We start from the raw sequence: 144,179 nt of genomic DNA, 5'->3' as shown, positions 1-144,179 counted from the left end.
GAAGCCTCTAAATGCCCCTGCATGTTAGCCTACATGTCCATGCACACAGGTATCTAGAGGCAGAAAAAAAACCCTGCCAGTGAGTCCAGGAGGAGTAGAGTTTTGAAGGAAAAAAAATTAGTTTAGTGCTTAAGTGTTTATTCATTGCAGTAGACAGCAAACATTATTACTCTGGCCAGTAAAATGAATTAATTCCCAAGCACTTGACTTGCCCAAACGCCTTACACACTTTTACAGTTGTCTGCAAAATATATTCTAACACACGGGGTTAATTCACTAAAGCTGGAGAGTGCAAAATCAGGCTCACTTCTGCACAGAAATCAGTCGGCTTCTAACCTCAGCTGGTTAAATTAAGCTTTGGCAATAAAATCTGGAAGCTGATTGGTTTCTATGCAGAAGTGAGCCTGATTTTGCACTCTCCAGCTGTAGTGAATGAAGCCAGATGAAGAAGTTCCTCCAGTTCTTCCTGCCATTCTCTGTCATTTCTATCACACAGCAGAGTTTTGCACCTGAAACATGCGCCTTTGTTTTTGAGTGTGCATGTGCCTTATCACCCTGGCGCACATTTGTCGTCTCTACGCCCTAAGCACGTGTCGACTGGCCATCCGCTGCGTATGTCCTCTCCAGCTCTCATGCGGTCACTTTTGTTGAGCACTTTAGGCATGTACTGCGTGACGTCACTCCGTCAGTGCCGGAAGTGCCCCCAGCGAGTTTGGCCGCAGAGAAATCTGCTATAAGAAATCTGATGCTGGTAACCAGGACCCAAATGTGGTCGCCACCCCCCCCCCCCCCCCCCAAGCAAGGCGTTAAGGAAAATGTTGCTCTTTCATCCAAAGGTTAGCAGAGGGAGCACACAGAGGGAAGACTACGGCAGCCGCTTTCAGAATCATCACAGAAAACTCTGCAACACAAACTGCCAGACCAGTCACATGGAAACTCATTACGGTTTCCGAATTTACATTTTTTTTGGGCCTAACGTTACTAAAAGAAATGAATTTTGGTTGTATTCGTCCGCAGACCCGATTCATCATATGCCCATGTTCTCTGTTGCCATCGCCAGGCATAGATATGAGAGTATAATGTGTTTTATGCATTTCAACGACAATACACTCTGTCATCCTCGGGGTGACCCTGAATTTGACCGGCTCCACAAAATTCAGCTCCTCGCAAATCACCTTAACCAAAAATTTGCAGATGTCTATACTCTCCAGCAAAACATCTGCGTTGATGAGTCCCTGATTAATTTTTCTGGCCACCTTGCATTCAAACAATTTCTCAAACAATATCGTGCCAGATATGGGGTCAAGATGTAGAAGACCTGTGAGAGGACAACAGGCTATACTTATAAGTTTCGGATTTACGAGGGAAAAGATAGTCATGTGGAGCCCCCCCCCGGATGCCCAGACTACATGGGGAGCAGTGACAAGATAGTTTGGGACTTGGTGTAATCCTTTTTCCATATGGGGTACCACTTATACGTGGACAATTTTTATTCAAGCGTGCCACTATTCAGACATTTGTACAATCTTGGAACTGGCGCATGCGGCAAAGTGTGACCTAATGTGTGCCCACCATTAGAATTGGTTGGATGCAGGGCGGTATATTCTAATGGTGGGCATACCACACACTTTTTCTGGCAGAGATTTCTTCTCTTTTTTCATTTAGTCCACAGGCTGCATACAAAAAAAACAAAACACATATACCCAACAAGGATCAGCGACGTACTGGTACATCACTGGACTTTGAATGGTTATACCAGGATGATGCCTACAGCTGCAGGCATCATCCTGGTATTGTTGCCACAAGTTTTTGGAAAATGAAGAAAAAAAACAAAAACATTTTTTCTATTCTTTTATTATTTCAAAACCTTGTTAGAAAAAATGAGATCTGCAAAATGCTCACCATGCCTCTTTTTAAATTCCTTAGGGTGTCTACTTTCCAGAAAGGGGTCATTTGGGGGGGGGGGTGCAATCCTGGCATTTCAGGGCCTCCGAAACTGTGATAGGTACTGAGGAAGTGAAATGAGGAAGTTACGCACCTTCAGGCTTCCAAAGTGGTCATTGGATTTCAGGCTCCTGTATGTGGCAAGGCTCCCAAAAAGTCTCACATGTGGTATCCCCATACTCGGTAGAAGTGGCAGAATGTATTTTGGGGTGTAATTCCACATATACCCTTGCTTGTGCAAGAAATAAATCATTTAAATGGCAACTTTGTGAAAAAAAAAAATGTTTTTGTCATTTTCCAGAAACTTGTGGAAAAAAATAAATCTTACATGGATTCAATATGCCTCTCAGCTGATAGCTTAGGGTGTCTACTTTCCAAAAAGGGGTCATTTGAGGGTGTTTGTACTATCCTGGTATTTTAGCACCTCAAGAAATGTGATGAGCAGTCAGAAAGTAAAAGCTGTGTAAATTCCATTATCTATACCATAGTTTGTAGACGCTATAACTTTCACACAAAGCAATAAATATACACTTACTGGGATTTTTTTAACCAAACATGTAGCAGAATACATTTTGGGCCTAAATTTATGACAACATTTTTGTTTTTTCGGATATTTTTTATGACCGAAATGAGAAAATACAGTTTTTTAAAAAACGTTTTTTCCTTCAAAATTTTTTGTTTATAGCGCCAAAACTAAAAAGTGCACAGGTGATCAAATACCACCAAAAGAAAGCTCTATTTGTGTGAAAAAGAGGACAAAAATTTAATTTATGTACCGTATTGCATGACCGCGCAATTGTCCGTTAAACTAGCGCAGCGCTGTATAGCAAAAAAGGCGTAAAATGTAGTATCTATACCATAGTTTGTAGATGCTATAACTTTCACACAAAGCAATCAATTTACACTTATTGGGATTTTTTTTTCCAAAAACATGTGGCAGAATACATTTTGGCCTAAATTTATAACTAACTTTGAGTTTACTATATATTTTTTATAGCTGAAAGTAAAAAATATCGTATTTCTTCAAAATTTTCGGTCTTTTTTTGTTTATAGCGTGAAAAATAAAAAACACACAGGTGATCAAATACCACCAAAAAAAAACTCTATTTGTGTGAAAAAAGGACGTAAATTTCATTTTCATTGCATGACCGCACAATTATCAGTTGAATTAGAGCAGCGCCGAGTAGCAAAAAGAGGCCTGGTCAGGAAGGGGGGTAAATCCTCAGGAGGGCAAGTGGTTAAAAAAGAAATAATCAATGCACATCTACTACCTAATTACCATGTAATATATTTTTCATTAAATTGTCTCTCTGTCTCCTTGTAACATCCTTTGTGTTCTCTTGAACCTCTCCTTTTCCCTCGCACGTCCATCTGTTTGAAAAATGTTAGTTGTGGTCATATACACTGCTCTGTGTACACTACACATTCCACGCTGTTAGAGGGTGACTACGTTCATCCTCCTTGGTCCCACTGTAACAGGAAGTTGGATCTGAGAAAGGAAGTTAAAAGAAAGGAAGTTAAAAATTTGGAGAAGGTTGAGAGCAATTAAACGTACTTTTTGAGTACATACTTGAACAGAATATGAATATACGAATATACTATGTGTGTGTGTGTGTATGTGTATGTATGTATATATATATATACACATACAGTTATGGCCAAAAATATTGGCACCCCTGCATTTCTGTCAGATAATGCACCACTTCGTCCAGAAAATTGCTGCAATTACAAATCTTTAGGCATTCTCATGTTTATTTCTTTGTTTGTATTGGTATGACTCAAAAAAGTGTAGAACCAAAAAGCCAAATCTGACACATTTCACCCAAAGTTCCAAAAATGTACTGGACAAAATTATTGGCACCCTCAATTTAATAGTCAGTAGCACACCCCTTGGAAAAGATAACTGAAATCAATTGCTTCCTGTTAACATCAATGAGTTTCTTCCACCTCTCTACTGGAATTGTGGAGCACTCTTCTTTCACCAACTGCTCCAGGTCTCTCAGATTGGAAGGGTTCCTTTTCCCAACTGCTGTTTAGAGATCTCTCCGCAGGTGCTCTATGGTATTGAGATCTGGACTCATTGCTGGCCAGTTCAGTACTCTCCAGCGCTTTGTCTTAAATAATTTCTGGGTGATTTTTGACATGTGCTTTGGGTCATTGTTCTTTCGTAAGACCCATGACCTCTGATGGAGAGCCAACTTTCTGACACTGGGCCCTACATTGCACCCAAGAATTCTTTGGTTGTCTTCAGATTTCATAATGTCATGCACACAGTCAAGACATCCAGTGCCTGATGCAGCAAAGCAACCCCAAAACATCAGTGAACCTCCACCTTGATTGACTGTAGGGACTGTATTCTTTTCTTTAAAGGCTTTTTCTGAAAACAGAATGATGGGCTTTACCAAAAAGCTGTAATTTTGTTTTGTCTGTCTACAGTACGTTCTCCCAAAGGATTTTGGCTTCCTCAGGTAAGTTACGACAAACTTCAATCTGACTTTATGTTTCTGTGTCAGCAGTGGGGTCCTCCTGGGTCTCCTACCATAGGGCCCCTTTTCATTCAGATGGTGACGTATAGTGCGAGCTGACACAGTTGTAATCTGTGCCTGAAGGTCAGCTTGAATTTGTCTGGAAGTTGATCGAGGTTCTTTATCCACCATTTGAACAGTCCTTCGATGCGATCTTTGATCAGTTTTTCTCTTTTGTCTACATCCATCGAGATTAACTACAGTGCCATGGACTGTAAACTTCTTGACAATGTTGCACATAGTGGACACAGGAACATTAACCTCCCTAGCGGTCTGATTATGTCCATATTTCTGTGCTCAATGCGGTACATTTTTTTGCATGGAAATATGTATTTTTTTTATTGTAGGCCTGTAATTTTTAGGAATAACTCACTGAAATCTGCCCAAACAAGAGTCTAGTAAACATCCCGGGTATGATAAAATTTGAAACACGAAATCATAAATTATAATTTAATAAATAATCATAAAAAATAATATAATAATAAATTGAATTCAATAATATAACTAAACCAAAAACACAAATTTTAAATAGAGCGCCAAGTTCGCACATCACTGAGCAAAGTCGCAAAATCGTTTTCAGTGTCTGATGACGAATTTCCCCACGAATCATCACTCAATTCTGCAAGTGGTTCTAATTTACTATCACTGTTCTCTAGCTGGTCTAAAACTGATTTTGACCTAAAGGGACGCTTTTTGGACGCTGTGGACGTTTCTCAGTTTCCAGGCAATAAGAACAGTAAAAATGCAGGCAGGGCACAGGACAAAGCACTCGGGACAAAATGTATGTGAAATGGTTTGATACAGTAATGTTTTACTATGTGATTTTAGTGTATTTAGTGAATGTCACTTTTTGTCATTTTCAAATTTCCCGCCAGTTCCGTCCCCCGTACGTCCCGAAGCTTGCAGGGGACGGAACCCAGATGACAGATGCCGGCATCCGCCGGATTACATTGCCAGGGACACTGCAGGAGGGACCGCAGGATAAGGTAAGTGAAGAACAGATGCCAGAGCAGCACCACATGGTAAGCCCGAGTGTAGCTCGGGATTACCGCTTTTGGTACTGAAACTTTACCCCGAGCTACACTCGGGAATACTGTCAGGGAGGTTAAGATATTTGGAGATGGACTTGTAACCTTGAGATTGTCCATGCCTTTCCACAATTTTTGTAATCAAATCCTCAGACAATCCTTTGATGCTCTTTCTCTTCTCCATGCTCCATATGGCACACAGAGACACACAACAGAAAGGTAGAGTCAATTTTTCACCATTATCACTGGTTTCCGGATTGATTTCTATATTGTCAGCACCTGTTAATTGATACAGGTGAGTGTAATAACAAATTACAGGAGCTTCACAAACTTGGAATGCAATTATTTTTTACAATTTTGAGAAGGTGCCAATTTTGTCCAGTCCATTTTTGGAGTTTTGCTTGGAATGTGTCAGATTTGTCTTTTTGTTTCTCCACTTTTTTTGTGTCATACCAATAAAAACAATAGAAATAAACATGAGAATGCCTAAAAATTTGTAATTGCAACAATTTTCTGGATGAAGTGGTGCATTATCTGACAGAAATGCAGGGGTGGCAATATTTTTGCCATGACTGTCAGAGTTATAGATGGTTATTAAAAAAAAAAAAAAAAAAAAAAAAAACAGGATTGCTAACCTTTCCCCACACTGTCCAAAATGTATCCTGGTAACCCAGGGCTTTTGTCATTTGATTAGATGTTGAGGTATAAATAAGGGGCTGGTCAGAAGTGTAGCTCTGGTACATTGCCTTGCTGTGTATTGAATATTGTTGATTATTTTATGAGCTCTGTTATTATTTGAAATGGGGATCAGATTTTGAGTAGATATGCATGCAATGTACAGGCATCATGGGGTGCCCTGTGGTCACTGCAAAATAAATGGCAATACATTAAAGTATAAGTGCACTTTAAAACAAAATGCACTTACCTTTTTTGCCCCCTTCCCCTAACCTAACACTTCACCCTCCACAGATGCATACTTATGCAAGCCATAGACGGGGAGAAAACCGGCCGGTTTTTAAACAAAAAAACAAAAAATCGGTCGTTCAATAGGCCGACGTTACCACCAACAGTAAAAAAAAAAATCGGCCGATTTTCTTCCCGTCTACGGCCGGCATTTAATTACTTCTGTCCCTGCAGAGAGCCCCGCTATTATATTTGACATTAAAAAGTATTGCGGTTGCAACATTGTATCTATTTGTATCCATTTCAGATACAGATGTTTTTTCGGACACAAATAGATACATTGTTGCAACCGCAATACTTTTAATGTCAAATATAAAAGCGGACTGGAATTCTTCATCTTCGTCTTCTTCGTAAAAAGATTGGCCGATTTGCCCATCATTGCCGTGAGAATCGGCCGATTTTTTTTCCAACTTTACTGATTAAAAAAAATCTGACAAAATCCAGAAAAACGGCCTACAAATTAACCCATTAACGGTGCGAAAATCGGCCAATTTTTTTTCGGACGATTTTCGACCCAGCCATGGCCTGCATAACCTTGATCCGGTGGCTACTGCCTCTATGGTTTGTTTACATCCAGTGCCACAAGTCTCACTCTCACAGCTGTGCCTGCATATTATAGCACCATAGACTTCTATGTAACTGTGCCCCTAGGCAGGAGACAGTCAGAGATGTCCCATAGAAGTCTGTGGGGCTGTAATGCGCAGGCACGGCTGTGAGATTGAAATTTGTGGTGTAGGTGTCAAACGTAACCAAGGCCACAGCCTGTGGAGGGGCAGGGTGGGTTAGGTTAGGTCAGTGGAGGGGGGCAAGAAAGAATAAGTACACCTAAAGCTGACCTCCAGGCAAACAGCTAAATGCAATACATTGATTAAATACAGCTGTACTCAAACGTTTGCATACCCTGGCAGGAATCATGAAATGTTGGCATTGATATTGAATATATGACTGATCATGCCAAAAAAACTGTCTTTTATTTAAAGGATAACTCCACTTTTGTGGGAAAAAATATAGCAAGTAAAAAAAATAGCATGTACAATTGCAACACAAGTTATATTGTAATTGAATGTTATTAAACATGACCTTTCCTTTTCAGTCTGCAGTGCTGTCATTTTCTGTAAAATTCAATGCAATATTTCTACCTGGAGGTGTTCTGTACACAGATGATGTACGGAATGCCCCCTGACAATGTAATTCCCTGCTTGTGATTGGCTCACTAATTTTCCTAGTAGTCTGTGCTAAGATACAACATCATCTGCAACAAAAATATCATTTTTGGTGAGATACTCCCAAGGGAAAATCACATCTAAAGGGCAGACCCGGCCACATTCCTCCTTAGAACCCTACAGGTGCAGCAGCCGATATAAAATTATAAAACCACTCCCATACAGATTCACTCTGAACATGGACACAAACAGCTCTTTCCTCAGAATAACAAAAGGTAGGAATCTGCAACAACATTTGTTAGAATCCCTACACTGTGCATAAATCACCCAGAGAGGAATAAAAGAGGAGTTACTCTTTAAGGATAGTGATCATATGCAGCCATTTATTATCACATACTTGTTTGGCTCTTTTTTAAATCATACTGATAACAGAAATCACCCAAATGGCCCAGATCCAAAGTTTCCATACCCTGGAATGTATGGCCTTGGTACAGACACACAATGTGATGCACACGGGTTAAAATGGCAATTAAAGGTTAAGGTGGTAGTAAACAACAGGGAAAAAAAAAAGTCCCCTGAAGGTAATGTCATAATGTGGTAGTATGCATAGTTTACTAGCACATTATGGTGTCCCTTTATGACACAGAGAATAGCTGCGATTCAACGGATCTCAGCTATTCTCTGGTCATTCACAGTTTATGACACTCAGGAGATCATGTCAGCCCTTCGCTGGAGATCTGTGTTCTCCCTCCAGATTCTCCAGCCCAGAGCTGGAGAATCGGAGGGACCGCAAACTAAGTAGAGATAATTTACCTCTGCTTAGTAAACTGATCTTTTACTGTAATCTCGCGAGATTATAGTAAAATCATCCTTTTTCCAGCGTTTGGAGACCGTTCTCCCTTCGTTCGGAGAACTGCTTCATAAACTGCATTCACAGGAGAACTGTGTTCTCCGAGAATGCTGGAGAACTGAGCAGCGATCATTTATCGCTGGTTCATAAACGGACACCTATGTGCAACTTACCTTAAAACAAAGCTCTCCAGCGACGTGCTGTCACCGCTTCAGAAGCTTCCATCTTCACCCAGTCTTCCTTCTGGTCTCACAAGCCAGGCCGAGATGACATCAGTCCCGTGCAGGCGCTTGGGAGTCCTGGGCAATGGTACAGTACTCTAAAGAAACAGCACAGGTATGCCAATCCTTCAGAGCGCATGCGCAGGCTCTAGAGAGAATATCTCCTAAATTGTGCACGTTTAGGAGAAATTCACAGACTTTGGCATGTGGCGCTCCGGCCAGCCGCCCTCGAAGCACTCGTCTAAGGCCATGTCATTGGTGTGGGTGGGGGGGGGGCAGGATCCTCTGCTCCATAAGCTCTCCAGAGAGGGTAGCTGTGGGGTGGGGAGCAGGCCTGCGGTGTCCCCCAGGAGGCTGGCTTTCATGAGGCTGTGTGGGGAGTTCTTAGTCCGGGAGAGGTGTGCCCCCGGGGAGCTATGCCCGGACTCTGTGTGCGGAGAGGGTTGGGGGGGGGACTCTAGAGTCCTGGGACGCTGGGCTGCACTTTGTTGAGCAGGGCAGAGAAGCTGGCCCAGCAGTGTGGGCTGGTGGGGGCTCAGGCGCCAGGACACGGGTTATGGTCAGACACGGGGGTTGCAAATACACAGAGAACAGCTGCATAGACTTTGAAAAATTGCTGTGTGAGTACTTTGTGACAAAAAATTGCAGCACCCACCATTTTATTCACAAGGGTGTCTGCTTTAAAAAAATATATATGTTTGGGAGTTCAAAGTAATTTCCTAGCAAAAAATACTGATTTTTTTTCATGTGAACAAAAAGTGTCAAAAAAGGCTTGGTCTTCAGGTGGTTAGAAGAGTAAGTGACGTGTGGGATAAACTTCTAATGCTTGGCATAAAATGCCCCCACCCCCCAAAATGACCCCTTTTTGGAAAGTAGACACCCCAAACGATTTGCTGAGAGGCAGTGAGCTGGGTGGTATTAGCTAGTTACTTCCTGGTTTCCAGGCCTAGGCAAATGATGTCATACATCCCAGAAGTCTTCAGGAGGGTATTCCTTATGAGGATGATGATGCATCCGTAGGATCAGCCTTGAGTGGATTCTTATGAGGAATGAGATGTAAAGCTATATACAAGTATTTTTAGGTAAGAGCATTCAGTTCAGCCACATTGAAGTGGACACTGGGTGATTTTTATAAATTTTGCACACAAATACACATCAAGAGTTGATTTTTGCTTAAAAGTTTATTCTTGAGGATAATGCACTATATGTAGTTTTTGTTCTTTTGAGGTACACGTGGATACTAAAGAGTTAATTTTGGAGATGGCTCAAGTGAAAATATGATATTTTGAAGATTCGCAGACGCTGAGGTTTTTTTTGCTATGTAAACCCTGTATAATAATAATAATACTGTGAAGGCAGTTTTACCCAACTGACAACCGAAAGATTTTACTCCCTTCATGAGCAGGGCAATTTTTTGCTATTCCGCGCTGTGCTACTTTAACTGCCTATTGCGCTGTCACGCAACACTGTACGCAAATTCGTTGTTTAGCTTTTTTCACACAGAGCTTTCTTTTGGTGGTATTCAAGTAACACTGGGTTTAATTTTTTTTTCACGATATTAAAAAATACCGATTTGCGGTGATCAGCGACTTATAGAGGAAGTGTAATAGTGTGGCAGACAATTTGGTGCTAACAGACACTGACTGGGAAGGTCACCAATTGACTAACTGAAACTGACATCGCTAGTGACACTAATACAGTGATAACACTGTACAGTGTACTAATGACACTGGTTGGGAAGGGGTTCACATCAACTGTGTGCTTAATAAGTGTAATGTGTGCTGCTTTTACTCACAGATCTGGCTGTTTTTCTCCCTTCTTTCCATGAAGAGATTGGCAGCTCAGCTGATCTGTATACAGGTAGTTATGTGTGTTTGTAAACACAGAGCTCTGTGCTGTAATTGGACACAGCCAATCAGCAGATTTCGGCCATAGCCATTGGCTGTAACATGTTGACAAACTTATGCCGTGTCCAATCACAGCACGGGTGAGCAGTGTTTGCGTGCCTGTGCACCCCAAACCCGGAAGCAATCCGGCAACATACATGTACGTTGCTGTGTCGGCACCTGCCACCCGCTTGCAGTATATTTATGGAGAGCAGGTCAGCTAGAGGTTAAATATACAAGTAAAATATGGAAAGGACTGCCTCGAAATGAAAGGGTTAAAGGGACTCTTGCTGGTAAAATGATGGACAGCTCCAGAGACAATAACACTGGAAATGAATGAGGGGCGGGCCGCCTACATGCTTCTCCTTCCTCGTAGCCAATCGCCTCTCTTGTAAGTGATACAAGTGTTCCAATGTTTCCCTCCACTGTCTCCGCTCAAAGCGCCAGTAGCGAAACCGCTATCGTGCATGCGCCCAACTATCGTCCGGGAAGCGTACTACGCATGCGTGGAAGAAATCACGCGATAGGACGCACGACGAAAAAAAACTTGCCTCTTGCATAAGGCGCATGCGTGTTTCCACTCTTCCGTCCTCGCTTAGGTTTCTGCGCCTGCGTGTCTACCCTGTTTCCGGTAGACAGCGCAGGTGAGGTCAGCGCCGGAAGCCTCTCTGGGGTTTTTTTTTTTTGTCACCACCGGGCGCCATGGAGGCCGAGAACAAGCGCAAGTGCCGCATTTGTAATGTGTGCTGTTCCTCCATAGTGCAGCTGTGCGAGCACGTCACCGGGAACAAGCATAAGATGAAGCTGGGGCTCGCTGCCCCCCATCAGGTGAAAAGACTGGGCACCATGCAGTTATTCCTGGACATGCACATGAAGGGGGAGCCTATCCTGGGCCTGGAGTACGTTGTGGAGACACTGGTGGACTCAGCCTATGCCTATAACTGCCAGCTGTGCGAAGTGCAGGGCGACTGGCGCAAGGTGGTGGGCCACATTGTGGACACGGATCACATGACCCGCTACATTGACAAGTACTACCCTGAGCTATCCCTGGGAGAGAAGACGTACTCCAGGAAGGGTGAGCACCTCCGAGCCCTGAGGGATATTGCCAAGAAGGTCCTGAAGCTGAGCGGGCGGAAATCCATCCAAGCCCACAAGTCTGACCTCGCTGATCTCGGCGCCTCCGACAACATCGAGGGTGGTGAGAAAAGCGATGATTCGCCGTCCAAGAGTGGCGATGAAAAGAAAGACAGCGTGGGTTCCCTGAAGGAAGAGGAGGAGGAGTCTGGAGCAGCCGAGGCACGTAAGAAACTCGCCCGCAAAAGAGCCCCACTGAGGAAGAAAGTGGACAGCGCAACTGCGGCGAAGGTGGCTCGACTGTCCGTTGCTGCCAGGAGGAACGGCGCTTTAGCTGCTAAGCGTGCTCTAATGAGAGAACGAGAGCGCCCAGAGTCGAGGGAGTTTGAGCGAGAGCCGGACTGGTCGGTTTCCATACAGGAACTGGAATTCAGAAGGAATCAGGACCTTTTGAACTATCTGAGGAATTACAAGATCGAGAGCGATGGGGACGCCCACTACATCCAGCAGATCATCCGCAACTGCACGGAAGCATTGTGGAGGTTTCGTGAACAGCAAGCGAGGGAAGAGGGTATGCCGAACGCTCCACCGCCGCCTCCACCCCCGCCCAGGAGTCATCCTGCACCACCTCCATATGGTTATCCAAGCTGGAATCGTCAAGAAGGCCCTTGTTTTCCTGTGAATAGAATGGATCCATATGCTTCAGGCTCCCAAGCACCTATGCCCAGACAGCCCTCATATCCAATCCGCAGCCCTTTCCCTCCGAGCGCAAGCGCAGCCACAGAGATCTTCTTCAACAGTATTAAAAACATGGAGGAGGGTGAGGTGGTCAATGTTTTCCATAAGATCGCAGCCACGAACCCAGCATTTCGAGGAATCAATATCCCAAGCGTGATTCAGTACCTGAAGGACACAGGCAGGCTAAAGCCTTAAGACCATCAGTTTGTACATGTGCAGCCAAAACTATTTTGTTTAATTTTGGATGGCAATGGGAGGGATTAGATGCCCTGTTAGGTTTTTAATGCAATCTGCGGCTCCATTGCTGTGATATTCCTTCACTTTCTGCCCTAGAGACAGGAGCTGAGGACACATTTTGCAATTGCAACACATAATAAACAGCTGATGGGTTTTAGCCTACCCCTTACGCCTGTTACTCCCCTTACTGTTTTTCACCAGAAATGGAGTGAGGAAAATGTTTGTCGCAAAATACAGTAATAAAAACTTTCCCTCCTAACAGCAAAAAAATTATTTTTGTTTGTGTTGCTGTTAAGAGCACCCCCTCACTTCATGTTTGGATGAACTGCTCTCTGGGACAGAATCATAGGCTTTGATGGAGTCCCGGGTAACAGTCAGACCAGATAGGGGTTTTAATTTCTCCCCAGTCCATCCCCCCCAAAATTTTGGCTGGACATGCACTTTCTTGACCTGGCTTCTGGGAGGGGTTTTGGACAGGAGAAACTTGATTTTATGATTTAGGAAGGTTTTTCTTTCCTTTTTTTTTTATTTTTCCACTATTAGCAACAAGCTCCTTTTTTGGACATTTCATTGTAGAATAAGTGCAGAGTGTGACTGTTGAAAAGAAGCACTGTCCTAGAGACATGCTGGAATTAATAAAAGCGGGTACAACATGGAATTTAAAGAGTATCTGGGACAAAAATGTTTAAAACAAAAATGAAAAAAGTGCTGCAGGTATAAAGGGTGTTGGGGAGATGCCTAGGGGGTCCTGCGCAGACCTGTTGCACCAGTAGTCTGTGTATTCTGGCGAATGGCAGGCTGCTCTAACTGATAAAGTGCTGCCATTTCTTCCTAGTGAATTTTGCCTGTCCTTTTGTCTCCTGCACAGATATGGCCAAATACTGGTCCGTTTTCAGAAGCAAAGATCTGTCGGTTCCCTGTAGTGTCAGACCTTGCCACTTGTTCTTCCCAGAAATGTGCAGGAGCCAAGAAAGGGCAGGCAAACGTTTTCTTGCCAGAGCAGCCTCCAGGTGCCTATACTTAATGCCCAAAGCAGTGTATGTTCTTGTTTTTGTTCTTGGGGCTTTCACTTTAGGTTGGCCACATGTTAATTTTTGACATTCTCAGCCTTTGGGTTGATGGATACATGTGAACAGTTGCAGCTGACATGCAACCACGCTGTCCACCAAATGGTGAATGACAACAGATTAATCACGCTGCAGTTCTGTACAGTGTATATATGTTTAAAACTTGTTTGGATTTCAAACTCTTCCCTTTTGTGATACAATTAAAACTATATAGCTTAAGATCTATAGTTCTGTCATTGTTCTCTAACATGTCTTGCAGTGAAAACTCCACTTTTTTATGGTTTGACTTCACTTGCTCCCTAAAGTATATGTATAGCCCAAACTGCTTTTAGACAGAATAGAGAAGTGTTAAAACGCCTGTCAATTTTTGCTGTCTTTGTCCAATTGAGGAGATTTCACTTTATTTCCTGTTCTACAAATGTAACAAGAATAAGGGGAAATATCTACAACTTAAATGATACCCGAATAGGTTTTTCCTCACTTCCTGTTTTGGTGAAAACTAGTGGTTGACCGAAATGAAAATTCTGGTGCCGGAACAGATATCAAAAATTCAGAAGGCATGTGGCTGAAAACTGAACCAAAATGTCTGTGTGTATGGGGGTGGCGCTACTTTTTTTTTGTATATATTTTTTTTTTCTACTTTTATGTATGCTTTTTTTTTTTTTTTTTTTTTTACATTTTAACTTATGATTTTATTGCTATCACATAGGGACCAATAGTCCCCTATGTGATAGCATATGAGTGACAGGTCCTCTTTGTAGAGGACGTGTGTGCAAAGAGGGGGCAGGAGGGAAGCAGTGAATACAGAGAGGCTCCCTCACAGGCTATCAATATGTCATTGCTGGTTTTTAAATGCAATTGCCTGTTTTTTTTTTTTCACTATAGTTCACCCAAAGCTGTAACTAAAGGAAACTTTGTTTCTTTTATATGGGGGAAAAAAACTAAAAGGAAACTTTGGTTCTTTTGACTCTGGGAAAGAAACTAAAAGGAAACTTTTTGTTTCTTTTAGCTGGGGGGGGGGGGAAGTGACAGCTAATTCTGTGAGCTATAGTGAAGAAAAAAAAAAAAAGACGGTAACTACATTTAAAAACCGGCACTGACATATAGTGACAGCTAGTCACTGTATACACTGCTCCTCTCCTGCCTTTCTCCGCCGCCCCCCCCCCACATCTGCAGTACACACGGTCTCCTGTATCGGCTAAATTTTTCCTATCAGCAAAATGCCGATAGGGCTATTTTCGGCCGATATGTTTTGGTGCCCGAAATTTTGGTGCATCCTTAGTGAAAACTGTAATAGTGTTGGGTTTCCCCATCGTGTGTGTGTGTGTGTGTGTGTGTGTGTGGGGGGGGGGGGGGGGGGGGGGGAGGGGGTTGTTTGTTTTGGGTCTTTTTTTTTTTTTTTTTTTTTTTTTCTTCTTCCTAGTAACTCACCAGGACTTGATGAGGGTACCTCGACACAGCAATAGAAATGTGACCGAAAATGTAACCCTTCCCTACTCTGTCCAAAACAAAGCAATGGCTATACTTTAAGTTTCATTGTTGTTTATTTTTCTCTTTGTTACAATGCAATAAAACATGGCACAGTCATTTTTCTACAATCCTGTTGATTGGTATATTTCTTGGTTAGTATGAGGATGTAAGCTATATCTTTGATCGTTTAAAAGGGTTTATTAGTCCAAAAACTGATGTTTCTATTGTGCGTAGGCTTGGACTAATTGCTTATTGCCTTAGCAGGCATACTATATCCCTGGTGCGCAGTGAGTGTAGTTACATGCAGTCTGCCACAGTCCAGAGAGGTTTTTTCAAGTTACTTCTACAACCTACACTCTGCTGTGCAGCTGGTTGTTGGGCAAATCCCCAAAGACCACTTGTGCGGTGAACCACTCATTCAAGATGAACAATTAAAGCCCAGCTCCATGTTTAAAATCCCTTTAAATAGTTTGGGTCAATCTGGGCAAACCAAATTTACTAACAGCTGCACTTGCTGGGCACAGCGTATTATCTGTATGTGGACTCAGCTCCCATATAATATACAGCACTATGTTCTCGCAGTGGGATGAGATCGTCCTGTCCCACTCTCAGAACAAGATAGTTGGGCTGAGTGTTGCCATTTTCAGGAAGCTTTATATTCTCTAAACTAATACAAAGCTTCCTCAGGTGCAGGTGGGGGGATTACATCTCAAATTCTGTTTCAGCCAGTCAGAGGAAGCTTTGTATTCATTCATTAAAAAGCTCCATGTGATTGGCTAAACAGCACTTTTTTTTCCCAGGAGAGTGGGATAAGAAGTCCCAGTCCCACTGCTGGAACACAGTGCTGTATGGCTTAAACCAGTGTTTCTTAATCTTTTCTCAGTCAAGGCACCCTTTAAAAAGTATGGACTGTCCTGAGGCATCCTTTAAAATTATGAACAGTCTTGAGGCACCCCATTCTGAGATACGGTGCCTCAAGACTGTCCATAATTTTAAAAGGGCACCCCATTCTAAAATGTGAAAAAGTATTCTAATTGTTTTTATAACACAGCAACATCCACACATGTAGGACACCAAACATTAGAGGTGATTTATTAACTAAAATGCAGGCTTGTCCACCCGCTGGCTTGTATACACGTTTTGGGCAATTTTTAGACATTTTACCAAGGCACCCCTGGAGAAACCTCAAGGCACCCAGGGTGCCTGGGCACCCTGGCTGAGAAAGGCAGGCTTAAACAAACTATTGAAAGGGACATTAAACGGAGGGTAAGGCGTTCATGGAAGCAAAAAAAATACCCTTGCAGTGGTCCCCCCACCCCACACTGCAAGGGTTAAATGCTCATTTTTGCCTAGGTACTAAGAAAAATGACATATACTTGCCTTTATCTCTAGCTCCCACAGGCTCCTTCTACCATGTGACTTGTCCCCTAAAGTCTCTTTTTCTTTGGCGCTCAATCCAGTAGTTGCAGCTGGGACATCATCCCGTACAATGCAGGACTGGTAGTCTTGTATTGGAAGCAAGGACACCGAGAACCCGCCCACAACCTAGAGCCTAGGAGAGAAGAGGAGAGCACTGACTGCTGGGGTAGCAGGTGGTAAGGTGGTACTTTAGGTAAAAACAAGCATTTAACCCGTTCAGTTTTGAGGAAAATATTTGATTTTCCTCAAACATTCTCTGTATTTTTGGCTATTGAGGAAGCACTAGAGAGAAAGCTGGAGACCCAGTAAAAGGTGGATTCTTTCTTTTCAGCTATTTTCTCTGTAAATTGTTCAACATAACGGCCTGTTTTGTATACCATGTGAAACTGTAGTTAAAAAAAAATTGTAATTCAAAATCTCCAAAGTATTTACTGTTTCATTCAAACTCTAAATTAAAGTGTATATAAACCCAGTCACTAACATCTCATTTAAGTTTTAATACGTAAAAAAAAAATCCAAATTAAGTTTCAGTATTTTTAAATGCAGTTTTTAATAAAATAATTGCATGTGATCCTGCCATGAAGGTCCTTGTGTAGGCACTTCCTGTCAGAAGGTGACAATTCTCTGTCTCTTAATTGTGCTCTTGTGCCTTAACCCTGTCACAGGCTGCTAATGGAGACTGCAAGTGCTGGTGGTTGATGCTGCACAGGCATGTTCCGCTGTTGGTTTCCTTCAGAAAACCTGACCTGACATATTACTTGCAGTTTATGGGATGCATGTAGACAGGCCATGGCTGCAAAAGGCATACATAGTATGGCCCTGAGCACACACATAATTGTTATAATAGATCTAGGAAAGGAAAAGGAAAAATTCTTATCTGTCCAAGGTTAAAAAAACCAAAACAAAACACCTCCTTGCCTTTTTTTTTTTTTTTAATATAAGTATTACAGCTAATTTGACAGAGGAAGATCCGTAACTGTAATCGTAAAAATATTTAGAGAGCAGGTTAATGTTTATTTTAAAAGACAGTCAGTACAATAAAACCTGTATTGCACAATTTTAGCAGGGAAAGAGCACGAGACAAAAGTACCTACAGAGTGGGCTTGAATTGCTGGATCCTAAGGCTATACTGAGCCCATTTTACAATTGTGTAACCAAGTACCATGATGTGTGTGGTTTTTTTTTTGTGGTTTTTTTTTTTTTTTTATTTTGTTTTTATAATAATAATGTACCCTCTCTCTGCTATTTTTGCTATTACAGTGGCTGTAAAGAGGCTGCAAAAGTTCATAAGCGCTGAGATTCAGCAAAAATTGATAAAAGGGAAAAATGCTGTATTAAATATGAACACAGTGAAAACTGCAACAAGGGGTGCAGGTAACTGACACTCAATTATATTGGATGTGAAGTTCCTTCAGACGGTGTAGCTCTACAGTGGGGCAAAGTTTTTATAAATGAGCACTGGATTAGGGAAGTTTTGAAGGATTGCATGTTCAAACAAAGTGAACATAAACTTTTTTGCTCTTTTCCCCATTCCAGCCTCCCCCGTCGTAGACTGTGGCCTCTGGCGATTTTTTTTCATTTATTTATTTACATGTGCGTTAAAGCCCTGTGAACTTCCATGGGGCTGTGTCCCAAAGCCAGAGATGAAGGTAGACCACATCATAGAAGTCTGTGAGACTATAATGTGCAGGCAAGACAGTGAGATCTGTGGTACTAAATTTGAACAGACAGCAGAACTGCGGCCATCAGATTAAGGTAAGTATGAATTTGTGGAAGGTAAGAGTGGCTTAGTTCGGGAATGGGGCAAAAACGATAAGTTCTCTTTGTCTTAAAGTGCACTTATCTTTTAACTCTTCAATTACAGTTTTTTTTTTTTTTGTCTAAAATCTGCATGTCAGTGACCAGGTCACTTTAAAGACAGGAGCTGTACACTGTAAAGGCCAGTGTCAGTGGGTAAATGCCTTATGCTTTTGACATCTGTTTGAAACACTTCTGAAATCATTCAGCATTTTTGTACAGGTGGGTTTACCATGCAGTTGAGCTGACTCCAGGAAAAGTAAAATCTTCCTTTTTGCAGTGGGCCTGCTCCAGCACCACAAGGGTTTAATTGTAGGGGGGGCCTTTAAAAGCACTTTTACTTACCCAACCCTTGGCTTCCCTAATCCCCGCAGCTTCTTTATCTCTATACTCAGACGCAGGTCCTTTGACATTATCAAGTCTATTGCAGAGCCCATAGCCCTGCACTGGACGTGAGGATGCTGTGGGACAGTCCAATGCCAGCAGTGTAGGGACTAAAGGAGAGTAGCAGTGGCCAAGGTAGTGAAGAATCCGGTAAGTAAAACTGCTTTTTGTGTCTCTTCTGGACCTAAATGAGCATTCAACGGCAGCCCGCTGCAAAGGAGTATTTTTCATATCCCTGGAAGTGGGCTTAAAAGAATAAAGTAAAAACTTTTTGAATTGTGCAGAGGATGGTTAAAACTTTGTGTGTTTTTTTTTTTTTTTTTTTTTTTTTCTTCTCCCCATCTGCGTCTCACAGGTAGTGGGAGGATATATTTGCAGTGTGAGAGAAAACCCCTCTTAAGGCTTTATCACAACATATGCATTGGGTTTCAGTATGCAGCCTTGCCCAACACATTTCCATGGCATTGACAAACCAATTTGCCTTCTGTCCTATTAGTTCGGTTCACACCAATGAGCTGCCGTAGTGTGTGCTGAAAAAGGATGTGCTTGTTTTTTGCGCAACAGGTTATGATGCAGTGCACTGCATCCCTACCTGTTGAGATGAATGAAATGTTTGTGACGTTTTAATAAAGTTGGATAAAAAAAATTAAATAGTGCAAAGCATCATTTACAACCCATCAGTACTGCTCCCTCCCACAGCATGTAAACGAACCCATAGTTATCAAGGGAATAGTGCCCCCCATTGGAGGTTTTCCCTTCTACTCCTGTTTTTCTTTTGGCTTACCCTCTCGTTTGGTTCCTGACAGCGGGTTAGAACACTTCACCGCTTCACCTTTATTCACTATGTGATGCCTGTTTATGTGTCCTTGCTTCATAAGCCAGTTATAGACTTGGGCGGGTGGCCACTTTTATTTGCATGTTGGAGTTTTGGTACGTGGGTGCACTAGGACCCTGGTTGCCATTGTGCTACATGCTGGGGTCCAGTGCACTCCTTTGCCTTTAAGAGGGGTGGGCTTCCTCAGGTTCAGCTGCCCTTGATCTATCCATTAAATGCATGTGCCTCTACTATGGGGACTCACAAATTGTAGAGTTAGGACCACAGATTATCAGGGTGACGTGTCGTGGCTCTGTGGCTTACGTATGTATTTGCAAATGTGTGCTAACTAAACCCCTGTTATAAACGCATACTGTTAGACAGGTTAATTCGGTTGTTAGCAAGTTGTCCAAGAACATTGTTCTCTCCCCTTTATTCACTATGTGATGCCTGTTTATGTGTCCTTGCTTCATAAGCCAGTTATAGACTTGGGCGGGTGGCCACTTTTATTTGCATTTAGAACACTTCACCACTCTATCAAAAAAAAAAAAAAAAAAAGTTTTGCTTTTAGTTATACTTTAAAGTAGAATTTCAGCCTAAACGGGCAGCACAGAGGCTAAATGGTTAGCACATCTGCCTGGCAGCACTAAGGTCGTTCAAATCCAACCATGGCACTACCTGTACAAAGTTTGCATGTTCTCCCTGTGCCTGCATGGGTTTCCTTTGGGTACTACGGTTTCCTTCCACACTTCAAAGACATGCTGGTAGGTTAATTGGCTTCTGTCTAAATGGGCCCTAGTATGTGTATTAATGTGAGTTAGGGACCTTAGATTGTACTCTCCTTGAGGGTTAGGGACTGATGTGAATGTACAAATATATAGCGCTGCTGATCCTAATGTCCCCTCCCCCCTCCTGACACCTATGCAGACTAACCTGTGTACAAAACAGGTGCATATACAACCCCTGGCAAAAAGTAAGGAATCACTACTCTTGGAAAATGTTCCTTTAATTGTGCATAAAATCACAGACATGCCTCAAAACTATTTTCATTTAACATTTCAACCTTCTGGCTTTAAGAAACACTTAAAAAAAGAAAACTGTAGTCAGTTGCAATTGTTTTTGCAGATCAAGCAGAGGAAACAAATATAGAATCACTCAATTCTGGGGAAAATATCATGAAAAAACCCCAAAACACTACAGTAGACCACTAGTACTTTGTCGGACCACTTCTGGCTTTTTATAATGGCTTGAATCCTCTGAGGCATGGATTTAACTGTGGACAAACCGTATTCTTCATCTATCCGGCTCCAACTTTCTCTTATTGCAGTTGCCAGATCAGCTTTGAAGATTGGGGCCTTGTCATGGACCATTTCCTTTAATTTCTACTACCACTATAGATTTTCAATTGGATTGAGGTCTGGACTATTTGCAGGCTGCCATTGAGGTATGTCTTATCTTGAAAGAAAGCTTTCATGCAGTATCATCTTGAAAAATGATATCGTCACCAAACATCCTTTCAATTGATGGAACAAGAAAAGTGTCCAAAATCTCAATATAAACTTGTGCATTTATTGAAGATTTAATGACTCGTCTCCAACATACCTTTACCTGACATGTAACCCCATATCATCAATGATTGTGGAAATTTACACGTTTTCTTCAGGCAGTCGTCTTTATACATTTCATTGAAACAGCACCAAACAAAAGTTCCAGCACCATCACCGTGCCCAATGCCGATTCGTGATTCGTCACTGAATATAACTTTTATCCAGTCATCCACAGTCCATGATTGCTTTTCTTTAGCCCACTGCAACCTTGATTTTTTTTTTTTTCTGCTTGGGTGTCAGATGGTTATCGTTCGGTCACAGACATTGGATTTCTGCTCATTTGTTCCTCATTTGTTCTGTTAATTTTCTGTTTTCAAGGCATATTGCTTTAGGTTTTCTATCTTGATGCTTTGATGTCTTCCTTGGTCTATCAGTGTGCTTCCCTTTACAACCTTCCCATTTGATTTGTACTTGGTTCAGATTTTAGACACAACTGACTGGGAACAACCAACATCTTTTGCAACATTCCGTGATGATTTACCTTCTGGAAGAAGTTTTATAATCCTCTCCTTTGATTCATGTCAATCAGATTGGTTCAACAGCTCACCAAGGTGTGCAAGCACTCTTTTTTTTTTTTTCTTCTTTTTTTAACTGCAGATATAATCTGATGCAGAAGTTTGTTTCTAGAACTGCAAAGTACATGATGATTCCATAATATTTTCCTCAATTGAGCAATTACATATTTTTTTCCTCTGTTTGATTTGCAAAAACAGTTGCAATTGACTACAGTTTTCTTTTTACATTTTTTGGTGTTTCTTAAAGCCAGAAGGTTGGAATGTTAAATAAAAATGGATTTGATTTTGTTTTTTTTTTTCTACGAAATTAAACAATTTAATGAACATTTTCCAAGAGTTGTGATTTCCATACTTTTTGCCAGGGATTGTAGTTACCTATTTTCAGCCTGCTCTGGTCTCATTACATGATCTAGTAGTTCCCTTGTGTCAGCCATCTGCAGGGAAGAGGATGGAGCACTTACAATGGCTGCGACATGGGTGGCGTCACTGCTGTAGGCTTTCCCATCTGTTCTTGAGCGCTTTCTCCGTTCCCCTGCAGCTGACACAGGGGATCATGTGAATGGACCAGAGTAAGCTGAAAAGTATATGAATCTGGTTTTTTTAACCACTTCCCTGCCGCCCTATAGCAGATATACTGTTTATATATACGCCATTTTGCATTTCTGGGTAGGGGACACACGTGCCCTACCTGCGCTGATATTTGCGGCTGTCAATTGCTGTGTCCCGGACGGTGATCACCGAGGATCTCTGACGGGGAGGAGGGATGCTTTATTTACTAACAGTCGTCCTCCCTGCCAGATCAGGCACACAGCTCTGGATGGCTGTGCACTGCACTGCCATCCAGAGCAGTGTGCTTACAGTGAAGCACCAACACAGCGTTCCCCCCCCCCCCCCCCCAATAAAACACACCCAGCACATAGGTAACCCTTTGAACTCCCCTCATGTTAACCTCTTCCTGACCAGTGCCAGTAGTACAATGTTAGTGTTTTATTTAGCACTGATCACTGTATTGGTGTCACTGTGGATGTCAGTGACACCAAGTCCGTTCCCCCCCCCCAGTGTCAAAATGCCCGCTGCAGTCCCACTATAAGTCTCTGGTCGCCGCCATTATTAGTAAAAAAAAAAATAAAAAATTCCAGTATCTATACCATCATTTGTAGACACTATAACTTTCACGGAAACCAATTAATTTACACATATTGAAATTTTTTTTTATTAGCAAAGACGTAGCAGAATACATTTTGACCTAAATGTATGACAAAATTAGATTTTTTTTTAAATCTTTTTACTGGACATGTTTAATAGCAAAAAGTAAAAAAATATTGTTTTTTTTCTCAAAATTGTTGGTCTTTTTTTTTTGTTTAGTAGCGCAAAAAATAAAAACCGCACAGACAATCAAATACCATTGAAAGAAATTTCAATTCGTGGGAAAAAAGGATGTAAATTTCATTTGGGTGCAGTGTTGCATGACCGCGCAATTGTCAGTTAAAGTAATGCAGCGCCGTAACGCAAAAAATGGCCTGTTCAGGAAGGGGGGTAAATCCTCAGGAGGGCAAGTGGTTAAACACAGGTTAGTCAGTACAGGTGTTGGAGGAGAGAACATTTTTAAGACTAGTTAGGTTTAGGCTGGAATTTTTCTGAAATACTTGAACACAAACTTGGTTGTATTTTGTTTTTTTCTTATAGTAGACTGGAATCTGGTGCATTGCCATGGGCTTAAAGTGATTGTAAACCCTTACCTTCTAAGACAGCCCATTCAGTTTAAAATAAAAATTAAAGGTACAACATATATATATATAAAAAAAAAAACCTCCCCCCCCCCCCCCCCCCCTTTTTTTTATAAGTGATAACATGTCCTTTGTTCTCAGCTGCATAAGAGCTGGGGGAGGAGAAACAACAGAACACCGAGCTTCCCAATGAAAGGCTGTGCAGGGGCTGGGGGATGTCAGGACAAGTCTGAGCACTGGAGGAGAGCAGGCTGAGTTCCCAGCACAACTACAGAACTGACCACAGTGTGCTATTCTGCTCAGTGTTGTCAGTTTTCAATAGGAATGCAGAGGGACTGGCAGGAGCACCAGGGATTTCACACAAAGGAAACAATACAAAGAGAACAGGATACCTTTTCATACAAGTACATGGTACAGTAGGCACATATCAGGAATGTAAAATGTTGGGTTTACATAACTATCCAATCAATTTTTACCAAATCAGGCAGTCCCTAGTGTTACACAGCCATTCACTGGGAAGACCAGTCTGATGCTGTTTCTCTTACCTAGGCTCCTTATACAGCTGAGAGGGAATGTGATCACTTGTAAAAAGGGGAATTTTTAATGTCTGTGTGGTTTTTTTTTTTTGGTTTTTTTTTTTTTATATATATTATGTATACACAAATGTTTGCCTTTCATTTCTATTTTTAACCAAATGGGTTGTTTTACAAGGTGGGGGCTTACATGTACTTTAGGCAGGTCCTCATTAAATAAGTTTGGTAACTCAGAAGGAGATTGTGCAATATTGTAATGTGTATGGTGACTGGTAAGTTAAAGCCATGACTGAATGCAGTTCATTTAATTTGTATTCAATAAGATGTTCCCTCATTCTATGTAATAGATTTAAAGAAAATTGTATAATCTGTCAGATTGTACAGTGTGTGGTCAGCTTTAGGCATGCTGAGCTTTGCCTGTGGACAGAAAAGCAACATGTTCACTCACTGTATAGCAGCACTTGACAAATTTGCTTTGAATCTAGGAGTCCGTTAAAAAAGGTGGGATACATTTTTTTTCTTTTTTTTTTTTTATATGTAGCGTAGTATGGGTTGTCAGCACCTGGGGAAAGGCAACTTATGGGCGACAAGCTTTATGCAATGTGATTTGCCGCATGATAATCATGGCAAAATCGCACTAGGTTTTAGGTGCCATTGAAAATAATGGCACCTGAACCTGTGTTTTGCGATCATAGCAATCCCAAAACGCCCAGATCTGAACGGAGCCACCCTGGTTCACACACGCGATTCTGAATGCGTTTTCCAACTCACATAGTCGCATGACAGAGTAGATATGTCTGCATGTTGAGGTGGTTCACACAGATGTGATCCACACACATTGTGTTTTGAGTGCCATTGGTGTGGATTAAAACATATCCAATTCGCATATATGTGAAACGGCTCTTACAAAAAGGGTCCTGTGCGAGTTTGCAGTGGTGGATTCCAGACTTTTAGGTCATAGAGTAGAGTGGCATGTGGAGATAAGTGTTCACATAGGATTGCTATTGACAGGAGTTTTTGCATTGAAGTCAATGGGAGGTTATTTTGCATTGAAGTCAATGGGAGGCAGTGTGTGAACTCAGATGCAAAGATGCAATTTCTAGTGGCTATGGAATCTTGGCACCTGGGATTTGTAGAGCCCTGCTATATAGTTTTGGATGCAGTAAAGAATCACCCTGAAGCTTTTTTTTTTTTTTTTTGTATGTGTCCTATTGAGATTTACTTTCACTTCAAGGACTTGGTGGCACAGCAGGAAGTGAGATAAAATCTTGCCAAAGTTGAGGAAATCCCCTCTTAGTTGTAAGCAGAAACTATGTTCCCTTTGGAAGAGTCGCCTCCTGTTTCAGTGACTGTATTTTGGAATTCTCATCACTTTCTTTTGGGAAGAAAAAATGGCCGGACATAGGATCTTTCTATTACCAGTAAAAATCTTTTCATGAAAAGACTCCGAAATGCCAGGCCCCATCTGACTGAATGTAAATACAGTTGGTTGTTTAGGTGGACTGTTACATTACAGTTTTGGTACATCTTAGAGATTGTCATTTTATTTTTATGTTCAAAACGTTAATTTGTGTGCAATGTTAGTGATCTGCAAGGTGTCAGCAAGTTATAGCGACTCTTGTCCACCATCCTTGTATACTATGATAAGTCTTGGGCTCGGTATGCTGCAGCACCTCTGTAGGACACCAGTATGGCACAGGTTCTACTATAGACTCAAAACCAGTGTTGCTGCCTCAGGCTTGTTTCACAATGGCGGGACTCCAAAGTCATGTGATTTTGCGTGCGACTTTGGAGTACAACTTTACACTGTATGGATCTAAGTTGCACCAAAGTAGTGCAGGCACCTTTTACAAAGTTGCACCGATTTGAACAGGTGCCATTAAAAGGAATGGGCTGTGACTTGTCATGCGACTCTGATGGTCAAGTTTGCATGACATGTCGCGCAAGTGTGAATGGATCCTAAAACTAGCCTTACAGTGGGTATAGAAAAGAAACACCCCCTTTTTAAAATCACATTTTATTGCTTTGCAGCCTGAAATGAAGACACGCACTCTTCTATGCAGAACTGCTCAAGTTCAGTTAAATTTGATGGTGATTGTTTATGGACTGCAGTCTTCACGTCATTCCACAGATTTTCAATGGGGTTTAAGTCTGGGCTCTGACTAGGCCATGCAAGGACATTAAAACAAAATTTAAGCAGCGCTCTTCAATTTAATATCTCTAGATATTATAGGTGAGTGAACACAAGCAATAAAGTAATGTGAAAAATTCATATAACAAAATCAATACAAGATTGATGAACCAACCCGTGAATAAAATAAATTAAAAAAAATGTGAACCAGTGTCCAACAAAAAAAAATATAATTAATCGTAAAAGCATGTGCCAAACATTATAAAAAAGTGTCCAAAAATATATAATAAGTTTGTGAACCAGTATATATCTTCTTTAACTTCTCATATAGGTGTCCGTTTATGACACAGAGAATAGCTGTGATTCAGAGGATCGCAGCTATTCTCTGGTCATTCAGTTTATAACACTCAGGAGATCAGCGGAGAACTGTTCAGCCCTTCACTGGAGATCTGTGTTCTCCCTCCAGATTCTCCAGCCCAGAGCTGGAGAATCGGAGGAACCGCAAACTAAGCAGCGATAATTTACCTCTGTTTAGTAAATTGATAATCTCTTTTACTGTAATCTTGTGAGATTATAGTAAAATCAGCTGTTTTCCAGTGTTTGTAGACCGTTTTCCAGCATTTGTAGATCATTCTCCCTTCGTTCGGAGAACTGATCTACACCGCTTCATAAAAGGCATTCACAGGAGAAGTGTGTTCTCTGAGAATTCCGGAGAACTGAGCAGCGATCTATTACCGCTGGTTCATAAATGGACACCAATATGTGAAAAAAAACGTGAAAAATTACCACCAAATGAATTGGATTCACTCACCAGAGCTCCATGCTGGTAAGATAACCAGCTATACTCGCTTGTTCTCTGGGAGCAATGATCTGCAGTAACACACACCAGCTGATGAGAAATCCGTGAAATAGTAATTGGCTCCTCAAAGATACTTCCAAGCAGCACTTGCTCCTCAAATACTCAGAAACTCCTTCAAATAGCACTTATTCTTCATATAACCAGAATGGGACATGGAGAAATAAAAAAGGAATTGACATGGTGTAAAATCATCCAGGCTTTAATGAATGCAAAAATGTGTTTAAAACCATTCACATAGATCAGTGTCAGAGCCGACACTAGCATACAGGCATTTACAATCACTATGACAGGTATTACTCTGGTCTAAGCAGACAATGGCAGCTCACCCATACGTGGTGACGTCATTTATATGAATTTTTCACATTACTTTATTGTTTGTGTTCACTCACCTATAATATCTAGAGATACATTAAACTGAAGAGTGCTGCTTCAATTGTGTTTCATATTTATCACCCTGTCCACAGGGGCCAGTTAGCAGCTCTTCCTAATAGATCTGATATATGCACAATTAATGTTATGTGATATTGATTCCATAGGCGCTTTCCCCAATTTTCAATCATTACATGTAAGGACATTCACCTTTTTCTCCTTCAACCACTATGTGGTCATTTTTGCTGTGGGCTTTGGGTCATTGTCATGCTGGAAGGTAAACCTTCTTCCCATTAACAACTTTCTAGCAGAGGGAAGCAGGTTTTCCTCAAGAATTTGATAGTATTTTGCCCCATCCATTTTTCTTTCAATCCTGACAAGTGCTCCAGTCTCTGCTGCAGAGAAACCCCCCCATAACAGGATATTCCCACCTCCATGCTTTACTGTAATAATGGTGTTATATGGATGGTGAGCTGGATTGGATTTCTGCCAGACATTTCATTTGGTGTTGAGGCCAAATAATTCAATTTTGACCATAACACTTTTTTTTTTCCATGTGACCTCAGAATCTTCAAGGTGGGCCTAGACGCCGAGTGGCCGCACATTTGTGTGCAATTAAAAAAAACATATGTGCTGAGAGCGCACGCCCTGCGTGCTTCCAGCACACATGTCCGGTACTCATGGAAAGGTCCTGATCTCCTCTTTCGATCGGGACCTTTCCCGATCATGTGACCGCTGTGACGGTGAATCACGACAGTCACATGCCCCTAAAACCCCGCCCCGCCTCCTGGCTTCTGAAACCCTTAAAGGGCCGGGAGGCGTCGGCGCCAAGGGGTTAAAGTGTTACTAAACCCAGGACCCTGCATTCACTATATCTGGTCTCCCACAGTACACAGAACATGGAAGTGCAATTGTTTTAGTAAATATAAACTGCTAAATACCTTTTCTCATCAGCAGTTAGGCTTCATGTACACTGCAGCTGAAACTCACATTTAGGAGCTTTTCTGCGGTTTTTTTCAGCCGCCCCTGAACTCTCCCTAATGTGTTCCTATGTGTCCATGCACACTGTCGTTTACAGGCATTTGAGTTTACAGTCGTTTTTTTTGAATGCACCAAACATGTGTTCAGGAGTAGATTTCATCAGCGTTTCAAACACCAAACGCTTGTAAATGTGGCTAACCGTGTTTATAAGCATTTGAAAATTTTATTAACTCTTCCATTTCCGGATGCTGTCCAGAGCCTTTTTTCATCATGAAAATGCATGCGGAGCATTTTCCCGGTACTCAAATGGACCTGGTACACCATACTTTGAGGTTTCGCATGAAAGAAAATATATTAGACACTGCTGCAATAATTTCTGCACAGAAATGAGCTGGAACACATCCAAACACCACAAAAAAAAAGACAGGTAATCTCAACAAATACTGCTCTCTCTGCTTCTGCTCTCTCTCTCTTTCTCTCAAAATATCTGAAATAGTAAATTTTACTGTTTTTCAATGCATTCTGGGCATTTTGGAAGGCCTCCTGAGGTTATCTTTAAAAAAAAATCGCTTCTAAACGCAAATGCTCAAACGTAGTATGCAAACGTGGCTAAACAGAAGTTTTTTAACCTAGTTTTCCAGCAGTCAGTTTCCATTGTTCAGAATTGTCCCGTGTACATGGAGCCTTAGAGCAGTCTTGTGACTTCTATCAGTATTCCACCAGAGCACTGGTTAAATCTTGTAGGAGGAGTTTTCTTTCTGCTCTAGGAGGATGCAAAACCTCTGACACTCTGGACAGTGCTGATTGGCCCTGTGCTGATCACATGCACTCTCCCAAGAAAAAAAAAAACCTCTAGCAATACACTCTAAACTGAGCATGTGGAAATGGCTACAGTTCAGTCTGTCTTATCAGGAGATAAGACGTGGACATTTGAACAAGAGGAGGAGCAGAGAAGTCAGGATCAAACGGCCTTTTCACACAATGCAGAGGATTAACCCCTTAGGTTCCACAGTAAGTATAACAAGCATGCTTTACTGTACATACAGACTGATTTTACTGTTGTTGGTTTAGTAACACTTTAATAATATACTTCACTGTGCTTTTAGGCATTGATAAAGCCTTTGAATTGAGTTGTGCCCGTTTGCAACTTTATCCCAGAGCTCTTTTGACAGTGTCTTGCCACCTGTAGTTGATTGTTTGCTTCAGTTGCATGACCAGGGCCTGAAATGCTCCAGGAATGCTCTTTTCATGCTGAGCTAATCAAAAAGACCCCAGCTGATTACAGTTGACAGTCAAATTACTTTTTGTGTCATTGAGAAGGTGATTAGCTACACATGATTTAGTTTACAAATCATTTTCAGGCTCCTTTTTTCAACTCGGTGATTCTGTTTTGTGAATTTGTTTTACATTTTTTTTCCAACATGTTTGTGTCATCTCTACACTGAGTAAATACAGCTGCATAAAACAAAAACTGTGTCTGTCTTCATTTCAGGCTGCAAAGCAACAAAATATGATTATTTTAAAGAGGGTGATTCTTTTCTATACCCACGGTATTTCTTTTTGTAAACCAATCAGCACTCAGTTTATTTGATATAGCTACAGTCTGATTAGTTTGATACCGACCAGAACATCTAGGTGTGCAGCACTGATTCATATTCAGCTGTCTCTGGATCACGCTCACTTAGAGACAGTGGAGTTATTTACTTTATGTAGAACAACAGGGGGCAGCATTTGAGCATTTTCACAGGCATCAGGATACAGTGTCAGCCACCACACTTTTGAAATTTTCCAAATTTGTTTTTTTTGCATACGGTGTGCTTGAAATGTAAAAAAAACAAAAACAAAAAAAACATTCAGTTTAAGATTTGAAGTTTGCTTTAATCACAATCATGTGACAAAATATCAGAGTTGCTAGATAAGAAGTCTAACACGTTAAACCAGATCTGTATCCTGTTACTTGGAATACAATGAGAGGAAAAGCCCGTATAAACAGTGAGGCTCTAGTCTTAATATGATCAAGTCTTTTTTAAGTGTTTTAGCTATGAGTGTGACAAGAAAATGAGCAGTCTGAGAAACACTCATAATGCTGTTTGCCCCTGGTAGCCTGATCATGGTATCTAAGCTACCTTGTCTTTAGAACACAGGAGGGAGCATAAAGTATGAACCTATATATTCTAAGGCTGGCCATACACCATCCAATTTTCTGTCCAATTTCCTTTAGATTTACCTTCAACTATGTAGTACAAGGGCCTGCCTAATTGAATACGATTGAAAGTGTTGTTTAGGTTTGACCTCATATTATATGGTTTTTGGTAAATCAAAAGCGAAATTCAGAAGAAAATTGTATAATGTATGGCCATCCAAAGGCAGCCTTTTTAAACTTGACAGGTGTACTAATCCCTTCACAATTCACCTAAGGCTTCATTCACATGGACATACTTAGGTGCACACCCTTGCCAAAACCATGTTTTCCCACATGGGGATGCATAGGTTTTCCATACATGAGCACAGCCACTGATCTGAATTTGACATCTGTGGAGGCACGGACCCCTGAGTATAGACTGCGTCCTGGGACCCGCACTCACAAACACAACTGTCAATTTGGGAGGAGCAGCTGTGTCCGTGCAGCTGCTGCATCCCAATTGAAATGACAAGTTAGAGTAAAAGCAACTAATTTCTTTAACAAAAATATATAGCACACTTACAGTTAAAATCTGGTAGATCAGTTTGGGAAGCAGAGGGCACCAGAACAGACACATAACCCGGCTACGATGAAGTAGCAGCAGCTTCCGATCTCATAGCTGGCATGCAGGGATCTTGCTCTGACAGCTGTAAAAAATGGACAGCGTCCATAGCCCCTAGCTGTTGCCTCGTGGTAACCTCTACCTAGACCGAATATGGGGCAGTAACGTTTCAAAGGACAACCCCTTTTTCAGGTTTAAAGTTACCATGAGGCAACAGCTACTGGCTGGGGTCGCTATCCATTGGTGCTTTTTTTGACAGCTGTCATAGCAAGGTCCCTGTATCCCAGCTATGAGATCAGGGGCTTCCACTACTTCAGCGTTATGTGTCTGTCAGCCTCTCACACTGATCTATCAGAATTTAACAGTAAGTGTGTGATATATTTTTGTTAACCAGTTCTCTACTGGACATTTCTCTCCTACATTTAAAAATCTGTATTTTTTTGCTAGAAAATTACTGAGAACCCCCAAATACATAAAAAAAAAAAATATATTATTTTATAGCAGAGGTCATAGAGAATAAAATGGTGGGTTCTTTTTTAATGTCACATGGTATTTGCGCAGCACTTTTTAAATGTAAGTTAAAAAAAAAAAACACTTTAATGAATTTAATTTCATAAAAACACTATCTAATACTTAATTTTTTGTTAAAATATAAAAGATGATGTTATGCCGAGTTAATAGATACCTAACATGTCACTCTTTAAAATTGTGTACATCCGTGGAACAGCAGCAAACTACAATACCTAAAAATATCCATAGGCAATGCTTTAAAAAGCCTTTTAAATTACCAGTTACACAGGAGGTCTGGAGTTAAAATTATTGCTCTCGCTCTGATGTTCGCGACAATACCTCACAAGGTATGTGATGCGATCACCATTTACATATGCGTGCAGAACTTGGGTATGCGTTTACACATAAGCAGCTTTTTGACTTGAGGGCCGCAATGGGTTCATATATTGGACCCGGGGGCCGGACCAAGAGTAGATGAATGATGTGTATGTGTCATCCATAGTAAGTATAGTAATATTCCCCCATAGTAAGCATAGTAATTAATCCCCCATATAGTAATTCATCCCCCATATAGTAATTCATCCCCCCTATAGTAATTCATCCCCCATATAGTAATTCGTCCCCCATAGTAATTCATCCCCCATAGTAATTCCTCCCCCATAGTAATTCATCCCCCATATAGTAATTCATTCCCAATATTAATTCATCCCCCATATAGTATTTCATCCCCCATAGTACTATTCCCCCCCAAGTAGTAAGCCAAGTCCCCCCTGTGTTAATTTACTTATTTTTGCTCCGCGCGTTCCTCTCGCCGTGTTCCCGCGCCGTTCCGGTCTTCAGGGCCGACTGTGAGAGGAGCCTAGCTCCCCTCTAGTTCATCACGCTGCCCCGCCTACACACATCCTGACAGCCAATGTATCACGCTCCGCGGGCCGGATTAAAAGGTCCGCCGGGCCGTAGTTTGCCCATTGCTGGGTTAGGGGGTGCTTTAAATTTTTTTTTTATTTGAAACTTTTTTTTTTTACGCTGTCTGTCTTTATTGCTGTCACAAAGAATGAACAGCATCCCTTGTGAAAATATGTGCTGTGACAGGTCCTCTTTATGAAGAGATCTGGGGTCTTTTTGGCCCAGCCAAAGTCCAGACCTAAATCCAATTGGGAATCTGTAGCAAGACTTGAAAATTAATGTTCACAGACGCTCTCCATCCAATATGACAGAGCATGAGCTGTTATGCAAAGAAGAATGGGCAAACATTTCACTTTCTAGATGTACAAAGCTGGTAGAGACATCCCCAAAAAGACTTGCAGCTGTAATTGCAGAGAAAGGAGGATCTACAAAGTATTGACTCCGGGGGGCTGAATACAAATGCACGCCTCACTTTCAGATATTTGTAAACAATTTTGAAAACCATTTATCATTTTCCTTCCACTTCACAATTATGTGCCATTTTGTGTTGGTCTATCACATAAAATCCCAATAAAATACATTTATGTTTTTGGTTGTAACAAGACAAATTGTGGAAAATTTCAAGGGGTCTGAATACTTTCAAGGCACTGTAGATGCCTAAATGCATTGAGTTGCTGCCATGTGATTGGCTGATTAGCAGTTTGTGTTACCAAGCAATTGAACAGGTGTACCTAATAAAGTGGCCAGTGAATGTATATGGGTGTCATTTCACCTCCTTTACTAATGCACTGTGCAGCGCCCATACCAGTGCAGCAGCAAGAACTGCTTTCATCACCACCAGTGGAAAAGAGGAAGGACCTGTGATGTTATCAGACCAGCCAGAACCTGGCTAAGAACGTCAAAAACCATTGTGTGTGTGTATATATATATATATATATATATATATATATATATATACAAACACACACACACATATATACACACACCATAGGTAAAATAAGTATTGAACATGTCACCAATTTTCTCAGTAAATATATTTCTAAAGGTGCTATTGACATGAATATTTTCACTACGTGGCAGTAAAAACTCATGCAATCCATACATACAAAGAAACCAAAACAAATAAGTTCACTCATTAAGTTATGTGTAATAAAATGGAATGAGACAGGGAAAAAGTAATGAACACATGATGAAAAGGGAGGGACAAAAAGGCACCAGCTGAAATCTATCAGTAATTAGAAATCAATCCTGCCCCTTGTCAATGCAAATTAATATCAACTGGTTCAGTCTCAACTGATGGCCTATAAAAAGGTGTCTGTCTCATTACCAAGGTGTCATCTCATGATGGGTAAAAACAAAGAGCTCTCTCAAGACCTTCACAAACGTATTGCTGCAAAACATACTGATGGCATTGTTTGCAGAATGATTTCTAAACTTCTGAATGTTCCAGTGAGCACTGTTGGGGCCATAATGTGGAAGTGGAAAGAACACCATTTCACCATAAACCGGCCATGACCAGGTGCTCCTTGCAAGATTTCTGACAGACGAGCGAAAATAATTATCAGAAGAGTTTTCCACAAGCCAAGGACCACTTGTAGAGAGCTTCAGAAGGACCTGAAATTAGCAGGTACAATTGTTTCAAAGAAAACAAAAAGTAATGCACTCAATCTCCATGGCCTGTATGCACGCTTACCGCACAACACTCCATTGCTGAAGAAAAAATATGTTGAAGCTCGTTTAAAAGTTTGCTGCACAACAATTAGACAAGCCTGTGAAATACTGGGATATAGTCTGGTCAGATGAGACCAAAGCTGAACTCTTTGGATGTCATAATACATACCATGTTTGGAGGTCAAATGGCACTGCACATCACCCCAAAAACATCAAACAGTGATGTTTGGAGGTGGGAACATCATGATGTAGGACTGTTTGTCACCATGCGGTACTGGCAAACTTCATATCATTGAAGGAAGGATGAATGGAAAAATGTACCAAGCTATTCTTGATAAAAATATGCTGCCATCTACCAGGATGAAGAAGATAAAACAAGGGTGGACATTTCAGCAAGACAATGATCCCAAACACAAAGCCAAGGGAACTCTCAATTGGTTTCAAAAAAGGAAAATAAAGCTGCTAGAATGGCCCAGCCAATCACCTGACTTGAATCCAATAGAAAATCTATGGAAAGAACTAAAGATCAGAGTTCATAGAAGAGGCCCATGGAATCTTCAAGATTTGAAGACTGTGTGGAAGAATGGACCGAAATCACACCTGAGCAATGCATGCCACTAGTTTCTCCATACAGGAGGCATCTTGAAGCTGTCATTACAAACAAAGGATTTTGTACGAAGTATTAAATAAATTTCAGTTATCGTGTTTAATACTTTTTCCCTCTGTCATTCCATTTTATTACACATAACTTAATTTCTCAATGTATTTGTTTTGGTTTCTTTGTATGTCTGGATTGCATGTGTTGTTATTGACGTGGTAAAATTTTCATGCCAATAGCAGCTTTAAAAAAAAAATATTTATAGAGAAAAGTTATGACGTGTTCAATACTCATTCTACCCGCTCTGTGTGTATATGTATAAATATATATATAAAAACTTATTGCCTGAGCATGCAGAATGCACACACCTGTCATTTACTTATACCAAGGGAACAATCACAACCTGGCAGAATCCAGTGCAGCCTACCAATGTTCCTCCATAGATTAATCAGCCATTGGGTTTCTGCAGAGTCCACATATATATACAAACAGACCCAATCAGCCAGAATGCCACAACAGTCATCTCATATTTATGGGCTTAATCTCACAATGGTCAGAAGGTCCACTGGGTTTCATTGCTCATCGCAGGCACAATAAAATTAAAAACAAAAATCCTTTGTTTCTGGTAGGTTCACATCAGTGGGGAAGGGGATGTAACATGCTGCATTTAAATGCAGTGGGCTGCAATGCGCTACAACTAGGGATGAGCTTTGATTTGGTCCAAACCCAAAAGTCAGGTGTGGCTTGGGAATTCCCTGTTCTGCAGCTGCTCATATAGAAAGGGGTCGGGACTCTCATGACATCATTGACCTAATATGGCCATCAGGGATGAGCTGAGGCACGTTTGCACACGGGTTTGAATTCATCTGAGCTATCCCTCTGGGAAGTTGTCAAAGCTGACAGCCAGTTACGGGCAGAGGATGCAAGGGGTGCGTTTACATATGGCTGCAGGGCAAAAAAATGCCTCCACCACCTACAGCCATGGCCTACAGTTTTGAGAATGACACAAATATTAATTTTCACAAAGTCTGCTGCTTCAGTGTTTTTAGATCTTTTTGTCAGATGTTACTATGGTATACTGAAGTATAAGTATTTCCTAAGTGTCAAAGGATGTTAATGACAATTACATTAAGTTTATGCAAAGAGTCAATACAGGTGTACCTTGGTTTATGAATTTAATGCTTTCTCCGGGAAGTTTCGCATTGCGAAAAATTCGTAAACTGAAACGCGGTTTCCCATAGGAATGCATTGAAAACCAATTATTCCGTTTCGGAGGTCAGAAAAAAGTAAAAAAAAAGTCGCTGTCACTATAGGTCAGTGTTTCTCAACCTTTTTTTCAATCAAGGCACCCTTTAAGATTATGGACAGTCCTAAGGCACCCTTTAAAATTATAGACAGTCTTGAGGCACCCCATTTTAGAATGGGGTGCCTCAAGACTGTCCATAATTTTAAAGAGTGCCTCGGGACTATCCATAATTTTAAAAGGGCACCCCATTCTAAAATGTGACACCCAACGTTAGGCGATTTATTCTTCCAGAGCAAACACACTTTTGCACACTGGTACAGACTAGTATTCCAATGTTTCTCTTCCCCCTCTGTTTTTCACCATCACTGAGCTAATGTGACCCCAGCACTGATGGAGATGGGCAGGGGAGGGTCAAACTAGGATGCTGTGCAGGCAGCTGACATCCTCCTTATCAAATGATGATGTCATTGGTCGTCAGGACACCGGTGGCTAGAAGGTCGTAAATGGTGAGCAATGAAAACTTGCGACATTGTGTAACTAAAGAAGGAGCCTATTGAGCATGCTCCGAAATACATTACCGCCCCCTTCACCTGCTACATCTGACTCTGCTCTCAACGCTTCATTTTTGATGCACAGGCACATCCTGGTCTCTACTTCCTGATCCTATAGGCATAGTTTGCTGCTGGACGGCTGGATGTCCCACCTGGATCCAATTACTACACAATGAGCCTTTTTAACCGTTTATCTTGTAAGTGCAAATTTTCCATTGTTTACTGAATAAATTGTCAATACTGCACTTAGAGGCACCTTCCTCTCTTTTACTATCAGTGTCCAGCAGAGCACATGTTAAGGCTTGTAGGAGGAGATTCCATTCTCCCCTGATTGTCCTATGAGGCTACATGACCCCTGATCCTCTCTCTGGACAGCGCTGATTGGCCCTGTGCTGATCACATGCACTCTCCCACAGAAAAAAAAACCTCTAGCAATACACACCAAACTGAGCATGTACAGCTTGCCCCCAAGGCTCTGTTCTATCAGCAGATGGATTGGGGACAGTAGAAGGAGAGAATCAGAGAAGACAGGATCAAACATCCTTTTTACACAATGCAGAGGATTAACCCCTTAGGTTCCACAGTGAGTATAACAAGCATGCTTTACTGCATATACAGACTGATTTTCCTGTTGTCAGTTTAGTAACACTTTAAGGAAAAAAATACATTTGGCTCCTGCTGTGAACCAAAAAAAAGCCTACACATCAATGCAACATTAAAAAATTGCACAACAATGGAACGTGATGTTTAAAAAAAAAGCCTGCTTTGCTCTTTAGCAGACATGCGGGGATGCCTGTCACACTGATCTATTTTTCTTCCTCTTATGCGTTAAAACAAGGAGGAAGAAAAATGTGTGACCATGTAATCCCATGGAACTCTTCACACTGATCAGTTGCGGGTCTGCTGCATTTAGTAAAATCCTGCTTGCTGCATTTTGCTGCAGGTTTAGTGTGGTAAAAGAGAAAAGAAAAACGCACCAAAAATGCAATGAAAACACGGCAAAAAACGCATCAAGTCACAGGTCCTGTGAAAAATGCACCACAAATGTGGTAAAAAGTGGCAAAGCCGCATATGTGTTTTTAAGTTTTTGCTACGGATCAATGTGAAAGTAGTCTACTTCTTAATGGCTCCCACATGCATTGGAAAACTCAGCATGCTTTCGCGTGTGTGAAACCGTATGGTGTTGTAGCACCAGGCAGTTCCATGTGGCTGTGTTTTAAAAAAAATGGTTGGGAACATCTGTCCCCAAGTTTCTCGCAGGTACAGCAGCCCGTTCAAATGAATGGGCTGCTGTGCCCATGCAAATGCCCATGCACGACCTGCGCAAGTGTGAACCTAGACCAGTGATGGCGAACGTTTTAGAGACCGAGTGCCCAAACTGCAATCCAAAACCCACTTATTTATCGCAAAGTGCCAACACTGCAATTAAACCTGAATACTGAGGTATTAGTTTAGAAAAAACAACCCATACAATAACATCTTTTGTCTTAAAAGAAAAACACAATAACAGAGCTTCCACTGACCACCAGCACAAGGCGGCAAAGTTCCACTGACCACCAGCACAAGGCGGCAAAGTTCCACTGACCACCAGAACAAGGCGGCAAAGTTCCACTGACCACCAGCACAAGGCGGCAAAGTTCCACTGACCACCAGCACAAGGCGGCAAAGTTCCACTGACCACCAGCACAAGGGGGCAAAGTTCCACTGACCACCAGCACAAGGGGGCAAAGTTCCACTGACCACCAGAACAAGGAGGCAAAGTTCCACTGACCACCAGAACAAGGCGGCAAAGTTCCACTGACCACCAGAACAAGGCGCCAAAGTTCCACTGACCACCAGAATAAGGCGGAAAAGTTCCACTGACCACCAGCACAAGGGGGCAAAGTTCCACTGACCACCAGCACAAGGGGGCAAAGTTCCACTGACCACCAGAACAAGGCGGCAAAGTTCCACTGACCACCAGCACAAGGGGGCAAAGTTCCACTGACCACCAGCACAAGGGGGCAAAGTTTCACTGATCACCAGCACAAGGGGGCAAAGTTACACTGACCACCACCACAAGGGGGTAAAGTTCCACTGACCACCAGCACAAGTTAATATAAAAACGAATGTGTTAAAACTCACAGCCAATCCAATATATATATTCTTAGCAGCGCACTGACAGCCCATGCGAAAGCATGAAGGAGTCATGGCTCGTGATGTCAACGCCTGGCACTGGTATTCCTTTCTGAGCATAGCCCCTATGTGCGCTGATATCTGCTGCTCGGCTGCTGGGCAATGCTGCAGCGTCTTAGCTCACGTGCTGACAGAGAAGGCTCGGCGTGCCATAGATTTGCCACCACTGACCTAGACTAAGGGCCAGTTCAAACCAGTCAGCTGTCTGCAGAATAATTGTTAATGAAACCCCAAACACATCTAGCAAATGTGCAGCCATCAAATGTAAAAAGTCACACCTGCCATGCTATTTGCTTGTTCTTGTGCCTTTGGCAGCCCATTGAAATGAAAGGTCCATTATGCTGCGCATATTCTGATGTGAATTCCCACATGGAAGAAAAATATATTTGAAATATTTTTAAAAAATATTCTTCCCAAATATATTGACATATATTTGAAATACTACAATTTTGGCCATATTCAATATATTTCAATAAATATATATATATATATATTGCATGCTGAAATGCGTTTTTATTACAAACTATATGAAAAATATTTTTAAAGATACATTTCAAATATACTGTATGTCTTTAAAAATACAAATCTACATTTTTGGAATGCATTTACAAATATATGTAAAAATATATGTTAAAATTACTTTTTTATATGTTAAAAAAAAATCTGAAGAATATATTTAAAAAATATATATTTTTAAAAATATTTTCCATATATTTTGTAATATACAAAAAACATATTTCATCATGTAGTATATATATATATATATATATATTGAAATATATTGAATATGGCCAAAATTGTAGTATTTCAAATATATGTCAATATATTTGGGAAGAATATTTTTAAAATATATTTCAAATATATTTTTCTTCCATATGGGTTGCCCCTTAAAGCGGAGTTCCACCCAAAAGGAGAAGTTTTGCTTTAAAGATTGGTCCCCCGCTCCCTATTAAGGATTGGCACCTTTGAGGAGGGGGGGAAATGGGTACCGGAATTTGACAGGCACCCGCTCCCACTTCCGCTGCCATCGCCCAGGCGATCAGAAACGAAAGTTGTCCTCCTACCTTCCTCCCCGAAGTCTTGTGGGACATGAGACAGGTCCCAGAACATGACGGAGCCATTCAGGAAGCGCAGCACTTCTCGCGCATGCGCAGTGGGCACCCGGCTATGAAGCCACAAGCTGTCACAGCCGGGTGCCCACACTGAGGATGCTGGTGCCTGGAATACAGGATGGCCGGTGAAACGGGCTGCGGCATGGGCAACACGGGATCTGGCTGTTTTTTAAAAGTCAGCAGCTACAGTTTGTAGCTGCTTTTATATTTTTACTTTTATTTTATATTTTTTATTTTATTTTAGAGTGAGAGGAACTCCACTTTAAGGTTCAGGGTGACGTCAGAGGTCCAGGTCTGTACACCTGTCCCAGATCAGAGCCACAGAAGGCAATGAAGCCATTGGAGCAGCATGACAGCCAGGCAACTGGCACTTTCAGAGAGACAGGTGAGCACTGGCAGCCTTCCTGCTCTCCTGTCTTTATGAAGTGTGTACAATGGGGTCACCCGGGGTGGAGCAATGTCTTGCACTAACCAGGCTGCCGGACAGTACTGGCCATAGGGAATGGACAGCGCGCATGCGCAGCACACCCAGCCGGAGGAGTTTGTGGCCCCGCCCCCAGCCCAGGACTCCGGGAGAAGCAGCTGGCTGCAGGCAAGTTACTTTCTTTTCTACTAATAATAAATGGGGGGAAATATATGTACAGATCTCGGCATGGGCCCCCCGACACCCCATCACAGGGGCCCCGACACCCCGGAGTCTGCTGTGGTGCTCAGCATGTGATCTGCCAAGTTTTGTAACTGTGTGATGTGTTCCCCGATCTGTTTCCTGCATTGCACAGCGTACTGCTCAGTGTCATCATAACTGTGCATCGGTGCTGGGCAATGACAGGGGGGCATACAGGGAGCCTCTGCTCTGCCGTGGGGGGCCATTTATAATGGGGTACAGAGCTGCATATGGCAGCCAGATCTGGTGTGATGGGGGTTCACCTGTAACCCCCCCCGGGATGAATTCTCCCCTCCCCCACCCCTTACAGATATATTCATTATTCCTCATATGGTGGAGGTCAGCCTGTCTCTGCGGTTTTACCCCGGAGGAACCCTTGAAATATTTTGACTGGTCATCATTATTACTGGTCTTGGTGAACTCTACTAGCAAGGATTTCATTTTCCCTACAGTATACAGTAGATTAGTGTGATCCCCGACTTGTAGAATGTTTTATATATAGGAACAATATGGCACACCCAGGGCAGATCATTATTTACACCCTTCTGCTCTGTATGACCATATATTTAGTGAGAATCTTAAAATTCAAACCAGGACTCTTGTATGTCGGGTGTATATTACAGCTTATGGCTGAACATGCCTATATTTGTGGCACCCACAAGCCACGGCGGCTTTGTAAATTTGCCCGTGGACATTATTATTATTATACAGGATTTATATAGTGCCAACAGTTTGCTCAGCACTTTACAATATAACTAGAGACAATACAGCAACAATACAGTTCAATACAAGAGGGACAGGAGGGCCCTGCTCCTTGGAGCTTACAATCTAGAACATATATTACAGAATACACTGTATATGGATATACTAGCACAGCAACACCAGTACTTGCATTCACATGTGTATGGTTGTGAACGCACATTTTTGAGTTTGGAAAAATACATCCATACACATGCAAAAGTACAGCATAGTTATTTGTAGTACATGTCTATCGACAACATTATGCAGCAGCTGTAGGTTCCTGGGTGCCACAAATGCAGGCACATTTTATTCTGGGTGGCCTCTGTGCCCTAACCTTGGTGGTCACTGTAGAAGGGCCCCCTATAATTGGTGATCAGTGTAGAAGTGTCCCCTAACGTTAGTGTAGAAGTGTCCTCTAGGATTGGCAGTCAATGTAGAAGGGCTTCCTAGGATTGGTGGTCAGTGTAGAAGTGTCCTCTAGGATTGGCAGTCAATGTAGGAGGGCCTCCTAGGACTGGTGGTCAGTGTAGAAGTGTCCCCTAACGTTAGTGGTTAGTGTAGAAGTGTCCTCTAGGATTGGCAGTCAATGTAGAAGGGCTTCCTAGGATTGGTGGTCAGTGTAGAAGTGTACCCTAATGTTAGTGTAGAAGTGTCTTCTAGGATTTCATCCGTCCAAAGAATGCTTTTCCAGAACTGATCTGGCTTTTTTAGATGTTTTTTTGCAAAGTCTAATCTGGCTTTTATTCTTCAGGCTTATGAATGGTTTGCACCAGGGTGGATAAAAATCAATGATTTTTTTTTAAAAATCAAAAAAATTGGATTTTTTTTTATTTAAATCGGATTTGTTTAAATAAAATGCTTTTTGAGGAAAATATATTACCATCCAAAGGTTATTCCATCATGAAATAAAGATTAGTTTAATTATGTAGAATAAGGCTGTATATGTTTAATTTTTTTGGTAAATAAATTCCATGAATCCATTCACAATGTCATGCTCTTCCAGAGGTTTTTGTAAGATTATTGGGCAGTTTCTCTGCCTACAAGATATTATCACAGATGCTTGGTTTACTTTGCAGTTATAAAAACTGAATTTGACTCAGCGGAGATCACATGCCTCTTCTTCACAGCAAAAATGTTATAACATGAACAGAGTTAAGAAAAAGACCTTAATCCTAACTTCTACAAACCTATGAATACAGAATCAACCCCTTCAGTGCTAAGTTTCAAGAAGTTCAGTGAATAGAATAGAAACAATATTTTTCTGATTGTTTGGAGTGGAATAGATCTGCACAAGAAGAAAGTGAAACTAAGTGTGAGGAGGAAGGGGCTGACAGTCTAAGTTTCTTAAAATATATATATTTTGTTTAGCCAAACTAGTTAACAAACATGGATGTTTGTTTAAGCAAATAACATATGCTGGAATGTTATTGTTTCAGTTGAATAAATCTATTTAAATTGTTATTAAGGTAATGATTATTTTTCTCCTTCCTAAGTACAACAGAAAAGTTGTCCAAATATGAATGATTAACCTATTAAACTGGGGATAAAAAAACTAATATGAAAAGTTGTTATTCTAAAAATCTTTATCTACTTGCATATTAAAGTTATACCAGCAAGAATTAGTCTATGTAGAAAACTATGATTTAAATCAAGCCTTACTGACTAGTGATTTAAATCGTGATTTAAATCATGATTTAATTCAGTTTGATTTAAATCTAATCCACCCTGTGCAGCAGCTGTGGTTCCTGGGTGCCACAAATACAGGCACATTTTATTCTGTGTGGCCTCTGTGCCCTAACATTGGTGGTCACTATAGAAGGGCCCCCTATAATTGGTGATCAGTGTAGAAGGGCCTCCTAGGACTGGTGGTCAGTGTAGAAGTGTCCCCTAACGTTAGTGGTTAGTGTAGAAGTGTCCTCTAGGATTGGCAGTCAATGTAGAAGAGCCTCCTAGGATTGGTGGTCAGTGTAGAAGTGTACCCTAATGTTAGTGTAGAACTGTCTTCTAGGATTTCATCCGTCCAAAGAATGCTTTTCCAGAACTGATCTGGCTTTTTTAGATGTTTTTTGGCAAAGTCTAATCTGGCTTTTATTCTTTAGGCTTATGAATGGTTTGCACCATGTGGTGAACCCTCTTTATTTGCTCTCATGAAGTCTTCTCATGATTGTAGACTTTAACAATGATACGACCACCTCCTGGAGAGTGTCCTTCACTGGATGTTGTGAATGGGTTTTTCTTTACCATAGAGAGGATCCTGCGATCATCCATCACTATTGTCTTCTATGGACGTCCGTGCCTTTTTATGTTGCTGAGCTCACCAGTGCGTTCTTTCTTCAGGATGTACCAAACTATTGATTTGGCCACTCCTAATGTTGCTGCGATCACTCTGATGGATTTGTTTAGTTTTTGAAGCCTTACAATGGCCTGTTTCACTTTCATGGACAGCTCCTTTGAACGCGTGATGTAGGTTCACAGCAATAGATTCCAAATACCACACTTAGAATCAACTCCATACCTTTTACCTGCTTAATTGATGAAGAAATAACTAAGGAGTAGCCCACACCTGGCCATGAAACAGCTTTTGGTTCAATTGTCCAATTGAAAAAGGGGGGATGGCTACTCCTTAAGAGCTGTAATTCTTAAACCCTTCCTCCACTTTGGATGTACATACCCTCAAAGTAAACCTGAGTGTGCACTTTCAGCCCATATCCATTATATAACTATAGCTTGTATATATTTTGGTAAATACCTGGAAAAAAAAACAAATTGTGCCTGAGTCCAAATATATATGGACCTAACTGTATATATAATTTGGGTGCAGTTTGGAGAGACCCAGGGTGGTGGAGGAGCCAATCACATTTAGTAAAAAAAAATTAAATTGTCTTTGAAGTCTGTAAACAAGTAAACTGTGTTCCTAGGGCCCATTTGCACCACTCAAGTGCATTGCTGTACATTAAACGCATGTATTAATGTGCTTTGAAGTAAGGCAGCCCATTCAATTGAAAGGGCTGCCTAATGCACCACAACTGACCAAAAGTAGTGCATGGACCATTTTCACCAGCTCAGAACACTGCAGTGCTCAGTAGTGACCTCGTCCTCAAGTGCGTTAGGATACCATTTAGAATGCAGGGCACTGCGTCATGCATAACTTTCATTACCACAGCACTTGATGTGAATGGACCTTCAGTTACACTTTTTTCAACAAACAATGTGTAGTCATTGTACAGGGAAAATAAAGATTGCTAAATTGTTGTAGTATGACTTGTGGACACGACTGAGACAAGAATAGAATGTGATCTGTATTTTTGTCCAGATATCAAATAAAAGAGCGAGGGCGCCACCACCTAAGTGCCATTTATTATTACAATAAAGGGTTAAAAATCATGAATGCGTTTAATCAGCAGTAGGCATATGAGCACTGTCATGCATGCAGACTTTTGCAGGCCATAGACGGGTCTAAAATCTGACGATTTTCGCACCGTTAATGGGTTAATTGGTCGACCGTTTTTCGGGGTTTTGGCACTTTTTTTTATCGGTGAAGTTGGAAAAAAATTGGCCGATTTTCCCGGCAATGATGGGCAAATTGGCTGATCTTTTTACTGATAAAATATCTGCGCATGAGCCGTGGCCTGCAAGAAGAAGAAAAAGAAGAAAAATTCCAGTCTGCTATTATTATTATTCAGTATTTAGCGCTAAAAGGTTTGCTCAGTGCTGTACAATATAGTGGGGGACAGTACATGAGACAAGACAGTAACAAAACACGAGGGGTTCGGGGGCCCTGCTCTTTCGAGCTTACAATCCAGGAGGGAGGGGATAGTGGTACAGGAGGAGATAGCTGTGGGGGATGGAGTGGTAGGAGGAGTGGTGCTATTATATTTGACATGAAAAGTATTGCGGTTGCAACAATTTATCTATTTGTATCCCAATAAAAACATCTGTATCTGAAATGGATACATTGTTGCAACCGCAATACTTTTTCATGTCAAATATAACAGCGGAGCTCTCTGCAGGGACAGAAGTAATTAAATGCTGGCTGTATAGACGGGACGAAAAGCGGCCGTGTGTATTTGTTTTTTTTGTTTTGTTTTACTGTTGGTGGTAACGTCGGCCTATTGAACGACCGATTTTTTTTTTTGGTTTTTTTATTTTAAAAAAAGATCTCAGAAAGGGAGGGGGAGAATGAGGGGGAAATATGTTTGTCAGGATGGTTAACCCCTTTGCCAAGATGGAGGTTGAAGCCAAAATGGTTGAACCGCATCCATCTCTGTGTGAACGCGATTACATGGTAATCTCACCACATACTGCTCTCTCTGCTTCTGCACTCTATTTCGCTCAAAATGTCTGAAATAGTTACTTTTTTACTGTTTTTCAGTGCATTCTGGGCATTTTGGAAGGTCTACTGAGGTTATCTTTAAAAAACGCTTCTAAACTCAAACACGCATAAACGCTCATAAACACGGTATGCAAACGCATTTAAACAGATGTTTTTTAACCTACGTTTTCCAGTAGTCAGTTTCCTTCGTTCAGAAGTGTCCTGTGTACATGGAGCCTAAAAATCACATTTATACGAGTTGTTGAACTTGTTAGAAGTGCAGAACATTTTTTTCCTTCTGAGGTCTGTTGGAAATGGATTCAATCAAAAATAATTACAACGTAGTCATCTTGCATTTCAGGTTTTTCAGAATTTTATTTGCAGCAGGCTTTGCAAAGGGAAAAAATGTGTGAAGATTTACCTAAAGTCAAATTTTTGTTTTTTTGAGAGGGGGTTGGTAAAACCTGTCCTTTTTTGTCTCTTTGGGGAGATTTTCATTTTCTTTTCATATCTCATGGACACTACAGGCAGGGAATGGTGATCTCTTCAAAGGAAGAGAAATCCTCTCTAAAGCTCTGTGCCTACAGATGAAAACAAAAGTTGCACTACATGTTCTATATTGTCATGTACATTGGACTGAGCGCAATCATTCCCATTCATCACTCATCGATAACTCTAAACTGATGACCTGTAAAGGCTTTTAAAGAATACCTTAAGGTACCAAAGCTTGCCACCTTTTCATGGGCTTGTGCAAGCCTTGACATGTTGACACAACCTCATCTTTTATATATATAAAATGGATTGGGATTGATTTACTAAACCTGGAGAGTGCAAAATCTGGTACAGCTGTACATGGTAGCCAATCAGCTTCTAACTTCAGCTTGTTCAGTTAAGTTTTAACAATAAAGCCTAGAATCTGATTGGTTTCTGTACAAAGCTGCACCAGATTTTGCACTCTCCAGTTCTAGTAAATCATCCCCATTGTGTTTGTGTGCACTAAAATTAACTTTAGTGCATTTTTTTACAAAAAAAAATTGCGTTGGATAAACATTTGTGCTAAATATCGTGTGACCTAAAAAAAACAAACAACCACCATTTTATTCTCCACGGTCTTTCAGAAAATAAATACTGTTGAGGGATTTAACTAATCTTCAGGCATAATTGTGTGTTTTTACCTGTGCAAAAACTGAAAAAAAAGTGGCCCTGGAAGACAAGGGGTTACAGGATAAGTTCACCTTTTGACCAAAAATAATAAAAGCACATTTTTTGCAGCTTAAAAAATGTGCATTTATTATTTTTGGTTGCTGGAGCATGTAAAGCATTGCACCAGCGATTAGCAGATCACTAGTGCCATGCAGGTCTCCTGCAGACCTGTCAGTATATCTGCTTGTCTGTTTGGGATGTATACAGCCAAGCAGATATTCTCCTAGATTGTAAGCTCTGAGGAACAGGGCCCTCCTATCCCTCTTGTATTGAACTGTATTGTTGCTGTATTGTCTCCCGTTATATTGTAAAGCGCTGAGCAAACTGTTGGTGCTATATAAATCCTGTATAATAATAATAATAATCTGACAAGAAGAGTCAATGAACTACCATGGCTCTCCACAGCGCTGTGATAGTTTATTGATTGTTGCTGTATTGTCTCCCGTTATATTGTAAAGCACTGAGCAAACTGTTGGCGCTATAAAAATCCTGAATAATATTAATAATAATTGAGATCTACAAGCTGATAGCCGTTAAAGTTGTTGGGACTCGTAGTGCATTCATTCACAGAAAACTGTGAATGAATGACGTGCCCGTGGTTTTTAAAAAGTGACAGTTAGTACGGGGAGCTTCTCCTCGTACTCCTGTCATGGGGAAGGGGGGAGGGGGTGCGGTAGTGGCTGCAGCATTGGGAGCATGTTACATGTTCCCAAAGGTGGACTTCTGCTTTAAGCCGCTGCCTTGTGATTAGCAGCAGCATTGTCAGCCTGCCATGCAAGCTCTTTCTGTTGGGCATTGGTCTTCTTGTCTAATAAGAACTAATAGGCAGCCAGACAGCCAACTGAAGGAGCGCACGTGGTAAGCTAACTATGCTGCTACTAAAGTTTTAGGTTGCAGGGAGTAGGAGAGGGTCAAGACCCCTTTTTAAAAAAAAAAAAAAAACAAGATAAACTTTATGCTCCCTCTTGTGCCCCAATACCAGGGTAGCTAAGATGACATGGCTAGGCTATCAGGTGTTTCACATGATTAGAGATTGCTCATTTTTTCACATGCATAGTTAAACACAGAAACAGGCTGCAGTTTCCTGAATTGACCAGATTAAAATCAGCCTTTTCTATTAGACCTGAGCCCTCTCTATAAGGGCTCGTTCACACTTGACTGTTTTACCAACTCTTGCCAAACGCCCCTATAGCGTTTGCCAAGCGTTGGTCTGGTGTTTGCGGAGTGTTTTTTAACGCTCGGCAAACGCTGGATGCGCGGTTCAGCGGCGGTTGCTAGGCATTTGCTGAGCGGTAAAAATGCCCCACAAACGCCTATAATGAAGTTTGAATGGTGTTACCACTCCGCAACCACACCACGAATGCCGGCCGGGCGTTTGTGGAGCAGCACCATAGACTAGAATAGGAGGCTTCAACGCCTCCTGACTCGACCAGAGGCATCCGTTTTGCCGCGACGCTAACGCTCCCATTAGAACAGCACTATGTGCTGCAATGTGCAGAATTGTCCGAGGCATTTGGGAAGCGGTAAAAACGCTTCCCAAATGCCTTTCTGCTGCCTGCACACAACGCTAGTGTGAATGTAGCCTTATGCAGGCCATAGATGGGGAGAAAAAACGGCAGATTTTTCTTTTAAAAAACGAAAATTCGGTCGATCAAGCGGCCGACGTTACCATCAATGGTAAAAAAAATCGGCCGATTTTCATCCCTTCTACAGCTGGCAAAAAGTGTCCCTGCAGAGAGCTCCGCTATTTCTGACAGTTCTCTGACAGTTCCTTCACATTTACAGCGGTTGAAACATTGTATCTATTTGTTTCCATTTAGGATACAGATGTTTTTATTCGGAAACAAATAGATACAATGTTTCAACCGCTGTAAATGTCAAAGAACTGTCAGAGAACTGTCAGAAATAGCGGAGCTCTCTGCAGAGATACTTTTTGCTGGACTGGAATTCTTCTTATTTTCATCCTACTTCTTCTTCTTCTTCATCCTCATCCTCTTCTTCTTCATCATCCTCATCCTCTTCTTCATCCTCATCCTCTTCTTCTTCTTCTTCTTCCTCATCCTCTTCTTCTTCTTCTTCTTCTTCTTCTTCTTCTTCATCTTCTTCTTCATCATCCTCATCCTCTTCTTCTTCTTCTTCATCTTCTTCTTCTTCATCATCCTCATCCTCTTCTTCTTCCTCATCCTCTTCTTCATCCTCATCTTCTTCTTCTTCCTCATCCTCTTCTTCTTCTTCCTCTTCTTCTTCTTCCTCTTCTTCTTCTTCATCCTCATCTTCTTCTTCTTCCTCATCCTCTTCTTCTTCTTCCTCTTCTTCTTCTTCATCCTCATCCTCTTCTTCTTCATCATCCTCATCCTCTTCTTCTTCATCCTCATCCTCTTCTTCTTCTTCTTCTTCTTCTTCTTCTTCTTCTTCATCCTCATCCTCCTCTTCTTCTTCTTCTTCTTCCTCATCCTCCTCTTCTTCTTCTTCTTCTTCCTCATCCTCTTCTTCTTCCTCATCCTCTTCTTCATCCTCATCCTCATCTTCTTCCTCATCCTCTTCTTCTTCTTCTTCCTCATCCTCTTCTTCTTCTTCATCATCCTCCTTCTTCTTCTTCTTCATCCTCATCTTCTTCATCCTCATCCTCTTCTTCTTCTTCCTCATCCTCTTCTTCATCCTCATCTTCTTCTTCCTCTTCTTCATCCTCTTTTTCATCCTCTTCTTCATCCTCTTCCTCTTCTTCTTTTTCTTCTTTTTGTCTTCCTCTTGCAGGTCACTGCTCATGCGCAGATTTTTTAAAAATCGGTAAAAAATCGGCCGATTGGCCCATTAATGCCGCGAAAATCGGCCGGTCGGCCGATTTTTTTCCAACTTTACCAAAAAAAAAAAACGGCCAAAATCCCGAAAAACGGCCGACCAAATCGCCCACTAACGATCCGAAAATCGGCCGATTTTATTTTCGGCCGACAAATCGGCCGATTTTCGACCCATCTATGGCCTGCATTAGACCTGAGCCTTCTGAAGAGGACCAGATAGTTCCATATAGGACTAGAGCCTTCTGTAGAGGACCGGATACTTCTATTTCTGACAGTAGGCACATCAATTAGTAAAGGAAAAAGTTCATTTGGGTCACCTGGACCCAAACTTAACTGTTTAAACTCAAAGTAAACCTGGAGTTCAGTTCTAACGCTCCAGCATTCACCAAACTCTGAAATGTCAGGTTTGGGTGCACTCCCCATTTAATTAGTATGTTCACGTGGATTGCCAAAGATATTTTTATATTTGTTTGTGTTGTTCTATGCTATAAATAATGCAGATTGCTGCAGACGCCTAAAGCAGGTAAAGGTGTTAATAGTTATATTAAAACGAAGTAGCAGCTAATTTCCTTATCCAGCATTGGGAGAATCCTCCTTTGTTACTCAATGTCATTGCACATTTTTCCTGGCTGCTCGCCATGTTCTTTTATATGCAAATAGAGCAAGATCAAGTTCTGTATCAGAACTTTGTATGGGATATTTTGTTTGTTTATGGGGAATGGAAATTTCTTAGAGTAGATGCAAGTCAGAACGGAATGACATTTAGTTTGCTATAGCAAATCATAAACAATTGCCATTTAAAAAAAATTAAATACTTGTTTTCAATCTTTTTTTCATGCTTTGTTACATCTCAGTGCTGCTGACGTCCTGCATCCTCTTTGTAGCCACTTTCCCCCTTATGCATGGCAAGGGGCTGTGTTAGGGAATTGTCACTTTTTTCCAGAGTAGTTACTAGCCAGTTCAAAGGCACGTTGTGAGTGAATGAAAACTCACTTATAGTCGGCAAACACTGCAAGTAAGTAAAATACTCTGCAATACAAATACAATTTTTAAGTTGATGAGAGGGTCTCTTTAACCAGTTCCATGCTAGAGCAGTGTTTTAAACTTTTTTACACCTGTGTTAAAATCTGCATTTTTGGCTATAAAATTATTTAAAACACCCAGAACATAATATATTACCTAAAAGTAGAGGCCTTGTAAAATAAAAAGATGGTTGTTGCAATGTATTTATGCTGTATGATATATGCACAGATATTTATCAAACACATTTTCAGGAGAAATACACTAAGCCCTGGTTCACACTGATGCGGTGTTTTAGACCCCCAATGTCTCCACTGTCCACTATAGCTAATCCAGCACAGATTGTGCTTGATTAGCTGCCTCTCCAGGCACAGTAGCCAAGGAATGACCACTCCTAAACTGGAAACACCTGCAGCTTTATAGACAGCCGAGGCAATCCGGGAATAGATGTTACTCGATCCCTTCCCACTCGCCATCCTGAAATCATACCCCTTGCACTGTAAAAGCAATAACTTTTACTTGACAGGCCGGAAGCCATCTGAACACAACAAATACAAGGTCATGTCTGCTATTGCAGCCATGGGTTTGCTTTAAACCCTTTGCTACCTACACTATATTGCCAAAAGTATTGGGACACCCCTCCAAATCATTGGACTCAGGTGTTCCAATCACCTCCATGACCACAGATGTATAAAATCCAAGCCCCTAGGCATGCAGACTGCTTCTACAAACATTTGTGAAAGAATGGGTCGCTCTCAGGAGCTCAGTGAATTCAAGCGTGGTACTGTGATAGGTTTCCTAAATATTCTGTTAGTGGTATTATAACAAAGTGGAAGCAACTGGGAACAACAGCAACTCGGCCACAAAGTGGTAGGCCACGTAAAATGACAGAGCGGGGTCAGCGCATGCTGAAGTGCGCAGAAGTCGACAACTGTCTGCAGAGTCAATAGCTAAAGACCTCCAAACTTCGCGTGGCATTCAGATTAGCACAACAACAGTGCATAGAGAACTTCATGGAATGGGTTTCCATGGCTGAGCAGCTGCATCCAAGCCTTACATCAACAAGTGCAATGCAAAGCATCATATGCAGTGGTGTAAAGCACGCCGCTACTGGACTCTAGAGCAGTGGAGACGTGTTCTCTGGAGTGACGAATCACGCTTCTCTGTCTGGTAATCCAATGGAAGTGTCTGGGTTTGGCGGTTGCCAGGAGAACGGTACTTGCCTGACTGTATTGTGTAAAGTTTGGTGGAGGGGGAATTATGGTGTGGGGTTGTTGTTCAGGGGTTGGGCTTGGCCCCTTTCCATTGATGGGAACTCTTGGGGCATCAGCATACCAAGACATTTTGGACAATTTCACGCTCCCAAGTTTATGGGAAGAGTTTGGGGATGGCCCCTTACTGTTCCAACATGACTGCACACCAGTGCACAAAGCAAGGTCCATAAAGACATGGATGAGCGAGTTTGGGGTGGAGGAACTTGACTGGCCTGCACAGAATCCTGACCTCAACCCCATAGAACACCTTTGGGATGAACTAAAGTGGAGACTTCTCGTTTGACATCAGTGCCTGACCTCACAAATGTGTTTCTGGGAGAATGGTCAAACATTCCCATAGACACTCCTAAACCTTGTGGACAGCCTTCCCAGAAGAGTTGAAGCTGTAATAACTGCAAAGGGTGGGCCAACTCAATATTGAACCCTATGGACTAAGACTGGGATGCCATTAACGTTCATGTGCGTGTAAAGGCAGGTGTCCCAATACTTTTGGCTTGATGCAAGTATGTATATCCAATATCCAGGGGGCTCCTGGGGATGTAAAAAATCTCTCTAGTAGTCAGTGCTACCTACAGTGATAGCCGTGCTGCTCCAGCGGCTTCCCTTCCCTGCAAAAGACCTTTAAGCCTCATGCACACTGGACATTTTGCAAACTCTCCTAGAAGCCTTTCCTCCTGGAAGCAGCATTTTGGTAGAAAAAACACTTGCTGCTTGTAAAATTGTGTATTCTTTTAGGCATGTTTAGAGGCGTCAAGTGCTTGGGTGTTAATTAATTTCATTCCCTAGACATGTTAACACGCTTTTAGACACAATTACAAATGACAAGCGTTTTTTCTGCCAAAACTCTGCTGCTTCTGGACGCACTGGCAATGGGTTTTCTTTTCTGCCTCTGAAAGCCCCTGTTACTAAATGCTGCTAAATGTTTGTGTGCATGGACATAATGGGGTTTATTTACTAAAGCTGGAGAGTGCAAAATCAGAGTCACTTCTGCATAGAAACCAATCTGCTTCTAACCTCAGCTTGTTCAACTAAGCTTTGGCAGTAAAACCTCGACGCTGATTGGTTTCTGTGCAGAAGTGAGCCTGATTTTGCACTCTCCAGTTTTAGTAAATAAAACCCCATAGGCTAATATACAGGGGAATTTAGAGGCAGGAAAAAAGAACATATGATGCCCCTAGAAGCGGCTGCAAAAGCGTCCTGTGTACATGAGGCCTTAGGCCTTGTGCACACCTTGAGACCTGGTCACACTGGATGCAAATTGGCATGTGATTTGCATGCCATGCAACTTGCAAATCGCAGCCTATTGTCCACAATTAGAGCGGTCATATCGGTGCGGTTCCGACTTGGTTGGAGCACACCGATTTCTAAAGTGGTACATGCACTACTTTTGGTGTGATTTGCATAGACATCTGTATCAGATGTCTTGCAAATCGCACTTGAAATCGGTATGCCATCTGACTTCACTGTGACAGAAAAACTGATGGAAACTGATGAGCAGATTTCACTTGCAGAGACATCCGGTTACATCAGTTTTCATGCGCGCTTCAATGCATTTTAGACAGGTTTCAAATTCCTGGGCAGAAAAAAATCTGCACGTGATACCAGTGTTGTGGTGTGAACAGGGCACATAGAGAACAATTGATTTTGTTGTGTTTTTGCAGAACTTGTGCAGAAAAACTAGTCTCTGCACCATGGTGTGAACCTTTTCATGCCTCATGTTAACATTGTAGCAAAGTACTATCTTTAAAGTCTGCGCTAGTATGAAATATAGATACACCCAGCCATAAACAAACTTACAATTACAACTCATAAATGAAACAGTAATTCTTCAGGATTACTTGCACTGCAAAGCACTAGTGCAGATATCCCCAATAAAATTTACACCATTTATTTCATGTATATATTCCAGAGCACGTCAATAAAGGGTTTCAATGAGCAATCATTTCCACAGATCACAAACTGTTTGTCAAAACATATCTTGCTCTTTGAAAAAAATTGTATGTTGCGTATATGTTATCTTAAAGGGAAGAAAAAAAAAAGCTGTTTTTTCAGACTTTTTTTTTTTTTTTTTTCTCACCAATTAAACAAATGGAAAATTAGTTAAGGCACCAAAAATCAATTATTTTAAATGTTTTCTTCCCTTTTTTTTCTTTTTTTTTTTCCCTTCATTTTATTTTTTTCATTCTCTTGCACCTTTTGAACTCACTTGAACATTTTGACTACCCTAGGAGAGTAATTTCCCTTACACAACCCCCTCCTTTCTTGCATGTCATAGCCCTGTCTGCTTCTGAGTGTTTAATTACTTTCTGTGCTGGCCCAGCTCCTCCACTCTTCCCCTCACCTCCCTAATATATCCTTTTTTGTTGCTGCTGGAGGAGGAGCAAAGGGGAATACTATAGACTAGAGCAGGGGTGGGCAAACTTTTTGACTTGAGGGCCGCAATGGGTTCATATATTGGACCCGGGGGCCGGACCAAGAGTAGATGAATGATGTGTATGTGTCATCCATAGTAAGTATAGTAATATTCCCCCATAGTAAGCATAGTAATTAATCCCCCATATAGTAATTCATCCCCCATATAGTAATTCATCCCCCATATAGTAATTCATCCCCCATATAGTAATTCATCCCCCATATAGTAATTCATCCCCCCATAGTAATTCATCCCCCATATAGTAATTCATTCCCCATATTAAGTCCCCAAGTCCCCCATATAGTAATTCATCCCCCATAGTAATTCATCCCCCATATAGTAATTCATCCCCCATAGTAATTCATCCCCCATATAGTAATTCATCCCCCATATTAAGTCCCCCCTGTGTCAATTCACTTACCTTTGCTCCGCGCGTTCCTCTCGCCGTATTCCCGCGCCGTTCCGGTGTAGCATGAAAATCTGTCTCCTATGAGGATCTGTCCCCCTCGACGTATCTGCGCATGTGCCAGTTTCAGGCATTAGCAGCCGATCGGCGATCTCTGGCACATGCGCAGATACGTCGAGGGGGACAGATCCTCATAGGAGACAGATTTTCATGCTACACCGGTCTTCAGGGCGGACTGTGAGAGGAGCCTAGTGGGAGCCTAGCTCCGCGGGCCGGATTAAAAGGTCCGCCAGGCCGTAGTTTGCCCATTGCTGGACTAGAGTGTCACTGAGTGACAGCTAGGAGTCTGCTCACACCACCTCCAAAGTGGCAGCGTCCATCAGCTGTCTCAGGGTTTTTTGGATGTCTACACAAGAGAGGCTTTTACAGATCAATAAGATGCAGAAAATAGATTAAAAATGCACATATAATCTTTTAGGAAAATTGTTGTTGATATGAATGGTCTGGTAACAGGGGCTCTTTAACTGCTTCCTCGCTGCCCTATACCAGAAATACTGCTACAGGGCAGCACAGGTTTGAAAAATCGTGTGTGTGATAGATATATATATATATATATATATATATATATATATATATATATATATATATATATATATATATAAATTTTGCAGTTCCGGGTAGGGGGCATGCGCTCACTGCTATTCATGGCCTCGGCTGTCAATCACTAGGTCCCGGCCGGCACCCGGTGATCTCTGAGGATTTCTGACGGGGGAGAGACCTGTATGTAAACAATACAGATCTTTCACGTCAGCTCCTGCACTCTGCTTTGTATGGCTCTGCATAGCAGAGCCATCCAAAGCAGTGTGCTTACAGTGAATCACACGGCCCCAATTGTAAAACTGCACACAGTTAACCCTTAGATCGCCCCAAATGTTAACCTTTTCCTGCTCCGTGTCATTAGTACAGTGTCAGTGCTTTTTATTAGCACTGATCACTGTATTGGTGTCACTGGGGATGTCGGTGACATCAAGTCAGTTCCCACCCAGTGTCAGAATGCCAGCCGCAGTCCCGCTATAAGTCACTGATCGCCGCCATTGCTAGTAAGAAAAAAAAAATTACAGTATATACACCGTCATTTGTAAACGCTATAACTTTCACGTACACCAATTTACACGTATTGGGATTTTTATTAGCAAAGACATGCATCAGAATAAATTTTGGCCTAAATTTGACAAAATTTCATTTTTTAAAACATTTTTTACTGGGCATGTTTAATAACAAAAAGTCAACAGTATTGTTTTTTTCTAATTCAAAATTGTCAGTCTTTTTTTTTTTCTTCTTAATAGTGCAAAAAATAAAAAGCACAGGGGCAACGAAATACCATTGAAAGAAAGCTCCATTTGTGGGAAAAAAGGACATAAATTTAATTTGGGTGCAGCGTTGCATGACCGTGCAATTGTCAGTTAATGTAACACAGCGCCGTATCACAAAAAATGGCCTGTTCAGGAAGGGGGGTAAATCCTCTGGAGGGCAAGTGGTTAATATATCTGGAACATACAGTCATGGCCGAAATTGTTGGCACCCTTGATATTTTTCCTGAAAATCAAGTATTTCACACAAAAAAGGTATTGCATTAACACATGTTTTGCTATACACATGTTTATTCCCTTTGTATGTATTGGAACAAATATAAAACAGAGGCAGAAAAGCAAATATGACATAATGTCACACAAAACCCCAAAAATGGGCTGGACAAAAGTATTGGCACCCTTAACTTAATATTTGGTTGCACACCCTTTGGAAAACATAACTGAAATCAGTCGCTTCCTATAACCATCAATAAGCTTCTGACACCTCTCACCCGGAATTTTGGACCACTCTTCCTTTGCAAACAGCTCCAGGTCTCTCTTATTGGAAGGACACCTTTTCCCAACAGCAATTTTAAGATCTCTCCACAGGTGTTCAATGGGATTTAGATCTGGGCTCATTGCTGGCCACTTCAGAACTCTCCAGCGCTTCTTTGCCATCCATTTCTGAGTGCTTTTTGACGTATGTTTGGGGTCATTGTCCTGCTGGAAGACCCAGGATCTTGGACGCAAACCCAGCTTTCTGACACTGGGCCCTACAGTGCGACCCAAAATCCTTTGGTAATCCTCAGATTTCATGATGCCTTGCACACAGTCAAGGCACCCAGTGCCAGAGGCAGCAAAACAACCCCAAAACATCATTGAACCTCCACCATATTTTACCGTAGGTACTGTGTTTTGTTCTTTGTAGGCCTCATTCCGTTTTCGGTAAACAGTAGAATGATGTGCTTTACCGAAAAGCTCTATCTTGGTCTCATCTGTCCACAAGACGTTTTCCCAGAAGGCTTTTGGCTTACTCAAGTACATTTTGGCAAACTGTAGTCTTGCTTTTTTATGTCTCTGTGTCAGCAGTGGGGTCCTCCTGGGTCTCCTGCCATAGCGTTTCATTTCATTTAAATGTCGACGGATAGTTCGCGCTGACACTGATGCTCCCTGAGCCTGCAGGACAGCTTGAATGTCTTTGGAACATGTTTGGGGCTGCTTATCCACCATCCGGACTATTCTGCGTTGCAATCTTTCATCAATTTTCCTCATCCGTCCACGACCAGGGAGATTAGCTACAGTGCCATGGGTTGCAAACTTCTTGATAATGTTGCGCACTGTGGACAAAGGCAAATCTAGTTCTCTGGAGATGGACTTGTAACCTTGAGATTGTTGATATTTTGCCACAATTTTGGTTCTCAGGTCCTCAGACAGTTCTCGTCTCCTCTTTCTGTTGTCCATGCTTAGTGTGGCACAGACAGACACACAATGCAAAGGTTAAGTGAACGTCTCTCCTTTTTATCTGCTTTCAGGTGTGATTTCTATATTGCCCACACCTGTTACTTGCCCCAGGTGAGTTTACAGGAGCATCACATGCTTGTAACATTCTTATTTATCCGCAGTTGTGAAAGGGTGCCAATACTTTTGTCCAGCCCATTTTTGGAGGTTTGTGTGACATTATGTCGAATTTGCTTTCTTTCCTCCCTTTTTTTGTTTTGTCCCAATACACACAAAGGGAATAAACATGTGTATAGCAAAACATGTGTTAATGCAATACGTTTCGTGAGAAATACATGATTTCCTGGAGAAATATCAAGGGTGCCAACAATTTCGGCCATGACTGTATAGTTTGTTATTACTGGTAGTCATACACCAAACATATATAATTACATTGCTTTTGATCAGTAATTTAAAGCACCAGACTGCTAATTTAGCCTTTTAGGAAGAGAATCCAGAAACTGAATAGAGAGAATGAGATGAATAAAGATGACGTTGTTTTCCTCTTGTGTAGAAGCATTGTTCCTTTGATAAGATTATTGCCTGATGCTGACTTCCTTCCTCTCACTTAGATCTCTCCCGTGGACCATGCGATTATTTTTTTCTTCTCCGGGTCACACCTTTTCCACTTGGAATGAATTTCGTTTAGGGAATGCATCAAATCAAACACAGCCATATTGTTACAGTGGCCACACGGGAAGCACTGTGCTGCAAGGAGTCACTTTTGGTGGAATCCCTACGGTTTTGGTGTTAGATGTGGCCTGCTTTGTGGTAGGTGTTGTCCATTCTGTTCAGTAATTATAAGTATGTATAAATAAATTCCTGACAAGTCACAAATGACAAGATCAACAGTGCTTTTATCAATACAAATTGGTACAGTGGCTTTTGCCCAGGATGAGATGATGTCCTCACTTTGCTGCAGACAGGAGGCAGCATCATGTCTCCAGTCTTCCCCTTCTGCTACAATATTGCAGTCTGGAAGTCAGAAATAGAGAGGCTTCAACAGAGACTGATCTGTGTCAGACATTTGTGAACACCGCCAAGAACTGCACAGGTACTGGGATCATTGCCGACACCTGTGATTTCACTGGCATCTGCACTGGAGAATTGGGCAGCGAGGGCGCACAGGCAATTTCAGAATGAGTGGGTCAGGGGAGCCCCATGCAGAGACACTGTCACTTTGCCCTGGAAGGAACAAAAATGAAATCTTTTACAGCTTACTATATCTTAGATGGGGTGACTCCATCAGTTTTATATATTTCCTTATTTCACTTGGTGATCCTGCCAATAATACACTTCCTGTCCACACGTGGCAATGCTGACTTGCTGTGCTGTATCTCTGAAGGAGCAGTGTTGTCACCCGAAGACAGGAAGTGTGTAATGACTCTTCTCCATTACGTAGTGGGGTGTTCTTCAGTTCACACTGGCGACCTTGGCAGATCTTCTGACACTGCAGATGTCACATGAAGTCGGAGGTCCTTATCGAACAGATATAACAAAACACTTTCAATAGTATATTTACCAGACTAAAAGGGGGCAGGTAAGAGCAGTTCATTGTTGGGGTTTACTTACACTTTAAGGTCTTTGTAAACCCTCATCTTTTAAAACATTTAAAATAGAAATGAAAGGCAAAACATTTGTGTATAGATAAAAAAAACATTAAATACTTTTTTGTTTTTTTTATTTACTTTGTTTTACAAGAGAGCACATATCATCCATGCTCCTTATGCAGCTGAGAACAGAGAGCTGGGGAGGAGAAACAGCAGCACACTCAACTTCATAGTGTATAGCTGTGCAGGGGGCGGGGGAAGATGTGTGAGCAGAAGTCTGATCATTGGAGGAGAGCAGCTAGAGAACTGACCATGCTGAGCTCTCATGCCTGATGTGGTCAGTTTTTAATAGGAAAGCGGAGGGACTGGCAGGAACACCAAGGATTTCCCATAAAGGAAACCATACAAAGCAAACAGGATATTTTTTCATACAAGTACACGGTACAGCAGACACATATCAGGAATATGAAATGTTGGCTTTACATACTCTTTTAATGTATTAAAACCCTAGGTCTATGCTTAGCATGTAACAATTTTTGTCATGGGGACAGCCATACTTACACTTTACATTTTTCAGACTTTCCTTTGTGCTCAGTAGAGAGGTGTGTCAGTGTCTGTACCATGCTGATCCTCATATCTCATTATAGCTCTGCTAGGCCAGGTTGAAAAAAAACTGACTTTCCACAGTGTCTTAAAAAGTGAGATCGCCACATTGCTCCTGGTAGGCCATGTGACTATAACTATAGTTAGTAAAAATGAGCAAATCTCTGTATATTTGTGTGTTTCAGCTGTTACTTTTGCTCTTCTCCTTTATCCGCAAGAAGTTCTGGGACTATGGCCGTGTGGCCCTTGTGTATGCCGCAGACAGGTATGTCAGCTCTGTCTGAGTATTAAGTCAGTTTTATTTGACAGGTTTTTTTAATTCTACATTTAATTATAAGTGTGTGTGTGTGTGTGTGTGTGTGTGTGTGTGTGTGTGTGATGACTTCAGCTCAGTGTTAGAAGCATTTTTGGTGAGTCCATGGCAGTATGAACTGCGGTCTGTGATTTTAAGGCTTGCCAGCCCACTTTTATTAAACAAACTTAAAGTGTTACTAAACCCAGGACCCTGCATTGACTATGTCTGGTCTCGCACAGAACATGGAAATGCAATTATTTTACTAAATATGAACTGCTAAATACCTTTTCTCATCAGCAGTAAATAGCAGTCTTGTGACTTCTATCAGTGTCCAACTGAGCACTGGTTAATCTTGTAGGAGGAGTTTTCTTTCTCCTCTGACTGTCCTATGAGACTGCATAACCCTTGTCCCTCTGTCTGGACAGTGCTGATTGGCCCTGTGCTGATCACATGTACCCTCCCAAAAAAGAAAAAAAGCTCTCTAGCAATACACACCAAACTGAGCATGTGCAGTGACTCCTAGGGCTTTGTACTATCTGGAGATGGATTGGGGACAGTAGAAGAAGGGGAGGATCGGAGAAGACAGGATCAAACAGCCTTTTTACACATTGTGGATTAACCCCTTAGGCTCTACAGTGAATATAACAAGTATGCTTTACTGCATATACAGACTGCTTTTACTGTTGTGGGTTTAGTAACCCTTTTAAAAAAAAAAAGTTGAAAACAGGACAGTTGCCCATGCAGGGTTTTTTCGCTAGCAGAACAGATATCAGAAAATGCCAAGTCACCTGGCTCCCTCTTCAACAGCATCACTGTTTTTTCACTTGTCCCTCAGAGCGTCTCACCCAGCTCACCTGACTCACTCAGCGTGTAGTTACAGCCTCCTGCTGCATGGGCCCACTCCTGGCCTCTCCATAGGGGATCTCCTGGCTCCTCAGGCTTTCATTCTTCTGAGACTTGGAGACTTCCTCAGTCCCCTGGACTCATCTAGTCACCTCAGCTCTCACAGTCCTTCAGACTCTCTTAGCTGTCCCAACTCTGTCCTGTGGGCAAGAAATCTCTCCTCCAACATGGAGTGCTGTCTCCTGATGGAAGTATACCTGTTTCTTGGATAGAGAACACACCTGTCTCCTGACGGGAGCCCTGGGCTATGCCCAAGCCTATGACTATAAGTTCTGTGCACACCTGGACACACACCCTGCTGGGCTTCTACAAGACCTGGACACTGGGTTGGTAATTTCTTCTCTCCCAAAACACTTTGGAATCTCCAAAGTACAGAGCCCAATCCAGGAATATAAAAATCTGGAGAAAGCTGTAAAATCAATTTTCTCCACTCATAGTTGATATTCTGGAGTCTCGCGCTCTGCATACATGCAAACCCTGTGTCCTTTTTTCAACCATTTTCACAGTGGTAGGGCCTCGCATTGTCCCAATATACTATATAAATAGTTTCATATGTTTAACTTTTGACAAAGGATTCCCAGAGCACTATGTTTTTTCAAAAGAAAATATATAGTAGGCATCTGTCTCCATTCAGGTACTCGATCTCTGAATAACTCTTCTGATGGAGGAGGTGGACGGAGACCCTGCTCTGGTTCCTTCACTAGTGTAAATTTTTAGATTGACATATTGAGTTTCAGGAATTTTTTATTTTTTTTTTATAATTTTGACCTTTTTTGTAATAAAGAAAAAAAGAATATGTAAAACTTCTATGCATTTCCTGGAAGGAGCTGTGGTAACATAGAGGGGAAATCATGCGATGTGATCATGTGTCATGTGAGTATTTGAGATTGGTGTCACAATTGCAAAACATGGGTGGTGCAACAAGAACATAAAATATGAAAGTAGCACTGCACATTAATGACTAAAATACTAGTTTTGGATTGTCAAAAAAAAAAAATCAAGAGATGTGCTAAAGGAAAGCCTGACTTGGATTTTTCAACTGACAACGCCAGCAAGCTATACTTTACCAGTAACTGTTACTCCTCTAATTGTTAGCCAATGTCAGGGGAATGCGTGGGTACATATTAACTCAAACAAAATCACTAGAGTGAGCTTTCTGGGGCAGCATGCAGTCTGCTGTACATGTAAAGCTGTCTGATATCTGTGCGCAGCTCCAAAAATATGAAATATGGTGGTTTCATGTTTTCTTAAAGGATAAGTTCAACTTTGGGAACATGTTACTTCCCCCCCCTCCCTGTGACTGCAGTACGGGGAGAAGTTCCCCATACTAGGTGTAAGTTTTTGAAAACCACGCGGCTGTGCAGGGCTCCGACCACACGCTCGTGTCTTTCATTCACAGTGTTCTCTGAATGAATGAACTACAAGTCCCTACAGCCTTTGCAGGTATCGGCTTGTAGTTCTCAATGTTCTACCACGCCACTATTGAGTGCCGTAGTAGTTCAATGAGTCTTCCTGTCAGACTGTAGCTGCTTGCCTGTACGGGATGCACGGGCAAGCAGATACACTGGCTGTTTGCAGGAGTCCAGGCTCCGAGAAAAAAAAAATGCCCTTTTTTTTTTTTTTTTTTTTTTTTTTTTTTTTTTACTTACCTGCAAATAAAATGGGCATTTATTATTTTTTTTTTTGAAAAGCAAACTTATCCTCTTAACTGTAGTGAGTCTTCCGACTCCTCATGACACCTACAGCTCCTTTCCTTACAGTTCTCTTGCTAAATGTACAGGGTTTGGACAAACAAAATGGAAACAGCACATGATTTATATTGTAAAGCGCTGAGCAAACTGCGCTATATAAATCCTGTATAATAATGATTTGCAGCTGTGAAAGTGATGACATGTTTTGCATTGAAAGTGGAAGTGATTTAACATTCTTGTTTGCTTTCACTGTGTGATGAGACACCTAGCTAACAGGCGGGAAACCTTACTACTGCAAAAGACTACAGAGCTCAATCTCAGTCATCACAGGACTGAGATTGAGCTCTGCAGTCACTTTTGCAGCAGATGTTTTCTTCATGCTTGTTCACATATATGCAGATTGGATGCGGTTTGAACCGTATCCAATCCACTTGACATGTGAAATGATAACATTCCTTCCTATGGTGCCTGTTCACATACAGGTGAAACTTGAAAAAATAGAATATTGTGCAAAAGTTCATTTATTTCAGTAATGAAACTTAAAAGGTGAAACTAACATATGAGACTCATTACATGCAAAGCAAGATAGTTCAAGCCGTGATTTGTCATAATTGTGAGGATTATGGCTTACAGCTCATGAAAACCCCAAATCCACAATCTCAGAAAATTAGAATATTGTGAAAAGGTGCAATATTCTCGGCTCAAAGTGTCCTACTCTAATCAGCTAATTAAGCCATAACACCTGCAAAGGGTTCCTGAGCCTTTAAATGGTCTCTCTGTTTGGTTCAGTAGGAATCACAATCATAGGAAAGACTGCTGACCTGACAGTTGTGCAGAAAACCATCATTGACACCCTCCATAAGAAGGGAAAGCCTCAAAAGGTAACTGCAAAAGAAGTTGGATGTTCCCAAAGTGCTGTATCAAAGCACATTAATAGAAAGTTATGTGGAAGGGAAAAGTGTGGAAGAAAAAGATGCACAAGGAGCAGGGATGAAAGCAGCCTGTAGAAGATTCTCAGGAAAAGGCCATTCAAAAGTGTTAGACTTTCACAAGGAGTGGACTGAGGCTGGAGTCAGTGCATCAAGAGCCACCACACACAGACGGATCCTGGACAAGGGCTTCAAATGTCGTATTCCTCTTGTCAAGCCGCTCCTGAACAACTAACAACGTCAGAAGCATCTTACCTGGGCTAAAGAAAAACAGACCTGGTCTGTTGCTCAGTGGTCCAGAGTCTTTTTTTCTAATGAGAGCAACCTTTGCATCTCATCTGGAAACCAAGGACCCAGAGTATGGAGGAAGAATGGAGAGGCACAAATTGCAAGATGCTTGAAGTCCAGTGTGAAGTTTCCACAGTCTGTGTTGATTTGGGGAGCCATATCATCTGCTGGTGTTGGTCGACTGTGCTTCATTAAGTCCAGGGTCAACGCAGCCGTCTACCAGGAGATTTTGGAGCACTTCATGCTTCCTTCCACAGACGAGCTTTATGGGGATGCTGACTTCATTTTCCAGCAGGACTTGGCACCTGCCCACACTGCCAAAAGCACCAAAACCTGGTTCAATCACCGTGGGATTACTGTGCTTGATTGGCCAGCAAACTCGCCTGACCTGAACCCCATAGAGAATCTATGGGGTACTGCCAAGAGAAAGATATGAGACCGAACAATGCAGAAGAGCTGAAGGCCGCTATTGAAGCATCCTGGTCTTCCATAACACCTCAGCAGTGCCACAGACTGATAACTTCCATGCCACGCCGCATTGAGGCAGTAATTGCTGCAAAAGGGGCCCAAACCAAGTACTGGGTACATATGCATGCTTATACTTTTCAGAGGTCCGATATTGTTCTATGTACAATCCTTGTTTTATTGATTGCATGTAATATTCTAATTTTCTGAGATTGTGGATTTGGGGTTTTCATGAGCTGTAAGCCATAATCCTCACAATGATGACAAATCACGGCTTGAACTATCTTGCTTTGCATGTAATGAGTCTATCTCATATATTAGTTTCACCTTTTAAGTTGCATTACTGAAATAAATGAACTTTTGCACGATATTCTAATTTTTCGAGTTTCACCTGTATGTCTGATGCACTGGCAGTGCGGATTCAGTGCGAATTGAAGAAAAGTGCTCTCTGATTTCTAAGCAGTGCAGTCCGGTTCAGGTGTGGATTACAGGCTATTGACTTCTATGGGATCCAGTTCTAAACAGCACATGTGTGAACAGTATAAGATCCAGACTGGAACCGCTGAACAACTACTGAGTCAATTAGCTGTGAAACCTGATCTTCATTTGGCACCGCACATGTGTGAATCCGCTCTTATTCCGGGGCACGATCCTGCGCAATGTTCATTTGTCTTTTCCGGTCAGGTCACCATGTCGACCGCACTTATGCTTATTAGACGGTTTCCCGGAAATTGTATATTCCATCATAACGTTTGATATTGTACCTCCCAACACGGCAAATAAATTGGCACTTCAGTTTCAGAGGCACCAGCTAAGCGGGCACCAACAATTTACAATTTTTGAAGCTCATTAAGCTCTGATATGACTCCATATTACTAGCAGTGCACGCAGTGAATGATGAAAGCGAGGCTTCCCACCTTATCTAGGTGTCTCATCACACAGTGGAAGCAAAAGCGTATTACATCACTTCCGCTTTCAGCACGAAACATGTTGTCACTTTCACATCTGCAAATCATGTAGTGTTTCCATGTTTTTGGTCTAACCCCCTGTATCTACAAATGTCCAGAAGTAGCCAAAAGAGAGAAAAATTTAAAATAGAAAAAAGTTACAAAATAGTTCAAAAGCTTGTTCCTGCCCTAGGCACTGAGACATGAGAACCATTATGATGAATACAGCCCTTAGCTGGGAAGGGTTTGAACCTCTGTCAGGTTTTTATTGCTGTCTGGCCACTATCACTAGTACTGAAAATAAAGGAAAATCCAAAATTTTAAGTTGCCTCCTGAACAGGAATTGAAGGGAAATCTTGCAATGGGAACACTTGTTATAGAGACAACTGTCTGAGAGGATTTCCCTATCTTTGCGGAGATCTCCTCTTCCTGTGGTATCGAAAGGAAAGCTTGTCAATGTGAAAGTGGTAGAAACCTTCCCTACTCCACCAAAAATGAAAATGGTTTTGTCATTAGATGCATGTTATACAAAAAAAATCTGCCCAATTTAAATATTTGTGGGGGGGGGGGGAGTGATATTACAGAAATGTCAGACAAAACATTTTGTTTTTCTGCTCCTCTCCCAACAGTTCATATGAAGAGATCTCACCGTCAGTTGATGAGGAGTTGGTGAGAGACAAGGTATGTAAGTGTATACATTCCTCTTCTAATTACCTTCAACCCTCAGGGATGGTGTCAGAGGTATAGAGGTTTTCAGTCGCTTCTCGGCCTTTTGGCTAAGATCAAGTGTAGTATCTGTTCTTATCAGTGTCCAGTAGGGGTGCTCCACCATCATTCCTGCTTGCGGGGATGATTGGTTGTATAGTACCCCTGCTGGTAGGATGGGGGTCCTGATGGTTAGTACAGGCTGGAACAGAAACCGAGGCGCCCACAGGCTGCTGGGGCCCGGGAGTAATTCCCCCTGGAAAACCGGAGGGGCCCAGTACCTCCTGATTTGAGCGGATCTACCTTGTCTGGCCAGGGGCAGTGGAGGCAGAAATTCCACAAATCGGTGCCCCCTGAGAGTGGTCGCCTCAGGGGTGCTGTTAGTAACACTTGGGTGTGGCACCCCCATGTGTGAAAAGGCACATGGTCACTGATTTTACACTTTTCCTGCACTGCACCTTTTAGGGCTAGGCCTTTTGGCTAAGTCCTGGGCAATTTTTGCTACGGGCCTCAGGGCCTGGCCATTGCACAATTGCATGGCCACTTATTTATTTAATTTATTTTCTCCCCACGTTTGTCACTTTTCACTTTTGTGTGTGTTTTCTTTCTCACAGGATGGTAGGGTGTGGGTCCTCGGGCCTACCCTGAAGTCTAGGGGGAGGATGTGTGACCTTTTGGTTCCTTCCTTCCCTGTCCCTAGGGGTTTTCTCTTCGGGAGAGCCCCCTTACCAAGTACTTGGTGGCTGGCTTCGGCTGGCCATAGGGAACGGGGTCCGCCAGGCCTTTTGGCTAGGAGGACCACATGGTAACCTTGTCCCTGTCAGGAGCTTCGTGCCCCGGGGGATCAGGGTAGAGGTCTATCCCCTTCAGGGGAAGGACAAAGCACACCCCTAAGTGCAGTTTTTGTGTGGTGTTTTGCACTTGCGCGATTTTTGTGAACACTTACGGGTTTTTTCGTTTTTTGCACGTTCGCAGACTTAAAAAAAAAAGAGGTTTTCAGTCACCACTTTTAACCACTTCAATACCAGGCACTTTCACCCCCTTCCTTTCCAGGTCAATTTTCAGCTTTCAGTGCTGTTTGAATTCTTTCGAATGACAATTGAGTGATCATGCAACACTCTACCCATATGAAATTTTTATCAATTTTTTCACACAAATAGTGCTTCCGTCTGGTGGTATTTAAGCACCACTGGGATTTTTTTTTTCTTCGTTTCTATTATAAAATTTTGAAAATAAATCATCTTTCTTCATAAATTTAGGCCACGCTACATTTCTGTGGTTAAAATAATGCAAAATCAGTGTTTTATTGTTTAGTCTGTAGGAAAGTTATAGAGTCCACCATCCAAGGTATATACAGCAGGTAAAGTAAGTATTGAACATGTCACCATTTTTCTCAATAAATATATTTCTAAAGGTGCTATTGACATGAAAATTTCACCACATGTTGGTGACAACCCATGTAATCCATACATACAAAGACACCAAAACAAATAAGTTCAGAAATTAAGCTATGTGTAATAAAATGGAATGAAACAGGAAAAAAGTATTGAACACATGGAAAGCCAAGACACCAGTTGAAATCTTTCAGTAATTATGAAGGTAATCCCTGCCCCTTGTCAGTGCAAATTATTGTCAGCTGGTTCAGTCTCAACTGAATATAGCGTATAAAAAGGTGTCTTATTACCAAGGTGTCACACAAGAAACATCTCATGATGGGTAAAAGCAAAGAGCTCTCTCAGGACCTTCACAATTTGATTGTCGCAAAACATACTGATGGCATTGGTTACAGAAGAATTTCTAAACTTCTGCATGTTCTGGTGAGCACTGTTGAGGCCATAATCCAGAAATGGGAAGAACATCATTTCACTATAAACCAGCCATGACTAGGTGCTTCTTGCAAGATTTCTTACAGAAGAGTGAAAAGAATTATTAGAAGAGTTGTCCCAAGAGTCAAGGACCACTTGTAGAGATCTTCAGAAAGACCAGGAATTAGCAGGTACAATTGTTTCAAAGAAAATGATAAGTAATGCGTGCAACTGCCGTGGCCTGTATACATGCTCACCACACAAGACTCCATTGCTGAAGAAAAAGCATGTTGAATCTCATGTAAAGTTTGTTGCACAACATTTAGACAAGCCTGTGAAATACTGGGAGGATATAGTCTGGTCAGATGAGACCAACTTTGAACTCTGGATGCTATAATACACACCATGTTTGAAGGTCAGATGGCACTGCACATCACCTCAAAAACACCATACAAACCGTGAAGTTTGGAGGTGGGAACATCATGGTGTGGGGCTGTTTTTCAGCTTACGGTACTGGCAAACTTCATATCATTGAAAGAAGGATGAATGGAAAAATGTACCAAGACATGCTTGATAAAAAAAATCTGCTGCCATCTACCAGGATGATGAAGATTAAACGAAGATGGACATTTCAGCAAGACAATGATCCCAAACACAAAGCTAAGAAAACTCAATTGGTTTCCAAGAAAGAAAATAAAGCTGCTAGAATGGCCCAGCCAATCACCTGACTTGAATCCAATAGAAAGTCTATAGAAAGAACTAAAGGTCAGAGTTGATAGGAGAGGCCCATGGAACCTTCAAGAATGAAGACTGTTTGTGTGGAAGAATGGGCGCAAAATCACACCTGAGCAATGCATGCGAATAGTTTCTTCTCCAGGAGGCGTCTTAAAGCTGTCGAGCTTTTGTACGAAGTATTAAATAAATTTCAGTTAGTGTGTTCAATACTTTTTCCCTATGTCATTCCATTTTATTATACATCGTTTAATCTCTGAACTTATTTGTTTGGTTTCTTTTTATGTATGAATTGCATGGGTTGTTACCGACATGTAGTGAAAATTCCATTTTAATAGCATCTTTAGAAATATATATTTACCAAGAAAAATGGTGATTTATTCAACTTTTTACCCACTGTATATATGAAAATCAATGAATCCAGGTGTGTTGACAGCCTGTCTCATTTTTTGAGGCCCAAAAATGCCAGGAGAGTACAAATTACCCATTTTTAGACAGTAGACAGTCCAAGGTATTTAGTAAGAGGCAAGGTGAGTTGTTTTGAAATTTTTTTTAATTTTTTTTTTGTCATTTGTTAGAAAATGAAGAGATTAAAACTTTTTTTTTTTTTGTTTCATACGGTCACCAGTGCAGTACAGGGTCCTCATGTAACTGGTGTGACAGTGATCGAGGACACTGACTGCTGAAAGTATGTTAACCACTTGCACTTTTCTAGTATATTCACCGCCATTTGTAGATGCTATAACTTTCACCTACACCAATTAATTTACACGTTTAATTAATTTGGAGTGTGGCCCATTTCTGGTAGGACGTCAAATGACGTCCACCTGGAAAGACGAAAGTGCTGCCCGGCCGCCACTTGACAAAAGGCCAGGCGGGAAGTAGTTAAAGTGAACCTGTCAGCCATTTTAAACATAAAAAGCATACAACTGTATGTATTAGCCAGGTGTTGTGCTCTGCATAGTCTACTAGTCAAATATACAGCTATCAGCATTAGACAAGTATCTGAAAGTGTTACTATAACCTGGACAAATGTTGTACAGTCTTTTCTCTGACTTTTCTATTTTCCCCAAAAAAAACCACATTCCCAGTTAAGCTGGCAATACATTAGACAATTTTATTCAATTTTATTTTAGATTTATCTTCAACTATGTAGTGTAAGGAAATTTTTTGTTTTGATTTATTTATGTGGTGCAAGGGCCTGCCTGATTGCATACAAATTGAAAGTGTTGAGGTCTGACCTCATGTTATATGGTTTTGGTACATCTAAAGGAAAATTGTACAAGAAATGTGTATAATATATGACCAGCTTTAGAATTTTGTTCTTTCAGATAAGAAAAGAGAAATTCCATCTTTCACTTTTTTTTTTTTTCACTGCAGTCATAGACGATCGTTAAATTTGTCCCTAACAACCATTAGAAAATCAAAAGAATGTTTAAAAAATGGCTGCTTTCAAATGAAATTCTATCTGTGTGTGGCTAGCTTTAACTCCTTGCTCCATGGTTATCATGGTGTGTTTTTCATTTTGTTTTTCTATCTGTCACTTCTTTTACTGATAATATACCGGTTACTGTTTATTTTATTTCTTAATATTTTTTTTAGGGCTTCTGTTCCTGGATATCGGCTCCGTTTAGCATGAGGTAAGTTAAAGTGCTATTCCAGGTAATGGATATATTCAGTACATTTCCCTTGGTATCCAGTATACACTGCACCTATTGTGTTTTGCATCAAAACTCATTTTAGTGTATTTTTTTCATGAAAATCTGCATTTGATAAACAGTTGCACGAATTTTGCGTGACGTAAAGAGATGCAACTGCCATCATTTTATTCTACAGGGCCTCTGCTTTAAGAAAATGTATAAGTTATTGAAGTTTCAAGGTAATTTCCTGAAAAAATGCAGATTTTAACATGAGTGTGAAAAATAAAGAATTTGCCACGGTGGACAAGTGGCTTAAAAATTAAAAACAACGTTAAAGCAGATCCCTGGTCACTCGGCCTTCCCATTGCCCTCCGGATAGTCGTAGTTAGTTTCTAAATAAACTGTTCTGCCTAAATCTGTGGTCACATGATGCTGTGGCTCCCGAGTTTTCTATTTCCCATGGAGGAGTCGGGTCCTTCTTCAGGTTACTTCATTGCTTGGTGATGTGGACATTTCTGGTTGGCTGTCCATCACTGGGGGTCCTCAGAGGACTGCAGAGGAGAGATGGCATCAGGAAGAAGTGACCAGTCCACTGCAGTGTTAGATCCACTAGTCACGACTCCCAAAGCAGTGCTGGTGAGGGAAACTGATATTGAACTTAGGTATGCATAAAAAAGCATCAAAGAACTCTTTCACACTAATGTTGGTCTTTGAAGAGGAATCTGTGTTTGAATCGCTCTTCAGAGAGCATTTGGCAAGCAGTGAGGAGGTGTTGTATCGCACTGGCTTGACTCGAAATGGGTTTTAACGTGTTTTTAACTTTAAAAATAAAATATAATACATCTATCTGTTTAAGGCTGTAAACAGTTGTGTTATATATTTGTTATTTCTGATTGTGCTTCTTCGGTAATGCCTGACTGATCCTGCCATTGTCTCACTTCCTAGTTACAAACTGACCAGTCTATGCATGGAAGCTGATCCGTGATAGAGTGCTCAGTTTGTGTCCTTTCTGATCCTGTTCAGGAATTACAGGCATGCTGTGCAAGCGCATTGCGTGCTTGTATCTTCCGTGGTCAGATTGTAGCCACGCCCACCCCGCCTCTCTTGGTGGACAGCGGCTTCCCCATCAGTGAAGCTTCTCTGTTGGTGCCCCTGAGTTGGTCACTCCCACCCGCAGGTCCATGATGCGCTAAAGGAAGAAATGTGATCATGTGACCTGCACCAAGAATCACTGTAAAATGGTATATAAGCGTTGTTCTTTATATTTATGTAAAGGTATAACAATACCTATTAGAATGTCTGTAAGGGTTGACTTGACTTCACAGCTACTTTATGGTAACAATGATGAAGAAAAATACATATGTACTGAAAACACATTTGATTATTGCAGCATGTTTTAAAACCCACAGAACTAACTCCCTTCCTCCCTCCATAGTGATGAAGACATCTATGAGCGATGCGGGGAAGATGCTTGTCACTACTTGTCTTTCCAGCGCCACATCATATGCTTCCTGGTTGTCGGCAATCTCCTGGCAATGCTTGCCATATTACCGGTTAATCTTTCTGGCAGTTTGCTTGGTAAGTATAGTCTGTGGGGAAGACCGCTTCCATGGCTGCAATAAAGCCACACTGCAAAGGGAAGAGATTTCTGGTGTCAGGGCCAATAATTGAAAGTGTATGTCCAGCCAAGGCAGACCCAAAGGTTCTGTCCTGTAAAAGTGCCATTAACCCAAAAGTCATTTTTTTTTTTTCTTTTAGAACAGCTTATTTTATCCTTTTTCCCAGGAAGCTTTGCCTGAATTCTTCATGTTTGAATCGACGTACTGTCAGGCGGAACTGCTAAACACCTGGCCACTGTGGTGCCCCTAAAAGACCACTCTTGATCTGAACTAACCATAGGTAGCTGGTGGGACCAACTCCTCCTCATGTGATAGCCAATCACAGTGGTCACATGATCGCCGATCCTTCCCACCCCTCGGGCATTTCATTTTTTTTTTTTTGAAAGGATGCCATGGCAAGAAGGGGTTAAGATGGCAGCACAGTGGCTAAATGGTTAGTACTTCCGCCTGGCAGTACTAGGGTCGTTGGTTCGAATCCTAGCCACGGCACCTCCTGCCTGGAGTTTGCATTTTCTCCCTGTGCCTGCGTGGGTTTCCTCCGGGTACCCTGGTTTCCTCCCACACTCCAAAGACATGCTGGTAGGTGAATTGGATCCTGTCTAAATTATCCCTAGTATGTGTATGTATGAATGTAAGTTAGGGACCTTAGATTATACGCCCCTTGAGGGCTAGGGACTGATGTGAATGTACAATATATACAGTAATACCTCGGTTTACGAATTTAATTTGTTCTGCAGGACTTTTCGTATAGTGAAAAATTCGTAAACCAAAACGCCTTTTCCCATAGGAATTCATTGAAAAGCAATTCATCCGTTCCGGAGGTCAGAAAAAAAGTAAACACTACTAAAATACCGCATGAGTTATTTTATCAAGTCATGCGGCATTTTAGTAGTGACAACCATGTGTTAATATTTCAGCTGTCAGTGGGGTTCCCCACTGACAGCTGAATGTAAAAGAATTGCTGGCTATTAAAAAAAATAATTTAAAAAATGGCGTGGGGTCCCCCCTCCCATCTGTACCAAGCCCTTCGGGTCTGGTATGGATTTTGAGGGGAACTCCCACGCCAAAATAAAAAAAAAATGGTGTGGGCCCCCCCCCCTCCAAAATCCATACCAAACCCTATATAAGTACCTGTAATAATAATTATCTTACCTCCTCAGTCAGAGAATAGAAGTGCAAACGGTGATAAACCAGCTCTGCTCTGAGAGATTTATTCACGGTGCAGGGTTGTGATGTGTAAAAACAGGCCAGATCGTAGGTAATAAACATACACCTATGTAATGTGAGGGCCTGCCTTACTGCATATGAATTAAATAGTTTAGGAAGGCTTTCAAGCTACATGGTTGTTGGTTGATGTAAAGAATGTTTTAAAGAGGGTGTACCATGTTTACTAAAAGTTTAAAGAATATATAAAAGCTTACAATGAACGTCTCCTATTTGCTGTCTTTTGGTTTCCTACTTATCCCATTGAAAACATTCTGTTATATCTGTTCAAAAAGTGTGTTATCCGAAGCCCTCTTTGTGGACTACAGAAGATTGCCCTCCCTGTTTTAGAGATCAGGAGAGAGGTAAGTGTCCTGTAGTCCTAAGCTTTGGTGACTTCCCTGCCATAGATACAGTACGCTGAGCGAGTGTTGTCACCCTAAGACAGGAAGTGTGCTACTAGCTGGATCATCAGGTTAAAAAAACTAAAGGGGAAGAAAAGGAATGCAGCAACCATTTATAAGGACTGTTGAGCTTTTTTTTTTTTTTTTTTTTTTTACATTCACTTTTTAAATGTTTATTTGTAAACCACAATTTTATACAAAACTCAAAAAGAAAGATTAAAACATTTGTTTAAGACATTGATAATAAAATTGTGTCACGCCCATTATAGTTTTTTTTTCTAAAGGCAAGTCCATTGGAAAATAGCATGCACCTATCTTTTTTTTTTTCTGACCTAACCAATCCCACTCTCCCCTTCTGAAGTTGCCTACCTCAACCAAAGAGCTGCAGTTCTGCTGTTTGTTTACATCCAGCACTACCAAGGGTCACAGTTGTGGATGCACCTGTGCATTACATCCCCATAGCCTTGTATGGGACATCTCTGATCATCTCCGGCCTCAGGCACAGTCCCCATGGGGAATAAATGCACAGGCTTAGCCAGGACAGTGAGAGTCTGGATGTAAACAAATTGCAGAACTTCAGCCAATGTGTGGAGGTGAGCTTCTGTGGAGGGGGAGGGTGGGTTAGGATAGGTCCAGGGATGAATGCATTGTATTTAATGTGCAGTTATCCTTCACATGCGGTCTTTACATATTTGTTTTATTATTTTTGTGGATTGAACTAAAGTGTTTCTCTTCCTCCAACAGACGCCGATCCTCTAAGCTTTGGGAGGACAACAATTGCTAACCTACAGCATGAGTGAGTGTTGGCTCATTTTACACCGGTTTCCCTTCAACAATCTTTTGGAGAATTTTGCAGTTGTAGAATAATGGTTGACCCTAAAGTACCTGTTTCATTTGTCCGTGCAGGGTAAAGCTAGTCACTCATGTTCATTTAAATTGGTTATTAAACCCAAAATCAAACATTTATTATATTGCAGTTTACCAATTCTTAGATGTGATGGCTGCATTAGTTTTCTTTTTTAGGGGTTCTCTTTTATTTTCACCTGTTTATCCTGCCAGTAAGTGTGGTGTTTTCCAGCAGAACTAGCTTTCCTGCAGATGTAGCAGTTACATGTTTTAGACAAACCACTTACCACTGATGGATGCTTACAATAATCCGCTTTTTTTAATTTATTTACTCAAAACCTTTATCCCAAAAGGGAAACAAATTTACTGTAACTTCTTAAAGTGTGAGCTGGCATTTGGCTTCAATATGGTTAGTGTATCTAAATCTGCTAGTACCTCCCCCAAGACTGATAATACTGCTGTTCATAAGTGTCTCTGTTGCTGCTTCATCCAGAGTGTAGGCATCTCTATACATGGTGTGTGTTACTGGCCAGATCACCAGGAAAACAGAGGGAAAAAGTAAAAAAAAAAGAAATCTAACACAACCACCACATCTGATAATTGGAAAGCTGCAATATATCACATTTTTTGGTTTGGGGTTTAATATTGCTTTAACACAGGGGTGCCCAGCCTTTTGAAGTGCGAAGGTCACTAGGTGATTTGGTATCCAGTAGCAGACCACAATGAAATGAAATGGTTCAGAATTCCAAATTTTTTATTTTAAATAGCATAATGAACATTTTCCTCCTGCAGCTGCAGGAGGGAGGGGAGGAGAAGCTGGCTTTCAGGGCTTGCAGGAGGAAAATGGAGAGCATTGGTTCCTGTATATGTTGCTCTCGCCACCCCTTCTGGCCAAGTAAAAGAGAAATGTGACAGGCCATGTGGGCCCCATGGTGCGGGGTCACCATTGCCACCCCTGATGCTACACCAATGGTTGGGGGTGTGTGTAAAAACATGTATCAACTATGGGGCTTTAATACTCCCCAAACTGCAAATGTAAACCAGCCTCTACTGTCCTGAGCCCCCCTATAAGGCTGCTTTCACACTGATGTGCTGCTGTGTAGTGCAGTGCTGCTGTGTAGTGCAGTGCACCTGCGGGTTAGCTGCGCTTTGCCATAGACTTCTATTATATCTTGCAAGTGTGGAACACTTTCTGAAAGTGCACCAAAACTCCTGCATTCTGGAGTTTTGGTGCTCTTTCAGGAAGCGCATCAACCCAGCAGGGTAAAAATAGAAGTGCGCTTCCCTGGTTTGAGGTGAAGGGCCAAATCTGAGCACTCCGAGGGCCACAGGTTGAGCACCTCTGCTTTAAAATATTTTATGCATATTATTCCCTTCTTTGTGTGGACATAAAACTCCAAGATGGCTCAAACTCAGAGCTATCATTAAAGTTACACTAGTATTCCCCTTTGCTTCTTCCATTTGCATCTTCATAAATAGTTATGTAAGGAGATGAGGGGTGTGGCAGAGGAGCTGGAGCAGCACAGAGGGTAATTAGAAACTCCCAGAAGAGGAGAGGGCTGTGACTTGCAAGAGGGTAGTGGGCTGTATTAGGGAATATACTTTTCCTGAAGAAGGCAAACTTTCTAGGCACATTTCAAGTGAATAAAATATAGTTTATGGAAAGGCTATGGGCTCCTTCCCCGGCCCCCTGTAACTGTATTAGGCCAATCATGAGGCACCTAGCTGTGTCAAATGAGAGAGGGGGATTGAGAATTGGAATAGGGCCCCTTTCACATGGGGCAGATCCGCTTTGCTCAGCAGGGGATCCTTCCACCGATCCCCTGCTGATCACTGCAGGGCAAGCAGATGACAGTTCCGTGTCCGCTCAGTTTATGCAGAGTGGCCATTGACCAAGCCCGCTCTGCCTTCATCTGATCAATCCGATCTGCCTTCATGGAGGACAACAGTTCTTCCACTTTTTTGTTTTTAGCGGACCGGATCAGATCGGAGGTATGCTTGTGTAAACGAACACAAGTCTCCTTGAACCTGCTGATCCATAGAGATGACTGGAACATTTGTTCAGGTCTGTCTGGAAAAACTGACAGTCAGACCTGATGGGAATGGACATGTGAAAGGGGCCTAATCCCTTCTGCTCCATATGCAGGCTGGTTATCAAGACGTAATATGAATTCAGAATCAGTGGAGTGGTAAGTGTGGAACAGAAGTCTAGATCACAAGACTAACTTAACCAAATTACAAATCTATTAGAAGATATTACAATCAACACATGTATTTCATCTGGGTTATTGGTTGTTTTCTTGTAGGTATACTTCAAAGGAATATTACCTTTATATAAGCATCTTATGTCAAGACAGAAATGTGTGTGTTTCCATAGATTATGTTTTATAAATTGCTGATCACTTGCTGTATTTCTGTTTGCAGTGACAACCTCTTGTGGCTTCATACAGTTATCGGAGTGGTCTTTCTGATTATCATAGTCTTCCTCATGAGACATCATACATCTGCCATCAAGTACAAGGATGAAGATACGGTATGTGCAGAATCGGTGCTGGGTAATGGAGTTTTCCATCGATTGTTGACCTCCCAGATTTTTATCCATCAGCATAAATCTCCAGCAGTGTGATTCACGCCTGAAGTATATCAGCTTGAGAGAGCCATGATGTTTTTTACATGCAATAAAAGAGCTAATTTTATATTACTATGAAGACCTCTGTGCAATTCACTTTTGCTGGATAAAATGTTATAGTTGTCGCAAGAACAGGAGGTGAAGGGGAATCTTGCAACGGGGACACCTGTTCACTTTAATTTGTCTAAGAAGGGATTTACTCACTTTTTTCTTGATGTAGCTCTGGGACAGGAAATGAGGTGACATTTCTGATAGACAGAAAAAGTAGCTAAAAAAACAGCATCCTAATCTATAGAAAAATTAAAAGAAATTTAAAAATGATCTAACTTTTCCCTACAGGGAAAAGTTCCAGTTATTTTTAAAAATGTTTCACCAACAATAGATAAATGTACAGAACACATTTGGGGGGATTCAAGAAGGCATTTTATGTGCTTTTTCTAGGGGCATGTATGTAGTTGGAAGCCTTATGTCAAAGTCAGGAAACCTGTGCACCAATTTCATTATTAGTGCTGGTGTATACGACAACTTTGTGTAATTTTTATTTGCCCTGTTGTGACAAATTCCTAAAGAAATTCTGCCATATTGGTGATTGAGAAAGTGGAGGTAAATAAGACCTCTTCCATGTTGGACTAAATTGCGTCAGTTGTGCAAGCATCTGAGAGGACAGAGTAGAATGTTACCGGCACACCAAGGATCTTAAATATGGGTCTAAAAAGGCTTTAATAAAGGCTTACATGGTTACAGCAAGGCAATGTTTCAGAGTATCGCAGGACCTCTTCATCAGGAATGTGTAAGCATCTGTCTGCACCAAAATACACCTAAGACTATTCTGCGCCAGACTCATGTAAACCTTGCTGACATGTACAGGAATCTTTTGCAAGTTGTGAAATTCATCACATTACTGTGAGACGTATTTCTAATGAGTATCTAAGATTGTCTGTGCTGCTTCCCAGAGGCAGAAAAGTTCATGTGGAGCATTGGGTGGAGCAGAGGAAAAGTATGTATGTTGTAAAGATGAAGGCAGGCACTGGGGTTGAGCTGAGGGTTCTGTAGAGAGGTCAGATGCCAATGTAGTAGCTAGGTGTTAACACAGTTGGATTGGTTCTGTTGCTGCAGAAGGTGGTGTTGGTGCTGCACATTATGCCATTTAGGGCAGAGCTGGATTAAGGGCTAGCTTAATTTATTACACCAAGTTACATGTTCTAACCATATTGGGGTGTAACAGGGTACCAAGTGGACCCCCTTGCCCCAGAATGTCTCCACAGCAATGCAGACACTTGAAAATGGCACCCAAGAGTCATTGAATGTTAGATCAAAAAAGAAAGTCCTGAGCCATTGGTAAAGCTTAGGTAAAGTGTATTAATCAGCCAGCTTGTTTTGAAAGTTCTAGTGGTATCCCATAATCAGAGCTTGAAATTGGAGAAAGTCAGACTACTAGAGATTTAACTTCTTGTGGAAGTACACCGGATGAAACACTCTTGTTGTTGAATCTGCATACATTTCCGTCTTCATTAGTCTGCAGATGATCTCTAAATATTTAAAATGCATATGGAGGGGGTTTGCCAGAACCATCAAGAAACATTTCCTGATATATGGATACATGATGTGTGTGTGTGTATATACATATATATCTATATAAATAAAATCATAGGATCTACAGGTGCACCGGTAGGCAGCAAAATGATACTGGAGTTTGCTCTGCAGCAAAAGCATCTTAAAGTGAAAGTTTGAACTTGAAGTTGATTTTTCTTATATTTTGCCCTCCTTAGAACCCCCCCCCCCCCTCAAAAGACGTGATTACATTTTAAATGTCATAGCTCGGTCTCTTTGCTTCACTATGCAGTGTAGGCAGGTCATGGCTTGTGGAAGGGGGCGGCAGGATGCTATTCGTAGCTTCCTTAAATCATCACAGCACCCTGCTTTAGTACTCTGCTAATTTTAACAATGATTGCCCTTTATCCACAGACCTCAGTGTCTTGTTCTCAGTGATGTGGAGCATCAAGAGCATTGGGTGTGACACCAGGAGTATAAAAAATAGTTTGACTTCTAATAAATGTTGCAAGTGCCTAGATTATTACATTTGTATTACATTTATGTTTTTTTTGACAGGTGAAACAGACGTTGTTTGTCACAGGACTGCCACGCCATGCCAAAAGGGACTCTATCAAGAAACACTTTACGTATGTGAGGAATGGTGTCTACGTGGATTAAATGATACTAAGAGGTTATCTGCTTTGTGCAAGGATATTGCACAGAGCTGTGACTTACCTACTCTTTCTCAGTCCCCTGCCGGCACATACTGCTTCTCCTTCCTGTGATTCCCCCTCAGCAAGATTTGTACTGAGGGGATACCCCGTGTGGGCGTGCTCCCGGGCTGGACTGTGCATCCATAGATGCATGCAGCGCAGCTGTGCTCCCTCCTCGCAGGATTTGACTGACAGCAGCAGGAGCCTATGGGAATGATTTACTAAAACTGGACAATGCAAAATCGGGTGCAGCTGTGCATAGAAACCAATCAGCTTTCCAGTTTTTTGTTTTTGTCAAAGCTTAATAAAAGCTGTTAGAAGCCTATTACCTACCATGCACAGCTGCACCAAATTTTTCACTCTGAGTCAGGGGTGTGAAAAGTTTTGAAAAAACTACTTGTCCAGGGACTAAATTGGTGCTCAAATCTACTTGTCCCTAATGGCAATCTACTTGTCCTGATAAAAAATAAATACATTTTAACCAAAACTGTATTTAAATCAGAGGTGATATTAGGAATGTTGGGGCTTTTAAAAACAAAAGGGGCTTTATGGCAACTTAAACGTTTAATATTTTTACCGTTGCTCTGTTTATCTCCTCCTCCCCTCCCCGCCTGTCTCCAGCACCGCACCCGGGGACTAGCAGGGAGGGGAGACACCTTGCAGTGTAATAAGCATTGATTGGCTGCTCCTCAGGAAAGGGTGCGTCAGGGCTTATCCTTTATCATTTTCGGCCTGAAGATTACATAAAACCCCCAAACATTATATATTTTCTGAAAGCAGAGACCCTAGAGAATAAAATATTGGTAGTTCCAATTTTTTATGTCGCATAATATTACCGTAACATTTCAGTAAAAAATACAAGTAGGTTAATTTTAGGGCACAAAAAAGCAATAAATTACCCTATTTTTTGTAAAATATAAAAGATGAGGTTGCAGCGAATAAATAGATATCCAACTTATCAAACCTTAAATTTGTGTGCGCTCATGATATGGCGACGAACTTCAGGACCCCATATTTTCTATAGGTCAACACTTTTTTAAAGCTCCTTTATAGGTCATCAGTATAGTGTTACAGAGAAGGTCTGGTGCTAGAATTATTGCTCTCATTCTGGCGTGTACGGCGATGTGTAACGTGTATCGCAATTGACGCAAATCATGCGTAGGCGTCCCAGCGTGTGCTTTTACATTTGTACGTGCGTATATGTGGGGGTGGGCCTCAATTTTGGGGGCGATGGTATGTGCTTGGGTGTAACTTTCATTTTTTACAATACAAAAAAACTTTTTTTTAATCACATAGGGGACAAAAACTACCTACCTGGTGCCCGGAACTACATGTCCCGGGTGTCGGGCGATAGGAATCGAACATCCTTGGACTCTCCAGTTTTAGCAAATCAACCTCTATGGTTTCTGCTGCTGTCTGTGTCTCCTGTGAAAGCAGGAAGAGGGAGCAGCATTGCTGCAGCCTGAACAGAGAGAAGCCAGGTAAAGGGATGGGGGGAGGAATAGTTAATGGGGTGTTTTTTACTTTAATGCAGGGAATGCATTAAGGTAAATAGCGTTTTAACTGTAGATGCACTTTAAAGTATAGGTTCACCTTTTAGTAATAACAAATGCTAATTTTTTGCAGGTAAAAAAATGCATTTATTATTTTTGTCTGCAGGAGCCTGGAAAGCATTGCACCTGCGATCAGCTGCCATGCAGGTCTCCTGCAGATCTGTCAGAACACCTGACTGATCGTACAAGATGTACAGGCAAGCAGGTATACTGACAGGAAGAATCCGTGAACTACCACAGCTCTCCACAGTGCTGTTGTAGTTCATTGAGGACTACAAGCTGACACCCACTAAGGCTGCTGGGACTTGTAGTCTCTTATTCACAGAATGCTGTGAATGCATGACGCAGGCAGAGCCCCGCACGTTTTTTTTTTTTTACACTTGACAGCTAGTGGGAAGGGGGAAGAAGATCCCCTGCTATCTGTCAAAGCAGGGATAGGGGGGAGCGGGGCCAGTCTGATGATAACCCTGAATATGGGTGTAACATATTACAAAAGGTGAACTTATCCTTTAAGCCTCCTGGGGAATTTTGATTGAACTTGGAGGTTGCAGCTTACTTTGTTCCCCCTCACACATTGCTGTCAGAGCCTGCCAAAATTTGCTAGCTTGCGGGTGAAGGGGGTGGGTGGTCATGTGGTACATTCATCTCTTCCATGTGACAGCGCTTGAGCGCCCTGTTAGCAGGCCTGAGCACAGTCACTTGGGAATGTTTGGGCCCCAGGGCAGCCAATGTTTTGGCCCTCATTCAGTCTCCTCCCACTCTCACTGCTTGAAAGTTGATTCTGAATGCAGAGAGTGCTAATACTCCTTAAAAAAAATCCATTACAGATTTGTAGACTAGAGTAATACTCTTGAAATATCACCGGAAGAGTAAAACAATATGAAAAACTAATAGAGCGTTAAGTTGTCTTCTATTTTTTTTTTCTATCCTCTCTTAATTGGTAAGGAATAAAAATAATTTTTTGGGGTCCTTACCATTAAAAAAAAAATAAATAGACTTCTAATAGAAGGTGCACATGCACAGCTTAACTTCAAGCAAACTGTTAAATACGCAAATGAATTACCTATAAGGGAGCATTTTGTATCTTCCATTTGTATTGCTGTCCATCCTGCCTTGAGTTTTACATAGCTCTACCATCCAGTACAGTCACCATGTCTGGCAGGGCAGGGACCCGGATTGTTCTCTGGTGAATTTAAAGTGATTGTAAAGTCTTAAATGTTAATTTTTAAAATAACAAAGGGGTTTATACTTCCCTGCTCTGTGCAATTGAATTGCACAGAGCGGCCCCAATCCTTGTCTTCTGAGGTATCTTGCCAGCGTTCCTTGCTCCTCCTCTTCCTGATGTGCCGCCATAGGAAGGTGTTTCCTATTGTGGCACGTCCGCGTCTGAGCCATGCTAGCTGTGTCCATAGACGCAGACAATGAGGCTCGTCCCCGCCCCCCACTCCCTCTTCACAGGATTTGACTAACAGCAGCAGGAACCAATGGCTCCCGCTACTCTCAGAAAAGCCTGTGAGAGCGAGGAGACAGCCTCTGCTCTCGTGCACTTTGCTGGATTGAAATTGGACTCAGGTGTGTGTTAGTGGGAGGGAGGAGGCAATACTTTAAACATTTTTTTTAACCTAATGCATGGAATGTATTAAGTTAAATGTTGAGTCTTTAGAACCACTCTAAGCAACACATACAGATCTTGTCCCTCCCCCAGCCAGTAGTAAAAGAAACAGCATCACACTTATGAGCTCATCTGTGTCACTCTGCTCTTTCCTCCTGTCTGCATGCTACTTGCACTACAGCACAGCGCTGGTTCATCCTCTCCCAGTCTAAGCTGTGCTGTACAGGGACTACAAGAGGTTGATATCAGATCAAGTTCAGATACTTATGGTGCTTGCAGTAATAAAACATACATTTCATGTATTAAAGTGTTACTAAACTCTCAACAGTAAAATCAGTCTGTATATGCAGTAAAGCATGCTTGTTATATTCACTGTGGAACCTAAGGGGTTAATCCTCTGCATTGTGTAAAAAGGCTTGTCACCTGTGATCCTCACCTACTTCCACAGTCCCCAATCCCATCTGCTGATAGTACATAGCCATAGGTGGCACTCTGCACATGCTCAATTTGATGTGCATTGCTAGAGAGGTTTCTTTTTTTTTGGGAAGGGTGCACAGGGCCAATCAGCATTGTTCAGACAGAGGGTCAGGGGCCATGCAGCAACATAGGACAGTCAGAGGAGAGTGAAAACTCATCCTACAAGATTAACCACTGCTTGGCCAGACCCTGATAGAAGTCACAAGTCTTTTTAATTATGCAGCTTTCAATAAAGCTGGTGATCCTGCCACAAACATCCTGTTGGCACTTTTTGTTGTAGAGATGACAATACTCTTTTCCTGTCTCCCGTTGTCACCCTGCTGTGCTGCTTGTTAAAGCTGAACTCAAGGCATATAAAAAGGCCACACAACAATGTAGTTCTGTAATTAATTAATGATGATTCAATAAATATTTTTTTTTACAATACAAGCAGTGTAAGTACCTGAATTTTCTTGGTGTCAGCCTCTTGCAATCTCTGTACAGCAGCTTAATGTGTGAGAGAAAGTAGTAGCACAAGGAGCCAATCGGTCCATATGCTGACACCAAGTATGCTGATAGGAGTCAAAAACAGAGTGACAGATGAGCTCATCACTGTGCTGCTTCTTCTTTCACCATCCAGTCACAGGCTGGTGTAGGGTCCGGGACAACCTGGGCTTAGAGGAAGTTGGTTGACTCTGGCCATCAGACTGGGGACATCTAGTAGCAGGAAAAAAATTACTGCAGAAGAAATCCATGAATTGAAGGTAAATATTGCAGGTAAAGCTGTTCTTTTTTTATCTTGTTATTTTGGGCTAGAATTTTGTGTTAAGCAGCACTGAGTTGCAAAAGAGGATAATAGATGGCAAATACAAAAAATTCCAAATGTGGCCAAAAGCTAAATGTCATCCATTGAAGTAAAATCAACAGGCCCCCCTTTGCCACCACAAGCTGCAGCACAGACTGACACTGGTACCTGGTGGCGCATACCTGGCCTGGACCCTCAGCAGAAGTTTTCTTGGGGGTTAAAGAGTTGCAGCAATGTGTTCATGTTGTAGAACTATCCTTGTATAGACAATATAATTGCTTCTATTCCAATGTTTGAAATATAAACTGGAGAACATGTGCTATAGTTAAATCAGTTTAAAACTGACAACCTTATTTGTCTGTTTTAGTGAGGCGTATCCCACTTGTCGAGTGATCGAAGTCTACTTGTGCTACGATGTCTCTACAGTAATCTGGATCAACACAGAGAGGTAATGTATGTAAGAAATATACAATAAATCTCTACTTAATGGGTTACCTTTTTTCCCTCATCACTTACTTTAGTATCTTGAGAATTTTATTAATACCTCTGTCTCAATTCCTAGCTCTGCCCACACACCCGCAAGGGGTGTAATCATGCTACTCCTGTGTAGTTCTGAGCCAAGATAACCATTGCACACAATGCAGTTTTATTCACATTCTTCTTTAATAATATGTTTAGCTGATTTAAACTGCTGTAATCATGTGTAAGTATTTCTGGTACTGATGCAGATCCCAGTTTAGTGTACTGAAGGTACTGATGCAGCTCACAGTCTAGTGTACTGGTGGTACTGATGCAACTCACAGTCTAGTGTACTGGTGGTACTGATGCAACTCACAGTCTCGTGTACTGGTGGTACTGATGCAGCTCACAGACAAGTGTACTGGTGGTACTGATGCAACTCACATTCTTGTGTACTGGTGGTACTGATGCAGCTCACAGACAAGTGTACTGGTGGTACTGATGCAACTCACAGTCTAGTGTACTGGTGGTACTGATGCAGCTCACAGACAAGTGTACTGGTGGTACTGATGCAACTCACAGTCTAGTGTACTGGTGGTACTGATGCAGCTCACAGTCTAGTGTACTGGTGGTACTGATGCAACTCACAGTCTAGTGTACTGGTGGTACTGATGCAGCTCCCAGCCTAGAATACTGCTGATACTAATGCAGCTCACATACATGTACTGGTGGTACTGATGCAGCCAACAGTCTAGTGTACTAGTGGTACTGATGCAGCTCCCAGCCTACTATACTGGTGGTACTGATGCAGCTCACAGACAAGTGTACTGGTGGTACTGATGCAACTCACAGCCTAGTGTACTGGTGGTACTGATGCAACTCACATACTAGTGTACTGGTGGTACTGATGCAACTCACATACTAGTGTACTGGTGGTACTGATGCAACTCACAGCCTAGTGTACTGGTGGTACTGATGCAACTCACAGCCTAGTGTACTGGTGGTACTGATGCAACTCACAGCCTAGTGTACTGGTGGTACTGATGCAACTCACAGCCTAGTGTACTGGTGGTACTGATGCAACTCACAGCCTAGTGTACTGGTGGTACTGATGCAGGCAACAGCTTAGTATACTGGTGGTACTGATACAACTCCCAGCCTAGTGTACAGTTGTTACTGATGCAGCCAACAGCCTAGTATACTGGTGGTACTGATACAGCCTAGTATACTGGTGGTACTGATGCAGCCAACAGCCTAATATACTGGGGATACTGATACAACTCCCAGCCTAGTGTACTGGTGGTACTGATGAAGCCAACAGCCTAGTATACTGGTGGTACTGATGCAACTCGCATACTAGTGTACTGGTGGTACTGATTAAGCCAACAGCCTAGTATACTGGTGGTACTGATGCAACTCACATACTAGTGTACTGGTGGTACTGATGCAGCCAACAGCCTACTATACTGGTGGTACTGATGCAACTCACATACTAGTGTACTTGTGGTACTGATGCAACTCACAGCCTAGTGTACTGGTGGTACTGATGCAACTCACAGCCTAGTGTACTGGTGGTACTGATGCAACTCACAGCCTAGTGTACTGGTGGTACTGATGCAGCCAACAGCCTAGTGTACTGGTGATACTGATGCAGCTTACAGGCAAACATAAAGTGTTAAACAAATCTGCCGCAGGATCAACAGGTAGGTAAAGTTATACAGGGGGGAGCTGAGAAAAAGAAAAACGTCTGGGTAATTACTGGTGACATACTGCATCCAGCATGTCATTTTGAATTTTGCACGGAGTTCACCTTAGGCAACTTGTGCTAGTGACTAGGGATGTACCAATACTGATACCGGTATCGGTGCTGATACCGAGTATTTTCAGGAGAAACCGATACTTTGTGGTGCGATTTGCATCAATACAAATTGCAAAGAATAGCATACAATTTGAATAGGAATGATATACCTGTCCAAATCGCATGCGGTTTCCCCACTTGTCATAGCCTGAGTTCACCCAGGAGCGGTGCTGGAAACCTCCCTGCACCGATCCCATGCTGAGCTGAGAGTGGCAGAGAAGGCGTGTGGGGATGAATACCTTGGTAGCAGATGCTCTGAATTCTCAGCTGTAGCAGAGGAGAGAAAGCCGCGGGGATTTTAAATCCCCACGGCTTTCTCTCCTCTCCTTGTAATGATGACAGTCCGGGCTAGAGGACTTTGGTCAGCTCCATCACATAGATGGTGCTAACCAGTCAGGAGCTGTCTAGCCCATACTGTCTTCCCTGCAAGGAGAGGAGAAAAAAGCCGTGGATTTCAAATCCCCAAACCTGTAAAGCCGCTTTCTCTCCTCTCCTTGCAGGGATGACAGTATGGCTTGATGGCTTCTGATTGGTCAGCACCGTCCATGTAGGAGTTGTCAGACCTCTGCAGAAAGAGCAAGAGTTCCTTGCTTTATATTAGCAGAGGACAGGCTTTTCTACTCAATCTGTAGCTGCTTTCCCAACAAAAACAAACTCTGAGACTTTTTTTCTTTTTTATCTCATCCCCAGGAGGAAAGCTGAAAAGAGTCTGGGTTATTACAATGATCTCCTCAACAAAACTGGAGTGCATGCATTAATAAACCCAAAGCCTTGTGGGCAGTTCTGCTGCTGTGTGGTGTCCGGGTGTGAGAGGGTATGTACAGAGATTTTTTCTTAATTTTTTCATTTAAAGGGTCCATCCTTTCAAAATTATTATTTTAGATTTGGATGGAATCTAGCAAGGTGAACATCCTACTGACTTGTTATATGTGTTTCCTTTAGAAAAGATCGAACTGTGTCTTCTTTACCTACATATTTTTGGTGCATATCATTTTTACCTATATTATAAAGTGCCTTGAAAAAGTATTCATACCCCTTGAAATTTTCCACATTTTGTCATGTTACAACCAGAAACATAAATGTATTTTATTAGGATTTTATGTGATAGACCAACACAAAGTGGCATATAATTGTGAAGTGGAAGGAAAATGATAAACGGTATTCAAAATCTATTACAAAAGTGTGCCGTGCATTTGTATTCAGCCCCCCAGAGTCAATATTTTGTAGAACCACCTTTTGCTGCAATTCCATCTGCAAGTCTTTTTGTGGATGTCTCTACCAGCTTTGCACATCTAGAGAGAGACATTTTTGCCCATTCTTCTTTGCAAAATAGCTTAAGCTCTGTCAGATTGGATGGGGAGCGCCTGTGAACAGCAATTTTCAAGTCTTGCCACAGATTCTCAATTGGATTTAGGTCTGGACTTTGGGCCATTCTAACACATGAATATTCTTTGATCTAAACCATTCCATTGTAGCTCTGGCTGTATGTTTAGGGTTGTCGTCCTGCTGGAAGGTGAACCTCCACTCCAGTCTCAAGTCTTTGCAGACTCTAACAGGTTTTCTTCTACAATTGCCCTGTATTTGGCTCCATCCATCTTCCCATCAACTCTGACCAGCTTCGCTGTCCCTGCTGAAGAAAAGCATCCCCATAACATGATGCTGCCACCACCATGTTTCACTATGGAGATAGTGTGTTCGGGGTGATGTGCATTGTTTTCGCCACACATAGCTTTTTTTCTTTTAGGCCAAAAAGTTTAATTTTGGCCTCATCTGACCAGAGCACCTTCTTCCACATGTTTGCTGTGTTCCCCACATGGCTTCCCGCAAACTGCAGATGGGACTTTTTATGGATTTCTTTCAACAATGGCTTTCTTCTTGCCGCTCTTCCATAAAGGCCAGATTTGTGCAGTACACGACTAATAGTTGTCCTGTGCACAGATTCTCCCACCTGAGCTGTGGACCCTGGCTATTCCTATGACACTGCTCCTGTCTCTTTCCCTGGCTACCTGGCTTGCTCTGGTGCACGCCTGGCGATCTACAAAACTCTGCTTGTTACTACTGTGCCTGAATCAGAAGATCATCAGTCTTCCAAGGTCATCATCTGCAAGAGTTGCAAACAAAAGCTTGAAAGAAGTCAGTTTCTGCTGTAATTTCTCTTTAGAAAACTCATACTACTCTGTGATATACTGTATGACCAACAGTCTGTGAATGCCAGACCATCACACCTATATGAGCTTGTGTAACATCTCATTTCAAATTCATGGGCTTTATTATGGAGTGATCCTTTGCAGCTATAACAGCCACCACTGTTATGGGAATGCTTTTCCCAAGAGTTCAGAGTGTGTCTTTGGGAATTTGTGCCCATTCAGCCTAAACAGAATTTGTGAAGACGGGTGCTGATGTTCCACAAGAAGACCTCTCTCTCAATTGGTATTCCAATTCATCCCAAACGTGTTTGGTAGGGTTGAGGTCAGAGCTGTGTGCAGGCCACTCAAGTTCCTCCACATCAGCTCATCACACTATGTCTATGGATCTGGTTTTGAATACTGAACTTCATAATCTGGAGGGGTACCCACATATTTGTGGAAATAAATGTGTACATGTGTCATGGTTTAACCTCATATTACATGTTTATTTGTAAAATAAAGATTGTACATAAATATTTGGAAAAATTAATGCACATCATTCAGCTTTGTATCTACAGCAAGATACACTTTGGAACAATTGATGTCTATAATGCTATGCCTTTTCCACATAGGAGGACGCTATTGAATATTACACAAGAATGAGAGATACGCTGCTGGAAGAATACACAGAAAATATGGAGATAGTACGAAATGCGCCACTTGGTATGGCCTTCATCACATTCTCTGACAAGTCAATGGCAACTTTGTAAGTATTTTACACATTGCATGCAAAACATGTTGGAAATTAAGAGAGTTGTTTGTGATTGATCAGTCTCAACTTACAAATTTATGTTTCTGCCTTAAAAATGATAATTCTCTGCTTGCCTTATTTATCCAAAATGTAAAAATTTTCATTTCCATATTGTAACTTTTGTTGAAACCTTGTTTTTTTTATCCTTAGTATCCTGAAAGATTTCAATGCTGTCAAGTGTCACGGATACAAATGTTCCACCCAGCCCCAACCATCAAGTCTTAGCAGTCAGCTTTCTGCCTTGCAGTGGTCTGTCTCCTATGCCACCTACCCAGAGAATATCTCCTGGTACGTTGAATTTTATAAATGACAGACACGCCTGCTGTACTCTGAAAGATCCAGAAACAGTTGTAATCCTTGGAATCTGAGCACACAATTCAGCTACTCTGGCAGCCTCTCCACTTTAGGTGGTTCAAGCACAACAATAAATTACCCACGAACAAACCAGCAAATAGTGAAATACCAACCAAATTTAACCAGTAAAAACAACCTGCATTTAATCCCGAAGTGTTTCATCAGAAATATGACTTCCATTAAGCGGTAGTAAACCCTGCTTGATTGCTTGTAGCTACAGGGAAGCTTATAATAAGGCGTGCAATACAAGTGCACTGTTTAAGATATAGTCACTATTTCTGCAGCTGGTGACATCACCCCCATATACGCACTGCGCTCTCGAACGGCATACGAAGTATGCTGTCCATTCAGAGTGCTGTGCTGCCATCATGTTTCCCATGTGCATGTGTGGGAGTGACATCATGGCTCAGCCATTCAAATGGCCGGAGTCCATGAACACAGAAGGAAGACCGGGTGAAGATAGAAGCCCTGCCAGCAGTGACAGCACGCCGCTAGAGGGCTTCGTTTTAAGGTAAGTGTTTCATTGTGTGCTAGTATGTGATGCATACAAGAACATTGTGCCATTGCTTTGCTGGGGGAAGATTTCTTTTTTTTTTTTTTCCCCCAGCATTTACTTGCGCTTTTAGGTCTAAAAAGCTAGAAAGTTGTATTGCTCTGTACGATGCTTAGCATCTCTTGATGATTTTGCAATAAAGTGTAATAGTCAATGTGGAATTTGTAAGCCTGTATTTTGAGCCTTTTTATCCTCGCGGTTTCTTTTTTTAGGGAGAATATGTCGGTGAGTGGAGTGAGGTGGTGGGCCCGTTTCATTGGCATTAATTTTACCCTCTTCATCGTGCTGTTCTTCCTAACAACACCATCAATTATTATTACTACAATGGACAAGTTCAATGTCACAAAACCCATCTACTACCTGAATGTAAGTAATGGCTAATAGCAGCTCAGCCTGGGATTTAATACATGGCTTAAAATAGATAAATTCCATAAAAAAATAATTGTCTTAATTCAGTTCTTTACTTTAACCCCTCCCTCCTCCTCTGCCTCCCCAGCAGCAAACCTTTCCTTCATTTTCCCGCCGCTCTATTTAGAGTTCGGTACTGAAGGAAGTTCACAGTACTTGGGGGTATGGAGAAGCATGTGACTCACTCCACTTGACAGTGCTGGGCCAATTACCATTGTCACATGTGTAAGCTTTAAACTGCACCTCTTTGTTTACATAGGACTTTTTGTTAGGTTTTGGGTCTGTACAGAGAAGGGGGGTTTTGGGGGGTGGAGGAAGTAAAGGATGTGGATCTGTTGAGGTCTGCAATAAGAAGAACAGTTGATGGGCACTGCAAGGGTGGAGTTGGACTTTAAAAAGAGGAAAACTGGTAATAATTACAGAGCGTAGGCCCCTGGCTGCATCAGCTTGCAGTTCCTCCACAATGTCCTAATCCCTGGGATTTTCAGTTCTGGCAACATTTTTTCAGTACCAGTGTCACCAGTGTATGGCATTAGACTATCTTGATGTGTGACTCCTCCGACAGTTATGTATTGTTACTGAATCTCTAAACAGGACTCATAATGGTGACATTTCATTACGTCTTTAGAGAAATGATTGGATGATGGTGCCCACAGTGCTTACCATTGATAAACATCAGTTAGCATAACCTCCATTACATTGTTTGTTTTTCTGCAGAATCCGGTTATCAGCCAGTTCTTCCCAACATTGCTGCTGTGGTCGTTCTCTGCTCTGCTGCCTACACTCGTCTATTACTCCACTCTCTTTGAGGCTCACTGGACAAAGTAAGATGTTCCATTTTTTTGTCATTTTTAAGTACCTGCTATCAGATTTATAGATTTTTTTTTTTCCAAGTTAACCTGTTTAAATGTCATTAAGCCTGGTAGCATGAAAAAAATGTGGGCCTCAGAGGTGTATGCGTGTATCTTTTTAGACTTTTTCAGGAGGATAATAATATCCTCCAAACTTAGGCACTCTTTGGTGACCATTTACACTTCTGCTTGTGAACTTTATGCTTTAGTCACTGTTGGCCTATTACTATAATGGGAGGTTCTACCAATAGTGAGGGTTGGAAAGTGGGAGGGGGTGGCTAGTGCTCGACTTTACCAGCATAATTTGCAAAAGAGTTCCCTGGGTATCGGGGTTCTCTGAAAAGATTTACATTCAGACAGAGATGACTGCATGGTTTTCATGTTGCCAGTTTAAAGTATAAGTAAAGGCAAAACTTTTTTTTTTAGTTGTGAATAGAGTGCATAAGGATTAGAACGCCTGTTAGATTAGATTTCTATCTGTGGCCCATTAGGGAGATTTACCCTCTCTATTTCTCCTATTGGAGACATTAGTTCTGGAGACCTGGGGGTCCCTTAGAAATTCCAATAATTTGCAGGGATTTACTCACATCCTGTTTGGCTATGGGATGGGAAGTGAAGGGAAGTCCCTGCAATGGGATATAGATAGCAAAAAAAAAAGAAAAACTCTCCCTTGCTCTATCCAAAATGAAAAAAATTTTTTGCCTATAGTTCTACTTTAATTACATTAAATAGATAACTGGTATACTGCAGTCAAAAAGAATTGTACTCAATGGGACACAAATTGAGAAAAATTAATGTACATGGGTTTTAACCTTGCCAACTCTATTCAAAAAAAGTATTGGATATATATATATAACTAATGTACAGTACCAAGCTATTGAGCAGGTTGGTACAGAAAGCATTGTACTATTCACATCAGTCCCTACCTGTTTAGGTCCCTGCCCCATTTACAGGGCTCTTATAGACATGAGCTCTGGGTTGAATACCAAAGTCCACATTTACTGGTCTTGTCTGCCAGTCACTCCTGGGAAGAATGTTTGTTTTTTAATGGGCAGCATAAAAATATAATGTGGCTGTTCGCTATTCCTTGCTGGTAAGGCAGGCCAGAAATAGGTGTCTGCTTCTCCTTCAATATATGCATAAAATTGAACACTCTGCCAAGCCAAACATTCCTGTTTATGAAAAGGCCAGTTGCTGGACTTGGCAAGTGGTTTGTGTCTTCATATCTGATCACCCTCTTGTGTCTGTGGCTGACTGCTCATAGGTTGGGGGGACAGGGGGATGTGGTCAGCTTTGGGCAAAAGCTAAATAACTTAAGTCATTTTATTTGGTAGCCGTTAGAAATCAGACGAATGCATAAGACTAACGCAGGTGGAACATACAATCCCCATGCAAATCTGTACTGTTAGAAACTGAATTTAGTGCTCGGTCTGACAACACTTTTTGGTTTAAGTGCACACACTCTACTTATGTATTTCAGTATTTTTCCAGACATGAGATGCATCTGCAGGAGCTTAAAAAATGTGTGAGAGTTCAAATAACTGAGGTCAAACTTTTTTTTTTATGTTGACATTTTGATTTCTTGATCTACTTACTACTCTACCAACCTGTGTTACAGATCTGCAGAAAACAAAATTATGATGCACAAAGTATACACCTTCCTGATATTCATGGTCCTAATTTTGCCATCGCTTGGCCTCACCAGGTTAGCATTATCTGTCATGTCTTCCTGGGGTATGTGTGTCTTTCTAACTTTCCCTGAGCGGCACATTTCTTGTTGTCCTGCATTCTGTCCTATTGTGCCTGCCTGGTCTGCAGTCTTTGTGATTGCCTGCACTTTTGTCTTGTCCTGTCTCCTTCCTTCCTGCCCTGTGTTCTGTTCTACTGTGCCTGCCTTCTTTGTATCTTGTACTCTTATTCACTTGTCCAGCCACCCTCCTTCCTGCCCTGTGTTCTGTTCTGCTGTGCCTGCCTTCTTTGTCTTTGTATCTTGTACTCTTATTCACTTGTCCAGCCACCCTCCTTCCTGTCCTGTGTTCTGTACTACTGTGCGCCTTCTTTGTCTTTGTATCTTGTACTCTTATTTACTTGTCCAGCCACCCTCCTTCCTGTCCTGTGTTCTGTACTACTGTGCCGCCTTCTTTGTCTTTGTATCTTGTACTCTTATTCACTTGTCCTGTCTCCCTCTTTCCTGTATGTTTTGTCATATTATTCCTAACGGTCGCCTCTGCTGCTCCGTTTGCTCACTTGAGTTTCCTCTCCACTTCCCTTCCTCTTGTCTGCCTCCATCAGGACTTTAATTCTTTCTTTCTGGCTGCCTTAATGTCCAATCACCAAATCCCTGCCTGATCTGTCCTTTTCAGACTTCAGACCTCCTGACTTGCCTCACAGTTGGCCTGCTTGCTTGCCCTTTCTTCATTGCCTGCCCTTCCCTCTAACTGCTTGCCTGTTCGATCTTCTCAGTGATTCCCTTCTGTGGCTAATAGTAATATGGGACCAGACAAAATTCAATCAGTGTATGGCCATCCCTGCTTGATAGAAGTTGATCATTAGAGGACAATGGAATAGTTGAAAACTTTTCAGGTTTTATACTTTACATCAAACAGCTCTTGCAACCCATTAATATGTCAAAGCAATATAAAAGATAAATGTGCTAATTAGAAGAGAATTTCTTTTTCTATATCATACATCTGTATATGTGCAAAGTCCAAAAGAAATTAGTTCAGCTTCTTTAACCCCTTCACGCCTAAGGGTAAAATAAATCTAAATGCCTAAGCACAATTTTGCAACGTTGACATGTGTTAGTAAAACCATACATATCATCACAACTACTTTGTACATCCAGGTGAAATATATCTGTTTTTTTTTCCAGGACAAATTGGGCATTCATTTGGTGGTAAATGATCATGGATATCTCCCTGATTTTTTTTTTTTCATTATCAAAGGCAAACTGGCCCAAAATAAGTAAAGAAAAAAATCATTTTTTTTTAATGTAGCTGTGTGTTTCTTGTTACTACTATAACCTACCACCAAAGAACAACCCAGAATAAATTTTCCAGCTCTTGACGATCGCAGTGATATCATATATGTGTATGTTATTTGTTGTTTGTGCATTATTGTTTCTGGGCTGTACTACTGGTACATTGTTTTTTTTTTGTTTTTTTTTTTTTAATCTAAAACACATTGACACTAACTGACACTGATACCAATTTTTTTTTTTTTTAAATCCTGACCTTTGACCCAAACACTAACCATGGCACTGAACTAGATCAAACCTTGATCTGGGTATTTTTCTTTATTTTTTAATATTTATTTATCTTGTTTGTAAAAAAAAAGAAAAAAATTTTTTTTCCCCCTCTATGCCAGGAGTTAGAGAGATACAATGTATCTCTCTTCTCCATTCATAGAGAGAGAAAAAAACAAGGGGGCTGGGCTGTACAGTGACTGATCACAGTCACAGCCAGTCAGAGGCTATCACAGTGATCACCTGACCCGGAATCAGGAGTCCCGGGTCCCAATCATTAGAACGGGACCTGGTGCTCTCAGTGACACAGCGGTCTTTGTGCTGGGAGCGCCCCAGCACAAAGACAGGTACGCAGATATGTGGCCCCACGGAAAAAAGCCCAGTTCTGTGAGGCTGCATATTTGTGTTACGTCGGCATCAAGGGGTTAACAAAGTCCAACGATAAATGAAAGTCCATGGAAAGTGGAAAGAGTGCTTGTATCCAGAAACACCACTTGTTAATATTTCACCACGTGTACTTGTAAACAATCTGCACTCACCAGTTTACAATGACTCCCTTGTTTTCTAACAAGAAAAGTCAGACTTGTGGTCACAAAAAGACCAGATCGAATCTTCTATTTGGCACCATGTGTGAATGTCATCTCCTTATCAACAGGCCGAACGATACTCCAATGGCTCGGATGACAGGTAATCCAAAAGGAGAAGAGGGATCCTCTCTTAGAGTGAAAACTGCTTGTTTATTTGATAAAAATAGCTGACATGAAAAGTAATATTGCAAAAAAACATACAGGCAATCCTATCTCCCGTCCGTTCTGAAGCCGCCAATTCCTCAGCGTGTGTTCCAAATTGGATCAGAAGTGATGCATCGGAAATTCCAATTGACGCGTTTCTTAATACATGACATCTTCTGAGGAGCTGCACTAATTTCTTTTGGACTTTGCACATATATAGATGTATGGTATAGAAAAAGAGGAATTCTTTTCAAAGTAGCACATTGCAAGCGCTGTCTGATGTATATGGCTTGATAAGATCTTTGAGATATGAGATAGCAGCTGCATTTACATTCACGTGTTTATTTGGCACAGGCGGTTATTTACACATTAGTTGAAAACCTTTGTCTAGCAGGGGCCGCAGCCACTGATCAATGTATTTTGACAGGTATAGTTCTCACAGTCAGAATACAATGTTCTGACCTGGGGGGATTCCGCCATCCACTTTGTGTGGATGAAGGGATCTGGGGTTTTTTTTTTCATTTTTGGACACTGCTAGACTTTCCTTGCTCAGCCTGCATGTTGAATGAGAAAAAAAAGTTAATAAACTCTCCCATTCATGCTAAACAGCGTGGATGGAGTAATCTCCACTTCTGTCTGCTGTATTTAGCAGCCGCGGCTGAATACCTGAACAGCGATTGTAAGTGATAGGATGCAGTCACAGATTTTCCACCTAGCACAGTTGGTTTTTAAATTTGACTTTTGTCAAACCCGGTGGTATTTGCAGGGGCACCCATGGCTCCAATTTGGGCCGATTCCTGTTGAATCTGCTGTATTTCGAGCCGAGACATTATATGCAAGGCATAGATAATGTTTCATGTACCTCCCCAGACTATGACATGCTGTAATGTATTGTGCAAATGTTTTTGCCTCCTCCTTTAGCAGAGGAAGAGCAGAACTTTCCCTTTTGGGTGAAGTTCTGCTTTACACTAAGTTTTTGGAATTTTCAGTGGAGAGGGTGCTGGTATATTGTTCCAAGGCTTGTGATTTGGCCATTCTGCCTCCCCTGTCCTTTCTGTCTTCTCCATCTTTAACTGCATTGTTTTGTCAGTTTTACCTTCACTACCTGTCCTGCTGTCTGGACAGTCTGACTCCCCCCCCATCCATCACCTTCCCAACCTGATCACAGTATAAGTACTCCACTATCCCTTTTAATTTGCCTTCCTTGCTGTGTCTGCGATGCATTAGGTCCATGTTCGTCTATGGTCAATGTATTTACAGAGGATTCTGTCTCTTTACAGCTTAGATGTCTTCTTCCGATGGCTGTTTGACAAGACCCTGGATGGTCCCTTCAGGCTGGAGTAAGTATGGGCTACGTCAACATTTCCACCATATAATATAAAGTTGAGAGCTACTGATCTTCAGGGATTTGTTTCTAAACCCAATAACAAAAGTGTAATATATTGCAGCTTGACATTCCCTACATAAGGTGGCTGCATTTTTTTTTTTCCTTTATTTTCATCTAGTGATCCTGCCAGTAACACACATCCTGTCCTATGGTAAAATCATTCCCTCATTGTATTATACAAGGGTTTCCACACTTTTTTTTTTTTTTTTTACATATAAATATATTTATAAAAGTGCAGAAACATTTTGAAGAACCCTTGTATCTTTAGAGGAGCAGCATTGTCACCCTAGGACAGGAAGGACTACAGAATATCCCCTTCTCCTCATCTACATACCATAGGAGGTGGTGTTCTGTAGTCCACAGAAATATCTGGACAGGGTTGATAACACTAAAGCAAAAAGCTCACCAGATTTCCGACAGGTTCAGCAGTATTTTGTGCAGTAATTGAAGAGATGTAACAAAAGACTTTGAACGTTAAATTACAAGACCAAATGAGGATTGGCTGTGTGTTTATTGTCATGTGTTTATTGCTGTCTGTGTCCCAGCTTGGGATATTTAAAGGGAAATTTTACTTTCATGGGAAAAAAATAGAGCAAAAAAAATTCAGCATATACAATTGATACGAGCCATATTGTATTTTAAAGTGTTACTAAACCCACAACAGTAACATCAGTCTGTATATGCAGTAAATCATTGCTAGAGAGGTTAGTTTTTTTTTTTTGGGAGAGTGCATGTGCTCTGCACAGGGCCAATCAGCACTGTGCAGACAGAAGTTAGGGGTCCTGCATCCTCTTAGAGCAAAATGAAAACTCCTCCTACAAGCTTTAACCAGTGCTGGGCTGGACACTGATAAAAGTCACAAGACTGTTCTAACTGCTGATGAAAAAAGGTATTTAGTAGTTTATATTTATGAAAATAATTGCACTTCCATGTTGTGTGTACTGTGGGAGACCAGATATAGTGAATGCAGGGTCCGGGGTTTAGTAACACTTTAATATTAAAATTTGACCTGCGGCATTGTCACTTTCTGTAAAATTCAAAGCAATATGGCACCTTGGAGGCCGCCTGTACACAGATGGTTTACAGAACTTCCCATGAAATGTCATTCCTTCTTTTGTGATTGGTGCACTGATTTTTTAAAAAATTATTACTAAACCCAGGACTCTGCATTCACTATATCTGGTCTCCCACTGTACACACAACATGGAAGTGTATTTATTTTAGTAAATATAAACTTATAAATACCTATGCTCATCAGCAGTTGGAGCAGTCTTGTGACTTCTATCCGTGTCCAGCTGAGCACATATTAAAGCTTGTAGGAGGAGTTTTCATTTTACTGTAGGAGGATGCAGGAGCCCTGACCTCTGTCTGGACAGTGCTGATTGGCCGTGTGCTGATCACATACACTCTCCCAAGACAAAAAAAACCTTTCTAGCAATACACACAAAACTGAGCATGTGCAGAGTGACTCCACACGATATGTCTTATCAGGAGATAAAAGGGGGACACTGGAAGGAGGGGAGGATCAGAAAAGTAAGGATCAAACCGTGTGTTTTTACACAATACAGAGGACTAACTCCTTAGGTTCCATACGGAGTATAACAAGCATGCTTTACTACATATACAGGCTGATTGTACTGTTGTGGATTTAGTAACACTTTAATCAGCAAAGAGTTTATTAGAAAAGAGTTTATTGGACTTTTTTATCATTCAATATTTTTATTGAAAAATTGGTATACACAGAAATAGAAACATTACCCACCTACATGGTGAGATGGGGTGAATATACATATTCATAAAATATATAGGCACCTGAAAAAACATTAGTCGATGATGTTGTAAATAGGAAACACCATCCCCACAGGGTAGCAAATGTTCCATCAGTCAGTAAACATAGGCAGTTCTATATAGATTTACCAACAATAAGAAAACCAAAAAAGAAGAAAGGATTAAAAATAGAAAAATCGAAAAAGGATCAGGATAAGTCAGAAAAGAAGGGGGGAGAAGAGAAAAAAAAAAGGAGAGAGGGTCAGCCATAGTACTATTAAGTAATAGAGATATATCTGATCCATGGTTCCCACGTCACCTCAAATCTAGAAGCATCATTATTGAACTTGGACTTTTTTAAACAAGAAAATTATAGTAACCGTAGAGGGGCTTCCACTGATTAATAATGAAAAAGTCCATCCCATTCAGATTCACTGTACACACAAACAGCTATTTCTTCTGAGCAGAAACAAGTAGGATTCTGCAACAATGATGTTTATAAATACCCTGCAATGTACATAGTTCACCCAGAGAGGCTTGTGTGCATGTGTGTATATACAGCGGGTGAAATGAGTATTGAACACGTCACCATTTTTCTCAGTAAATATATTTCTAAAGGTACTATTGACATTAAATTTTCACCACATGTCGGTAACAACCCATGCTATCCATACATACAAAGAAACCAAAACAAATAACTTAATAAATTAAGTTATGTGTAATAAAATGGAATGACGCAGGGAAAAAGTATTGAACACGCTAACTGAAATTTATTTAATACTTCATACAAAATCCTTTGTTGGTAATGACAGCTTCAGCATACCTCCTGTATGGAGAAACTAGTTGCATGTATTGCTCAGGTGTGAGTTTGGCCCATTCTTCCACACAAACAGTCTTCAAATCTTGAAGGTTCCATGGGCCTCTCCTTTTGGACTCTGATCTTTAGTTCTTTCCATAGATTCCTATTGGATTCAAGTCAGGTGATTGGCTGGGCCATTCTAGCAGCTTTATTCTCTTTCTTTGAAACCAACTGAGGGTTTCCTTGGCTTTGTGTTTGGGATCATTGTCTTGCTGAAATTTCCACCCTCATTTTATCTTCATCATTCTGGGAGATGGCAGCAGGCTTTTATCAAGAATGTCTTGATGCAATTTCCCATTCATCCTTCCTTCAATGACATGACGTTTGCCAGTACTGTATGCTGAAAAGCAGCCCCACACCATGATGTTCCCACCTGCAAACGGCACTGTTAGTATGATGTTTTTCTAGTGATGTGCAGTGCCATTTGACCTCCAAACACGGTGTGTATTATGACATCCAAAGAGTTCAATTTTGGTCTCATCTGACCAGACTATATTCTCCCAGTATTTCACAGGCTTGTCTAAATGTCGTGCAGCAAACTTTAAATGAGCTTCAACATGCTTTTTCTTCAGCAGTGGAGTTTTGCGTGGTGAGCATGCATACAGGCCATGGCGGTTGAGTGCATTACTTATTGTTTTCTTTGAAACAATTGTACCTGCTAATTCCATGTCTTTCTGAAGCTCTCGACAAGTGGTCCTTGGCTCTTGGACATCTTTTCCGTCAATTCTTTTCACTCCTCTGTCAGAAATATTGTGAGGATCACGTGGTAGTGGCGGGTTTATAGTGAAATTATGTTTTCATTTCCAGATTATGGCCCCAACAGTGCTCACTAGAACATTCAGAAGTTTAGAAATCCTATGTTTTGCAACAATAAGGTTGCGAAGGTCTTGAGAGAGCTCTTTGCTTTTACCCATCATGAGATGTTTCTTCTGTGACGCCTTGGTAATGAGACACCTTTTTTATAGGCCATCAGTTGAGACTGGACCAGCTGATATTAATTTGCAATGACAAAGGTCAGGATTGTGTTCTAATTACTTATAGATTTCAGCTGGTGTCTTGGCTTTTGTGGATTGCATGGGCTGTCCCCAACATGTGGTGAAAATTTTCATGTCAAAAGCACCTTTAGAAATATATTTACCTAGAAAAATGGTGATGTGTTCAATACTGATCTTACTCGTAGTATGTGTGTGTGTGTACGTGTTCTTATTATATTATGATTTATTGTTACAAAAATTGAGTTGCAAAAGGCAAAGAAAATCCTCCAAAGGTTATACCTGTTCCTGTGACTACTCTTTAAGATAGGAATTCTGTTCAGTTTGCTTTTGCAGCTAAGCAAAGCTGTTGTACCCAAGACGAGCAAAAAAATAAACTGATAAAGAGTTGTAACCCATCCTCACTTTATCAAAAAAACTAAAAAAAAAAATTGGCTTCACATTTATTTTGACTCCTGTAGCCTGTAATGGATTCTTGAAACATCATCTGGCCACATAGCGATGTTATATAACATTCTGTGCAAGTATGTGAACCTCAGGGGTGGACTGACCATTCGAGCACTCGGGCACTGCCCGACGGCCTGGGGTTAGTAGGGGGCCCCATGAAATGCCCCTGGTACCTTTTATTATTATTATTATTATAGGCTTTTTTGGCTGTGCTTTGAATGTGGGCAAGGACACAGGGGCCCCATGATCTCCTATTGCCCGGGGGCCCCATGAGTTGTCAGTCCACCCCTGGTGAACCTTTGCATTCATTTGTAGCAAGCAAAACAACATTTGCTATATAATTATTTTTGCATTTCAGGTGTGTATTTCTTCCTGACCAGGGGGCTTTCTTTGTCAACTACGTTATCGCCTCTGCCTTTATCGGGAATGGGCTGGAGTTGATGAGGCTTCCAGGACTGATATTGTACACCATACGCATGATTATGGCCAAGTCTGCTGCTGAAAGGCAGAATATTAAACAGGTACAACAGAATATTAGGTGTGAAAGACACAGGATAAACGAAATAGGAGAGAAAAGCTGGCCATGCATTATACAATTTTCTTGAACAATTTCTGTACAATCTCCTTTAGATTTACCTTCAACTATGTCGTGGAAGGGCCTATCTGATTGGATATAAATTGAAAGTGCTGTTTAGGTTTAACTTCATATTATGTGGTTTTTGGTATATCTAAAGAAAAATTGTGCAAGAAAGTTGTATAAGGTATGGCCTTATTAATCTGCCATAAAAATATATCTTTTGTAAAAATAATACTTCTTAACAGGAAATTATAATGTATAATATATTAAATCCACGCCAGAGAGTCACGTTCAGCCAACATCACCAAAAATAAATCGGTTGTAAAGTTCCACAAAGCTGCTAGATTGATCCTCCCCCACCCCATATATATATATATTTATATTTTATAATGGTCTGAGGTTTAAAGTTTATACAATTTTAAAGAGGTGGTAACTGATGATTTATAGCTGAATGAAAACCTCAGTCAAGGTAGAATAGAATCTGGGGATTTGGGGATTTTTTTCAATAGGAGGGTAAAGAGGAAACTAAAACACAGTGAAAAGGAGCCTCAAGCTGTACCTGCTGTTTTAGGAGTGAGAATACACTATATATTAATATATTTTTTTTCTAGTTTCAGATTAAAATTAAAATGTTTTTCTTTAGTAGCTTAAGGGAAGGCTAGAATCTGTTAGATTTTTATGTGTCCCTGTTGCAGATTTTTCCAACTTCCTGTCTGGTGAATCTATTGTCAGAACAAGAAGTCAGGGTAAATCTCTCTAAAGCTGGCCATAGAGAGATTTGGAAGTAGACCGGTCCACCAAGGACCAGCTGAGATTTGATTCGTGTTGACCATCACTGCTTGGCAGAAGTTGATTGTTTTGACGGGACATGCTGGAAAACTTTTATTGATCAGCGGCTGATCAGTGTATCCTGATGGCGCCAAGTCCTGCTGTCAGAATACAATGTTTTTGGCTTGACATATACTTTTTTAGGCATATGAGGAATCATCCTTGTTCCCCCACAGCCATTAGGTCTTATATTTCACTTTCCTTTTGTCAAGTGCAAATGAGAAAACGGTTTCTTTGCAATCTTCTCTCAGTATTTTATTTTTTTCTGTTGGTTAAACACAATAGAAAGGTGTCTGTTTTTTTTCTTAATCTGATGTGGCATGGCTTGTGAGTGTGATTGACACGTCTTCTTTCTTAGCACCAGGCTTATGAATTTCAGTTCGGAGCGATGTACGCTGGGATGCTTTGTGTTTTCACAGTCATCATGGCTTACAGCATCACATGCCCCATTATTATGCCTTTTGGTAAGTACTAGTTTTTAGAGATCTGCAGGGCTGGACGAGTCCCATGAGTCAAGCCAGTCATATCACAGCAAATATTTCAGTGCTCTTTGTTCCCTGGTTCCTAGAGGGGCCAATCTCCTACGAGTGGATTCCAATGTGCATTAAAAATTAAAATTATATAGTGAAGCGCTTAAATTCTATACAAAATTATACTAAAATGCATTAAATTACAAGTGCAAAAAAACTTTAAATCATATCAGCATCATGTGCAATAACATTTCCTCCCAGCAGGGAGAGTAAAAATCAGATTTTAAAATTAACACAAACATCTATTGTGAAATAACACACACAGTGATGTGCCTATAAAATATATATGTGTTCAACATGAACTAAAAGTGCATATATTACAAATGCAAACTGATAGACAAACCACAAATAAGTTTTTTTGCACTTGTAATTTAATGCATTTTTGTATACTTTTGTATAGGATTTAAGCGCTTCACTATATAATTTTAATTGTGATTACACTCGGTGGTTAAAGAGCTGAGTGACAGCAGCTAAAATAATAAGGTTTACGTCCATTAAGCGCAGAAGGATTTCCCTTTAATTCCAATGTGCATTGTCTTCCTGTGTAAAACTGGCCATAGATTGATCAAATCTTGTCCGGTTCAACAGGGACCAACCGAGATTCAATCCATCTATGGGCAGATTGGTTGTACTGTAATCAATCCATCGATTGATTTCAGGTTTTTCTCAGGCGATCACTGCTGGCAGAAGTCTCCCCGCTAGCAGAATACAATAGCGCTGCGGGAGGCATTCCCCCATAAACACTGACACTGTTGATGAGGAAATAAAGCAATTTTCTTTCCTGCAACCTGTGGTTGCAGGAAAGAAAATTGTATAATGTATGGTCTGCTTAATGTGTGTGGAAATAGCTCACTTGTAGCCACTCTGTCACCCAAGTGCAGGAGCATTTTTAGGAGACAAGGGAAGAGCATTGTCTCCGTATACTAGAAAGTGCCTAAACAAAGACTTTTGGCAGGATCACCAGGAATCCTTTTTATTGAAAGCTGCAGATTTAAATGTACTGAAAATTACTTTTGAAATTACATTAACATGGTAAAGCTTATATGGGATTTTGTTTATTGGCTTTAAGTTATACTACAGCAGTGTTTTGCAGTTAGTGCTTCTCTAACATTCCTTTTTGATGTGACCAGGTCTAATCTACATGCTGCTTAAACATCTGGTGGACCGGTACAATCTGTTCTATGCTTATCTGCCCACCAAACTGGACAGGAAGATCCACTTCTCGGCTGTCAACCAGTCCCTGGCTGCCCCCATATTGTGTCTCATGTGGCTGTTTTTCTTCTCTCTCCTGCGGATGGGTAAGTGGCATTTTTTGCTTGTGTCACGAAAGTAATCTGCAAACACAGCTGATCAAATGTGATTGCACGTGAATGTTTTAAAGGCACTCTCTCCTGCAGTAAAATATCTACGTAAGAAGTCTCTGAGAGCAAAGACCACTTTCCAGCTACTTGGACAGCTTACTAGTTCCAGACCAGTCACCACACAGTGAAGTAGAACTACAGAAATGCAGAACTTGGTCAACTTCACTGGCCTAGGCATTTTGCTTCAGGATAGAAACACTCTGCACCATTCATATCTAAACAGACAAATCACAATGTAATGGCAAGAAGACAAATACTTATGGTTCATGGAATCTCCTCTGAAAAACACTCCTCAGCACTGTTTCATAGCTGTCCCTGGTGTGGGTAAAGACAGACACAGCATGGTTCTCATTGACTACCACTGATGATTAAATAGATGGGAGTGGGGGCTGGGCACAGGTGACAAATCATTCTGGGTGTTGATTTAAGAGGTAAGCTAGTTTGCATATTAGCAGCCCTCAGAAACTAGAACAAGTTTGAGAATAGTTTATATTTTGAGAATGAAGCAGTGTCAGTATACATTATAGGCACACTTTTTGCATAGATTGGAGTTTATTTTTAATTGTTGCAGATTAAAGCCTACAAAATCAACAGAATGGCATTCATCCATCTATCTATTTGGTTGCCTTTTCATGTAGTTATCCTGAAATTGTCTCCATATAGTAGTTTATCACACCAGTGGTTTGCATAATCATTTCTTTTTGTTCTTTTCAGGTTTGAAAGCCCCTACTCTGTTCACACTCGTCATCCTCCTCCTGACCATTCTGGTGTCCCTCTTATATGCTTGTTTTGGCTGCTTCAAACATCTCAGCCCACACAATTACAAGGTGAGGACATCTTGGGCTGTACTGCAAAAATCAAGACAGTAATGTTGTATATGAGGTTTAGCGTCTTAGCAGGGTATGAAAGAACACCAGTGTGATAGACTCAGGCCCAAAGAAATAGTATTTATTAAAGCAGAACTTCAGACTAATTCCTCCTCCCTCCACTAAGATATGCCACCCCTACATTTCTTTAGCTCAACCAGAGTTCCATGAAACCATAGGCTTCCTCCAAAGGTTGCTAGGGTTTCCTTGAAGTGATACTAAAGGTTCAGATTTTTTTTTTTTTTTAATAAAAAAAACATGTATACTTACCTGCTTTGTGCAATGGTTTTGCACAGAACAGCCCCGATCCTCTTCTTCTCAGGTCCCCCGCTGGCGCTCCTGGCTCCTCCTCCCCCGCTCAGTGCCCCCAGAGCAAGCCACTTGTTCTGTGGGCACTCATGCGTACCCACAGAAAAAAAAAATCCCCTGCAAGATAAAGGCATAATGTGCTGGTATGCGTGGTATACGAGCACATTATGTAACGCTTGCCTTAAAACGAAGCCCTCCAGCGGCGCACTGTCACTGCTGTACAGGTTCCATCTTCATCCGGTCTTCCTTCTGGGTTTGCAAGCTCCAGCCGTCTGGCTGGCTGAGTTACGATGATGTCACTCCCGCACATGCGCTCAGGAGTCTCCGAACACAGCACAGCGCTCTGAAGGAACATCACGGGTATGCTGTTCCTTCAGAGTGGATGCGCCGAATGTAAAGAAACCTGAATATCTCCTAAAGCTATATTATAGGCTTACCTTTAAGTAAAAATTTACAAAGTGGCTTTACTACCACTTTAACAAATAAAAGTAATGCAGCCCCTACGTCTAAGGATTGGGAAGCTGCAATTTATAACATTTTTATTTTTAGATTTGGATGTACTTTAACCTTCAGGACTTGGCTGTCATGTCAAACCATATTATTCATAAGAAGTAATTCTCTAAATTTTTGGGGCTTATTTGTATGTGATCCTTGTTTTTTATTTTTGTGTTTTATTCTTTTTTTATTTGTAGATCGTGGAATCACAGATCGGCACAGAGGCCCGGAAGGAAGATGAGGACATTCGCCGGAGGTCACCTGTAAGTCACTAGATATAAGTAGAATGAGTATTTGTACAACAGAGCAACTACCCATTTTGTGTACCATGTTGTTTGGGTAATCCGTAAAGAAAAACTATTACAGCAGAACTCCAGGATTTATCTCTTGCATACTTACATTGGTCCAACTTGGCACAATGTAAGTATGCATATCTCATACCTGAAAGGCCGTTGGGAAAGGTAAAAATGACTGGATTACTTGTCGTCACCACCATTTATAGAACAACTTGAAATGTTTTCTATGGATACAAGGTGTTCCCTGATTAGACAAGGTGGAGAGGAGGGTCAATGACTTTACAATCCCCACCTCATCTAAAAAAAAAAAATCCATCCTATGAGTGGTGGCAATTCTGAACAAGTGACCCTCTCCTGAGGTCACTGTAGTAGCACCAACTACTGCAGTGATTTATCATCTTCCCCAGAGGTCCATCAGTTATAAGATATGTATACATATATTGTGGAAACTGGTCCAATGTAAGTATGCAAAATAAATCATTTTAGGAGTTCAGCTTTAATATAAGACATACAATTACTAGGCAAGCCATTTTGTAATTTCCGTTTAGGTATAGTTTAGATAGTGTTGTAAATGTTTTTTTTATTGCAGCTGAACTGTAATCCTTAAAATTAAATGCCTTATAAAACATACCATGAGTACTGGTCCAAATCAAAAGATAGCCGGAGAGGTGAGAAAAAACTACCGACCCCCCCCCCCTCCCTGCACTCAACAGGCTCAATGCACAAAGGTAACATGCCAGGATAAGGATCCCTATTTTGAAAGAAGTGCCAGTTATTTTTAGTCAAGTCCAATGAAATCTGAAAAATTGAAAATAAGGATCTTTATTCTTGTGCAAAGCTTTGTGAATTGAGCCTAAAATATATAAAGCATACATCAGTGTTGTCCAAGCTTTGCTGGAAGAGGGCCACATTGGCACAAAAAAAAAGAAGAAAAAGGCATGTTTTCCCTACATTATTATTATTATTATACGGGATTTATATAGCACCAACAGTGCTATATATATATATATATATAAGGGAGACAATACAGCAACAGTAAAGTTCAATACAAGAGGGTTAGGAGGGCCCTGCTCTTCAGAGCTTACAATCTAAGTAGGCAGTTAGTGACATGCTCAGTTCTGTTATGCATGAACATCATGAGTAATGTAGGACATATGTGCAGAGATTTGTAAGAGGTTGATTGTATGCACAGGTATTTTGTTTCAGTGCAATTAATTGTTTGATTTAGTGTTTGATTCTCAATTAACATTTTTGGTCAGTAGGATCAGCTGAAAGTTGAGCAGCGATCAAAACTAATCTGTCAGCCTAAAGTAGAATCTGTGACATTTACAACCTTGTCCTATTGTCTAAATCTTGATAAACTTTTAGTGCAATCGATGGTACATAGCTGGTCACAGGATTTTACATAATTTTGTTTAATTCAATTAGGCCATTTAGCTGCTGCATGTTTCTTAGACATTTTCACGTTACCAGGGAGTTGTTACTTCATTGCATATTTTATATTTCCATTGCATTGGCTTTTTTGATTAAATGTCATTTCAGATGTATGTCCCTGGTGTATTACTTTCTGTGGATATGGATAAGGAGTCCCACCGAAACTATGGAACCATGGAAGAGTCATCGGCACCCGTCTCTACGGATGACCAGCAACCATTTTTTGCTGAATAACTGAGACCTGATGTAATGATCAGGAATTGCCATGGGAGGGAGACATTGCACCTCTGAATCTATGCCATAGGAAATTATGAGTTCAGAGTTGGAGAAAGATTTCATAAAAGGACTTTGGACTTTGCAGCTCTTCTTGAGCCATTTAGTTCACAAACTGGAAAAGTGTTGGAATGTCTTTAGGATAGGTTATTGCTCCATAAAGAATTTTCGTGAGGACCAGGCTTTGTTGCTCAAGAAGAAGATCTGGAGGAAGCAGTGTTCCAATCGGTCCGTGCACAGTGCCACCTTTTTTTTTTTTTTTTTTTGTATTAATAGAGACTAGTAACACTTAAATGAGGGATTTTTTTTTTTTTTATTGTATGACCATTTCACCAAACCCACCAAAAACTTAACAGCACAGTTTCAGTTAAGGTCATACAGTATATGGGGGATACTATATATATTTCTTCTGAAATTAACTTCGGTTAGTATTTTTCACGGTGTAATAAATAGACCAATATATTTTAATATTGTTGAAAATATTGGGTATTTGTTCTTGCTTTTATTTGTTTTCTAGCTACTCAAAGCAGAATTCCAAACCCCCCCTAAAAAAAACCTAATTTTAAAATGAATAGCCTATGAAAGAACAAAAGTAGTTTCTTAACCCCTTGACGCTGACGTAACACAAATATGTGGCCTCACAGATCTGGGCTTTTTCACGTGGGGCCGCATATTTGCGTATATCTGTCTTTGTGCTGGGAGAGCACCACATTGCATGCTCCAAGCACAAAGACCAGGTTGTCACTGAGAGCCCCGGGTCCCATTCTAACGATTGGGACTCGGGAAGCCCGATTCCGGGTCACATGATTGCTGTGATAGTCTCTGATTGGCTACCACAGTGGTCAGTCACTGTACAGCCCAGCCCCCTTGTTTTTTTTTTTCTCTCTCTATGAGTGGAGGAGAGAGATAAATTGTATCTCTGTAACTCCTGGCATAGAGGGGAAAAAAAGTTTGTTAAAAAGAAAAGATAAATACATATTAAACAATAAAATAAAGAAAAAATACCTAGATCAAGGTTTGATCTAGTTCAGTGCCAGTGTAAGTGTTTGGGTCAGGGTCACAGGTCAGGATTATTATTATTTTTTTTTAAATTGGTATTCGTGTCAGTGTGTTTTAGGTAAACAAAAAACAAAATGTGCATTATTGTTTCTGGGTTGTACTACGGTACAAATAACATACACATATATGGTATCGCTGCGATCGTCAAGAGCTGGAAAATTTATTTTGGGTTGTTTTGTGGTAGGTTATGGTAGTAACAAGAAACGCACAGCTACATTAAAAAAAAAAAGATTTTGTGCCAGTTTTCCTTTGATAATAAAAAAAATCAGGAGATATCCATTACCATTTACCACCAAATGAAAGCCCAATTAACACAAGTCAACATTGCAAAATTGTGCTTAGGCATTAAAATTTGTTTTACCCTTAGGCGTGAAGGGGTTAAATAAAGGGAAGGATTCGAAGGTACAGCAAATCATAAAGTAAAGACATTTTGAGTTGGACTGGAGAAAAAGTAAATTTTGTATAAAAAGGATGCAAGACATAACAATATCAAAGTGCATGAGATTACTTGGGGTTCAGAGAAATGGGGTTCAGATAGGTTTATCAGAACAGTGGTAGTAAAGAGCTAGGAAAGGTTTCTTCCATAAGTAATAATATTGCAAAAGCTTTTGGTGCAATATTCACGGTCAGTCCAGGGATTTCCCTCACAGTATTTTTTTTTCTGCTGCTAGATGTCCTCAGTCTGTTGGCCAGAATAATTTGACCTAATTCCTCTGAGCTCAGATCATCCTTGACTTGCCCAAAGCTTGTGACTGGACAGTGAAAGGAGAAGCAAAACAGTGATCTGTCGCTCTGCTGGCTTCTATCAGCATGCCTCTTGTCAGCACACATGAACTGATTGGCTCTTTGTGCTGCTTCTTCTCACACTCCAGCTCTGCTGTACAGGGACTGCAAGAGCCTGATACCAGGACAAATTCAGGTACTTTAACTACATTTATGGCCGTGCACACAGGGAGTATGAATCCATATACCGCGTGAGGCTCATGTTTACCTGCATAGGAATGCACATGTGTTCTGTGCATCCCCCGGAAGATAGTCCCATTGCTGTCAGTTGGGATGAGGTGGCTGCACGGACACCGCTTCTGCCCCCAGTGTATCATCCATGCCGGTGCACAACTCCGTACAGGTGTGTTCAGGGGTGTGTACCCGCACGGATACCTGTGTATCCCCGTGTGGTACAGATCAATACACCCCATGTGAATGAGGCCTGATGTTGTATTCATTTTTAGAGAGGTTCATTAGTTTCTGCCTTTTAACATCTGTCTGGGGTTCAGCTTTGAAGAAGTTTGATCAAAAATTAATAATCGTTAAAAAAAAATCATAACCTAATAAACCGTGACATCCAACACTCCTGGATGTGTTGAATGCTGAAATGTCTTATGGAGGCTGCAGTCCAGTAATGGAGGAAAAGTAGGAGACACAGGCTGCTGGACAGAGTACATGGGTGGCTAATCCAATGATATGTAACAACTCATACACCTCTGCTGGTGTGTGCATAAAATATCACCGATCATGACAAAATACACTGGGGTTGATTTGCAAAAGGAATGGGCACTGTTAACTTAGTAAAGTGTATGTTCACTCTGCAGAGTGACCGTAAATACAGTGAGCCTGTGTTCACCCAATGATGGGGGGGGGGGGGGAGGGGGTAAAAACAAAGAAGTTTTTGTTGCTAGGATATCATTGTATATATATATATTTTTTTTTTTTGTACTAGGTTCCGTGAACATTTCCATTGCAGACAGCCTTCACTCCTTTTTAGAAAATGAATCCCAATGTTTGGGCCTGACCAAGGACAAAGAATGGCTTAGTAAAGGACACTTGCACTGTCAGGAAGCAGTGGTCTCTCAGCAGATGTCTGACACAAACCTGCTGAGTCACAGGTAGTGCTTTCCAATCAGCCAAATACATAAGCTTTGCTGATTGCAGAGCTATAGATCTTAGAAGGGGCATGCTGGGACCTCTGCAAAGAGATCACTGCTTCCATACAGAGCACAAGGGTCTTTCTTACAATATTCTGGTAGAGAAGAGGTGGTTCTACTCAGTCGGAGGATGCTTTTTAACACGTTTTGATGTACCTGAAATGTATTTAGCTTCTGTAAACTGAATGTTCAATTAGATTTCTACAACCATGCATGGGCAGACCTAAACCTGAGAACCATGGGCAAGAAGATACAGCCATTGCCAAAAATATTGGCACCCCTGCATTTGTCAGATAATGCACCACTTCACCCAGAAAATTGTTGCAATTACAAATGTTTAGGCATTCTCATGATTATTTCTTTTGTTTGTATTGGTATGAAACAAAAAAGTGGAGAAACAAAAAGCCAAATCTGACACATTCCATGCAAAACCCCAAAGGTGGACTGGACAAAATTATTGGCACCCTCAAATTACTAATTGGTAGCACACCCCTTGGAAAAAAAAACTGAAATCAATCACTTCCTGTAACCATCAATGAGTTTCTTACACCTCTCTACTGGAATTTAGGACCACTCTTCTTTTGCCAACTGCTCCAGGTCTCTCAGATTGGAAGGGTTCTTTTTCCCAACTGCTGTTTTGAGATCTCTCCACAGGTGCTCTATGGGATTGAGATCTGGACTCATTGCTGGCCAGTTCAGTACTCTCCAGCGCTTTGTCTTAAATCTTTTCTGGGTGCTTTTTGATGTGTGCGTTGGGTTATTGTCCTGCTGTAAGACCCATGACCTCTGACAGAGACCCAACTTTCTGACACTGGGCCCTACATTGCACCCCAGAAATCATTGGTAGTCTTCAGATTTCATAATGCCATGCCACACGGTCAAGACATCCAGTGTCTGATGCAGCAAAGCAACCCCAAAACATCAGTGAACCTCCACCATGTTTGACTGTAGGGACTGTATTCTTTTCTTTAAAGGCCTCGTTGCTTTTTCTGAAAACCGTAGAATGATGGGCTTTACCAAAAAGCTGCAATTTTGTTTAGTCTAGCCACAGTACATTCTCCCAAAAGCATTTTGGCTTCCTCTGGTTAGTTTTGGCAAACTCCAATCTGACTTTGTTTGTATCAGCAGTGGTGTCCTCCTGAGGCTCCTATCATAGCATCCCTTTTCATTCAGATTGTAACGTGTAGTGCGAGCTGACACTGTTGTACCCTATGCCTGAAGGTCAGCTTGAATTTGACTAGAAGTTGATCGAGGTTCTTTATCCACCATTCGAACAATCCTTTGTTGCAATCTTTGATCAAATTTTCTCTTTCATCTACATCCAGGGAGATTAGCTACAATGCCATGGGCTATAAACTTCCTGACAATGTTGTGTACAGTGGACACAGAAACATTAAGGAACATTTGTAGGGGTTTGCGTTGAATGTGTCAGATCTGGCTTTTTGTTTCTCCACTTTTTTGTGTCATATCCATACAAACAAAAACAAAATAAACATGAGAATGCCTAATCATTTGTAATTGCAACAATTTTCTGGGTGAAGTGAAGCATTATCTGACAGAAATGTAGGGGTGCCAATATTTTGGCTATGACTGTATATGAAGTCCTGAAACCAATAGCTTTTAGCCCTGGTGCTCTTGTTGATTGGCGAAAAGGAAGAAAAACATTTAAAAAATTAACAAAATAACAAATAATAGACTTGAAAGACACACAAAAGATACAACACAGTGCAATATTACAAAGTAGATCAAAATACAGTATAAAACTAACCATACTAAATGCTTCATTATTAATAACAGAGGTTCATTTTTCAAGAAAGAAACCTGAATAGAAATGTTATTCCTCATCTGAGATCAGCAGTATTATGTTCATAAACCAAGAATGTTTCTCTTTATAATAAAAGAGGGAGAGACAGGTAATATGTAATTTTATTACAAAGGGAAATGTTCTGGAATTACACACTCTAAGGGTCAGAAAATAGATCTTTGGTTTACACAGGGTTTTTTTTTTTTCTTCAAAAAATGAATGTCCATTATAAATATTGTATATAGTCTGGTTAGGTTTACATTCCATTTTGATACACTGGGGGATATTTACTAAAACTGGAGCACTCAGAATCTGGGTGCAGCTGTGCATGGTAGCCAATCAGCTTCTAACTTCAGATTGTTCAATTAAGCTTTGACAATAAAACCTGGAAGCTGATTGGTTTCTATGCAGAGGTGCACCAGGTTTTGCACTTTCCAGTTTTCATATGTGTAGGTTTTGCTCTCCCCAAAGAATGTTCTGGCCTTCCTGTGCATGCACATCCCTTCTACCAGGGTTACTGGATACCGGTGGGATATGCAGCTTCTGGAAGTACAGTTTGGCATAGCCTTGGCACCGAATACTGTGGATTGGACTTTAATGAAAGTACGCTTTTTGAACTGGCTGGGCTAACCTAATAACTGGCTTGTACTTTGTTTGTTTTTTTTTTTTGTTTTTTTAAATCAGCTAAATGAATTCTGAGTACACCAAAACCGAAGGCTTTCAAAGTTTTTCTTTAGATAGCAGTCACAGCTTGAGTAGAAAATCCTGTCTACTGCCAGCATGCTGTAGAGAGAGACCCTTGCTTTCTGAAATCAGTGGTCTCTCTGAAGAAGTTCAATACATACCCTGCTTAGTCAGACCTTTGCAAAGCCCATGCTTCTAGCTGATTGGAGAGCTCTTGCTTTTACTCTACAGGGTGCCTGTTGGACTTCTGAGACTACTGCTTGTACACAGAGAGCAAGGGCACGTTTCTGCAGCATGCTGGTAGGAGACAGGCTCTTCTACTTGTGCTGTGACTACTTTCAAAAGAAAAGAAAAAAAAAACAATAGCACTTTACACACCTTTTGGTTTTCATGCACCAGGAATGTATTTGGCGGATTTAAACTGAAAATCCCACTGGGTTTTATACATGTTTTATAATATTACACATGCACCTTGCTAAGGGTGCAAATAAATTGACTCTTGCAGGTGCCTCTGATACTGTTTATGTGCATAACAAGCTTTTATTACGTTTATTTCAATGAAATAATTATATCTACCAGAAATCTATTACACTAATCAAGCTGTTCAATCAACAGTACATAGTATTCTTTGAAAAGGAATTCTAAGGTTCAAGTCACATGCATGTCAATGCATAGCATGCAAATCACATCAGCACTCAAATCAGAACGCTGGATACAATCTCAGGGAAAATGTCACTCTTGTCGGTGCAGCCCTGTAGTAGACTCTGTAGTCGAAGGTTCCAGAACGGGACCCCACGATCCAACACTGAAGCATATTGTTACACGCCTTATTGTACATTTTGGTTTGTGAGTACCCAATTGTCTCTTTTTTATAATAAAACTTGCTTATCAAGGTAATGCACAAGGAGAGCGTGCCCTCGTGTGTCTTTTTCCAGATGTCAATGCATGTCCAAAAGTTTGACCTTGTTTTTAAAGTAACTAGTTCACATACTGTATATGCGGTGTGTTGTCATGCAATTGCCAAGAAAATTCAATGTTAGTTTTTTCATCTGTTGATGTGTGATGTAAGGTCTTTTAATAGAACTGGCATGACATGTCAACGCATGCTAGTGCATCTACCCACAGCAATAAAACACATGAAACCGGAGACACATAGGTGCCATACCAGCCTGATTCTTGGTTGACAATCCAAACAAACAGATCTTCTTTGCTGTTCAGTATAGAGCTGACCAGGCCCTGCTCCCACCTTCTCGTTTCTTTGATCTAGCACAGGAGAGTCTGGGTAGCAGGGAAAGAACTCTGCACCATGGGGTGCCAAAGAATGAGAGAATGCCTTCTAATTTTTTATTTTGCTGTTGGCAAGTCCAAAATCTTTTTTTGTATCGCTATAAAACATCAGGGTGTAGTAGGATCATCTATCAGGAGAGATCAGTCCATAGCCAACATTTATCCTAACGGTCGTTTGTTTAGTAATCGTGGCACAGGCCATTGGAGGACCAGGAGCATTGAGTTTAGGAGAAGGTAACTACAGATTTTCCACGTGAGTTAGGCCAGCCATACATGGTTTGAAAGTGGCTGGTTCAGCATGGAAACCAGCTGAATTTTGATCCATGTATGGGCAGGCCACCAATTGACTAATATACAGCCAGCCTGTCTGTTTGTTCCCCTGATGGATCAGTAATGCTGGCAATAACCGGCAACACTGATCATTATGTTCTGATGATGGGGAAGTCTCCTTACCGTCAAAATGCAATAGCTCAGTGGGAGTGATTCCCCATCCACATTGAATGTGTGGATGGGAGAATTGGGTGATTTTTTTTTTTTTTTTTGTTCAACCCGCTAGTTGAACAAAAAAAAATTGTATGACCAGCTTTAGTGGTTAGAATAAGGTTGGAGTTATGTGTTTTAGTGTTAGTCAGTTTTACAGTTATAGAGTAAATAATCCCCAATAAGGAACATCTTTTGTTTCTTAAATATGTTATTAAAAGTTTGTTGACCCTAATAGAATTATGGAAAGAAGGTGAGGGTAAGGTGTTCTGTAATACTAACACACTTCCTGTCTTACGGCAACAACGCTACTTCTTGTATGTGTATGTTGTCACCCTAGGATGTTGCATGTTGTCACCAGGTGGGGACACCTTTTTAAAGCAGTAGTAAACTTTTGCTTTTTATTTTGTACCTACAGGTAAGCTTATAATAAAGCTCAACTGTAGGTACAGTGAAAATTTCTTAAACATGCACCATTTAGGAGATATTTACATGTATAGCAGCTAATAACGTCCCTGACGCATGTCAGGATTCAAAATAATCAATGTTGATTGAGAGAGTGAAGTTCCACTTTAAGGTGGCAGCTGTGGCAATTCGCTTAGTGATTTGTGATTGATTTAGGTACGAGAAATCAAGCAAACAAGTGAATCCTTATCAACTGAAATATTAAATGATACAACAAACACGGGGTATTGTTCTGTACTTTTTGGCCACAGCTGATCAATTTGGCAGCATCAAATTCGATTGAGATCTCACTAAATCGATCACATCAAGGGTTTTCACAATTTCATTTTTATTCAATCAGTTTAGTAGCATTGAATGATCTACTGCATGATTATATCAACAATTTATGTGGTCACCATAATATATGGGATTATCTTCATTTTGGAGCGATCTCTTAACACTTCCTGTTTTCTCGCTAGGATAGAAAACAAGGGGAACTCTCCATTAAAAAAAAAAAAAAGCCTGACTGTAGTTTTAGCCACTGAAAGTTTTACATTTAGATATACTTTAGGTTTCGTGATTAAATTACCAATCTAATGTTTGGCACAAGTTGAAGGTTAAGTTTAGGGCTCGCTTACAAATGGGGGCAAGGACTGCTGTTCCTCTGAAAAGCGATCTGTACTCAGTTTGCTAAACATAGGTGTTTGACAGACAGGAAGGAGGCGATATCCATCTGTTTTAACTCTGTAAATGCTGCACTACTGCGTGGATGGTTGCACCGTGACTCCATTCACTTAAATTGGTCATGTTCAGCAAGCAATAGTGCGCACCGAAGGTGACAGGTGGTTTAATTCCTGCCGTGGCCACGAAGCAAAGCTTAAAGCCTTTGCAGCTTAAAGTGGAGCTCCACCCAAAAGGGGAAGTTCTGCTTTAAGGCTTTGTCCTCCACTTCCCATTAAAGATTGGCACCTTTTGGGGAGCGGGTACCTGGATTTAACAGGTACCCATTCCCACAAATGGGGCAAGGACTGCTGCTCCTCTGAAAAGCGATCTGTACTCAATTTGCTAAACATAGGTGTTTGACAGGCAGGAAGGAGGCGATATCCATCTGTTTTAACTCTGTAAATGCTGCACTACTGCGTGGATGGTTGCACCATGACTCCATTCACTTAAATTGGTCATGTTCAGCAAGCAATAGTGCGCACCGAAGGTGACAGGTGGTTTAATTCCTGCCGTGGCCACGAAGCAAAGCTTAAAGCCTTTGCAGCTTAAAGTGGAGCTCCACCCAAAATGGGAAGTTCTGCTTTAAGGCTTTGTCCTCCACTTCCCATTAAGGATTGGCACCTTTTGGGGAGCGGGTACCTGGATTTAACAGGTACCCATTCCCACTTCTAAGGTGATCAGAAATGGAAGTTGTCCCCCCCCCCCGTCGTCTTCTAGGACACGTTACAGGTCCCAGAAGACTACAGGACCATTCACAAAGCGCAGCGCTTCTCACACATGTGCAATGGGCACCCGGCTGTGAAGCCACAAGCTGTGACAGCTGGGTGCCCACACTGAAGATGCCGGCGTTGTGGAGAGAAGATGGCCGGTGAAATCAGTGGTGGTGAGGACACCTCTGGACCGAGGGACAGGTAAGTGGCTGTATTTTAAGTCAGCAGCTACAGTATTTGTAGCTACTGGCTTTATTTATTTTTTTTTTAATATTCAACTTGAACTCCACTTTACAGGGAAGTGGTAAAAATACGTCTCAACCCCTCCCTCCCTCCAAACCACATGTGTGAATGAGCCCTTGTGCGGTCCTTTCAATTGGTTTTTCTACATAAACATATAAAAGCCATCATCCTAATGTGAAGAATGTTATCAATGAGTGTTATTGTATTTATTGTGTTTAACTTCTACATGTAATTTGTAGGTCAGGCAACACAATGAGAACAATGCACCCCTGTGTGGCTGATATCTCAGAGAGTGGTAAAGTGTATGAGTGTGTATAATCCCCAGCAATGAACTTCTCTTATTTGCTCCCTTTTGGACTGTTAAATATAACATTGAAAGTGTTTTCTTGTATCTGGTTGATCCATACCATTTTGTCCTTCCGGAAATCCAGTGAGCCGAAAACATTGGTGCTTTCTGCGTCTTCTGTATTCTTATAAATGGCAGCTGCTTACTACAGGACATCTCCCCCTATGGTATGGAGAACACAAGGGTAGGAGGTGTTCTCTAGTGCTGTCCTAGAGTTACAACACTGCGGATTCATAAACACAGCACAGTGAGAAAGCATTGTCACCCCTAGGACAGAAAGTGTATTCCCAGAAGGCTCACTAGGTGAAAAAAGAAAACTAACACATCTACCACATAAAAAGATGGGTAAGCAGCAAAATCGTCCATCTTTGTTCTTGGGTTTAGAGAATGCTTTAGGGTAGGAAGTAAACACACAGCAGGAGCATGATGTGTCCTGAAAGACATCTACACATTTTTCAATGGTCTGACGCATGCAAAGTCCCGTGCCAGGACTCCCTGTGGCCCGTGCATGCATAAAAGTGCAGTCATCCTGGTATACGGGCATTGTACCGGAATGTACATTCTAGAGAAGATTGTGAGCAGGAATGTAGGTTTATTGCAGAAGAGAGATTGCATGTCTCCCTTCTGCAATAAAGAGCAGGTCATCAAATTAAATTTTTGTACAAATTGTTGTACGGACATTTGTTCGAATATCTACTGGTGTATTGCCAACTTAAGAGAACATCAAATTTTTGGCAGCGTCATCAAGTTTTTTAGTTTTTTTTTTTTTTTTGCACCTATCAAGCAGATATAACAAAATATCAATATAACCATAAAACATCAGAGTGCAGCGCTTAAAAAAGTAAATATGTGATTCCCAATAGCAAAGAGTCAATAAAGCATCCACAGTGTTTCACTAGAGTAATGCAAATTTCCACGGTATTTACACCCTCAAATGACAGAAATGCGCACTCACCGGAAACGCATGGGTTATGCGCATATATAATCAAGCATCCCAGGTGATAGGTACATCAGAGGTTTAGGCAGCAGGCATTTCCCTCATGGTGGGTCATCACAGACTCTTTAATCAGATCCAGGGGTCCCCTTAAGGTCAGCCAGGTGCTCCACACAAAATTCCTCTTAGGGTGGCAAAGTGCTTTCTCTGTGGGGATGATAGCTCCACATAGGAGCCCCAGAAAACAGATGCCAGAGATAGTGTAGTATTTCCCAAACAATTTTATTCAAAAAGAACACAACAGGGCAGTATGCATAGTCAATTTCATGTGTAAACAGGAAAAACAGCAGTACAGAGAAAGCACTTTACCACCCTAAGAGGAATTTTGTGTGGAGCACCTGGCTGACCTTAAGGGGACCCCTGGATCTGATTAAAGAGTCTGTGATGACCCACCATGAGGGAAATGCCTGCTGCCTAAACCTCTGATGTACCTATCACCTGGGATGCTTGATTATATATGCGCATAACCCATGCGTTTCCGGTGAGTGCGCATTTCTGTCATTTGAGGGTGTAAATACCGTGGAAATTTGCATTACTCTAGTGAAACACTGTGGATGCTTTATTGACTCTTTGCTATTGGGAATCACATATTTACTTTTTTAAGCGCTGCACTCTGATGTTTTATGGTTATATTGATATTTTAGAGGCATTGTGGTTGCCTGAAGTGTTCTAGCTGCTGTATTTATAAGAGCGCTCACTATCCTTTATGCTGAATTTAGATATAACAAAATGCTTCTGTTGCTATAATTAATAGGGAAGTTGATTGTTAGGGTTTACATACACTTCAGATTGACCACAAAACCTTCATTGCACAATCTGCTTTAGTTTTTATTTCACATGTAAGTGTGCACATGTTGCGAGAAATGCAGTTCCTAACCCTTTTTTTTTTTTTTTAAACATCATCACACCAATGACACGGTGCTGGGTAAACGTGTGGTTTTCATTTGTGAAAACTCTCAGGGGTGCCAATGCATGGGGGTGCTAAAGAGTGGAAAGTTTTTGAGTGGGTCAGGAACATGCAATTATGCATGTGATCCCAGCCTGCACTAGTGTGAACCCAGCCCGAATCTGTACTGCGAGGGCCTGTGTGATTGACTACAAATTGACTGGGTTCTTTAGGAAGTCCCCCACAATACATAATTTTGCTAGAACGATTAGTAATTTCTGATTTGCTAAATCAATTTATTTGAGTTATTTCATTAATAATTGATTATAATAGTTATATTCTAGATTATTATTTTCTTATTGATTTATGATTTTATTATTGATTTGATTTATGATTTGCTAAATCAATTAGCGATTGCATTAAAATTGTATATTGAGCTAGAGGAACACCCCTCCCTCTTAGATTGTAAGCTCCAAGGAGCAGGGCCCTCCTAACCCTCTTTATTATTATTATTATACAGGATTTATATAGCGCCGACAGTTTGCTCCACGCTTTACAATATAACGGGAGACAATACAGCAACAATACAGTTCAATACAAGAGGGCTAGGAGGGCCCTGATCCTTGGAGCTTACAGTCTAAGAGGGCTCTTGTATTGAACTGTATTGTTGCTGTATTGTCTCCCATTATATTGTAAAGTGCTGAGCAAACTGTTGGCGCTATATAAATCCTGTATAATAAATAATAAAACATCGTCGCCATGCAGCACTAACAATGAGAAATCAGAACCTGTAAATGTAATCAGCGACCATGGCTGTATACTATACACAGAGACAAGGCTTTTAAAATCGGCAGCTCAAGGCTGTGTGGTTTATGATCAGACAATACAAAGTTCCAGAACTGGCTCAGGCAAATTGGTGAAACCTAAACTGTGTTTTGCAGTTATGTTTTCTTTTTTTGGGTTTGTTTTTTTTTTTTTTTTTATTACTTGTTTTCCCCGCCTTTCCTCTCATGATGACATGGATTCCTCCAAAGTTTTTCAGATTTTAGGAATAGCCCAGGTTTGACCACAAGGAAAGCTCAGACTTTGCGCCCGTTGTCTTTGCAGAAAAGTTAATGAATGCGGTTTTAGGAGGTGAGACCTTGTGTTGGGAGAAATTCCATCCCACCCCAGGGGCAGCGTGTAGGAGTATTAGGAACGTCATTCCCTTTATGTGACAATTCCCTGCTAAATTCCATTTCCACTGCTGACAGTTGTTCCCGGGGAGGTAAGTCACCCTTGCAGAATGGCGATGCTTTGGTGGATACTTATGTGCGTCTCTCCAGTGGTTATAGAACGTTTAATAACCCCCTGCGAGACTTTCCTGCACTTTGTTTGCGATCAGGTTTGGGGGAGGGAAGAGGAAAGGAAGGGAGGAGGATGTCTCACATTCCACCTCCTCTTACATATGAGATTAGGCAAAACATGAGTGTCAGTGTAAATCAGGCAAGACTGTGATACGGGCTCAGAAATGTTCTCAGCTGGGACACGGCAGACTCCAGGCCAAGCTGGATACGCAGCAACTACTACGTAAGTACGCGCAAGTCCTCCATCGTACACAGGTGCAGGTCTGGGGGCTTAAGATGGCTGTAGAAAGCGGTCATGTGTCCGGAATCTGCCTGAAAATTCCTTAAAATGTATCTAAACCCCCTGGTGCCCAACCTGCAGCCCTTTAATATATGATGTGCAGCCCTCAGACCGCAGCAGCCTGTAGCGGGAACATTGAGTAGGGTAATAGCATTGATCTCTACTGGCCTCATGTTCATAGTTTCGTCTTCTGTAGCATATCTCCAACCACAAATGCAGCCTGCCCTCACTCTCTGACCCTCGTTTCCTCTATTAGGTCTGCATGTTGTGACATCCTCCTAAGTATTACATATATTGAACCTTATGTACGGCCCTTTGGTGATGTCAGGGGCCACATTTGAGGCCACTTTAGTTCAGAAAACCCCAAACCAAACAAGTGTTATATAACAGATTACCAGTCCTTCCATGTCCTTAGTCCTTTTTTCAGTTTTCTTTTCATCTTGCCAGTAATGCACTTCTTTTCCTAGAGTGACAATGCTTAGTTACGGTGCTGTATCTTTAGAGGAGCAGTGTTATCATACTAAGACAGGACTACAAAACCCCTCCCTCTTTTCCCCAGTACTGAGATGAGGTGAGTAGAAATTTACTACTGGTAAACCCGTTCTAGTGACAGCTGGCTAAAAAGGGATTTCCCTTTATTTTGAGACCAAATTCACATCTGTGCCACATGATAGTGACTGAAGCTGGCCATACACTATTTATTACAGGTACTTATAGCACCATTAATTTACACAGCACTTTATATTGTTCATTCACATCAGTCCCTAACCCTCAAGGGGTGTGCAGTCTAAGGTCCCTAACTCACATTTATACATACACATACTAGGGACAATTTAGATAGGAGCCAATTAACCTACCAGCATGTCTTTGGAGCGTGGGAGGAAACCAGAGTACCTAGAGGAAACCCACACAGGCACAGGGAGAACATGCAAACTCTGTGCAGGTAGTGCCATGGTTGGGATTCAAACCAATGACTCTAGTGCTGCCAGGCAGAAGTGCTAACCACTTAGCCACTGTGCTGCCCTTATGCCCACTAGTAAAATTTCATTCAAGATTTTTTTTTTTGCTTCTGATCATTTGTGAGGTCAAATCAATGTTTGTTTTCAACCACAGTGACAAAAACAGCACAATGCAAATATTTTTCTCAAACCAAGGAATTTCTAACAGTAAATGTGGTTTTCATTTGGGGAAGTCCATTTATTCCAAAATCGAATGTTAAAAGTAAACACAATTCTGAAGTACTCTGGGATAGTCGTCAAGTCCTCTAATGTACTGAGAATGTTCCTATGAATGTTCATTCAAAAATTAACCACTGCATGGCCAGCTTTAGGTGCCATTCATTTTGAAAGGGACACCAATAAACTTTGGCAGATCACCACAACACATACATATCAGTGCACAGATCTCCATGGTTGTATGAAGCCCATTCCAAATATAGCATCTGAATATGTAGGCAATACCTTTTATTTTAGGTTTGGATAGGGTAGGACAAGGGATAAAACCCCTGTCAGATTTATTTATTGCTATGTTCATTACCTTTTTGTCCCAGAAGCAAAACAGGAATTCAAAATGTGGTATTAAACCCAAAAGCAAACATTTCTATTGATTTATATTGCAGCTTACCAATTCTTAGATTTGATGGCTGCATTCGTTTCCTTATTTAGGCTTTCTTTCTATTTTCACCTGGTGATGCAGCCAGTAAGTCTGTTGTCTTCTTAACAGAAAAGCTTTCCTGCAGTTCCAGAGATGAGAATGACCATTTACCACTGACAGTGGTGCTTAAAGTGATCAGCTTTTTTTTTAATATAAAACCTTTATCCTAAAAGGAAAAAAAATAGCGTTTGCTGTAACTGTTTGTAAAGTGTTAGCTGGCGGTTGGCTTCAATTTGTTTGTGTATTTAAATCTGCTAGTACATCTAACACCCCCCCCCCTTCCCAGAATGGCAATGCTGCTGTCCAAATGTGCCCCTGTGCTCCTTCCTCCAGAGTGGAAGCACTCTAATGCAGCAGGTTTAATTAAATAGAAAGTGAATGCTCAAAAACAGCAGCTAATGCACTCAAGGTAATCTCAGCAAACCTTAAAACATAAGTACTTAAATAAAAGTGCAGCGCTAAATAAAATTGATAAATATAAAATATATAGAATTAATAATAGAATGTCCCATACATGCTAAACATGTATAATAAATAGATAAATAACAGGTAATCCACTAGAAGTAGCCGTATATTCGGAGAAGCTATATCAGGAACAGGTGATACAAATGCGCACTCACCGGCCGCGCTATAGTTCATCAGAGGTGTTGGCCTCCCCTCTGATGATGTGGAAAGGCCTTAGGAGGAGACAGCAGAGCGTGACGTCACAGCCGCCCGGAGCCACGAGGAGGCCCGGGGGCCATCTTTGTTAAGGGGTCAGTACTACTCTGCATCTGTCATATTATTTATTGAGAGAGTTTACTACCCGTTTTTTACTGCACCTTTTGGGAATAAAGTCTTTAATCATACTACACTATGGGCATCGGTTTTGGCTCCCATTGGAGCTAATTGATTTTCAGGACATCTCACTATTAACCACCACCACCAGAGGGAGGGAGCCCTGTATCCAGTACATGCACCCATTCAGCCCTAAGGGGATCTCTGGACCTGGAAGCCTTCACCGTATACCACTGAGACAGAATACCAGGATTACTCATTTCTAGATGGATGCTCACCCTCTCCACCTTCCTAAGGGCTCAGAGTGGATATCTACTACATGCGCTTAACTATAGCACGTCCGGTGAGTGTGCATTTGTATCACCTGTTCCTGATATAGCTTCTCCGGATATACGGCTACTTCTAGTGGATTACCTGTTATTTATCTATTTATTATACATGTTTCGCATGTATGGGACATTCTATTATTAATTCTATATATTTTATATTTATCAATTTTATTTAGCACTGCACTTTCATTTAAATGCAGGAGGTTTGTTACTGGCCAGATCACCAGGTGAAAACTGAGAGTGGAAAAAGCCTAAAAAAATAAAACTTGTGCAGCCCCCACATCTAATGATGGGTAATCTGCAATATATTACATTTTTGGTTTAATACTGTTTTTATCTGGCCATAGATGGATTGAAATTCTGTTGGTTCCTCAAGGATAGGCTGAGTTTTGATCCATCTATGGCCGTTTCCACTTGAGAGAAGTTGATCTAATGAGTGTGAATGTTACAAAATTTTCATTTGATCAATTGTCTCCAGCGCTGATCATCGTACTCTGACAGCGAACGTGTTCCCACTCACAGAATACAAGAACACAGTGGGGAGGATTCCCCTATTTACCTCAGTGGTGTGGATGGGGGAATCCATTTATTTTTTTTTTCTGATCAGCCCACTGGCTGATCAAGAAAAAAATTGATCTTTCTATGGCTAGCCTTAGACAGCTGTCACGGGAATAGGCGTCCCCATCAGAAGATTTCTCTCTCTTCATTTTCTGGTGTCCGCTGTAAAAGTTTTGAATCTTCCCAGCGGGGACAAAGACAGCAATGAAAACTTGACAGGGGTTCTAACCCCTAACTGTTCGAATCTACATACACTGAAACACAAAGCATATTACTCCATCACAAAACTGTGAATCTGGCCTTGGGGTGGTATATGAAAACGAATGGACAGTCCCCGCAGCATTTTGGTGTGGGGTAAGATATAGTGCATGGATGAGCCTTGGAAAGTCTGACGGCCTCCATGAGACCAACCATGTTCACACCTGTGAGAGCCTCTTAATACAAGGGACAGAGGCAGAATAAAACGGAACCAAGAATGGATGGATAACTGATTACTCAGTGCTCTAACAATGCCCCATCTATGGCAGAAGATGGTTGTGTAATCTGAGACTTCAGAGGGATTTCTGCAGGGATTAGAGCTGAACATAGCAAACATCTAAACACACAAATGCAATACCTACAGTATATGGGCACTGTTCTACCTGCCCCAGGATGTGTAAACAGTATATGTCTATCCAGCCTTGAGTTTTATACAGCTCGGCCACACAGCACAGCCCTGTCTGGCAAGACAAAAGACCTGATTTTTCTCAGCTATAAGAAAGTAACACAGGCAGGGGCGGACTGACCATTTGGAAACTCGGGCACTGCCCGAAGGCCCGGGGTCAGTAGGGGGCCCCATGAGATGCCCCTGGTACCTTTTTTATAGGCTTTTTTGAGTTTGGGCAAGGGCACCGGGGCCCCATGATCCCCTATTGCCCAGGGGCCCCATGAGTTGTCAGTCCGCCCCTGCTTACAGGTGTCCCTCCCCCAGCCTGCAACTGGACTGTGAAAGGAGAAGCAGCAGACTGATGATCTCATCTCTCTGATACTCTGCTCTCTATTATCAGCATGTTTCTTGGTACTGCACTGTAAAGCAGGCCACAATTTTCTTTCCACTGACTGTGCAGATGGGGGAACCCCTCATGCAGCAGAATTACGTTCTGCCAGCACGGAGCCTTCCCTGCCAGCAGAACACAATGATCACTGCTGGCAGTGATTACATGAAAAGATCTTAACAGGCTGATTGTAGTGAAGTCGATCGATGGATCAATTTCAGTACAACCAGCCTACCCTTAGATGGATCGAATCTTCGCCAGTCTCTACTGAATCAGACAAGAGTCAATCCATCTATGGCTGTCTTTAAGGGTAAATGCTCATTACGTCTAGCGGACACTTGAACAGACATTGTACCTATGGCAAGAGGGGGCAGTCCATCAACATCATCATGTACAATGCGGGGCTATAAACCCTGTATTGTAAGGGGTGGGGGGCATGTATGAGACTCTGGCCATGAGCACCTTGGAGTGGAAGCTGCGGGGGACCGATCACACCACTGGAGGGACACTGTTAGAGTGCAAGGTAAGGTCTTACTCTTTATTGCAACACCCCTAGACATAACAAACACTCCTAATTCTTGGAGATGACCTTTCACAGACCAAAAGGGACCAAAAAAAAATTGTTAGAATGAATACATACACTTTAAGGCTGGAGCCACATGGCCAATTGTGATGCTAAGTTCCTGTGGATGGGATTTTGTTCACTTTGCAGTCCCATATAAGTCTTTAGGAATGCAAAACCCACTTGAAGCAGGTTAAGTGGCAGTCAAAATGAGGTCAATGGCAGGACTGATGCATCTGTCAATAGCCCTAAGTTCACACTTATGTGGATTTTAGTGTGTTTTCCACTTTGCAGAAACACACTACAGTCCATTTAACATAATTTCCTATGACTCTAGTTCACATCTGTGCATTTGAGTCGGTGTGTTTTTTTATTTTATTTTTAAAGGGCCAGGGACTTTTTTTTCACAACACATTGCTTTTTTTGTGCAATAGACTTAGATGGAACAGCACCAAAAACGCAAGTGTTTTGCATTTTGATGCGTGTTACTTTTTTTTTACCAGTAGGAAAGTATTGTCTTTGATGCAACTTTAATCTGACTTTGGATGGGTGCAACTTTGATGCAACTTTTTTTGCTAATAGGAAAGTGACTGTTCATTTAGTGCGACTTTGAAGCTACTTTCATGCTAGTTGAGTACCAGAGAATGTAAAGTTGCATCAAAGTCGCACTGTATAAACATAACTGTCATACTTTCAGATTAGCAAAAAAAAAAAAGAAAGTTGCATCAAAGTCGCAGTCATCCAAACTCCCATCAAAATTGATACTTTCCTTTTGGTAAAAAAAAGCAAATTGTGTAAAAATGTGTGTTAAAAAACGCATAGCAAAATACGCTGGAAAAGCGTATCAATCACATCATGCAGAGGTGTGAACTTAACCTAAATTCTGCATGGTCTCAGAAGTGTCTCAGACTGATGTCAAACCAAATTCATTCAATGTAAACCTGCAATGAAGGAGACAACGTTACCTGCCCATTCAATTAACAGTGCCTCCTGATAGCAACCTCCTCCCATACCATCCCTATCAGGATATTGATCCACACTACCTTGTCACTTCCCTGCAGCAGGAGCCCCCTGACCAAAGCTGGCCATGCACATACAAATCCTGTACATTAGTAAGACCTCATCTGGAATATGCAGTTCAGTTTTGGGCACTAAATCACAAAAAGAACATTGGGGAACTGGAGAAAGTACAGAGAAGGGAAACCAAACTGATAAGAGGCATGGAGGAGATCAGCTATGAGGAAAGATTAGAGGAACTGAATTGATTCTCTCTTGAGAAGAGGAGATTAAGCGGGTATATGATCAACATGTATAAATACATCAGTGGTTCATATACTGAACTCGGTGTAGAGTTATTCACCCTGAGGTCATCACAGAGGACAAGGGGGCACTCTATGTCTGGAGGAAAATAGATTTAATCTCCAAACACAGAAAGGTTTCTTCACAGTGAGAGTTGTGAAACTGTGGAATAGACTCCCTCAAGAGTTGGTTCTGGCCAGCTCCGTGGATTGCTTTGACCACATCCCGACCGCCCTATAGCAGATATACTGCTACAGGGCGGCAGGGGTGTGCAAAATCACATATATATGTCATTTTGTATTTCCGGCTAGGGGGCGCGCGAGCCCTACCCAAGCGACCATTTGTGGCTGCGGCTGTCAATCACTGGGTCCCGGCCAGTGATTTCCCGCCGGCGCCCGGTGATTACTGAGCATCTCCAATGGGGAGGACTGCTTTGTTTGCTAACAGTCCTCCTCCCTGTTGGCTCCGGCAGAGCGAAGCACCAATACACCGCCCCCCAATAAAACACTCCCAGCCCAGCACACAGTTAACCCTTTGATCACCCCTCATGTTAACCCCTTCCTGCCCAGTGCCATTAATACAATGTCAGTGCTTTTTTTTTTTAGCATTGATCACTGTATTGGTGTCATTGGGGATGTCAGTGACACCAAGTCAGTTCCCCCCAGTGTCAGAATGCCCGCCACAGTCCCGCTATAAGTTGCTGATTGCCACCATTACTAATAAAAAAAAAAAAAAAATTCCAGTATCTATAGCACTATTTGTAAACGTTATAACTTTCGCGTAAACCAATGAATTTACACATATTGGGATTATTTTTAGCAAAGACACATTGCAGAATACATTTTGGCCTACATTTATGATGAAATTAGATTTTTTTTTTACTGGACATGTTTAATAGCAAAAAGTAAAAATTATTGTTTTTTTCTTAAAATTGTCGGGTCTTTTTTTTTTATAGCGCAAAAAATAACGCACAGGCGATCAATTACTACAGAAAGAAATCTCAATTCGTGGGAAAAAAAGGATGTAAATTTCATTTGGGTGCAACATTGCATGACCGCGCAATTGTCAGTTAAAGTAATGCAGTGCTATAACACAAAAAACGGGCTGGTGAGGAAGGGGGGTACATCCTCAGTAGCGCAAGTGGTTAAAAAAGTCCTGGATTATTTTCTAGATACACAGAATATAACTGGATACTAACATTTATAGGTAAAGTTGATCCAGGGAATATCTGATTGCCTCTCGGGGGGTCAGGAAGGAATTTTTTCTCTGCAGGAGCAAATTGGATCATGTTATGCTGGGTTTTTTTGCCTTCCTCTGGATAAATTGTGGGTGTAGGATTATAACTTTTTTTTATGGTTGAACTGGATGGACTTTTGTCTTTTTTTCAGCCAGACTAACTCTGTAACTACGTTACATACATGACTGAAATTTGTCCAGTGTGTGCCCCCCTGTTGTAGGGACATGTGGGAAAACTTTCCATCAGCAGCTGCAGCCGATCAATGTATTCTGACAGCTTTCAGAATACAATATCTTCATAGGCTCCATCTACCACTGGCTGAACAAGAAGAAAAAAAAAAAAAGTTATCCACATATGGCGAGATTCAGTGCAGATGAATTAAATCACTGCCCCCCCCCCCCCCCCCTCCATCATGTCACAGTGAGAAGATGGGTGAGTATATTTGCAAGGGTTGCCTATGAGGAGGTCATTCTACCCCAAATGCCCTTTGCTAATCTTAGTGAATTGCTGTGAGTGAACCCCAAAAGGGGGAACATGGAGGTGACTATCAGAAGTTTTAAAATAAAATATATATATATTTTGCCATTGGTTTATTGTAGATTGCACAAGGGGAAATGACTGAGGTTGCCAAAGATCACATAAAGAATGCACCATAGCACAGAACAGTGTATTGTTTGAGTGTTTCATTTTGTTTATATACAGGATTATTTGGATTTTATGTTTGAATTATTTTTATAACACACACATAGAGGAAGGATACAGTGGACTGTCTAGGTTCAGGAGCTGGGTAGCATAACTAGTTCAAACTGCGTTACTTCACTGATTTATGTTTTAGTATCACAGCAATAGTGTATGTATAGGTAGTGTAGTGTATATTATGTAAATGCCAGGCAGATATGACCAATTTTTTTTTGTAATAAGGTTTTCTTTACTTTTTTATCCATAGAGAAAAAGGACACCTTTTAAACAATGAAATGGCATGCTCAGCAATACACTGTGCTGCAATTACAGTACAGTGAAACTCTTACAAGTATTTTAAACGTCCAAGTATGTTCATATTTTGTGAACATAATAATGCAGTAGGGCAGCTTCTGTGAGCATCATAAAGTAACCAAGGAAAAACATTTTTTTGTACATGTAGTTCTATGACAAACGAAACACAAGTCACCATGTGCTATGTGCTAGTTGTGCCAACATACTACTATAAAAACATTATTGGTTTTGATAAAATACAGAAAAGAATGCAGCCTTGTATACATTAATTCATCATTAACTACTTCAACCCCAGCCAATTCTGACATTCCTCTCCTACATGTAAAAATCATAATTTTTTGCTAGAAAATTACTTAGAAGCCCTTGAGAATAAAATGGTGGGTGTTGCGATTTTTTTATGTCACACACACAGTGTTTTTTCAAATGAATTAAACAAAAAAATACATAAATTTCATAAATGTAATGCAAAAACACAACATAATAACTTCTTGCTAAAATATAAAAGATGATGTAGAATAAATGGAGTAAATAGATACCTAACATGTCACACTTTAAAATTGTGTACGTTCGTGGAATGGTGACAAACTACAATACTTCAAAATCTCCATAGGTGGCGCTTTAAAAACCTTCACAGGTTACCAGTTTAGAGTTACACAGGAGTACTGGTGCTAGAATTATTGCTATTGCTATAACGTTTGCGGTGATACCTCAGCTGTGGTTTGAACATCGTTTACATATGTATGTGCAACCTATGTAAACACCTTTCTTTAGCCACTTGCCCTCCTTAGGATTTACCCCCCTTCCTGACCAGGCCTTTACGTCCTTTTTTCACACAAATAGAGCTTTCCTTCGGTGGTATTTGATCACTTGTGCGCTTTTTATTTTTTGCACTATAAACAAAAAAAGACAGAAAATTTTGAAACAAAATTGATATTTTTTACTTTCGCTATATAAAATATATAGTGAACTCTAAGTTAGTCATAAATTTAGGCCAAAATCTATTCTGCTACATGTTTTTGGTAAAAATAAGCCCAATAAGTGTATATTGATTGCTTTGTGTGAAAGTTATAGCATCTACAAATTATGGTATAGATAATGGAATTTACACAGCTTTTACTTTCTGACTGCTTATTACATTTCTTGAGGTGCTAAAATACCAGGACAGTACAAACACCCCCAAATTACCCCTTTTCGGAAAGTAGACACCCTAAGCTATCTGCTGAGAGGCATATTGAGTCCATGGAAGATTTATTTTTTTTCCACAAGTTTTTGGAAAATGACAAAAACATTTTTTTTTTTTTTACTTTACACAAAGTTGTCACTTAAATGATATACTGTATGGCTCACACAAGCCATTGGTATATGTGGAAATACACCCCAAAATACATTCTGCTTCTTCTGCCGAGTATGGAGATACCACATGTGTGAGACTTTTTGGGAGCCTAGCCACATACAGGAGCCTGAAATCCAATGACCACTTTGAAATCCTGAAGGTGAGTAACTTCCTCACTTCATTTCCTCACTACCTATCACAACTTCGGAGGCCCTGAAATGCCAGGATAGCACCAAACCCCCCCCCAAATGACCCCTTTTTGGAAGGTAGACACCTTTAAAATTTAAAAAGAGGCATGGTGAGTATTTTGCAGATCACATTTTTTTCTCATAAGGTTTTGAAGTATAAAAGAAGAAAATAAAAAAATATGTTTCTTGTTTTTTTCTTCATTTTCCAAAAACGTGTGGCAACAAACGAGATCTGCAAAATATTCACCATGCTTATCAAATTCCTTGGGATGACTACTTTCCAAAACGTGGTCATTTGGGGGGGGAGGTTTGGTGCTATCCTGGCATTTCAGGGCCTGAAACTGTGATAGATAGTCAGGAAGTGTAATGAGGAAATAAAGCCCTTTAAAAGACTGAAGGTGCTTATTGGATTTTGGGGTCCTGTTATTGGTTAGACTGCCAAAAAGTCTCTCACATGTGGAAGTAGCATAATGTATTTTGGGGAGTAATTCCACATAAACCCATGGCATATGTGAGCAAAAAATCATTTAACTGACAATTGTGTGAAAAAAAAAATGTAAAAAAACCCATTTTTTTTGTTTGTCATTTTCCAAAAACTTGTGGTAAAAAAATAAATTCTTCTATTGATCCAACATGCCTCTCAGCAAATAGTTTGGGGTGTCTACTTTTCAAAAAAGGGGCATTTTGGGGGGTGGGGGCATTCTATGCCCAGCATTAGAAGTTTATGCCATACATCACTCACTCTTCTAACCACCTGAAAAACAAGCCTTTTCTGACACTTTTTGTTCACATGAAAAAAATCTGTATTTTTTGCTAGGAAATTACTTTGAACCCCCAAACATTAGATATTTTTTTAAAGCAAACACCCTAGTGAATAAAATGTTGGTGCTGCAATTTTTTATGTTACATACTGTAGTAAACGCGCAACGATTTTTCAGACACAAATTAAAAAAAAAAATACACTTCTTTTACTTTTAATGCACAAAAACACAATATATTGGCCAATTATTTGGTAAGGTATTAAAGATGATGGTATGACGAGTCAATGGATACCAAACATGACATGCTTTAAAACTGCGCATGCCCCGTGCAATGGCGACAACCTACATACATTTTTAATATCCATAGGCAACGCTTTAAAAGCCTTTACAAGATACCATTTTAGATTTACAGAGGAGGTTTAGTGTTAGAATTACTTGATCTGACGTTCGGGGCGATACCTCACATGCATGGGGCAACCGCTGTTTACATACTGGTATGGGGTCAACGCTTGCACATGCAGGTGCAGGGGGGCGAGGGTGCTTTTTTTTTTTCTTAAAGTTATTTTAATTTTTTAAATTATTTTTACACTGTCCCCTTCATTCATTCATTTATTTATTTAAATACTTTCAATGCTATCACAGGGAATGCAAATATCCCCTATAACTTCAATGGGCATTGTCATATATTCTTTTTTGAGAAATCTGGGGTCTATCAGACTCTAGATATCTCCTCTGCCCTTACATTATCTAATCTCACCAAGATCGGTATGATCAGATGCTTTCCCAATTTACAAATGGCGCTGTTTATATCCTGCGAAACTGAAGTGATGAAATGCTCGTAGCTTCTGATTTCTTAGGCTATAGAGATGATTGGCACCATTCCGGTCTCCAATCAGCTCTATGGTCAGCTGGCAGAAACACCGGCTGCATTGTCAGGTTCCCCCGGCACGGGACTGCCCGAGAAGGCTGTGGAAGGCAGCAGGGGAGGGGGGGCATCTTCTCCTGCTGCTTGTAAAAGCAATCCTGCAGCTAATTAGCCACTAGGATTGCTTTTACATGAAAGCCGATTGCCGGCAGAAAAAACGGTACCAGGATGATGGCTGCAGCTGCAGGTCCTTTGGCAGCTAAAACCACTCTCACATATGTATTTTACCTGTGTGTTTAGCTGTTTGCCTGAAGTTCAGCTTTAAGGTTAGACATGTGAGATGAATATTAGAGCTGATGAATATAAAGTTGAAATATGCTGTGAAATATGGCGGCATACTGGTGTGTTTTAGGCTATTGTGGCTGTACTCACAAGGCAACAGTGTCACTGATGATGACATTTCTAAACACCAGTAATTGCAAACCAGTGTCAAAAGCAGGGGCAGGACTGACCATCGGGCACTGCCCGAGGGCCCAGAGTCAGTAGGGGGCCCCATGAGATGTGCCTGGTACCTTTCATAGGCTTTTCTGGGTGTGGTTTGAGTGTGGGCAAGGACACAGGAGCCCCATGATCCCCTATTGCCCGGGGGCCACATGAGTTGTCAGTCCACCCTGGGTCAGAAGTCTTTTATAGTCTAAGTAAAGTGGTGTTTATGTGTGAAATATCTGGCTGGCTAGACTGCCATGTTTTTGTCCTTTTTGGCTCCGATGTCGTACTCTCTCCTCACTCCACAGTTTGCAAAACCCTGCTCACAATCTGACTACAGTCCATTTAAACTTGGTTTGCTATGGGACACGTTCACATCTATGCATTTTCATCCGCTGCATTTTTGGTAGGGGTCAGAAACTTTTTTTCCCATGCTGGATGTTTTTTACATGTTGCTTGTATGGTGCTAGAAAACCAATGTCACCATTCTTTCAAGGAACCAATTAACTAATAACTTAATAATACATCTCAACTTTGCCAATACAATACAATTCCAAATGTGTTTCATTGTTGTTGGAAGTCCTGTCAGTTTCTTTTTCTTCAGCCTGTGTTTTGTTGGAGATATTTTCTTTCATTTCCTGCCGCCTAGACACAACAGGAAGTAAGAAATGTATGCAAAGTGTCAATTTCCTATTATTTCAGAAGAGGGATCTCCCTGTTCCAGTTGCAACTGTAACATTTTGGATTTTCCATCACTTAGGCCCCTTTCACACGAGCGGTCCGTATATCTGTTTTTACATCCGTCCGTTTACAGATGAAAAACTTACACCCATGTATTTCTATGGACTAGCGGATGTTAGCGGATGATCATCTGTTTACAAACGGTAATGTCCGCATCCGTTAACATATTTTTTTTTAAAACGGAAGAAAACCTTATTTTTCCTCTGTATTAGAAAACGGATGTAAACAGACGAAAAACGGATGTAAGCGGCCATTTTTGCATCTGTTTTTGCATTGGTTAAGGATGTAAAAATTGGATGTAAACTGATGAAAAAAATGGATGTAATCTGATCCTTTGAAAAACGTGACTGAACTGATGAAAAAAAAGAGGAATGATTAATTTTTTTCATCAGTTTCTCATCAGTTTTTACATCAGTTCATTACATCCTTTACCAATGCAAAAACAGACCGTATGTTCGTTTTCATCTGTTTACAACCGTTTTTCATCCTATTTTTTTTTAAGGAAGCAAAATAGGGTTTCTTCCATTCAAAAAATGGATATTAATCGCTTCCCCTCCACCTTATAGCAGAAATACTGCTACAGGGCAGCTGTGGTGCGCAAAATCACATATATATACGTGATCTTTCATTTACGGATAGGGGCGCACGCGGCCTCAGCTGTCAATCACTAGGTCCCGGTGATTACTCGCCGGAACCCGGTGATCCCTGAGTATCTCCAACAGAGGAGAGACCTGTACGTAAACAATACAGATCTCTCCCCTGTCAGCTCCTACACACTGCTTTGTATGGCTCTGCTATGCAGTGTGTTTGCAGCGAAGCACACACACACAGCACATAATGTGAAACAGCATACAGTTAACCCTTTGATTGCCCCAGATGTTAACCCCTTCCTGCCTAGTGCCATTAGTACAGTGTCAGTGCTTTTTATTAGCACTAATCACTGTATTGGTGTCACTGGGGATATTATTGATACCAAGTCAGTTCCCCCCAGTGTCAGAATGCCCGCCGCAGTCCTGCAGTCCGCTATAAGTCGCTGATCGCCGCCATTACTAGTAAAAAAAATAAAATCAAGTATATATACACCTCTATTTGTAAAAGCTATAACTTTCACGTAAACCAATTAATTTACATGTATTGGGAAGACACGTAGCAGAATACATTTTGGCCTAAATTTATAACAAAATTTGATTTTTAAAAAATTTTTTACTGGACACGTTTAATAGCAAAAAGCCAACAATATTTTTTTTCTCAAAATTGTTGGTCTTTTTTTGTTTATAGCGAAAAAATAAAAAAACAGAGGTGATCAAATACCACCGAAAGAAAGCTCTAAATGCCCTGCCTTTGTAGTATCTAAGTTTATGTTATTATTTCCTAGTAAAAAATTTGTAGAACATCCTGTGCAGACCTATGGCAAAACTTAGTCTTAAGTAATGATACCAAGACAAAAGCCACAAAACTGACTAAGACAAACTGCACTTTATTTCCACATCAGTCAAGCCAGACATGGATATGAGGAAAGGGAAGATCTGCTGTGACCATTTGTTGACTCTTCCTGTGAGGCATTAGGTCATGTGGACAAGGCAGTGAGAAGGATGGATCATCTGTGACAAGTACATGAGGCCCAAAGGTCACCTGTGACAAGTACAAGAGTCCCAGGAGTTATCTATGACAAGAAAGCTAGGCTTAGTGATCACCTGTGACAAGTAAGAAAAGTTGTGGGGATATCTGGGACATGTAAGTGAAGCCCTAGGATTGTTAATGAAAAATAGCAAAGGTCCTGGAATTGTCTGTGGCAAATAGGCAATGTTCATGGGTCCTCTTTTACAAATAGATGAGGCCCACGTGTCATTTGCTACCAGTTAGTAAGGTCCAGGGGTCATCTTTGACCAGTTGGTAAAGCCCAGGGATCATCTGTGACTAGTTGGTAAGGCCCAGGGGTCATGTGTGACCAGCTGGAAAGGCCCAGGGGTCATGTGTGACCAGCTGGTAAGGCCCAGGGGTCATCTGTGACCAGCTGGTAAGGCCCAGGGGTCATCTGTGACTAGTTGGTAAAACCCAGGGGTCATCTGCTACCAGTTGGTAAGGCCCAGGGGTCATCTGTGACCAGTTGGTAAGGCTCAGGGGTCAGCTGTAACCAGTTGGTAAGGCCCAGGGGTCATCTGTGACCAGTTGGTGAGGCCCAGGGCATCATCTGTGGCATATAGGTGAGACTCATGCCAATCTGCGACAAGTCGATAGGGTCTAACATAATTTTTGACCATTTTGTATGGTCCAGTGGTCATCTTTGACCAGTTGGTTAGGCCCTGGGGACATTTGAGGCCCGAGGGTCACAAAGCCTTGGTGAAAGTGGTGGTTAAAGAATGACTGTGCTAGAAGGTTACCAAAGCTATGAGCAACATCTCCAACTGCCTATATTTATTTCCTGATGGCAACTGAAGCTTCTGGAGTAGTCACACTTTATAGAAAGTTTAAAGCCACATTGCAAGTGAATAAAACCTTTTAAAATATTTTATGAAAAACAAGACAAGTATTTAAAAATGCTTGATTTTCTGTGCTTTTGCCTGCAATTTCTTTATGCTGGTGACAAGGTCTATTTAATGCCTGTCCCATCAGCAGCTTATACTTACCTGAAGCTAGCACTCATAAAAGAAGAATGATACATGGCGTAATATTACAGTGGTTGTAAAGGATCAAGTTTTTTTTACCTGCATGCATTCAATGCATTAAGTTAAAAAACCTTCTGTGTGCAGCAGTGTCCCCAGCGCCCCCATTACTCACCCTTCTCGATCCAGCAATGTGCGCTGGAGGTTCGGCAATCCTGGGACTCCCTCTCCTCATTGGCAGGGCAGAGCCGACTGCGGCTCCATGTGTGAATGGACACATGGAGCAGCGGCTGGGGAGTGCTCGTGTTCGGGTGCCCCCATGGCAAGCTGCTTGCCGTGGGGTCACCCGACAGGAGGGAGGGGCCAGGAGCGCCTGCGGGGGACCCGACAAGAGGAGGATGCGGGCTGCTCTGTGCAAAACCACTGAACAGAGCAGGTAAGTATAGACATGTTTGTTGTTTAAGAAAAAAAAAATGAAGCCTTTAGAATCACCTAACCTGTGCAATAGGACCTTTTGTGAATTGAAAATATAAATTCTGATTTAAATATTCTGCAAATGATGTACAGTGGTAAATTGACTGCATATGTTGTATTGTAAAATACTGACACCATGGAGATAATCTAGTATGTTGTCCATATGTAACTATGGTAATGTTTAATTGCATCTCAATTCCAGGCATTTCTGAATAATGAAGATTATTTGTCAATGCTCCTGAAAAGATGGGCGTCTGGTAAGTTTCTATTGCATGGAAATTACAGTTTTTTATTTAATCTCCCTTATTTAAATATTTATTTTTACGTTTATAATGAGTGTTGTGTGTGTGTGTGTATGCAAAACTTTTCTTTTTTGTTTTGGATAGAGTGGAGATGGATTAGTACACCTGTCAGGTTTTTATTGCTGTCTGTGCCCCTGTTAAGGAAATTTGATTTCGCTATTTGTCCTGTTTACTGTTATCATCAAAAGTGGAAGTAAAAGAAAATACCAAATTTTGGGTTGACATAACAATAATAGAGGGGAAATCTTCCAATGGGGACACTAGTGTTGGTGACACCCTAGTTCACTTTGGGACAATTTTCTCTCGCTTTTCTGTTTTGGCTATAGGACAGGAAGTGAAGGGAAATCTCCCCAATGGGACACAGATGGCAAAGAAACCCAACCGGGGTTACAGCGCTCCCTTAGGCCTGGTTAACATCTATGCGTGTTGCAGTCTGCTGCGGGAAAAAAGTCTTTGACCCTTACGAAAAATGCAACGGCTGAAAATGCATAGATGTGAACGTGTCCCATAGGAAACCTTTGTTTTACAAATAAAAGCATCCCTGGTCCAGAATAGGAAAGTTTGCAGAAAGTGACTAGGTTTTTACAAATGTGTAAAATTTAAGAAAGGAAACAAAAGAAAATGTATAACTTCAGGTTATGGGGAGACCTTTGTGACCAAGCCCTGGTAGGTGGGGTGAAACATGTCAGGGGGTGTGGCCAGAGCAACGATGGCTGAGGCCATACACAAACATCGCACTGGGTTGGTTTTGAGTGGAGTTTTACCCCACATATGTCCACGCCTCTGAGTTAGTGCCCAATGCCTGCCTTTCTGAACACCAGCAGGGGCACCTGTTATCCTCCAGCTTTGAGCGGCAAGTCCACGCGTGATCACAGGTTGCAGGGAGTGAGTGTCTGCTGGATGCAGGTTCCAGAGGGGTATGCACTGTGACGGGAGGGGTGAAGAGTGGTTGCAGGGAGGGATGTGCTGTGATGGGGGGGAAGGGGTAATTAGAGGTTGCAAGGAGGGATGCACTGTCATGGGGGTGACCTTTGTCCAAATACCAACATCATTCAACCCACTTCCTCTGAGCCCAGGCTGTCTTGGATCTGCCCCCAGCCTATTACTAGGCATAGCTCTAGAGAAAGAGAGGAAGGTACATTTGAGTAATGCCTGGACAAACACTTTAACATGTACAATGTAAGAACAGGAGAAAGTACATTGCGTGAAAAGGTTCTTGATGTTGCAACATACGTACAGCTACATAGGTTTTGAACGGCACGTTCTCATCCTGTACTAGCACAGATGTCAGCAGGAAGGGTGTGGGAAGAGTTTTCACATAAGATGTTGCATCAAATTTACTACAAAGTGCATTGTAGATTTTCTAGTGGAAACAACGAGAAGTGAGCCATGATATAAGAATGCAGAAGACGTGCCCTAAGCAAAACAGTGAATATGTGTATAATAAAGAAAGGATTGACAGTACATATTGATGTACACAGTATAGAATATACAGAAATGAGATGTACATGATGTGATCTTTCACATTGTCTGACTGTCAAAGATTGAATGTAATGTCATTAAGCCCTCATTCACACCATTGAGATCAAACTGGTGCGTCTCTGACTTGCACCAATTTTGAAAAAGGTTTCTGCACTAATTTTGATGATTTTATTTGCGATTTGCATTGACATCTGTGCATAAAGTTGCACAGATGGTTGCAAGCCGCACATGAAATCGCACTGCCTGGCGGATTTAAAAACACGCTACTTCAGCTGAAGTAGCGCGATTTCAAAGCCGCATTCAGTGTGAACGAAGGCTTAATGCTCCTTGAATTTATTGGCACAGTATGGCATTGTTGTTGAGTTATATTACATTATATTATAAAATAACAGAACTCCAGACAGATACACAAGACACAAATTAATACATCTTTGTGTTATTAAATACATCATTAAATGTATTTGATTTTAAATGCAAGCCATAAGAGTACTTGAATGTGACTTGGCATCAGCCCCTTGCACAGCCCAGACTAGGCTCATCACCTTGCTCTTTCTTCACTGTCCACTCACAGGCTTAAGGCGGATCCATGATATTCTGGGCTCAGAGGAAGTGGGTTACATGATGTTGGCCATCATTAAGTCTGGAAAACCAAGGACATCTAGTGGCAGAAAATAAGTACTGCAGGTCACAGTTCCAGATTAAATAATTGCATCAAGAGCTGTGTTTTATTTCATCATTTAAAGAGGAGCTGCAGTCTCCTCCCAAAAAATGAAGTCAGCAGCTACAAATACTGTACTTGCTGACTTTTAATAAAAGGACACTTACCTGTCAAGGGATCCTGAGATGTCCTCACCCAAGGCGATTCTTCAATTGGCTTTGGGTGCAGGCGCCAGCATCTTAGCTAAGGGAAACCGGCAGTGAAACCTTCCGGCTTCACAGCCGGTTTCTTACCGCTCATGTGCAATGATCCTGCAGTCTTCCAATATCTGTGATGTGTCCCAGAAGGCTGTAGGGGAAGGAGGAGGGGGCTGAACCTCTGATCACATCAGCAATACAATATGATGGCAATTGGGTGGGTACCTGTCAAAACCAGGTACCCAATTCCCCCAAAAAAGTGCCAAATGTGGTAGTGGGGGGGGGGGGGGGGGGGGGGAGGGTGCAAACAAGTGGAATTTCCCTTTTTGGGTGAAGTTTCACTTAAAGGAGCTAATATTTTGTTTTTTCATTTTAACTGGAGTTTTGCTTTAATTTTGGTGGGAACCCAAAGACCCACAGGGTTCTTTGATAAAGTCATGTAAGACCTATTGCAAGCAGGGGCAGACTGACAACTCATGGGGCCCCCGGGCAATAGGGGATCATGGGGCCCCTGTGTCCTTGCCCACAGTCAAACCACACCAAAAAAAGCCTATAAAGGTACCAGGGGCATCTCATGGGGCCCCCTACTGACCCCGGGCCTTTGGGTGGTGCCAAGTTCCCAAATGGTCAGTCCACCCTATTGCAAGTACAGTACCCATGCTGTCAGAATCATTTTTGCGCTGGTCTGACTCCAGTAAATGTAAACTACTAAGACAAAAGTGGGAGAACGGTGCAACAACCACAGTGTTAGAAATGCTTTGAGATTTATTAAACAAAAGAGAACAGTGCTACACAAAAGCTTGGGAAACAAGGCAGAAACAAGCAGTGTGCCCAATTCACTATATATATATGTTTGGTCTCTGCTGTGGCCAGCGACTAGCGGTGTTGTTGCAGTAAGGCGCACCAACTCACAGGCCAGCAATAGATTATTATAGCAGTGATCTGTTGCTACAGGGAGACATGGGACAGAGCGACAATTCTGTTCCAGCCTCCGTACCATGAAGTGTCATAAAGTCACTACATTCCTGATATAAACACAGTGCGGAAGCGTTGTGGTTACATTGATTCGCTGCAAGCTCTCTTATGGAGTGCTACATAGCAAGATCAGAAGCTGACCGTTTCTGGCCCTGGACTTGGCACTGGATGCCACCTGTCACTGACAGCTGGTGGTTCTAGCCGGAACTCGCAGGAGCAGCTGATTCCCACTGGTATTTTAAAATGACATCAGGACAAAACAGCAGCTAGGACTCAGATTGGTAAAATGTCCTGCTCCCAGATAAATAACACTAGAAAGACAAACAGCAATATACACTGTATAACCCCTTCTCCACACTTCAAGTGGAGCTCCACCCAAAAGGGGAAGTTCCGCTTTAAGGACTGCTCCCCCGCTCCCCATTAAGGATTGCCACTTCTGAGGGGCGGGGGAGCGAGTACCTGAATTTGACAGGTACCCACTCCCACTTCCAGTCCGATCGCCTAGGCAACCGGAAGCGGAAGGTGTCCTCCCTCCCTGTAGTCTTTTGGGACACGTGACAGGTCCCAGAAGACTACAGGACCATTCATGAAGTGCAGCGCTACTCGCGCATGCGCAGTGGGTACCCGGCTATGAAGCCGCAAGCTATCACAGCCAGGTGCCCACACTGAAGATGCCGGCCTCCTGGAATACAGGACAGCAGGTGAAACGGGCTGCAGGGGACACACCGTGGGACAGAGGGACAGGTAAGTGGCTGTTTTTTAAAAGTCAGCAGCTAGTTTTTGTAGCTATTGACTTTTATTTTTTGACAGGGTGAGTGGAACTCAAAGTAAAATAACATGTGAAAAACCTCCCCAAAAAAAATCACTGTTGCTACTTTAACCCTTCTTTAAACAAATATCATAAAGTAATCGAACAATATAGTGCTCAAATCAATAGTAGCGCTGTGAAAAACATAACCCTCCAACAATGGCGAATGCATATCTGGCTAATGCCATATACAGTGCAATGGCCAAAGTGCAACTTGCACTCACCTACAATCATAGTAAAACCAAACTGTACAGAAGAATCAGGGATGGTTTGAGGGGTAGGCAGAAGAGAATGACCAAAAAGGAAAGGGGTGCAAAAAGGGCAAGAGCTGAATTAGCTCACAGCTCACTTGAAGGGGGTGGAATTTTGGCCTATTCGCATTGGGTTATAAAGGTGCTGTCAAGCACTTTACAATGGGGCTAATGCGCCGAAAATGCTAGCTAAGTATTTGACTCATGATTGCGGTGCTCCCCTATTGACCTAAATAAGAGAGTTTGACAGGCATTATTGCCAACTTTCAACTCAGGATGCCACGTTAGATTTGCCATCTTTCCAAATGGTGGAGGGGGGTAAAAACAGGCAGCTGAGTCAAAGTCCCCCCCCCCCCCAAACACCCACCTAAAGTGTTAAAATACAGCCAGATGAGTCTGTTCACATGATGCAGCTGCAAAGCATTACACTGCAGCCATGATGAATTTAACATGGCATTCTGAGTTGAAAGGTGGTACTGCCCGTCAAACTCCCATTTAGGTCAATAGGGATGCACCGAAATCATGAGCCAAACATTTAGCTAGCATTCGCGGTGCATTAGCCCCATTGTAAATTGCCTGACAACACATTTGTAACCCAATGAGAAAAGGCCAAAATGCCATCCCCTTCAAGTGAGCTGTGAGCCACTTCAGCAGCATAGGTTTCAGCTCTTGCCCTTTTTGCACCCTTGAAGCACCCAAGATGGCCCTTCTCTTCTGCCTACCCCTCGAACCATCCCTGATTCTTCTGTACGAGTTTGGTTCTACTGTGGTTGTAGCTGAGTGCAAGTTGAACTTTGGCCTTTGCGCTGTATATGGCATTAGCCAGATATGCATTGGCCATTGTTGGAGGGTTAATGAGTGGGGCAAAAAGCTTGAAAATGCATTTACATCCACATCTAGTGAGTCAAAAATGTTATTTATTCTGCTGACTTATTGTATGGGTCGATCCTTTGACCTTTTCAAATGAATCTGCATCTCTTACAATTGTACAGCATCTTATTAGAATTCCTCAGTGGAATCTCCGATGTTGCAAGCTTCTTGTTCTGCGACATCCTGTCAATGTTTATAGGAGAACTGCTGACTTTCAGGGCAGCTAGGAATGTCTGTTCACCCTTGTGATTGTAAGACAAGAACATTGGAAAGGGCAGCGAGTTGTCATCAGGTGGGTTTCATACTTGCTCGCCTCCTGGAACAATGCCCTGATTGTGTGTGACCGCAGGGTGTATTGCTTAAAGCAGACAAGTACAATTGTGCAATCCAAAGGCCTGCAATTTGTAATAAATAGAAACGGCACTGTATGGTGACAGTTTTGTAAGTCATCTTTACATCTTAAAGCTGGAACAATTCAATGTTCTGCAAGATCAGCATGTTTTCTTTATTAGTCACATGTGGTATTTGGATGTGTTGAATTCAATATGTACAGTTTTGATTTTTTTCTATTAAATTAGCATAATTTTTCATATTCTAGATATAGAATAGAAAACAGAAGAACTCAACCCTTTGTATGTGAAATGACCGCTAAAATAATTCTTGTAATGGTGAAGAGATCCTTTCACCTGATCATTCATTTCAATACAAATCTTTCCTTAAAGAAGTACAACCAAAGCTCTTTTGGCTGTACTTCTCCTGTGGATTATAGGGGTGTAGTTTGCTCTGCATTCCTGTGACCCATTTTCAGCCAGCAGCAGTGATGTCTGCTGTCGGCTGACATCACTCAGCCAGTCCAGGCTGGGGAAAGATTGTGACCATATGGTCGGGATCCACTGAGGAGCCTGGACCACCGAGGAGCCTGAACCGGCAGGGAGAACTGAGTGATCAGCTGTATCTGATCACTATTTTCTCACCCTTAGAGATGGCGGATAACAGATACAGCATTGGATTGATGCTGCATCCACCTAGGTAAGTATGATTTAAAAAAAACCAAAAAAAACATACTTCTCGTTTAAGATTCTATGTGCATTTAATGAATTTTATGCATGGTACTTACCTGTAAAAATCACACTTGTGTAGACATCCAAAAGCCCTAAGACTTCTTTTGGGCACTGCCATCTTGGATGGTGGCCAGTGGAAGAAAACCCCCTAGATCAGTATAGAAGTGAACCCTTACATTGGATGTCAATGGGAAATTGCTCTCTTGCATTAGTGGTCATGTATGTTGGAGATCAATCTGTCCAAGGAACTCCTAGAAACCTGTGCAAAACCCCTGGCTGAGAAAGCCTGCTTGTTCTTATTCAAGTACCACTTTATGCATTGACAGAACTCCTTTAGACCTTGGTCCAGCAAGCCACTGAGAGCCTAAGTTAGCTGCTCCCCCCACAGTCCAGCGCTCCAGTGAGTGCTGGGGTGGGGGCAGAGCAGACTGTGGTGACTGACAGTCACCAGCTCTCTGCTTAGAGCGGCAAGGAGAACTGAGTGATCAGCTGTGTCTGATCACTATTTTCTCACCCTTAGAGACAGCGGGTGACAGATGCAGTATTGGATTGATGCTGCATCCACCTAGGTAAGTATGATTTAAAAAAAAAAAAACAACATACTTCTCGGTTAAGATTCTATGTGCATTTAATGGATTTTATGCATGGTACTTACCTGTAAAAATCACACTTGCGTAGACATCCACTTCGTAGAACCTTGTGAATGTATTAACCAAAGACCATGTAGCGGCCATGGCGGATAGCCCAATATTCCCCCACATTGAAAGGGTGGGACCTTACCCTTCAAACCATAGGCTTGACTTGGATGCCAGCTGCTTTTCCTGTGTCCTTCTGGCAGCAAAAACCAGGATTCCTGACTTGTGCTGTCAAACTCAAGTAAATCCCAACCACCCAAACTACATTCAGGGTATGCAGCGATCCTGTGGACTAGGTAAAGACAGGAAAAACAGTGTCCTGATTCAAGTGAAAACTAGAAACCACTCTAGGCAAGAAAGGTGGATGAGGACGCAACATCACCATATCATGATGCAAGACCAAAAAGGCTCCTTGAAAGACATGAAATTGGCGCAAACTCTGACACTCTTCTTGCCGAAGTGATAGTAACCAAAGATGCCACCTTCCAAGTAAAAGAAATAACAGAGTTTCTTGAATTGGTTCAAAAAGTGGCTTCTGCATGGACAGCGAAGACCAAGTTCAAGTCCCAAGGACACAAGGGTGGCCTGACGGATGGGACCATCTG

At 41.4% G+C, this 144,179-nt stretch overlaps 2 protein-coding genes and 1 pseudogene across 2 annotated transcripts; all 3 read left to right on the top strand.

The window, feature by feature from the left end:
• Positions 1-11,215: 11,215 nt before the first annotated feature.
• LOC149456412 (uncharacterized) lies at positions 11,216-13,915 on the top strand. Its single transcript, XM_089685086.1, has one exon. It carries the CDS (start codon positions 11,283-11,285, stop codon positions 12,585-12,587), a length of 1,305 nt encoding a protein of 434 aa, XP_089541212.1. The 5' UTR covers positions 11,216-11,282; the 3' UTR covers positions 12,588-13,915.
• A 26,444-nt stretch (positions 13,916-40,359) lies between these two features.
• TMEM63A (transmembrane protein 63A) lies at positions 40,360-107,702 on the top strand. The gene is made up of 23 exons (XM_089685085.1): positions 40,360-40,407; positions 58,065-58,263; positions 59,831-59,910; positions 65,793-65,844; positions 70,008-70,045; positions 71,481-71,623; positions 74,016-74,067; positions 76,542-76,650; positions 78,856-78,926; positions 83,786-83,866; positions 86,426-86,549; positions 88,494-88,627; positions 88,823-88,960; positions 89,792-89,945; positions 90,705-90,811; positions 92,457-92,543; positions 96,094-96,153; positions 100,624-100,786; positions 102,029-102,134; positions 103,331-103,498; positions 104,276-104,388; positions 105,429-105,494; positions 107,070-107,702. Exons 2-23 carry the CDS (start codon positions 58,081-58,083, stop codon positions 107,193-107,195), a joined length of 2,355 nt encoding a protein of 784 aa, XP_089541211.1. The 5' UTR covers positions 40,360-40,407; positions 58,065-58,080; the 3' UTR covers positions 107,196-107,702.
• On the top strand, positions 65,920-66,036 carry LOC149456411 (U2 spliceosomal RNA; annotated as a pseudogene).
• Positions 107,703-144,179: the final 36,477 nt, after the last annotated feature.

The sequence above is a fragment of the Staurois parvus genome, unplaced genomic scaffold (genome assembly GCF_062004578.1).
Source record: "Staurois parvus isolate SC_StPar_1 unplaced genomic scaffold, SC_StPar_1.0 ptg000362l, whole genome shotgun sequence".
In the NCBI taxonomy this organism is placed as follows: Eukaryota; Metazoa; Chordata; class Amphibia; order Anura; family Ranidae; genus Staurois; species Staurois parvus.
This window is presented reverse-complemented; position numbering and strand designations above follow the sequence as displayed.

Coding starts and splice junctions, on each gene's coding strand:
- LOC149456412 (XM_089685086.1), top strand. CDS start 11,283: ATGGAGGCCGAGAACAAGCGCAAGTGCCGCATTTGTAATGTGTGCTGT.
- TMEM63A (XM_089685085.1), top strand. CDS start 58,081: ATGCGATTATTTTTTTCTTCTCCGGGTCACACCTTTTCCACTTGGAAT. Junction 65,845..70,007: donor AGGAGTTGGTGAGAGACAAG/GTATGTAAGTGT, acceptor TATTTTTTTTAG/GGCTTCTGTTCCTGGATATC. Junction 86,550..88,493: donor TGGTGTCCGGGTGTGAGAGG/GTATGTACAGAG, acceptor TTTTCCACATAG/GAGGACGCTATTGAATATTA.